Below are 129,554 nucleotides of genomic sequence, written 5' to 3'. Positions count from 1 at the left end.
GCTACTTATTAAATTACTAACAAGATTTGTTAAAAAATTTAATATGCATTATTTTTATGAGTGTTAACTTATTTTTATTATCAAAATCTTACATGTCAAAAGCTTACATGAAGTTATTATTTTACTAAAATTTACTTGTCAAGTTATTAAGAAATTTTTTTAAAACTAATAACATAACTTGTTATTTCACAAATAGTTACTTGATAAATTAATAACGGGGGCTTATTAAAGAAATTTAATATGAAATAATTTTTATAAATATTTATTTTTTTATTACCAAAAGCTTATGTGTTAAGAGATTATATAAACTTGTTATTTTATTAAAATTTATTTTTTAAATTATTAAGAGAAATTTTCAAGGCTAATAATGGGACTTATTATTTTACAAATAGTTACTTGTTAAATTATCAATAGAGACTTGTTAGTCAAATTGTCAAGGTAAATTTTTAAAGTTAGTAATGTAATTTGTCATTTCACAAATGATTACTTCTTAAATTATTAATTGGGACTTGTTAAAAAATTTAATATGGAGTGATTTTTTTAAATGTTTACTTGTCTTTACTACTAAAATTTTGCATGTCAAAAGCTTAAGTGAATATTTTATTTTGCTAAAATTTACGTGTCAACTTATTAAAAGAGATTTTCAAAGTGAGTAACTGTTGGCGTTAGGTAGGAAACCGAGAGCTACTTGAGTCATATCGAAGCACACTGTTCTTAAGAACTACTTCGGCACACTGGTTTGGTGAACCGACAGTTCTCCATGATTAAACAAGCACTTCCTGCAAACACAAGGTAACAAAACAACAAACACTAGCAAACTCAGATGAAGCAGAACACAGTCGAAGGAGAAAAGAAGAGCCTCAAAAACTCAAGAGGCAAGCACATCGTTCTGTCCACACCTATGCCTATTATAAAAGACATGAATGTTGGGCTCATAATCATCGAATTAAACACTATTAAGTCTCAGTTACAAGAACATTATTTACATTAAGCATTGAGCCGATGGGGAGACAAAGTGCTAATGAAAATTAATTAACAAAATCTATTTGAGAAATGGTTTAACACTCAAAAATGACCAAGGTTTGAATTCAAATGTCAAACAGCAAAAATCTAAGGTTTTCTAATAAACTCATAAAAATAAATAACTTGCAAAAATAATTTGGTAAAAGAAACCCAGTGCTTCTTATAACATCTGAAAAATTTTAACCTTGGTTTGTTAACCTAATGAGAGAAATTAGTGAGTTAATGAGGTGTATGGTCAGAGGGGCTTAACTTGGCATAATTGTTGTGATTTCAACTCTAAAAGTGGGTCCGAATTGATGGCAGACTATCTAGGCAAGGAAAGAGGAAAAAAGAGTGAAGAATCGTTCTCTATGCCACACACCGCGATGCGTGGTTGGTCTGCTAAGGCAAGCAGAGACAATTTAAATGTAATACGCTCCTTTGTGTCATGCGTTATGGCGGAGGGCATCGTGCGCCGCAGCGCATAGTAAAAAATCATATATATTTGATTTGTTCTGCGTGTGAAAACAGAAGAGAAGAGGAAGAGGAAAACAAATAGAATGCAAAGGCTCTGCTAGGGCACACATATTGGCTCTTATTGTTGACGTTTTAAAGCTCTCAAACATTCAAGATAGGTAATCTAAGCCTCATTTTTCTTTTCTCTCCCTCTTTTATGATAGTTTACGGTAGGGTTTGAGTTAGGAGATGAATTTTCAATCCATATGAGTATGGGTCCAATCTCATTAGTTAAAATAAGTATAATAGGAGTTGTATAATGTATTGGGACACCATATTGATAATTTTGAAAGTGGTTGGTCCATAGGAGCATTTATTATTTGAAAATTGATATTTATAAGGTGAGAGATGTTAATGTGCATTAATGATGGTTTGAAGTGTTGTTAATGATAATGTGAATTAATAGAACTTAATGAGCCCATTAGGTGTGAATAAGTAGTGATTATGAGTTGATAAAAATAGTGTGTAGAGTTTTATATTGATTAAGCTTCAAGAGTTAGACAATGATGATATTTTTGTTCTATGGATGTAGAGAGGTTTGTTTTTGGCACCATTTGTCACACCCTCAAATTTACAAACCGATTTTTCGCAAATTATTAATTCAACAACTCATTTTTTTTTCATTGAACCCTTATCATAGTAGAAAAATTTCTATTATGATACATCCAAGACAATATACCACAAGTCTTAAACTATCTCAAAAAGCAATTAGAACCATGAGAGACAGACATGATCCTCATAGCATGTTATTCAAATCAAGTCATAAATTAAAAGGGATAGACATAATCCTCTTGAACATATAAATGCATTTAATAAAAAGGATTAGAGTTTACATGCTTCACAAAGAAGATATGTCCTAAGTTGGCACAAGATACATTGTATAATCCAAAATAAGAGGCAACGTAAAAGATGGTGTCTCATACACCATAATTACACCTCTGGTGCTTTCTCAGCCGAACTCGCTCCTGTAAAAATATTAACCATGGGGAATGAGACTTAAAAGTCCCAGTAACCAAAAATTAATATGTAATGATGCATGCGGATGTAACTAATCATGTGATTGCTAAGTGGGCAGACAAAATATTTAACCGAACAATACTTTCAAACAAACCGAACAAGTATTTAATTTGCATGATTGCACCTTATATCCTCCTTTTGCCATGCTCGGACGCCAAATCACCTGGCCAAAGGTGAGTTAGACCAAGCGACACACCACTCATTGGGTCCAATGAGGGCTTACCACGTGGTAATAATTAACCGAACAGAAATTTCCATTAACACCATATATTAAAATACCCTGACAAGTCATGCATCATTCAAATATCCAAACAGGAATATATCCGAACAATAATATCTCATCATGATAAACAAAAATAAATTTTTGACCTACTTGGCAATAATTTCAAACAAGTATATATATACAGTATTTATTTTCATTAATTCATAATTTTTTTCAAACAATAAAATAACATATAACCATTCACAAACACACCCATCACAACACATTAATAATGGTTACCTTGTGTCTTGAATAACAAGTTCCCCTTCACAACTCCTCTTTCACCACTATCTTTATCAACACAATCTACATAGTTATTTCATAATACTATGTATTAATTTTACATTAAAATACATAACTCTAATTTAAAGAGTTAGAAAGTCTTAGATCTATAATCTATATTAACACTAATTTAAGATTTATGCCTCATTTAACTTTTCAAATTCTTTTCTAAAATTCTCGTACCCTAATAAACTATTTTTAAGCCTCAAATTATTTCTAGTATCACAATTTCATCCTTTTATATTCTAAAAATTCACCCAAAAATAAATTAAAAATTTTAGAATTATCCTGAAGCCTCAAATCACCTTTCTATAACCTCAAAAATACCTATTCATACTTAAATAAATATTTAATAATCAGATGTTCATCCCTACATCTCAGATTCCACATAAATTCGATCATATAGATCTAGATTTTAACTCAAAAATTCTTAAACATGAGTTTCAATCTCAAGAAAATATTCTATAATATTTATTATATCTCTAAGAGTTTTAACCTATATTTTTAATACATCATATCATTAGATTAACTATCCTATAGAAAAATTTTAATCAAAATATTTACTTTATCCTACAAAATAATCATATTACTAGAAAGCTAATATTATTTAGAAAATAACTATAAAATTAATTTTATAATTAAATAAATTTTTAAATGCTAATCTAAACAGGAAAGTTAGAACATACCTGAAGAAAAAGAAAATAATCCCCCCTTGCAAGAAAACGCCGAGCAACGTGAGAGAAAGAGAGAAAAATAATATAAAAATAGGATTATGAGTGCCAAAATTATATTAAAAAAAACTATAGGTCTGAATTTAATTATTCAAACCTTTGAGCCATAAGTTGCAATTTTCTCTAAATTGCATCTTAGCCTCTCATGCTTCCTAATGCACACACCTCCTCCTTTTTATACATGAAGGTATCTCTTCTCTTTCCTTATCTAACCAATGTGGGACTTAGAAACAATAACCTTCCTCCCCTCCCTTTTTTTTTTTGTTCCTTCTACCTTCTCTTTTTTTTAACACACACATAAAAAAAATTATTTATGTATTATATCTTAACTAAATATTGCTTATGTGGTTTTAAATGTAAATTTTTAAATTCATAATTAAATACCTAACCATAATATTATTTCTAAATAACCTTAAATAATATAAATTCCTATTATTATTTTTTTTTTCAAAACCTAAATTCCACAATTTCTTTATTATATAAAAATTAGGATGTTACACCATTCGAGCTTGTTGAAACTTTGAAAAGTTGGTATAGTGAGGAATAAACCTTTAACCTCTTAAAAGTTTGAGATAACCGAGAAAAACTTAACTTTTATGGTTGAATATTAATTGTGTTTTGTGAAATATGATGAATGATTTGAATGTATGATGCATATTGGCAATGTTTGACTTGTGAAATGATTTTAGGAAAGAAAATGTTGATTTATGCCACTTACTTGTGATTTAAAAGTTTGCTTATGGCATGTTGTTACAATAGTGGAGATTTATAATATATAATATGTTGAATTGTGGAGCATTTGAATTATGTGAATTCATGTGATAAGAATTGATTGTTAAAAATGCATAATATGTGAAACATGTGCATTACATAATTATTGGTTGGAGTTCGCCTAAGAAGAAGAGTAGATTGGTTGAAATTCATGTGGTATTGACAATAACAGTTAGAATCAAGAACTAGCCTTGGCAATAACCGTTGGAATCGAGAGGTAGCCCTTATCCCATGGTTGTTTCAAGATTGTCCTACTTGTTTTATGAGGGACTTGAACCTAACTAGTCTCCACCGGTTCATGAGGAGGCTAGACTAGGGGTACGACACACCATGGTTGTTAGTATTAGGGAAAACTAAATTACATAAGTGAGTGAGTTAACCTTAGCCTGGTAGCTCCTCACAAGTGAAAGGCAAGGGTTAGTTCGAGAAGGATGTAGCCACATGATAGCCATCGGTTTCGTGTCAGAGGTAACAAGAGGATGTAAGGTTGGTATCTAATCATGCATTCTAAGTCTGGTCACATGATTGTTAGTTTTATGGTCCGACATGTGTTGAAGGCGCATAGTTGTTATTTTTGTGACCATGTGTTATGTTTTTGCTAAATAATATGATAAGTTATTTTATGGCAAGCCCGATCATATGGTTGTTAGTTTTGTAAACTATGGCTGAGTGTTATGTGATATGTATGCTTATTTATCTAATTACATCTATTTACAATTATTATGCAACTGTATAGGTTAAGTGAAATTTGGCTACTGAGTGGTTGTACTCACCCATTAATTCTCAATATTTTTAAGACCTAACTCATCGGATTTGAGTCGAAAAAAACATACAGAGGCTTAAGATTTGTGGAGTAATTCTCTATATGCCTTTCTTTTATTATTTTCATGTGTATTTGTTAATGTAATTTTCAACTAGGATTAATTGACATGATTTATCCACTACTTGCATGATTTTGTGTATAACTAGTGTATTTTATACCCTAGGTTAGTGAGTTTTGGTTGTGAACCTATGGATAGGGCTAAAATACTTGGGCAAATAGAAACATATGTATTTTGAAAAAATTGGAATGAAATAGTTGATTTTATGCAATATTTCCTCCCCCTGTATGTTTTTTTGGAAATCGGGGTTGAGTGGTGATTTTATGATATAAGTGTTTTTGATTGTGTGTAATGCGTTGCACAAGTCTGCAAGAGTCTATTAAGTGTGGTCGGATAGTTGGTGTAAGCTATTGGCACATGTGATTGAGTTGGGACACTCCATTTATGAGATTTTGTAAAAAAAATGGTCAAAATGGGTTTTAGTGCCCAACTTTTTATCGAAAATGAGTTTGAATGTGAAATTGGTGTCATTAGCTAGAGTTAGGAGAAAGCTTTGTGTAGACATCAAAACCACCTCAATTGAACATTAGACGGAGATTTGGGACGCGTCGGAAATTCATGCACTGTGCTATCATATGATAGCACTGATATGTCAAATTTCATGCAATGCGCCGTGGCGCATGATGCCTCATGTCGCGGCGCATGGCACAGAGAAGACACGCTGCTGTGCACAAGCTGTAAGCTACGATGCATGTGTCATTTTCTGTACAAAAATCTATTTTTGAGTTTTAAAACTCATTATTTGGGTCCTAATTGATTTTTAAGCTTCCGCTTTATTTTCCAAAACTTTGATTTGGATTTATTAAATTATATTGAGATTTGAATTGCTGAGATTGGGATTCCATCTAAAGAATTTTGAGAAAATCTCTTTGTAAAACTTTACAATTTGGTAATCCTTTAAGAGTAAAACCCTAGAATACCATGATTTAGAGTAATTTGTGATTTAATCTTAGGGAGGTTACACCTTTTAAACTCACGCGCAGGGGGCGAATTGGCTATTTTTAACCGCGATTGCCCTAAGTTGGCCTGTTTCGTATGCATAAGTTTACTTCTCCTCCAAATCCATTTTACTAACTTCTTTCATTCCTTAGTATTTATACACTATGAGCTCTCTTCATTAAGGCAATGTAGGACTTCTTCTGATACACACACACAATTACTACAACAGTAACAGGACTTATTATCTTACAAATGTTTACTTGTTAAATTATCAATAGAAACTTTTCAGAGAAATTTAATATAAAGTAGTTTTTATAAATGTTTACTTGTTTTTATTATTAAAATTTTATTTGTTAAAAGCTTATATGAACTTATTATTTTGCTAAAATTTACTTGTCAAATTATTAAGAGAAATTTTCAAATATAGTGATGAGAATTGTCATTTCACAAATAATTACATATTAAATTATCAATTGAGACTTGTTTGTCAAATTATCAAGAAAAATTTTCAAAACTAGTAATGGAACTTGTCATTTTATAAATAATTACTTGTTAAATTATCAATGGAGACTTGTCATTTTTGATAATAAAAACAAGTAAACATTTATAAAATCCAATGTATATTAAATTTTTAACAAGTCTTATTATTAATATAAAAAGTAGCTATTTGTGAAATGATAAATAACCATTAAGTTTGTGATAAGTATTGGCATGGGAAGCGAAAATAAAGTGAAAAATACATATAAAGCTTTGTATTATATAATTGAAAGGAATTTTTAGTCTAATAGCTAACTATTTGTCATAAGGCTATTATCATTTCTCCAAAAGGCTAACATATTGGGGTGAGGGTAATGGTCGTACGACAAAGTGATATCAGAGCCAACCTTAAATTTGTCGAGTTGGTGGGTTCCTCTGGTAGGCCACCAATGATAGGACGTCATGGATTTGGGAAACTATTACGTCCCACAATTGGAGGGATTTGGAAAAGTCTTGCTTATATAAGTGGGTGTGCTGCACACCCCACTGAGCTAGCATGTGAGAGAGAAGGTAATGATACTTTGACCACCCGTAGATAAAATGATGTGATTCCACTGGATAGACAGGGAAAAAGGTATGTTGTGCACTTCGACAAGCTAGTTTTTTAAGAAGAGTGTAATAACCCTATCATATATCGCTAACTATCCTTTTGGATTTTGGTGGTTAAAAGGATGTGAGTTTAAATTCTCCCTTAGTCACTTTTTTAAAAAAATTTGTCTCCCTTGCCAAAACAATAAAAAAAAATTGCATCCAATCTAGTAGGGTGGCTTGACCACCAGAGCTACTAGTGGGGTGATTTGTTTTAAGAAAATGAAGAGTAATTTTATTTTTTCACATTAAAATTTAATTACACTTTGATCTTTGGTCTTATCGAGTGAATTTAAAAGAAAAAATTACATCCAACTCTTTTCAAGAGAATTAATCACAAATAAAAATTAATATAAAATAAATTATTATTAAAATAAAAATATGACTTATCTTTTTATTATTAATCTTTATCTGTGATTAATCCTTTGGACTTGGATGTGTTGCCCAATTTAAACTCCTTTGATTTTTTATTTTTTTTATTTTTTTGTAAATGAAATGCTCTGGAGAGGTCTTGAATGCGATTTCCCCTTGGATTAATTTCCCCCAAAAAAAAAAACAAAAAAAAATCACATTAGACTATCCTCATGTTTTCACTGTTTCAAGCTTTCCTCGCAGGCTGGGTCTCCCCTGCCTCGTCGGCGATTCCTCATCTTCTTCCGCTTCCTCGGCGCGATGAGGAGTTCTCTCCGCTTCTATTCCAAGCTTCTCCAATATTCCTCCCAGAATCTTAATCCTCCCTCTTTATGCACTGATGGTGTTCTTCGTCTTTGTATTCTCTCTCACTCTCATCGTCTTCATTCGTCGTCCTCTGTTCCCGATTCCAATTCCTTGAAACTCGGACTTACCAAATCCGATGGCATTCCAGCTGTCTCTGCTTCCTCCTCTTCCACCGGTGCAGTCGATCTCACATCTCTAATCTCAGCGTCGCCTTCTAAAGCCAGGGAAATTGTTGACTTGACTCGCCACTATAGTCGATGCTATTGGGAGCTTTCTAAAGCTCGTCTCAGGTAAGATTTATCAATAATTGATCATTGTGAATGTTTTGACGGCCTTTCGTATTATGCCTGACCATTGGTTTCTGCGGAGTGATTGCAGTTCCATGTGTTCCGTCTAGTTTTACCCTTTTTCCATTGACCTATGTTATAGTAGCACCGCGTTTATGCCTTAGCATTCTCATCTAATGTGATTTGGAGATTGAATGACTTGAATTAACAGTTTTGTGGCAGTTAGTATGCCTGAATTACTCTAACTTCAAATCCGATCAGCAAACACTTGAGGGTGGGACATCGTCAAATTTTCAAGTTGTTTTCTTAGAATGATTCTGCTTTGTTAACAAAGTGTTCTTAGATTAAGGTGCATCGGCAGGAACATCTGTTTGACGCTTGGACTGCTACAGAATTCGGACTTAGCTGTGATCTATTCTTTACGTATACACCCTGCAACCTCTGTTACATGACGTTATATAGCGCACTGTCAATTGTTCTAGGAAATGCAGTTAGTTTTTAGAAATACTGTAATGTGTAGTGCACATGTAGCTTATGCAAGTAGGTCTAGGATTCTTGCTAAACATTTTCCAGCAACGTTATTGATTATCTTTGTTTTATTTTTTGTTTCTAAATTTTTGGTCGATTGCGGTTATGTTGGGTTAGGAAGTTGAAATCTCCCCCCATTTGTCTCTTATTTACAGAAACAGAAACAAAGGGCCTGATTTCCTATTTTTAGAACAGCTTTTTATTTTGAACAAAATAATAAGAAACCTGTTTGAAAACATGTTTTTGAATTAAAAAAAAAACATGTTTTTGGTTGTGTTCTAGAAAATAAAAAGTTAAAATTTGTTTTGAAAATTTTTTTTTTTGGTTATGTTTTGTTACCTTTTGTTCTACAAAATAAGAGAAGAGGCAAAGACCATTATGTCTTTAATAGTAGCGATTATGTTAATAAGGCAAACCATTCCTCCATCTTTCACTTCACCACGTTAGATATGTTTTTCAAAATGATAATTCAAACAGATCTTTAAATTCTTTGTTTCCAAAACTTGTTCTAAAAAATTACTCTACAAAATTGTTTCAAGAATATAAAATAGAAAGAATCAAACAAGCCCAAAAATATGAAAGTGGCCACTGAGAAATATATTAGATGATAATAAGAAGACAACTTTATCATGAAGGGGAAGTCTTTGTTCCCTTCCTCCTTTTGCTAGTTTGCCTGTGGAGGCATTTGGTACACTAATATCTTGATCTTGATAACTTGGATATTAGGCTTTGCCCAAGATGCCTATTTGTAGCATGCTAGTATGTGAGATTCTCTGTGTCTTCCAATATTACCAAGAGGCTTTAGATAACACCATTATGCGTACCACCCTTAAACTTTGGAGATCTCTCATCACACTTTTTTTAGCATTGTAGCTTTTAAAAATAAATACCAACTACATCCTTCTATAATAATTTTTTATATGTCATACCAAACATGAGAATATTAATTACCATGGCACCTTATAAGTTATACCTTGGTATACCATATCATGGTATGCAAGATATCACAAAATGTGTGATAATGTACTAAGTGGATCCTTTGCGTCTATTTCAAAACAATGAACATGTTTATCATGATTGGAGTTCTTTGGGTTCATCGATATTATCTTAATTTTCGGCTTTCTTGTGTTTTTGAAACTTTGATTGTGAATTGATATTAATTTGTTTGTTGATGTTTGGTTTTTGGAGTAAGTTGTAATTTAATTGAGTCATAATTTTTCTGTTTTTTATCTGATTTTCCTTGTATAAGATCAATGTCTCCTGTTTCAGCCCCCTTGGAATTTTCATCAATTTCTGCATCTTTCCATCTCTGTATATGAGACTCTCATTGTTTGGTAGCAGTTATGATGATAAAAATGGGTCAATATTTTTGCAATTCAACTTATCCCCTTTTACATTGGTTCAGCATGCTTGTGGTTGCAACATCTGGGACTGGATTTGTCTTAGGTAGTAGCACTGCTGTTGACTTTCCTGCACTATGTTGGACTTGCATGGGTACCATGATGGTTGCAGCGTCTGCTAACTCATTAAATCAGGTTGGTTTGTAGGGATAATTTTCTTACTCTAGAGTGCATTAAGTATTGTGTCTCGTTTGCTTCCCTTCTTTACCATTTCTTTAGACTCTGTCACATGGTGTACTTTATACCAAGATTTGAGACTCAGAAAGATTAATACCATGAAATTCATAATCAGCATAGGATATGTATACTTAATAGGCACAAGAATGCAGGAAAAGACACACTCAAATTCATCATAATATCATATAAAATGGAAAATGGAAATGATGGGAATCTGCATTATCAATTCTCGATTAACTGTACAAGACATTGGGATTTGAATAAATTGTTTAGGTGAAGAAGGGGTGAGATGGTTAACTAAGTTATTTAATGTGATTTTACGATCTAAGAAAATGCCTGATGAGTGGAGGAGAAGTATATTAATTCCTATTTATAAAAATAAAGGAGATATTCAGAATTGTACTAACTATAGAGGGATTAAACTCATGAGCCACACAATGAAATTGTGGGAGAAAGTAATTGAGCACAGGTTGAGATTGGAGACAAGTATTTCTGAGAATCAATTTGGTTTTATGCCAAGTAGATCAACTACAGAGGTGATTTATCTACTAAGGGGATTAATGAAAAAATATCGTTGTAAAGATAAAGATCTACACATGGTTTTTATTGATTTGGAAAAAGCTTATGACCGTATACCAAGAGAAGTGCTTTGGAAAGCGTTGGAAAAAAAGGGAGTACGGATTGCTTATATTAAAGCCATAGAAGATATGTATGAGGGGGTAAAAACTTGTATAAGAACACCTAGTGGTCAAACAAAGGATTTTCCTATAAAGATTGGACTACATCAGGGATCATCTCTGATTCCTTATTTGTTCAACTTGATTTTAAATGTTTTGACGGAACATATTTAAGAGAAAATCCCGAAATGTATGCTCTTCGCGGATGATATAGTTCTTATAGCAGAGACAAGAGAAGAGGTTAATTGTAAACTTGAGTTATGGAGGAGGACATTGGAGTCGAAAGGTTTTCGTCTGAGTAGAAGTAAGACGGAATATTTATATTGTAAATTTGGTAAAGGAATATTCGACAATAATTTGGAAGTGAAATTGGGAGATCAAATTATACCTTAAGTGGAAAAGTTTAGATATTTGGGAGCCATTATTCAAAATGATGGCGAAATCAGTGGAGATATTTCACATAGAGTTCAAGCTGGGTGGTTTAATTGGAGAAAAGCTAAAGGAGTTATTTGTGACCGTAAGGTACCTAATAAACTTAAAGGAAAGTTTTATCACACTGCTATCAGACCGGCAATGTTATATAGTAGTGAATGCTGGGCTCTAACGGGACAGCAAGAGCATAAAGTTGGAGCAGCAGAGATGAGAATGTTACGATGGATGTGCGGACATACACGTAAAGATAAAATTCGAAATGAGCACGTACGCGAAAAAGTAAGGGTGGCACCTATTGAGGAAAAAATGGTAGAAAATCGGTTGAGATAGTTTGGGCATGTACAAAGAAGACCAAGGGAGGCACCAGTGAGAAGAGTGGAACATATAACTTTGAGTCCGATTAAGAGAGGTAGAGGAAGGCCTAAGAGAACACTCTTGGAAGTTGTTGAACGCGATCTCTTAATTAATAATATTCCTAAAAGCTTGATAAATGATAGAACACAATGGCGTCTTGCAATCCATGTAGCCGACCCCACCTAGTGGGATAAAGGTTTGTTGTTGTTGTTGTTGTTGTTGCTTGCAGTGATATCATGTTACTTTCTTGGCATAGACATGGTAAAGATAGGGATTGGTAGCAGATATATATATATATATGATGGCAGAATATCTATGATAGACTAAACCTTGTTAGACTCTATCTTTCCATCAGTAGCATGTAATATTGCTGTGGTTATTTTACTTGCTTTGGTCTGAACCTGCTTTTTGTTGGACCTTTTGCCTTTTATACTTTGTTGACATTGAATCTATGCAATGATTTTGGCTTATTAGGTGTTTGAGATAAATAATGATGCCAAAATGAAGAGAACAAGTAAAAGGCCACTACCATCAGGGCGCATTTCAATACCACATGCAGTCAACTGGGCTTCATTTGTTGGTTTAGCAGGCACGGCTCTGTTAGCAACAAAGGTAGAAAAACCAAATTATTCAGTCTTTTTTAGTTTTTCATCTTAGGATAACCCTTTTGAATGCTGCTAACTGAGCAACTAATGATGCTGCTTTATGACAAGGTTTTTCCAGGCTAATATGTTGGCTGCCGGGCTTGCAGCTTCCAACCTTGTTTTGTATGCATTTGTATATACTCCACTGAAGCAGATTCATCCCGTGAATACTTGGGTGGGGGCTATTGTTGGTGCTATTCCACCACTTTTAGGGTAAATTCTCTACAAGTTTTCTTTTGTTTCACTGATGCATGGCAATTGTCAATTTTCAGGCGCACGATTGCAGCTCTTCTAAACGTGGTTTGAAAATTGAATTTAAGACAGTTTTGTTCGTGTTTTGGTGATAGAATTCATGACAGATGTTTATTAAAGAAATAAAGTTAAAGTAGGTGTTGAGTTGGCTTTTTGTTGGGAGTTTTCTTACACCTCTATTTAATCAGTAAATGGAGCATGAAAGCTCACCAATTGGTTGTTTTTGCCTTCATCTTGTTCACCCTCTTTCATCCTGTTCTAGTACATGTGTGCATGGTTTCTTCTTCCCCTCACCATTTTTTTTGGTGATCTTGTCTTCAGATGGGCAGCAGCTGCTGGTGATGTTTCACTAAATGCATTAATTCTTCCAGCAGCTTTGTATTTTTGGCAGATACCTCATTTTATGGCCCTTGCATACATGTGCCGCAGTGATTATGCTGCTGGAGGGTATGTTCGAACTTAATTATTTTTTATGATAGGTTATCGTTTATGCAACTTTTCTGATGCCTCCCTCAATCACTTTTTGCTTATGTGGTGATTCCCTTTGTTCAAGACTTGTCTTGATTAAGAAATTTATGTTTTCTACATGGACTACCTGTTCTGTTCCTAATGCTTATTCCAGAGTGGAACTTAGTAATTCATATTTGGTGTTCAGTTGCATGTGTATGGCCATCTAAGCTGATGCCATTTGGTATATTCTTCAATTTTAGAGTAAATTATTCTTCTTCCTCTAATAGAGGCCCATCGTACACAACCCTCCCATTTATTGGAAAAATATGCAAAAACTTCTATTGAAGTCAGAATTTACCCAATTTTCAAACATTTCTTAGGGGAGCGAATTGTATTTTACACTAAATTTTATTCGCTCAAATAGTGGACATTTGTATTGACATTCAAATTTCTTTTAATGCTAGACATAGATGGATTTCATTTTGCTGCTCCCACGTTTTGATGGTGGTCTATACTCTATACAATATCATCTACTTATTAGTTAATGTGTGATAAGCTCAGGTTTAAGATGTACTCACTTGCTGACCCATCTGGTCAGAGAACTGCATCAGTGGCGTTGAGGAACTCTATTTATCTGATCCCTTTGGGATTCTTGGCATATGATTGTGAGTAGCTATTTCCAATTGATTGCATACTTTTGCAACAGACCTTGTTAGTTTCCTTGTGAAATTCTCCCTATTCACCGCAGCGTGTCACTGATGTGTTTGCCAGTTGTCTTGTGGCTTGAATGTTCATGACTATGTTCATCCATATCAGTTCCGTCAACTTTAGATTCTGAATCAATTTGATGGAAAAATCATAATGCTTACTTAACACAAATCCTAGCTTTTTTTTTTTTTTTGGCCATCAAACACAAAACCTTGAATTTATTTGTGAAAAAATTGCTCTTTAGAATTGTCTTAGAAGACATCCAGTGATACTCTTTTTTTTAAAAAAAAAAAACTTGCTCACAAGTGTGCGGCATTGCATTTAATATGAGCTCGGTGATTAGAAGAATCCTAACACTTGGAAATTCTGAACTTGTCTACAGGGGGTGTGACTTCTGGGTGGTTTTGTCTGGAGTCATTAGTACTCACTGCTGCGATAACGGCTTCAGCATTTTCATTCTGTCGAGATCGTACCAAAGAAAAGGCCAGGAGAATGTTTTATGCCAGTCTCCTTTATCTTCCCGTGTTCATGTCAGGGCTTCTAATTCACCGTGTTTCCAATAACCAGCTCACGGCAGACAGTGCTGCAAAGTCTTCATCTTCCATGGAAACTTCAATTCAGAATGACGAAAATTTTGCCAGAAAGACAAAGGAGAGACACATGAAAGGAGCACCAGCGCGCCCACCTGTTGCATATGCCTCTGTCGCACCATTTCCCTTCCTGCCGGCTCCTCTGTATAACAGTTCTTCTTGACATCTATTATTATTGTTGAGTCTTCATGTAACAAAATTAAGCCAACAGTTTTTGGAATTTTGTCACTTATTAAATTGAATTTTTTGGCATGGCTGCTCTATTCATTTCGATTTTACGTTGCATTATGTCCTGCATTGAGAATATGCAGGATTTCTAGAAATAATTAGGAATAGTTGTTTCCTGTATGATTATGCCCTGAGATCAGATGCTTGGTTCATGTCGTCATTGCCATGATGATGTCCCTGATTTGTTAATGAACTGTTAAGCCTGATACTATGATTTAAGTACAAGATTCCAGCTTCGCTTGTGATATTCTGATACAGCTTTATTAGAATGCTTTAGCCGAGAGTGAATGGTGCCGAAATTGACGCCATGATGGACCCCCCGGGCAAATGCTCAGTGTTGATAATTATCATGGCCGACATAACTAATTTGAACCTTAAATATTATTAAGTCCTGAGCTTCATTCAAATTATTAGAACAAAATCAACAAAGAGGTTAGTGGAGGGTCACCTATTTTGGGGGAGGGAACCATTTTACCTTAATGATTGGCAAATGTTGGAACCCTTTATTTAATTGTAGTTTAGTAGTTATGCACTACAAATTGAGGTTGAATCAAATGTGAATCCAAGGGATTTATTTATATGTAGGATATTATCAATATTATCATATTTTAACAATTCAATTAGATGCGTGATCACATCTTCCGTGGTGGTAAATGTTTTTAGGTGGAACCCTTTTTTATTTTCCCTAAAAATTGGTTAATTCTCCAATAAAAAGTAACAAGAATAGCAGTAACAGGTAAATATTTAGTGCAGAAAAATAATAAATAATTCCTTCACACCCTTAGATGAACCATTTAACTTATCAACAGTCTGAATTACATCACATGCCACTAGGCCTCAACTCTGGTTAAGAAAGAGCATTTTGTGGTGTACAGGAACACCTAGTGACATATGATGTTAGATCGTGACTCTTATAATTCAAAAGATCAAAAAAATAAAAAAGCCTCATTCTTAACTCATTTACACTTGAAAGTGCAAAAGTTTGACGAGCTAGGACTTGTTATTGACTAAATCCTTGAATACAAAGATATTGGTCTTAAAAACCAACATATTTATGCCCCAATCTTTATAGTATGTAAATTCATTTAACAAACACCACATAGAATTAAATATTTGGCATAATGTTGTATTAATTGTTCCCAAAGATATTATCCATAGCTAAAGTCTACTTTTGATTTTCTAACTTTATATAATATTTTAATTTGATCTCTTAATTTTGTAAAATATTCTTTCAATTATCAAACATTTAACTTCATTATTATTATTTTTTTCTTTGAATGAAGAAGTGTAACATAATCAACAAAGATTACAAGCTAGTCTAGGCTATTAGCCAACCTCCTTTAATCCTTTGCCAAACATTGTTAGTTTCAAATAATTATTGTTTACATCAATTATTGTTATTTTTAAATCATAAATTTAATATATCAATATTTGAAAATGTATTGTCAATAATTAAAAGTTTGATAAATAAATTTTTTGTAAGGAAACTAATAGTGTTAGAGTTAAAAAATTAAAAAAAATATAAAATTAAGAGATCAAAATGAAATTTTATGTGAAGTTAAAGAATTAAATATTATTGTTTGTCAAAAACAATAAAATTACTAGGCATACTAGAAACACTAAGTCTCAATTGATAACAAAGGGATTTTTGGGCTCTTTTATCACAATTTACTTGAATGTAAAAGATACACAAGAGTTGGAATAACAAATATTTGATCAGTGATAAAGGATTACAAAATGAAAAAGACTACAAAGCTGAAAATGAAAGTAACAACTATAAGAAAAAAGCTATCTGATAAATCTAAAAACTATAAATATGAAAGATTTTATTGTTTGGATATATGTTGTCGTCCCTTTTTAGTTGTGACCTTCTCCTCCTTTTATAGCATTTTGGTTGGGACAATTGTTCCCACAAAATTTGGAACTTATTTGTAAAATATCAAGGATTCAATACACATGGTCCGCAAGATTTATAGCATGATCCTTCTTCTTATCACGTGTTCTATTGTTGACTGCTAGCTTATATCTTTAAGATTCTCATGAGTAATAGTCATGTCTTTGCAAGACTCGAGGCCTATTGAAGTTATGGTTTTATGTATCACAACGATCTAAACAGTGGCTCCGAGACTTAAGGGATTCATGGACTCATGCTTATCTGATCAAGTTATTCTATTATGGCCTAAACTGGCCTTATTGTTTGGATCGCTTATTGGGCTTGAATCTTCAGTTGCTCAGCCCATTTTATGTTATGACTCTTGGCAAGTGACGTTTCAATTTTAGCCCAAATAATACTTTAATTTATTGTTATTCACCACTATCTTTACCCCTCTTTGGTCAGAGGAGAGGAAAAATTTCCCTTATTTTATTTGGATGGGACAAGAGGAGGGGTTTTTTTTTTTCTTGTTTGGCAATATTATAATGCAAGAGAGAAGATTAAAAATTTTTCTCCCTTTCCCTCCAAATTGGAGGAATTTAGAGGGATTCCTCCCTTCCCCCCTCACCTTGTCTCATCTCCATTAAAATTCCTTCCCTCCCCCAAACCAAATGTAATTGTCTAAGTAAATTAAACTACATTAGTAATTGTCAAATCAGTTTTCCTTAGAGATTTGCTAACTTTAATTTTTTTTAATAAAAGTTTAGGTAAATTGGGTTTTAGGGGCTATAATTGATAATTCGAGGCAAGTTCGATGGGTCATCCTAAATTTGTTTGAAAAAATTTAGGGTTGGGCTTAACAAAATAATAATTTTTTGATGTTTCAAATAGGCCTGAAAAAATTTAAGCCAAACCTAATCAAGTTCAGACTTGGCCCAAATACCTAAATAAAAAGATTATAATTTTAAAAAATATATAAAATATAATAAATTTTAATTAATTCTTTAAATTTTAGGTCATTTTATACTAAAATATCATATATTTGAATGCATTACTATATATTTTTTTTAAATAAAAAATATTTATATTGTCATATTTTTATTATTTTCAATCTATAAGATGTTTTAAAATAATATTTAAAATATATTTTAATATTAATTTTTAGATTTTAAGACCAGAAATTTTTTTAGAAAAAAGAGTCTATAAATATTTTAAGTATCCAAAATATATTTTATATTTTTGTAAAAAATAATTAATTTCAACGTCAAATATTTAATTAAAAATAATTTTAAAAATAAAGTTTGGATCGGGTTTGGGCATTTGAATATTTATGAGAGTTAAGCTCATTCGAGCTGAGCCTAAATAAGCTTGATCTGCTTAAATTCTCACTTCTATGAGGAGCTCATTGAAAGAGGCTCAAAAAACATTTACAAAAATATTTATAAATCACTCACTAATAAAATCACCTCATAGATACCGGGCTTTGTTGACAAATGTGGATGTGGTCCTTTATCCTCAACTCACTTTCGTTTAATTTCTTGTGGTTTCTTCTGAGTTAAGACATGAAAGGAACCAAACAACTTTTAAAAAAGATATACCAAACTTGAAACACAATAATCAATTTTTATAATTTCATCAAATTTTATTTTTAGTCTTTATAATTTTTTTATATTTTTAATTTTTATAGTTTTAAAAATTAAGTAATATTTGTTTTTTAAATCCCTATAAAAACTGAAAACACTGAAAAAAAATTTACAAGAATTTAAAAAAATTTAATAAAATTATAAGGATAAAAAATTATGTTTAAAAAAAAAACAATAACAACAACTAACCACTTTCCCAGTCTTGTAATATACATTAACATGAATCTTGTATATTGAACGCACGGAGAGAGAAAAATTAGGAATGTCAAAATGGCAGAAACTGAAGTAATTAAAAGTTTTTCTTTAATCTTCCTCTCCCTTGTTTTACTAAAAAAAAAAATCTTTAACGAAAATATAATGTGCCAATATATATTTTGCATCAGTTAGCATCATCCTTTCAAACAAAAGAAGAGAAATCTTTTTTTTTTTGGTTTAGAAATTTAAGAATAATACGTACTACCTAATAATGGGTAGCAATTCTGGTGCTCACCACCACCAATCTGAACCATCAACTTGAAATTAGATGATCATAATTAACTTTTTTAACAACTTGTATTTTTGTATAGATAGAATATAAAATAAAGATAATTTTTTAACTATGATTTTTTAAGAAAATAAACTTCTAATTTAAAAATTATTAATTATAAGCATGAGTATTTAAGCTAGAGATGATGATAGTTTTACCATGACTGTGTATGGGCATGCAATATGAACAGCTATAAATAATGAACATGAAATCCCATGAAACCCACCCCCCCCCCCCAGCCTGCCTTCCTTCTCATCCATAAATCGCTATTCAGTTAGTTACAATACCAAGCGCTCTCTCTCTCTCTCTCTCTCTCTCTCTCTCTCTCACTGTTACAGCAGCTTTGGTCCCATTTAGCATTTCCCGAGCAAAAGGTATTGTACACCACAAAGCATCTTTTCGTGGGGAGTGTTTCCGAAACGCTGAAATTAGCGTATTATCTTCGTCTTCATTCTCGAAGTTCATGATATGAGGTCCTTCATGTCCCGTCGGGTGGTCCAGGACGGTTCCGTGGAGGTGGTCATCGCCGATGGCCTGAAGCAGAGTTTCTGGGCCAACATGCCGCAGGAGCTTCTCAGAGAGGTGCTGGCCAGAATCGAAGCATCCGAGAGCTCTTGGCCTGCCCGTCGGAGTGTGGTGGCTTGTGCCGGAGTGTGCCGCACTTGGAGGCTCATCACGAAGGCCATCGTCAACTCACCTGACGTTTCCTCTAAGATCACCTTTCCCATCTCTGTTAAGCAGGTTCATGCTCGATGACTATATACTGTCTGGAGAAATTTTTCCCTCTTTAACATCTCTTTCGCAGTACGCCTGATTTCAATTTCAACGCCTTTCTGAGTTTCTCTTGAAAGAATCCCCGTGGGTGAGGGTGAATGATATTTACTGATAAGCAAGATTTTTTACGTTGAATATGATGTTGTTAAGAAAATTAAGATGGTGTTGGTCAAAATATAGAAAATGAAATTAAGACTATTCTGCACTAATTAAAATAATTAATTTAATTATTGAATATATAAAATTATAATTATAGAAAATTTAAATTATAGTGACTCCTTCATTGGGACGCGTCCAATTATTCAGAGCAAGAGAAGAAAAATGATAATTACCTCTAACTAAGGACCCAATTGAGATTTGAGTGGCTACCAGATCGTGACTCCTTTTTATTGAATGCTTTAGTTTAATGTTTGCCTACCCTTCGAGATAGTACTCTAAGATTCCCTTGGTTTTAGGCTATAATGATTGGATGTGATTATAGTGCTTGTCTTTCATGTGATGAGGACATCAATTTAATTTATTATTTTCCTGCCCTCCAAGGTACAATATTCAACATGTTATAATTTCTGATAAATTTTGACAGCATGGCCCGAGGGAAAATCTCCTCCAATGCTTCATAAAGCATAACAGGTCAACCCAAACATATTATTTGTTTCTCAGTTTAACAAATGGTGAGAATTTAGTCCCTTTTTATTTTATGAAGGTTTGAATGGTTAAACTAGGCTTTTGCAGCAGATGTTGTTAGATCACTTATTTCTGTTAAATTTTGGAGGATGCTGTTTTTTCTTCTTCATTCTTTGGTCTTGTTTTCAAGTTCTAGAGCTTCTAATCCTGACCTTGTGTTCTTCAATTGGCTAGCATTATGTGATGAGGGAAAGTTTCTTCTGGCAGCGCGCAAGTGCAGACGTCCTACTTGCACAGATTATATAATCTCTCAAGATGCTGATGATATGTCAAAGGAAAGCAACGCCGCCTATGTTGGGAAACTGAGGTGCACCTTGCACTCTTTACTGAGCAACTTCACTATTACTCTCTCAAGTCTTTAGTATGAGACGCTTTTTTATAGTTTTATTTGATTGTTAATATAAGATACTCCCTCCATTTTTATATATAAGATATTTTTGATCAAATTTTACATATTAATAAAATTTTGTTATTTAGTTAAAAACTCATAAAATTATATTCCCTTTGTTAAAAAATGTAAGACATTTTTAATTAAATCTCACCTTCCAATAAAGTTGTTATCTACTTTTAAACTAACCCTGTATTTTCATATGTTTACTTCTATTAAACACCTTGCAATAAATATAAAGTCATTATTAATAAGAATACCTTTGAAAAAAAAAGCAATTATTATATCTCAAAAGAGTAAAAATGCCTTATATTTTTAAATATCCAACTCCTTAAAAAAATGTCTTACATTTTTGAACGGAAAGAGTAACAATTTTCAAGTTTTGCCCCTAATAAACATATAAATTATTAATATTATTGTGGTGGGTAAAGTATTTAATTAATATCTCTTCCTCTTTTTAGGACAAAGGCAAAATTGTTCAATTACTCAAAAAATTATTATGACACACTTTATATTTAAGAACAAAACAAGCTTATGAAAAACAACTTATATATAGAGATAGATGGAGTACTTTATAAAATTTAGTGAAGCATTTAAGTCATTTTTAAAAATGCACACGTATCTAATTGGTTAATTTGTGTGACATGTTTTACTTTAAAGTTCAAAGATAAAGGTCAATAGTCTTAATTAAGAATAATTTGGGAATGTTATAGTAATTTTTGGAAAAAAAAATTCATACTCTTAACTAATTTTAACCGCCCATCTTGGTATCTGTGATTAAGTTAAAATGTCTTGTAAATAGGATTGGAGGAATTATTATTTTTTATTCATTTCTATGCTAAGACTTACACCTTTGATTACTTTGATAAGATCAAATTTTCTGGGAACAAAGTTCACAATTTATGATGGCCAGCCACCTCACAAAGAGGCAAAGACTACAAAAAGCCGTTCCGTTAGACTGGGGAATCTGTTTGGCAGGGCTTCTACTGGTAACTATCCAGTGGCACACGTCTTATATGAATTAAATGTGCTAGGTTCCAGGTAAACATCAAATGTTACAAGTTGATATTGAGGTTTTCGTGTCCTTGGAAGGAGTTGTCACACTATAGTTGTCCTTGCATGTATTTTTAACCCTATTACTTTTGAGAAGAATAACTACTTGAATTTGTAATTTTTTCCAATTTACAGACGATGCAATACTTACCAGCTTCTTGTAATGCGCCAAACAGGGGTCCAAGGAAAATGAAATGTATCATGGACACCATTCCTGCCCCTGCAATTCAACCCGGAGGGGTGAGACAACCGATGCAGACTGAGTTGTCTCCGAGCTATGTAAAAAAAGTCCCATTATTCCCATTTTTAAGGTCAAAATCAAATCGAATTGAAAACTCTAAATCTGGGCCTCTGGCCAGTGATAGGATGCTCGTGCTAAAAAGTAAGCCTCCAAGATGGCACGAGCAGCTCCAATGTTGGTGCTTGAACTTCAATGGACGAGTGACAGTTGCTTCAGTTAAGAACTTTCAGCTGGTGGCTTCCCCAGAGAATGGACCTATTTCTGAAGCAGAACATGAGAAGATAATCCTGCAATTTGGAAAAGTAGGGAAGGATTTGTTCACAATGGACTATCAATACCCCATCTCTGCATTTCAGGCTTTTGCAATTTGCCTCAGCAGCTTTGAAACCAAAATTGCTCGTGAATGATGCATGTTTCAACAGTTAGTACCATATGCTGTTATAAGCGATGTCTGGGAAGTGTTTTAGGACTGAATTAGATTTATTTATTTATTTATTTTTAGAATTTATAGCAGAGATGATGTGTCTGCGTTAAGAGTCTAATTTTTCTGGTAGTGTTGCTTCCTTGTACAGTTTTGCAGATTGCCAGTTGATTACTGTTTCTTCTTGTTCATGCATCTGTGGCTGCATAGTTTTGGTAGGAAGTAATTTGAAACTTTTCTTAGCTTCCTCATATGTATCCTATTCACTTTAGTACATAGAACAACGAGCTTTTATAGTTACAACATTGCTTTTCTTATGGCCAACGTTTTACAACATTGTTGAGCTTTTGATGTATCCTGTTCCTTAACATAGAGATTTTTAGAACTCTCCGACAATTTCACAATAGAAAAAATTGAGGTTTGATTTTATATACGTTAGTTGTCTGTCATTATAAAAAGCATAGATGTTCACAATTGTGTATTTGACAAGGTTATCTTGCTAGTTTCTTACTCATGAAACATAACTTCCTAGCATACAATTAAAATATTATAATGATTTTTAATTTCTGTCTTTTCACAAATCCCAGAATTACAAATTACAATATTTAATTTTTTTAGGGGCATATCATCAAAAATGACAAAACACTAAAGTCATTAAAATAATTTTCGATCCTCAAACTTCTTTTATATGTTTGATAATACTATTTCTGGTCTATTGTTAACAGAGGTATATATACGCTTATTTCAAGCTAGAGCTCACTTTCGAAATCATTGATTTGACTGTTCAAGTCTGAAAAAAGTATTGTGTGTGTGTGTGTGTGTGTTAATTGATAAGAAGAAAAGGGCAAAAAAGAAACAAAATCTTCAGTCGAAATGGAGCATCCAAACAATTCATTTAACACCTCTGTTAGCTACGATAGACAGTTGCCATGCCATCCTTTGCGATACCTGATAAGTCAACAAGAAGGTTCATGACTCATGAGAAGCTGTTTCTTCCTAGAAGAAACAAATATCATCATTTCGGAGTTAAGACTGTTACATATAATGAGATGAAGAAAAAAGGAAAACACAATCATAAATCCTCATAATTTTAATAAGATTGGATGACATTTTATAATCGAGTTTCCATATTTTCAGTTTTCATATTGGAAAAAAAGAATATAGAAACTAAAAGCAAAACTTCATAAAATTATAGAAATTATTAATTGTATTTTTTTTCTAAAGTAAATACGGTAAATTATGGGCCACGAGCCTATTTTAAGCATTTGAAGCTATTATCATATTGACATGTTTGTGCACACGTGTGAGTGATCATATCTCTCTTTCCTATGGAAAAGAATTAGGTTAAGGGTAAAATTAAAAAAAAATTATATATCATTATTTATTTTTGACTTGGATGGAAAGAAAATTAGAAAATAAAGAATACTAGAAGGAAAAAAAAAACCTTAAAAACAATAAAACTATTTACTATTTTTAACCTTTTTTCATAGTATTCTCTCCTCAATTTTTCTCCTTTTTTTTTTTTTTGGCCCAATCTAAACTAATCCTTAATCATTACTTTGAAGGAAATACCCAAAAAAAAAAATCTCAATTCAAGATTAGGATATTGCTCATTTCTATGTTTCCAGGGAAGCGAATTCATAAGCGAACTTGTTGAACTCATCATGCACATAAAACAAGGATTTCAAGACAATGGACTCTCCCTTGAAATTGTAAAATTCTCTTGCGATTCAATATGTATAACAAGCGGGATACTCCTTTGTTCCTATCTCTTTTTCACTCGATAAGATTTGATACCATAGCCCCTAATTGAGAGAGAGAGAGGTAAAAAGTCTATAGCAGTGGCTATGTAATCGAGGATGTCATTATGCATCCTGTTTGCAATATAAAGAAAACCTGTTCTTAAGCAATGGCGCAACAGATTGTTATATACATGATAATCACAAATACCAATTAATCACTTTTAGGCCGCTTGCAACTGCTTGCTTGATTCTGAGCTGTTCACTAAGGATTCAGCGGCTTCTTCATCTTCAGCAGGTAGATCATCTGTATGCAATTCTAGTTGATTAAGGCTCTGAACAAACTTGGTGAACGAAGGAAAATGTTCGGGCGAAAAGAAGTGAGCCCCCATTCTATTATATGTGAACAAGTCCAACACATTATCTCCGGACAAATTTCTCTTGATCTGTTCAAAATCTTCTGGAGCTCCAGCACCCGCATTTTGCCCCGAAACCTTGACCCCGTGCTTCCTGCAAGCTGCCATAATCTGAGCAAGCAATAACTCAGGACTTGAGAGGGTTTCATGTGGCTGGTTTGCATCTGACAGGTCCATTCCAGGACATATCATCTTACATGAGTTCTTAGCAAACATATTTGCAACTGCTTCGTAACCATCTCTGTTCTGTGTGTTATAGAAGCCTGCAGTTAGCTCAGAAGGATGAGATCGGGTTCTGTACCAAGAGTGCATTAGTGGAATTTTGCCGTATACTGAAACTTGGCAGTCAAAAGTTGTGGCTGCTATAGAAAGGAGGCGATCACCATGAGCTACAAGCATATCAGAATACCAGGAAAGGAAAAAGTTCCCATAAGGAGACTCCCATGAGCCACCATCAGTGAAAAAGCCGCCAGAGTTTGGTGACTGGCGATAGTTAGGGGCATCATGGGGACCACCAAGCCCCCACAGAGGGTTTCCTGATGCTTCAGCATGTTTTTTGAGAAGGCAAAGCATGTTTTTGTCATAACACTGGAATTCTCCAACTCCATGGATATTTGGTAGCTTGTGGTGAGATGGATAGCGTAGCTCCGCTTCTGGTCCTAAACCCATGGAAATTCCCTACAAGAGATGAAAAGACTTCGTCAGTCATATACAACAACAATAAGCTGTATGCTGAGAGCGTACAAATTTGTCGCAGAATTCAAATTTCTTACCGTAATTGTAGAGCCCATAAAATGAGCAAACGAAGATTTAAAGCTCTCACAGAAGCCCTGGTAGACCTGCGCTGCAGTTTTCCCATTGAAAACCGGAAGTTCATCAACTGCGAATGACAAACATCCCTTGTACCGCTGTCCTGATCGATCCGTAAAGAAAATGCCTGGCTCCGAATCACCAATCTGAGACACCCACTTGGGTAGTGGGATGCTTGGTGTTTTAGATCCATTAAAGCAAAGCGTCACATGGAGCTTGAGACCTGCATTCTGAACCATCTCGGCAATAGCAAGATAACCTGACCATTCATATTTTCCCATGCAGTCTTTCTCAACAATACCCCACCAAATTGGAAGTTCAACACCTTCAACTCCTAATAGCTTCAAAGCCTTCAGACCAGCTGCAATTGCCCTAGCATGGTTTACTGAACTACAGTCAGAAGAAACGGCATCGAGGGGCAACCCCACAAATAACCTGACATCATTCAGCTGCACCACCATATTTCAAGCACGTTAGTTTCTTTTTACTGGCATGACACCGGATAGAGTTATTTCATTTAGACAGAACTTGGTTTATTTGGTATAAATCCAGCTAAAGATTTGAAAGAGGCAATATTGAAGTATTAAATATATTTTACTGAGTACGTGATTATAGTCAACAGAGAATCCAATTAATTTTGAGAGGGAAATGCTATGTCCACATATAACCGGGTTAGGAGATTTTTAATGTGTCCTTCTTTAATACCCTAACTTTTTAATTTCATTTTTTATTTTTTTTTAAATTATTGATTTCTACATAAAATAAAAGACATTTGAATATATTAATATTAATGGTAAAAATTTATATTTTTTATGATTTTTTAAAGAAGAATATCATAAATATATCCTTTTATTTTTAAAAAATCATGAGAAAACAATTTTATATTTGTCCTTCAAAGAACCTTCCAGGAATGATAGTAATGCATTATCTAAAGGAACGTCAGTACTCAGAAGAACCGCGCGCAAAACAGGGACAAATGTAAGATGAAATAGATATTTGAGCCTTTGTTTTTTAGAGCTAATTTTGAAAAATTCTAACGCAAATATATATTCCATTCAAAGCTTCAAGCTAAACCACAATCCAGAACAATTAAAATAAAGCAAAGAAAATCTGAATTCCACTAGTTTCCCAATTCTTCCCCCAGCAACCAAACGCAACAAGCAATGATATGAAATTTCCGGAGAAGAAAACTCACCGATTTAGACGTTTTGGCAGAAGGAGAGCGACTCTCCTCGCGAACGGCTTCAAATTGAAAAGCTCTCACAGTCAAGCGCATCCCGGCCTTCTTCCATGCGGGACTCCGATCAAAACAAATCCTAGAATTCGAAAGCCCGAAAGAATCCTTCAGATAACAGAAGCGCACTTCCCTATAAGCAAGTTCAGATTTTCTGAGCTTAGCTTGAGAGCTTCCAATCGCCGAAGCCTCCATAGCCAGAAACGAAATCGAAATTCTCAGCTATCCGGCGGGGCAAAAAGAAAAGAAAGAAAGGGGGGGAGCAACAGAATTTCAAGCCAAGGATAAGTAACGAAAATAGTGCGGGAGAATCAGAGCCAAAAAAGGGATAAAGAATGATAGTAGGTGATGAGAGATTCTGGGTTGAGGCAAATTGAGGCGGGGAAGGCCGGGTATATAAAGGAGGAAAACGAGACACGATTTTTGGCAGGGACCAAGAAAGAAGAAAAGCGCTCAACAAAGGATGCGCCACGTGTCGGTGCGATAGGAGGCCGAAGTTCAGCCGCATATAATTATGCAATACAACGGACCAGGCAAACCTCGGATTCAGCACACAAATCATGCTGTGGGTTACGTGTATTTTACATAGAGTACAGTTTGTAAGACGAAGTTGGGGTTAAAAGCTAACTGTTGTTTTATGGTTTATATTTAAATATTCCTACGTAAAAAGTTAATTTAACAAATTAAAACTTATTTTGAATAATATAATTAAGAAATAAGTTTAAATATATAATAATCAAAAAGCATATGGGCCGGTAAAAAAAAAAACCTAAAAAGGATTTGGGTTGTATGTCTCTCTCTCACACATATATACAAATATGTAATTTGATAAATTGAAAAAAAAATTAAAATTAAATTTTAATTATAAAATAAAAGAGTTAATGTATTGATGCAGTAAATATTTTTAAATACTGAAAAACTTAATTAGATTTATTTAAAGAATATATATTAGAAATAAGAAAAATGTTAAATTTATAAATAATAAAAATATCAAATTTCAAGAGGAAATGTAAAAGGATAAATGGGTTATTCAATGAATTTAAAATGTATTAAGTGCTATTAATGGTTAGATTTCAACGTAATTAATATAAATGTTTCAAAATTTAACTTTTTACCTAACTATAGTTGGAAGATAAAAACTCATTTGCCAACTACTTTTATTCAAACATATATTTTTTTTTTCACCTTTAACTAGCTTTTAAACCTACAAATTACTCCTTCCGAATTACAATATAGGACATCTTTTAAAAATTTAACTTATTTAATTCAAAATATAGGGCATTGGGTAACATTTATAATTATTTTTAATTATACCCTCCATTCATTTATTACTTTTTTTTAAATGATGCATTGAAATTTTACTTATCATTATCAAAGCAATTTTATAAGATATTTAATGAAGGTAAAATTGTAAAGATGTAAATTTTTTTAAGAAATTAAGATTTGAACTAATATATTTTGAGAACTGTGACTTAATCACTAATGTCCTATATTTTGATCCAAAAAAAGTATTAGTTTAAGTCAAATAAATGGAATCCTAAACAAGCGCTCAATTTGATATGTTGTTTATTATTACTACTACTACTATTATTAAATGAGTTGTATTTGTGTATATCCATTTTCCATTATAAAAACTGATATAATTAAAACATGGAATAAATATGAGAAGGCGTTTGAGGAATACAGGTTAATTACACATTCATGAAAAAAGATGGAGTTGCATGCATGGTCATGAGATGAGAAAGTAAGTTGAGATAGGATAAGTGAACTTAATTGAATGGATAAAATCGGTGAAATGAGGGATTTGTTCAATAAGTGGATGGGCATGTGGGATGAGAAGGCTGACGGAGGAAAAAGTGAGGGACGTTTTGGATGGCACATAATGAAAGAAAGAAACATAAAATAAAAATTTTAGATAAGGACCTTTAACCAAACATATTAAAACAGAGGACTGTAAAATTTTTAAAATTTTACTAAAAGATTCATAAGAAATTGAAATTAAATTTATGATAGAAATAAAAAAATTACCCTCATTTTAATGAACAATATATTTTAGGTAAGATGATTTGTTCATTTTCATACTATATATTGTTTATTTACTTACAAAATATTATTAATTATTTAATGTTACTTGTTTATAGCCCTAGTTTTACTTGATTTTATTTTAAATGTTTCATGATAAAATAATTTGTTCATTCTCATATTGTATGTTGTTTATTTATTTATGAAATGTTATCCTTAAACAAATAAAGTAGGAAAACGAATAGTATTTCATAAGTAAATGAATAATATACAGTATGAGAATGAATAAGTCTTATTATCTATGATATGTTATTCATTTAAATGAGAGTAATTTTTTATTTTCTTCACAAATTTAAAAGAAATTTCATATGAAGTCTTGGAGTAAAATTTTAAAAATTTTGAACCCTTCTTTTTTATTATATTAAATTAAGGGTCCCTGCTTGAAATTTTTTTCAAACAAAAATCCCAACATGATGCATCACATCATGATTTTCGATTTCTATCCAACCAAAAAGTGATATAATATATGAATATAAATATAAATTTATTTTATCATTTAAACAAAAATCCCAACATGATGCATCACATCATGATTTTCGATTTCTATCCAACAAAAAAGTATTAATTTAAACAAGAGCAATTTTTTATTTTCCTCACAAATTTAAAAGAAATTTCACACAAAATCTTGTGGTAAAATTTTAAAAATTTTAAAATTTTATTTTTTATTATGTTAAATTAAGGGTTCCTGATTGAAATTTTTCTAAACAAAAATCCCAACATGATGCATCACATCATGATTTTCGATTTCAATCCAACAAAAAAGTGATATAATATATGAATATAAATATAAATTTATTTTATCATTGATAATAATAAAAAATAAAATATTAAAGAGATATTTTATTATAAAAATAAAATTATTAAAAATAATAATATAAAAAATGTTATTTTGATAGAATGGATGTGAAATGGATGACGTATGAGGATGAAAGAAGATAAAATAAAAGGAAAGATAATAATGAGAGGGAAGAAAAAGAAGAGGAGGGAAGAGAAGTGTGGAGAATGGGAACCACGAGAGGAAGGAGAGGGTGAGGATGGAGGGAGACAGAAGACGTGGGTGGGGCGTATTTGGGCAGACGGGCTGAGTCATCTCCACATCACACCCACTCATTGCCTGCGCCGAACTCTCTGGCAGGTCGGTGCTGCTGTTTCATGATCCAATGTTTCTCATTCTCTAATCCCTACAGCCCCCAAGCCACACGCTTTTCCTTGGATAAGCTTCATCCACTCCTTCCATCCTCCTCGCCAGGGCGGTTCATGAATCATGAGATTCCCATCCACCATTTTATCTTCATCCTCATCATGTAACTGAGACCCAGAAAAAATTACGAGAGAACGACATGACACATATTTAATATTGGGACGTAAGCAAGGTCCCGAAACAGGACCGGTCATTGAACCGGCCAAACTCAGGGGTCAAGAGTCATTGATTCAACCGGGGGTCAAACCGGAGTCAGACCGATCATAATAAAATAATATAATTTAAATAAAAAATGTATTAATTCTCAATACGTTCATACATATCCAAGTCTTAATATCTCATATAACATATAACAATAATTCTAACAATAATAAAGTATAACAACATTTCTATATTTTTTTAAAATAAGGTTAACTAAATGATAAAAAAATTTCAATGAGTTAAAATAATAGAAATAAAAATTTATTTTAAAATAAAAGATAATAAATGAAAGTGATATATTTTAAAAATTATTTAATTAAATAATTTAAATTAAAAAATAATATAATATAATATATATTTATACTTTTTGATTTCTTTTTACTTCTTTCATCCCCTTGTCTGACATAAGTATATTTTTTTGACCCTATGACTCATATTAACCTATCATTAATCATTATCATGTTAAAAATAAATATATATCTTAATTAATCATTATTAATTTTTTTTTAATTTCAACCCGCCCAACCCGCCTGAACCGAGGGGTTGGGCGGGTTAATCCGGGTTAATTCCAGATCACCCGGGTTAACTGAAAACAAAATAAAAAGAAAACCGGACCGGACACATGGCCGGGTCACCGGTTCACCGGTCGGACCAGCCGGTCCGGTCCGGTTTTAAAAACAATGAACGTAAGTATTAATTTAGCCTTCAGGTTGATGAAGGGTCAATTTTTTTCCCCAAAAAAATGCATACATATGGATATATTGTTAATTTGATTTTTTATTTTTTTATAATTTATTTTCTAAAATAATTTTCATGGTATAAAAAAAAGGACAGATCTTCAAATTTTATAAAATTATAAACCAATGTACAAACTTTAATATATATATATATATATATATAACAAGTGTTTCTAAATTATTTAAATAAAAAAAGAAATATTTATGATAAAAATAGGGAAGAGTCACTCTCAAATGTCACATAATTAATCTAAATAAATAAAAATTTTATTAAGACAAATAATTACTCTACGTCGAGCTTGCTAAAATTATAAATTTATGTTAGATAGTTGTTAATTATTATTACTTAGTTGTTAACTTAACAATTTTACTATTAATTATTCAATAGTAATTGATAATTTTAATATAACAAAGTGACAACTTCAATAAAGATATAGAAATTCAAAATAATTTTATCATTTTATGGGTTTTTTTGTTTAGATTGCTTTATGAGTTCCGAGAATAATTTTTTCTTATAAATATTTATTACTGTCTTCATTTAAAATTATAAAGTATTTTTTGAGGGTTAAATGTTAAAAAATATAAGATATTTTTAATTTTTTAAAGTGTAATCATTACTTTTTTTTAAAAAAAATGCTCCTATTTTATAAATTACTTTATATTTATTTTAGGGTAAAACACCCTATTAAATAAAAGTAAATATGAAAATATAGGTTAGTTTAAAAATAAATAACTAATTTATTGGGGTAATATTTGATTAAAAATATCTTATATTTTTGAATGAAGGAAATATCATTTATTTTATAGAGTAACAAAATTTTTGTTTTTTTTACATAAATATGTTAATAAGGACACATATACTAATTAATATGTCTTTAATTTTATTTATAAGCCATTTTTAACATGTTTTATTAGAATTAAGAAATATCTTAAAATGTATTAACTTTATCTAAAAATTTAATAAGTTTTTAACTATATCATTATAAGAATATATACTTTGATAATATACTTCTCTTGCTAATATTTACTGAAAGGTCAAAAAAAATTATAATAAAATTTAATGACATGACTTATAAATAAGATAAAAAAATCCTCATACCTTATAAATAGAATAGGAGGAAATATTACATAGATTGTGTGTGTGTGTGTGTGTATAGCATCTAGATATATTAACCTCCTTTTCTTTTCCTGAAGGGAGGGGGCTAAATATTTTGAGATCTGTATAAATACTTGGGAAGAGGAAGGAACTAGGAGACTCAATATATGAATTTGAATTTGGTTGTAGGCATTAAGTACTTATATTATTTAAGTTATTAAAATTTATATTAATGATTTAAATAAATTTACTCATTCATCAATCTTAAGTGAAGTATAAATTTAAAATTATTAATATAAATTTTAATACTTTAAATGATATAGATACTTAATGCATGTATTAAATACATCCACTAAGTTTAAATCCCTCAAGATATAGGTAGTTTCACTCCTAGGTATATATATTCTTTAAAATTCTATTTTGTTTTTTTTATTAAATTGAAGTTATTTGCAAATTTTACATTGAATTTTCCTGAGAAAAGAGTTACCCCATATATGAAAACTTGATTTATTTAATTTTTTTTAGGTTAGTTAGTTATATTGGAAATTTGAAACTTAATTAATTTGAAATGAAAACTTGAAGCATATTATTATTTATTATACTATCTAGAATTACAAGAGCGATGTTTACTGGATTTTCTACCGTTTTTTTTTTTTGGCCAAACTGAATATTCCAAGTTATAACTATATTTCTGGGCTCTTGTGCTGATTAATTGCGTTTAAAAAAATGAGTTGTTTAATTCCTATTTCTATCTCTTTCTTTCATCCTTCGTCTTCTTCACTCCTTACTAGGAATTTTACAGTCTTGTCTTGTCTTGTCTCTTCCCAATCTTAAATAGGAAAGAATAATTTTCAAGACCAGATGAGAGACGTAATTTAGCCTCGTTCCTTTTTCCAGACAAAACATGATATCTCATCACATGAATATCTCATTTATTACCTGACTAATTTAAGTTTATTTTAGTGTTGTGAGGCCATCATCACTTAAATATAAATAATTAAGAGTTAGAATCTTGACCTAACCTGTCAAAAACAAAAAAATTGGGGCAAAATGGTGGGACCACCACTGTTCCCTTGGCATCCCTTCAGCACCATTATTTTTTGTTTTTTTGGCTTCTCAGTTAACGAGGGAAGTTAGGACCATGAGGGGCAATGACTTGGCAGATATGGAATCTCCACTATCCATATCTTGCAATCTTTTTTTTTAAAAAATATATATAAATAATGATAATAAATTTTTTTAAAAATATGTAAATGATAATTTAATTTTTTAAATTATCATAATTTTTTTAAAGTCTTTTGAAACTTTTTATCATTAATAAATTTATATAAATTATTAAATTATTTTTATTAAAAATAAATAATTCACAAATTTTGTTTAAATCTTCGTAACTTTCTTTTTTATATTTATAACAATACAATAGTAAATCATAACTTTACATGTTAAATTTTTTATTTGGTATCGTGTTGTTGTAAATATTTGTAGAAAAGTTGTGAATGTTTAAATAAAATTTGTGATATTTATTTTTAATAAAGGTAATTTGATAATTTATATAAATTCATTAATAAAATAAAAGTTTCTAGGAATTTTAGAAAAATTATGACATTTCAAAAGATTAGATTATCATTTCTATATTTTAGAGGGATTTTATTGTTATTTTTCTAAAAATATATTCATTTATAAAACATTATCCAAAATAAAATAATATGGTGACTTTATCTTTTTAAAAAAATTTATCACATGGTCATTAATTATCAATTATCTTCTAAGATTTAGTATGTGTTTTTTCAACTGCAGACTATCTGTCAACAAAGTTTTTTATTTATTGTTTATAGGTATTTTTTTATTAAAGACAATCATATTTGATAAATGATTGAATATTAAATATAAATACCTCCTATAATGAAAAGTTAAATATTGATTCATTACGTTATAAAAAATGAATCCCATCTATTAGACCCTCGTTAATTTCAATTGAGTTTTTTGACCGGGCATTTTGCGCGTCAAGCTTTTCCACCTTTTGGCAGTTTAAGACCTAAGGTTTTTCGTGACATTCTCCTAATTATTTGTCATTATAAACAATGACATATATATATATATATATATAATGCTCAATATATAACAATATATCGATCAATATCAACATATACAATACAATTCTCGCAGCTTATAATTTATCGCTTTGTTGTCATGATTCTTGCAATTTGTGACATGTAAGAACATATGTATCATTTATTATATTTGTTTTTATAAGGTGTATCATTTATTGTATTATACTATCGCTATTCAACAAAAATGATGCCCAAATCCAATCAGTTCTCTTACCAACGAAGACAACAAATACTTATGTTATAAAAATATTTTTCTTGTCAATAATTTATTTTCTATTAATTTAATTTTTAGCCCAAATCATTTCATGTCTTTATCCCACACAACATATATTATTGCCAACGAACAAGCATAAGTCCGTGCAATGTACCTGATGAGAAGAAAGTTAAAAAATAAATAAAAATAAATAAATAAATAAAGATATTATAAGGATATTATAAATTTAAAAATTGAAGATATTTTGCTCTCATATTAATTATATATTTTTTGTTTAAATTTGAATTATTGTTATCTTTCAACATTTATTATTATCTTTTTATTTAATTTTAAAATTTCTAGGATTTTCATGCATTTATTTCTAGGGTTGAATTGATATTTATAAATAACACCTCAACTCATTTGATTTGTACGCATATTTGATTGAATAAGAATTATTGATATTTTGTCTCTCTTTTGAGTTTTCTCTTCTCTCTATTAATCTCTTTCTATCTTTTCTATATTCTCTCCCCCTTCTCCTTCCCTGTTTTGCATCAATTGGTATTAGAGTCAAGGTTTTCACACCGCTTCTATTACCAAACCTACTCTAAAATACCTTTTTAGTACCAAGAATCATCATACGGAAATGCTTTGGGAGATAAGTTAATTATAACTTAACGCTCCTTAAGTTACTCGATAAAGTTTTTTGATCCTCAACTTTAATCTCTGGGTCTTTTGGATATTATTACGGAGGTATTAACTTTGTTCATTTGCTACTTGTTTCATTTCCTAATTCCTTCTTCGTTATTCTTGACTATTTCAATTTTCCTTCATCTCAAGCCATTTACCATATTTCTTTCTTTTGCTCTAATTTTGTTTTGTTCCCTCCCTTTTCTTATTACATTATTTTTTTTATATTTTCCTTGCCTTCCTTTACTCCTTTAATTCTTCCTTTGATCCACACTAAAAAAAAGGACAAAAAAACAAAAAAAAAGTTAAGACAGAGAGAAGAAGTCATTTTTTATAAAATTTTGAGTTTTAATTCCTTTACTATTGAGCTCTTTTAACTTATATTGATTATTGTCTATTTTAATTTTTTTCTTTATTATTCAGCATTATTCATATTTATAACTCTAGGACACAACTGCCTCACACACGGTCCAGCCCTGTAACTAAGTTTAATTTTTCCTTAGGTTAGGTGAAGTTTCTATCTATTTCCCTGGGAGATTTCTAGGCCCCTAGAAGTCACTATGAAGACTTTACTTGAGTTGTTACTTATTTAGTAAGTGTAATCCCTGAGGAGCTTTTGAATTCCCGGAGGGTTAAATTTGTTAAATAGGATATTCACCTTTTAGTAGAGGCAACTTGGGGACCTTTTATCCAATAGGATATTAGACCCACCCTAAACCCTGCGTAATAGTATAACACCTGTTGACTATGCATGACCATTCGGGACATTCTTGATAAACAAGACTTGTTTGATCAAGAACTTACAACTATAAAATCCACTATGACCAAAAACAATGAAAGTACCCTTATTAACTTTCATAACCTTAAAAGGGATATTAAAGAGTATGTGGACCATTCAATTAGAAGTCAACTCTTAAGAATGATACTAAGATTGATGAATTGAGAGCCCTGGTTGGAGAAACCCTAGATGCAGTTCGCATTTTAGGCCATCACAACACAGGTAAAGATAAAGATGACCTACATCCAAACCTTAGGAAAGGTTTACTACCAAACACTAATAGTAGTAAGATATCAAACCAACCTATCCTTTCACCTAATTAACAAAGAGTACTTTATATTGGTACACATCATTTCTCCATAAATGCTAATAGTAGCTACTATAGAGCATCCTCACGTAGACCTAATACCCACCAATTCGAAGATATGGATGATCTTTGGAATGAACATGAAGTCATGGGATACTTTTTTAGGAATGATTAGTCAATCCTTAAGTATGGTTGAGGTGTCTTTAGACGTGGTCATGTAAAGGACATCACTAAGAAAGTCGAGATAGATGCTCTCAAATTTAATGGTACATTAAATTTGACTACTTTTTTAGATTGGTTAGCCAACATCAAGGATTACTTTAAGTAGTACGATATGAATGACGTCTCATGAATGCATTTCACTAAAATGAAACTCATTGGATCTGCACGAAAATACTGACAGAGTATTTAAAGAAACCTGGATCTTCAAGGTTAATCGTCAATAACTACATGGGCTGAAATGAAGATAAAGTTAAAGGAAAAGTATGTGCCGGCCCACTATAGGAGCCAACTATTAGGTCAATTCCTTAATTTAAGATAAACCTTCACGGTTTTTGACTATATATCTCATTTTGATGACCTTACAATTCGATGTGACCTAAAAGAAGACCTTATGACAATACTCACTAGATTTATCAATGGGCTTAGATTAGACATTCAAAGAGAGCTCAAGATCAACTTTCCTGAAACCCTTGAGGAAGCTTACCATAAAGCTCGTGAGATAGAATATTTATCTAGTTACCGCTCTGTTAGGCAACCTACCATGCAAGGCATAGAGTTTCAACAAACTCGCAACCTTCATCCTACTGACTGAACTATAGGTTTTTCCCTTAAGTCAAGCTCTCAACTTCTTTATGGTCAAACCTCTAGTTTTAAGAGCAACATAAAGAAGCTTAATGAATATGTAGGTTCTAGTTTCCATCCTAATGGCTCAGATATTGAGTGTTTCAAGTGCCATTCTAAGGGTCATATAGCATCAAAATGCCCACAACGTGCATTACTTCTTGAATCATAAGAGGATGATGTGATTACTGAGGATATTCTTGATATAATAGTAGATCCTGCTTAGTGCCTTTCTAATATGGATGAAGAGATTATTGCGAAAGAGTATGAGTTAAGACACCTCGGGGTAATGCGATGTCTCTTATCTATCCCTGCACCTAAGGACTCTTGGAAGAGGAATAATATTTTTCACACCTTTATGAAATGCAGAGATAAATTATGTAAATAAGTCATTGACAGTGGAAGTGATAGGAATGTATTTTTCGGTTAGGGAGTAGCTCGACTTGACCTTAAGACTGTGCCCCACCCAAAACCTTTTTGTGTAGTTTGGGTTGATAATACTTCCTTATCTGTCACTCAACAGTGTCATGTGCCTCTTCACTTAGGAGATTATAAAGTAGAGATCCTTTGCGATGTCATCCTTATAGATGTTTCTCACATCTTATTAGGATGCCTTTGGCTTTATGATCATGATGTTACTAATCATGGTTGAGAAATACTTATGTGTTTAAGTATTAGGGCAAAACTATCCTACTACGTCTTACCAAACCTGAATCAAAGGATAAGAGTTTTAAGAATCTAAAAACCTCCCAATTAAAGCTTCAAGGCTTACACCTCCTGACAAAACAATAATTTGCTCAAAAGTCCAAAGAGGCCAATGTTATTCTTGTTGTAGTCTTTAAGTTTTCTAGTAGGATTGCTATCTTAGAGAATATTGAGCTACCAAAGGAAATAGTTTGTCTCTTAGAAGAATCTAAGGATATCACCCAGATGAGCTTCCTTTTAATTTACTACCTATAAGAGAAATCCAACATGCTATTGACTTAGTTCTAGGGTCACAACTTCCTAACTTGCCACACTATAAGATAAACCCTAAAGATAGAGAAGAATTTAATAGGCAAGTAAACGGTTTGCTGGATAAGGGTTATATCTAACATAGTCTTAGTCCATATGTTGTGCCTGCCTTGCTAACACCTAAGAAAGATGGAACTTGGAGGATGTGTATGGATAGTAGAGCCATTAATGAGATCACTATTGTAACATCCCAATTTAAATTTTAATAGTTAATTTGGGTTAATAGAAAAAAAATAATATTTAGAGGTAAGAAAATTAGTAAGAGATGATTATTAAATCTAACTTAGGATATAATTCTAAAAAAAATTAAAAAAAAATAATTAAAAAAATATTATTAAATTATTATTATAATAAAAAAAGGAAAAGGTTTGCAAAAAAAAAGGAAGAAAACGTGACGCCGCCTCAATAGTAACAATAGTAAAGAAAAATAATAAAAAAAAAGAAGAAGAAAGAAGAGAGAGAAAAGAATAAAAAAAATGTGTGGGACCCACTGAATTTTTATAAAAACTCACCTGTTCCTTCATTTTTTCATTCCTTCTTTCGTGCGTGAGCTGAGGTAGAGAGAGCATCTGTGAGCCAAGTTCACCGGTGCTGGGTTTTAAGGTAAGAATTTTTAATAGGATATTTAGGGTGTGATTTTAAGCTTTTCAAGACTAAGTAAGTGTTCTAAAATTTTTTCTTAGTTATCCTTCTTCTTTGGTTTCTAAGTTTGTAGTGGTAGAAAATTTAAGATCTGGAAGAGGGATGAATTTATGTTAAATAAATATGGTTTTTGAGGTTGTTAGTAGTATAATAAATATTCTAGAGTATAAATTTATTGGTGATCTTTGAATTTGTGGCTTATGGATCAAATTCTAAACTAGATCTGAAAATATATGTTGATTTATTGAGGTTTAGATAATTATTTGGGACGAGAAATGAATTATTATGGTTATAGGATTATGATTCTAAGCTAGAGACTCAATTTTTAATTTTTGGATATTTTAGGTACGAATTTATGAAATAAAAAGAAAATTTTGATAATAGAAATTAGTTTAGAAGTTGATTTTTAGATTATTAATGTTTATTGATAATTAAAAGAGGAGTTAAAAATTTTACTTAATAGTATTAACTATAGATTTGTATTAAGATTGAGATTAGAAATTATGTTATATTTTTAATTCTATTATTAGAATTATTTTATTAGTTTAAAAAATTGAAACTAATATTTATAAATAATATGTTATTTGTAGATTGTATTACTGGTGAAGATTGTGGTGAGAGAGAAATTTTAAGGAATAATTTATTGAAAAAGCCACAAGGTAACCATGCTTTTAATTTGTGATTAGTGTTACTTCATGTTAATTGGGTGATTATTGAGAAAATTATGAATTTTGTAATATTGTATAATTGTGCAATATTATTATGAATTTATTTAATTATTGTGGGAGGTGTTGGGAGACTTGCTATTATTGTTGTATTTATGTGCCACGTGGTACGCCCCTATTGGAGCTCAATAGGTGGCTTGTAAGGGCTCGGGCTAATCTACCTTTGGCCGGGTAATTTAGCACCGAGTGAGGGCTACGGCTCGAGGTTAATGGAGGGATATAAGGATGGTTGTTTGTGTTTATTATAATATTTCTTATATTTGTTGGAATTATATTATTTTTAATTCTCACTTAGTAAGCACACACTTAACTGTTTGTATACACTATCATAAATTGGCTTTGGTTACTGGGACTTTTGAGTCTCATTATGTGGTTAACAATTTTCAGGAGAAGAGCCACGAGTGACACGTGGAGGAGTCCCAGAGGCTTAGTGGTATAGATCTACTGTCTCTTTTGAGTATTTAATTTATGATTTATAATGTGTTATATTGCCAATATTAGGGCTTTTTGTTTATTGTCAATTATATGAATATATAAATGTAATCATGCTTTTCAAACTATTTCTATTTGTGGTACAATTTGGATAACTGTAATTTTAATATTTGGTTTACTTTGGATTGGTTAAAATGGCATGATTATAAGGCCAAATAACTGACTTGTGTTGAAAATTGACTAAATTGCTTATTTTACTTGTTGGGAGTATAAGGATGGACAAATGTGATTTAGTTTACCTGTTGGGAGTATAAGGATGGACAAATGTGATTTAGCCTAATGGCATGTGGGAGGTAAAAATTTATTTGAAATGTTATAGTGTGTGAGTTGAAGCCAATTATAAAATATTTTATATCGAAATTATTGATATAAAAATATGTTGGGTGGCTGTAACCCAACTATGGTTGAGTTAAATTATTTAAAAAAAAAAATTTGGTGTGTTACAACTATTAAGTATATGTTTCTCATTCCTAGACTTGAGGATATGCTTGATCTAATTTCAAGTTCTAGTTAGTTTTTCAAAATTAATCTTTTTAGTGGATACCATCAAGTTATGATTAGGCCAGGCTGAAGATTGCATTTAAGACATAAGATGGGTTGTATGAATGGCTCGTCATGCCTTTTGGTCTAACCAATGCCCCTAGTACATTTGTGAGGGTTATGACCTACATCTTTCAACCTTAGTTGGGCCAATTTTTAGTTGTTTGCTTTGATGATATTTTGATCTTTAGCAAGTCCAAGGATGAGTACTTATCTTATCTCTGTCAAGTATTCCTTACCCTTAGGAAAGAAAAGTTTTATGTCAATTTTTCTAAGTGCTTTTTTCTACATAAGCAAGTTGTTTTCTTAGGGTTCATTATTTCTGAAAAAAGATTAGCTGCCGATCCTGAAAAAGTCAAGGCTATCCATGAGTGGCTTGAACCTAAATCTCTTCAAGAAATGCGTAGTTTTCATGGCTTAGCATATTTTTATGGATGCTTTATTAAGGATTTTAGTACTTTCATGAGCCCTATGACCGATTGCCTTAAGAAGGATAAATTCCATTGGATCCCTATCGCATCACGAGCCTTTATGAACATTAAAGATAAATTATCTAAAGCCCTTATTCTAGCCTTCTCTAATTTCTTCAAGTGCTTTGAAGTGGCTTATGATGCTTCTGGAGAAGGAATTGGAGGTGTCCTTAGTCAAGATGGTTATCCTGTAGCTTTCTTTAGTGAAAAACTTAATGAAGCTAAGTAGAAGTATTCCATGTATGACAAGGAATTTTATGACATAGTTAGATCCTTTGAGTATTGGAAATACTATCTTCTCCCTTAATAATTTGTTGTGTATTCTAACCATCAAACTCTTAAATTCATAAAATCTCAACGCCATTTAAATCCCACACATGCTAAATGGGTTAAATTCCTTCAAGAGTTTACTCTTGTTGTTAAGCACCATGTAGGAATTGAGAATAAAGTTACGGATGCTCTAAGTCATAAGATTAACCTTTTGCACACTATGAGTGTCAGTGTTGTGAGCTTTGAGAGGCTAAAGGATGACTACACCTCATGCCCTGACTTTAAAGTCATTTATCAAGAAATTGGTAATGGAACTTGTCATAAGCACACATTTTTCCTTATTAAGGATGACCTCCTCTTTCGTGATACTAAGTTGTGTATTTCTTAAATATCTATGAGAGACTTCATCATTTGAGAACTCTATGAGGGAGGATTAGCCAGCCACTTTGGCAAAGAAAAAAACTATTGCTTTAGTTGAGGATATATTTTATTGGCCTTCTCTTAGACCTGACATTGTTCAAATTTTGTCACAGTATTGTACTTATCACACTTTCAAGGCTAGGAAACAAAATATTGGTTGGTACACTCCTTTACCTATCCCTGATGCACCCTAGAAGGATCTTAGCATTGACTTTGTCCTAGGATTACCTCGTACTGGTCGACAATATGACTCTGTTCTAGTTGTCATAGATAGGTTTTCAAAGATGGCACACTTCATACCTTACAGTAAAACTACTGATGCTTCCCACTTAGCCAAGCTCTTCTTTAAAAAATTTGTACGCTTGCATGGATCACCTACTTCCATTGTCTCTGATAGAGATGTCAAATTTGTTAGCTAATTTTGGAACACACTTTAAAAACTCTTTGGAACTCAATTAAAATTCTCTTATGCCTTCCATCCCCAAACTGATAACCAAACTGAAGTGATTAATTACAGTTTATATAACTTACTTCAAAGTCTAGTCGGAGATAAGCTAGGGAATTGAGATTTAATCTTACCTATAGCTGAGTTTGCATATAATAGTTAAGTCAATCAATCCACACAAAAAAGGCCCTTTTGAAATAGTCTAAGCCTTAAACAACCTATTGACCTGGTACCCCTTCCTGTGACAGCCCGTACTTTTGAATTTGTAGAATCCCTAACACAATGCCTTCATGAATTACATACTGAAATTAAGCACAAGCTAACACTTAGTAATAATCAATATAAATTATCAGTTGATGCTTATCATTGAGCTCAAAATTTTAATGAATGTGACTATGTTATGGCTCATATCCGCCTTGTGCGTTATCCTAAAAATTCTTTGAAAAAGTTGTGTGCTCAAGCCTCTGGGCCATTTCGCATCCTCAAGAAATTTGGTTATTTACTTGAATTACCTCCTAATATGTTTATTAGTCTAGTTTTTAATGTTGAGAATCTTGTTTCTTATCAAGGTACTTTTGAGCCTCCCTCATTGTTTAATGATTCTATAGGTACATAGCCTCACGATGCTCCAATCCCTTTATTGCCAAATGTTCCACCAGCTAGGGACAAGATTGATGTTATTGTGAATGAACAAATTGTATTAACCACTAATAGTCTTGTTCACTGCTACCTTGTTCCTTGAAAAGACTTCTCAACTCAAGTGTTACTTGGATTGCTGAAGAGGAGTTTCGTTAGATTGATCCCACCTTGCTCGAGTCTTTTCAACTCCATACCTCTCTAGAAGAGAGTTCTTTTGAGCCGGGGGAAAATAATAGAAAGAAAATTAAAAAGAAATAAGTGAAGATATTATAAGGATATTGCAAATTTAAAAATTGAAGATATTTTGCTCTCATATTAATTATGCATATTTTATTTTAATTTAAATTATTGTTATCTTTTTATTTATTGTTATCTTTTTATTTAATTTTAGAATTTTTAGGATTTTCATGCATTTATTTTCAAGGTTGGATTGAGGCTTATAAATACATCTCAACTCATCTAATTTGTATTTACATTTAATTGAATAAGAATTACTGCTTTCTTGCCTTTCCTTTGAGTTTTCTTTTCTCTCTATTTTCTCTATTGATCTTTTTATCTCTTTTCGATATTCTCTCCCCCTTCTCCTTCCCCGTTCTACATCAATGCCATTAACAAAAACATTAATTTAAAAAAAATACACAGTTTATAATTTTAAAAATATTACTTTTCGTGGATTGAAAATATAAATAATATTTTTAATAATTTAAAAAAACTTTTTACTTGTTTATCAAACTTCAACCACACACACAGCCGATATATCTACTTTGATTAATTACTTCAAGAAGTTTATATATTTGAAAGACTACATTCAATATTAATCATTCTTTTCGCATCACCTGACAAAATTTTGTTCAACACGCTTGAAGGAATCTCTATTTTTGAAACATGATGCAGTATGTGGACGACTTCAGATTTTTCTCACAAGTCACTGGACTCAACTATTAACATGTGATTATGCCTGTTCTCGTGAATTCTCTTGGTTTTCATGCGTTGCTACTTTCATCGGGCCCAAAAAAAAAAATAATGAGTAGGATTGAACACCTAACGTAAAGTTTTGATGAACTACGTATTTGACTTTGTTTTAGAGTAAGCTTCAACTTTTAAATTTAAAGCGTGTAAACTCTTGCATATTGTACAAAATTTTAAAAATAAGTCACATTATCCACTGATTCTAAATGTTAATATGTTTTTTTTTTTTCTCTCAATGTAGATTTGACATTAGAGAAAAATCAAGCGAGTTGTATTGGACTGTGTTCTTGCACTTTTTTTGTCATCATCTAGAATTGGGTTTCAATGGGCCCATATACAGATGGAAAGAGCCCAAGAGGCAGCAATAGCATGAAGAGGAATGATAATTTTTCACGAAGAGTGATGTCTTTATCCCCATCTTTGTGTATTACGCAGATTGTGATGGGGAAAAAAAAAACAAATTCACGGAAAAAAAAAATAGAGGACCCACAATTAATAATGCTGACATCGTGAGAACAAATTCTTTTCAGAAATTATAAAAATAATTTATAAATCTCATAAACATGTTTTAAATTCAATATACAACTCATTGATAAAGGTATTTAGCATCAAGAAAATTAAATGTTCTGAATTTTAATGCTTTTTTCTTTTTTGGGCCACAACAAAATACGTTTCCGATGCTAATTAACAGCATATTATTCAAACTAGAGTAGTAATGCAATGTCCCTCACAGTCACATTCACAAAACGCTTTCAACACTTGCTGCCGCTTTGTTGTTAATTAACCACACAGCACCAGTCCCTTCCTCGCTAATCAAATTCGAGACTTAAATTCGTACACAAGTCCTAAATGTGAAGGATATGCAGAACAAATGCAAACCCCTTCACAGGAGCGCGCAAACACACACACCCCTAATTGACCCAAGAAATTCTCAACCAGATGTATTCACCGGTTAATAGGGAGGGGGTCCTCCGGGAGGGCCGGGCGGACCGCCTGGCGGTCCCCCAGGAGGCCCAGGAGGGCCCCACGGACCAGGACCCGGTGGCGGTGGTGGCGGAGCATAGAAAGGCACAGGTGGAGGAGGAGCTGGAACCGGAGCTGGTGGTGCCGGTGCCGGTGCCGGAGGTGGAGCAGGGCCAGGCGCAGGTGGTGGTGGAGGAGGAGGATTGAAACAATCTTGTATCAACCAACAGCAACATACAACATATAAACTGCCAAAACGCATAGTGTAAAAATTAAAGCGAGCAGATAATCATTCGAACGGCATTAAGATTAGAAGTATGAAGAAAACAGAGAATGTGATGGAAGTAGTAATAAAGAAACTCACCAGGAAGAAACAGCAGAGCAGAGTCCGTCGAAGAAGCCGCCAAGCGGTCCGAAGAAGGGGCCAGGAGGGCCGGGCGGTCCAGGCCCAGGACCTCCAGGAGGAGCCGGTGGTCTCATTTAGGATCTAATTCCAATGGAAGATGACAATTGCAAATTAAAATAAAAGGGGCAAGGACGTTGAACAAGAAGAGGAGGAAGACCGGGTTTGATATATATGGAGGTATCCAAAGTTTGGTTTGAGGACACGTGTCGGTTGTTACTTGTTACCAGGTTCGGTAACTAACTGTCAACTGCTGCTCTCCCATCTACCCTTCTCGCTTGTTGGCTTCCCAGTGTGGAACTGCGATAAGTTTAGCTGTGTCAGCAAAGTCAGTCAGAAAGAGAGTGTTATATAGGAAGTGAGAACAAGAATTGTAAACCGTGTTTGAAATTGTTTATTGAAAAATAATAAGAATGAAAATAGATTTTATATATATATATATAAAAATAAACCATACAGTAGAATGGTAGTTTAAGTGTCGGGGGAAACAAGTATTCAGTTTTCACTTTTCAGATGCTGAAGCTCAACGACCAACGAAATGGAGGGATAATCATTTGACCCAACCAACAACCCACGTACGCCTTATGAACGGAAGGTAGAAGAGCGTAACAATAGTGGAAAGAGTAAATCAGTGTTTTAAAATTTATACCGAACATTAAATCAAAAAGAGCAACGGGTTACGATTTTTATGGTCTAATCAGTTAGACCGACAGTTGAATCAGTAACATAAAAATTACATAAAAAATAAAATTTATATGCACAATTATATAAATAAAATATTAATTTGTTAATGGTGTTTGAGATTTCGACACCAAAAACTAAGTGTTTGAATCGTTGGAGCTAGAGACAGAAGCATGTTAGTACAAGCTTGTGATCTCAAAGAAAAATGCTAGAACTAGAGGCATGCCGTCATGTCATGACTCACAAGCTTTCGATCTCAATGCCAAAGGTTAGATCTTTAGAGTTGGAGGCAGATGTTAGAAAAAAAAGTTAGAGATTGAGTTTGGGCCATAAAGGAGAGATTATATATTAGAGAAGAAAAGAGAGAATTAGTGATTAGAGAAGAGAAATTGTGAATTTAAGCAACTCAGCCTAAATTTTTTTTAATTTTTTTTGCTTTGAACTGGGTTGACCCAGGTTCGGTTTTCGGGTCAAAGCCAGTTCTCTTAAAACCGGCCGATTTAATTTGGGTCAACCTGGGTCAAATGTTAGATTGGTTTAATTGGTTGAACCAAATTATTTTATTCAGTGGGTGACGATCAAATTGATTGGACTGTTCGATCCAATTCGATTTTAATAACATTGGAGTAAACAAAGGTCGAACTTAAATTCTATAGCGTGCAGCCATGATGACAACAACAATAATAACCATCATCATTTAAAAAGTGCAAACCTAACTTCTATCGCCAAGTTTAATATTTACTCTCCAAATGCTTTTGCTCTTTATTTAATTGTTTGACTTCATTTTGACCGAGCACATATATACATCCTAAAAAAATTAAAACTCCAAGTGCATGTTCTTCGTAGATATATATATAGTATTGTCTTAATTGCTGACTAAATCATTCGAGATATAGTTTCTGCAAATAAAACTAATAGAAGCTAAGTGTCATTAACACCCAAAAAAAAAAAAAAGAGTGTTGAGTGTATAATCTTTAATTAGCTCTATAAAAAGATACAATGTTGCCAATTAAAAGTGATATTCAAGAAGTAGTTATCGAATAGGGGTTTCAATGAATAATATATCAAAACATTGATGGGATTGGATTAGTAAAAGAAATTAATCCCTCAACGTAAAGAAAAAACATTTGAGTCTTGTGAGGAGATATGTTCATATTTGATCACCAACAATATGTATCAAATAAAATCACTTTCAATAAAAAAATACCTATGAACAAGAAAAAAAATCTAAATATAATTAGTTGTTAATTTAGCATTTGTTCTTTACAAATTGAATGTTGTGTTTGAATAATAAAAACTAAGTGTGCCAAAGGCACAGAATCTTAAAGATGAATATAGAATCTTTGGACTCCATTGCTTAAGTTCACTTGAACGTGAAAATGTAAATAAATTGGTGAAAATGGTGTTTTTTTATTAATGAAGAACAAAGTATAAAGTTATAGCAATTACAATTTATAAATTAAAAATAAATTGAAGTCTAATTGTGGAACACAAGGTAAATGAAAGTAAACTGTTCTAATGCAAATGGTGTGTATTTCACCTATTCTTGTTCCTTTTTATAATCGCACATCTAAGATTGTTGCCCCCAGAAAATCCAAAACTTGTTGGCAAAATATTTGTGATCACTCAACGCAGCCCAGCAAGATTCGTGGCATGTCAAATAATGATATCATACTCACCTAGTGGCCTTCAATATCTAGTCATTAATTCCAAGTCTTAAGAGTAATGTTGAAACTTGTCTTCATTTAAGTATTGAGCCTATTGTTTTATTTTTACTTTCTTTTCTTAATTTTAGACTAACGTTTTATTTTAAGCCCAAACAGTATTATGATGACATTGTGTAATTCATAAAACTAACCTCATTTAATGAAGAAAAGGTATATGCAAACCATTTGTCTTAAAATAATATATGCGCAAATAGCATTATAGAACTACATAGATTATATTTGAGAAAATCATAATCTTTGCATCCAGCTCTAGATAAAAGATAAAATACCCATATTTAGTTAATTATTTTTTTAAGGACGGGAAGCATACAGTCAAAAAGGCTAAATAATAGGAAAAATATTTCAGTTTTGGAAGCTTTATAAATATAAAAATTAAGTTGGACTCATACTATTCTATAGAATATAATGCTTCTTTCCAACTCTACTCAACCAGTAAGATGAAAAATCACTTGAAAAGGTTACCCTGAGACCCTTCTGGCGGACAAGTTCGCTCAGTGACTCAGCAACGGATAAGCACAAGCATCCACTAAAGCTAGGTGCAAATGATATTTACACCTAATTTAAAACAAAAATATAATCTTTAATTTTTTTAATTATCAATCTAATTCTTAAAATTTAATTCAAAATAACTAAATTCTGATAATTTGCAAAGATATAAAATTATAAGGAATAAATTATTTCAAGTCAAAAAAGTGTAAGAATTAACTTTTTCTAAGTCAAAAAATAATTATGAAGATTGAATTGTCTTGGATGTAAAATCATGGACAAAGTTGATAATTAAAATAATGTTCAGGGACATAAAATTATATTTTTTCTCATTAAAAAATTGAAACCATTTGATGAATTTAAATCTTCCATGAAAACTAAATTATTTATTCAAAAATAAAATAATAAAGCCGTTTGGTTTCTATTTTTCCAAAAATGGATTTTTGTTACTAAAAACAAAAAAAAGTTTAAAAACTTGTTTGGATAAGTGTTTTGAATTTAATTATTTTTATAATTATTCTCATTTTCGGTTTTTTTTAAAAAATAGAAATATATTAAATTTTTTATTTTTAAAATACATTATATTTGATTATTGAAAAATATAGTTACCTTAATTGATGATTATCATGAGTCATAACTATGAACTACCAATCACCATCACTATTGGCCAATATTTTAATTTTAAAACTGTTTCCAAATTAATGCAACTTAAAAGATTTATTTTTTTAAAAAAATAATTTTGAAAATAATTTTATAAAAAATAAAAACAGAAACTAAACAGGTCCAAAGGCATTTCTTTTCTTTTCTTTTCTTTTTTTTGTTCCTTCTTCTTCTTTTTTTTTCGTGCCTGTAAAAGTAAAACCCAAGCCTTCGACTCGGATGATTGACTGGGCCAAGAAAAAGCTGAAGAAGCCCAATCTCAAAACGGAAACAAGCCGCGCAAGCTACCTACAGATTATGTGACTGGTGATGCAAACGAATGTGACTAGCAAGTTATCAGATGTGAAAAGTTTGGGTATTTCTGTAACCGTCCAAGAGTGATGAGGAAGTACGACTCTCTCTGTTGGAGCCCAATTAATCCTTTTCATGGCAGCCATTGTCCATTTCACTACCATCCATTTCCCAAAGCTCCTCTTCTTCAATCCTGTTGGATTCTTCAGTTCCAAGTCTCAAAGATTGTTCTCAGTTTCACACCCAAGCACTTCCAATTTGGGAATCAGGCTCAGGTCAACGCCTTCATCTTCTTCATCTTTCATGGCCACTCAATTTCAGGTTTCCGAAGGTGCACCCGGTGAAGAATTGGAGCATTCCACTTCTCGCACAATCGGAGAACATGATCTTCTCATTGTGGGTCCCGGGGTTCTTGGTCGTTTGGTAGCTGAGAAATGGCGGGAGGTACTGTATTCTATTCTTTGTCTCTATTTTTGCCTTGTGCTTCGTGAAGGGATTTCCACGTGACATCGGTAACTTAATGATCAATTTAGTGGTAGAGCTTGGAATCGGAATATTGTAGGAATTTTCCTACCTATATACATGTGCATAGCGCTCTACCCACGTTTTTCGGCATTACTATTATATTTTATTTTGAAGCAGGGACATCCAGGCTGTCAAATTTTTGGACAAACAGTGACCACTAATCATCACGACGAGTTGATTAAATTGGGCATTAATCCGTCTTTGAAGTGGACGGAGGCCACGCACAAATTTCCTTATGTCATTTTCTGTGCTCCACCTTACCAGTCCTCAGACTACCCTGGTGATCTCAAGTGAGCATCAAAGTTGATCCTTTGACTATTTTTTAGAGAAGTTATGTTTGATAACATGTTTATCTTTGTGTCCTTCGTCATTGGTAATCTTGTAATCAGTCATATTCAGCTACTGAGTACTTCTGTATCAGTTTATCATAATGCATGTAAGTATATAACATAAGCGTATTGATTATTGATATGAACCGAGGATATTAATCTTCACATTGTGATGGTGAGACTGTCTTATTGGATAACTGGAATAATATTCTTTTTGGCACAAATATTCCACAAGGAACAACAATATGTGGAAATTGCAGGAAATTCTGTTGAATTCAAATCAATTTTGGCATCTAATTTTTTCTTTTGTGATCCTCAATATTTGTCTAAACCTCTGAGAAATTCGTCATGGGATATTACAGTGCTAATTCTTCTAGGCTTCTTGATTAACACCCCCAAGCTCATATCCAAGAGTTATGCTACAACTAGTGAGCGAGAAATTTCCTTTTTTAAATTGTTCTAGTGTATTATTTTAGGGCTGGTTTGAGTATCAAAAGTATATAGAAAGCTCTTGCATTGATAAAAGATGTATATGTAAATATTGTATCCATGCTGTATGTCAAAAAGTTTTCATAATAAAAATTTCTCATCTGCGCATATGCATGGGATTATTTAAGAGTTTTATATCACTTTTTCTTTTAAAAAAACGCAATATAAAAATTTAGTTTCCATGCATGATAATAATGAATAATAATAGATAAAACGATATTGTAGAAATTCACTCTAGAGAGAAGATTTTTTGGAACGGTATATCCATTTTTATTATGTTTATGATATTATATGGCATGTACCTATTGTGGGGGATAGAGTTGTTTGCTATCCGTTTGTTTACATTTTCATCTTCTTCAGAATTTTGACCTGGGCCGCTGGGCCTCAATTATGATATCTATGATTTGAATGCTCTGCTCTTGATTGATTGTATTGTTTTCTTGTAGTGATATCAGAGTTGTTGACCAAACAAACCTGAGTGGTTTAATGCCACTTCCTTTGATCAGCTTCATTTTTAGCTGCCAGAAAAGAAAAACATTGAGATGTAGTTGGAAAAAAAGGAAAACTCGCTTTGTTGAGTATTGTGCTTATGTGATGTTTTGGATTTGCGACCTATCAGGCAAGCTGCATTAAGCTGGAATGGTGAAGGTTCTTTCCTGTTTACATCAAGTTCTGCTCCATACAATTGTTATGATAATGGAGAATGCAACGAGGTAACTTTCACTGGCAAAATATCTCATTGAGTGCACACTTCTGTTTTCAAACTTGAACTGCAAATTTTTGAATACCTAATTTTTACATTGCAGGATCTTGTTTAGATCTATTATGAAATGGTTAAACTTTTCACGCAAAATATCACATTAAGCATGCATTCCATATTCTTCAAATCTATGAACGTTGTCTAGGTTCTAGTTTCCAAATTTTTTATGGGCATACATAGGCGAGAGTTTATCAACTCATCAGATTTGATATCCTTCTTTCCAGGATACTCCAGTTGTGCCAATTGGTAGAAGCCCTAGGACTGATGTCCTTCTAAAAGCTGAAAACGTGGTATTGGAGTTTGGCGGTTCTGTTCTGAGACTTTCAGCACTTTATATATCCTTTTCATGGTTAATTTTATAAACATCATAAGAGTTCTTTGATTCAGGTGGTTTTTGCAATTATTTTCACATCTCATATCAACCTTGACATTTATAAACAAAGATGACAGAGGTGCACATGCTTATTGGTTAGAGAAGGGGATTGTTGATGCCCGTCCTGATCACATCCTGAATTTTATTCACTATGAGGTCAGAATGTCAACGCATCTCCAGTTATATACTGTAATTATGTAAACTGTGATAGAAATGGTAGTAATTTTATGTATGTGTGTGTGGTGTGTATTTTAAAAATAATAATAGCTATTTTACAATATCGAGATATCGAATTGTATGTTCTGTGGCTTTATCAAAAGAGGATTCAGGTTTCTCGCTTATTTATTTTCACTTTCATGTCACTTGCAAATTGTGTTTCATGCTAATTTCTATACCGTGAGACATTCTTTACTATAGATAGTTTGCCTATCACATTCCATTCTCTGATCTACTTCTAATCATATATTTATGGTCATTGTGATAAGTTAAGCTAATTAGGTGATACTTTTCTAACCAGGATGCAGCTTCCCTCTCAATTGCAATCTTGAAGAAGAAATTCAAAGGAAGAATTTTCTTGGGTTGCGATAATCATCCTTTGTCCAGGTCACATTCTTCTTGAATTAAATTATTATTATACCTTTCAGATTTTTTTTTTTCAAAATTTCTTTTGCTGCTTTTTGGTTTTATTTACTGTTGCCACCAAATCAGATTTTTTTTTTCTTGAGGAGGAAAAACCCTTAAAGATAACAGTCACCCCAACTACACTTGTGCAGGCAAGAAGTGATGGATCTGGTCAATCAAAGTGGAAAATTTGGAAAAAAGTTTGAGAAATTTACTAGTAAGTACAGCTCTGGTCTCTCTCTCTCTCTCTCTCTCTGCGCTTGGTATGCAGTATGGGAAAGGATCCGGATCACTGCTTAATTATGTTAGCATAATTTTCTGAATATCAAAACGTAACTTGTCTGTATCTTGTCTTTATAGGCTCCGATGGCCCCCTTGGTAAGAGATTGAACAACTCCAAAACACGCCAAGAAATAGGCTGGGAGCCAAAGTACTCCAGTTTTGCTTATTTTCTTGAGACCCTATGATCAACTCCTAAGCATATCGTTGATGCTGAAATCAAGACTAATCTCGGCTATGGCTTTCCATGGATGTGGTTTGTATGTATGCACAAATTGCTTGTTCTTTCGACATTTTCTCCATACTTGTACTGTACAGAAAGGATCATCATTCATCATTGGTTGACCTATAAACGGGAAATGACTATCTGTATGTCATTCTTATTATTCCTATACCAGTAATACACGATCAGTTTTGTACCTCTTTGTTTTGCTTGCTATTTGTTAGGAACAAGAGTCCCATATTGGAAGTATGGGATTCTTTTTTTTTTTTTTTGAACGAAATGGAAGTATGGGATTCTGATGTGGGATTTTTCGGGGTAAACTCGGTCCCTCGGTCCCTCCAATCTCAAGTGCTAAGTTTGGGGGGGCATGTCTTTATTCGGCTAACTAGGCCCAAAATTTTAGGGGCAATCGTGGGCAATCTTGAAGGGATTTCAAGGGATTTTATCTGCAAGGATCAAAGTAAGGCTTTTATAACTAGAATTTGGGGGGGAGGGGGGGTGCCAGGCCCATGTAGGAGTGCAAGACATGGGCGACTCGCGTAGGCTCTGGTAGCAAGCTATCAGGGCGGCCTACCCCCTGGAAAAATTAATTTAATATCATGTGAGCCAATGACCCACATATCAGATATTAAACTGATAAGAACAGATACTACACTTGATCTTAGCCAAAAGGCCGAGAAAGGTATGACCATAGAAATTGCGTAGCTTGCATTTTTTTATCCCATCCAATTGTCCTGGTGCGTGGAAGTCTTTCTGATGTGGGACTTGAAAACTTGCCTAACAGATATTGTACTTATTTTTTCATTGGCATAGAACTCATTTGTTCATTGTTATTTGACTTTGTAAGGGCGAACTTACCTTCAAGAATTACTTATAATTAACGTAAACTTGTTTATTAGATGGATGAGCACAAATAGTTTGAAATATCATTTATTGTATTTAAATTGAATTGAATTAATAAGAACAGATTTCGTATCATCTATATATATATTGAGTAGGGACACATCCTAAAAGTCGAACTATTGGTCAATTGGTGTAATGGAAGAAAGAGATTTTATTTGTGTCCATATTTTTTACAATATACATTATATGCTTTTTTATAATATTTTATGTACATGCCATTACTGTATTTTTTAATAAATAAATTTTATTATTTTTTATCTTTAAATATAAAATTAAAATAATTGAACGAAAAGAATGTGTGTGTATATAATTTAATATAGTAATAATAATATAACTTATTCTTATCAAGAATATTGAGATCCGAGAATGAAAGAGAAGTCACACACTAGACAAAGCCTGATTGTTGAGCTTTGACACTTATTCATCTCCCTTATTTCTCTTTTCTTTAAAAGAGATAAAATAGAGAGAACTTCAAATCAGGTATAACATATATATCCCTTCATCTAGATGAGGGGAAAAATAGAAAGAAAGAAAAATTAAGAGAAAAACTTATTAAAAATAATAAAAAATTATTATTTTTATAATTGGGAGATTGTACAAATGTAAGAAAATTTTGATTTTGATTTTGATTTTTTATGCATAAGTTTTTTTTTTTTTTTTGGGACAAGATAAAAGAATAAATATGAACTAAAGAATCAAATATTAAAAAAGCGGGGCTTCCAGATCAAGAAGTCCCATCCAATTGTATTCATGGTCTCATTATCCACCAGTCATATGGATTCTTCTCTCGTCCGCATTACTATGTTAACGACGATGGGAAACCTGTGTTCCTCGTTATCCACCTCTCATTCCCCTGATTTTACCTTCTCATTCTAACAGTGAGGACTCCTCCACTTCCACCAAAATCAACCTCCCTACCTGCTCTTTCTGCATATCGTATTCGACGTAGAAAATGTCCTTGTGCTTTTCTTCCAATCTACTCACACTTCATTCCCCCAAGCATCAGAGGTTCTCGATAAGTTTGTCTTCTGAATCCTCTCAGTTCGTCAAGTTCTTTCGGGTAAGTTCAGTTCCTTATGCTTTACCCTCCTTCCGACGAGAATTATACGAACCGCTTAAAGTTAGCAGAGAAAGACTGAAACTTTTAGCATCTCTAACTCCATCTGAAGCTGTAGAAACCGCCCCATCTGTATTTAGAAACAAAGCCCCAAAAGACATCAAGGTCTTGGTTGTGGGTTCCACTGGGTACATTGGGAAATTCGTGGTTAAAGAGTTGGTAAGCAGAGGCTTTAATGTCATGGCCATTGCTAGAGAGAAAAGTGGAATTAGGGGCAGAAATGACAAAGAAACGACCTTGGCTGAGTTGAAAGGAGCTAATGTGTGCTTCTCAGATGTGGCCAATTTGGATGTTTTGGAGAAATCTTTGGACAATTTAGGGGTTTCAGTTGATGTCGTAGTATCATGCCTTGCTAGTCGAACTGGCGGGGTAAAGGATTCATGGAAGATTGATTATGAGGCAACAAAGAATAGCCTACTCGCTGGTAAGAAATTTGGGGCAAGTCATTTTGTATTGCTTTCAGCAATTTGTGTGCAGAAGCCCCTTCTTGAATTTCAGCGAGCAAAGCTGAAATTTGAGGCCGAGCTGATGAAGGAAGCTGACCAGAATGATGGGTTTACTTATAGTATAGTAAGGCCTACTGCCTTCTTCAAAAGCTTGGGTGGTCAGGTTGAGTTGGTGAAAGATGGGAAGCCTTATGTTATGTTTGGAGATGGAAAGATGTGTGCTTGTAAACCAATAAGTGAACCAGATTTGGCTTCTTTTATTGCGGACTGTGTGCTGAGTGAGGACAAAATCAACAAGATATTACCAATTGGAGGACCAGGTAAGGCATTGACACCATTGGAACAAGGGGAGATTCTGTTTCAACTGTTGGGTAAGGAGCCTAAGTTCTTGAAGGTTCCTATAGGAATAATGGATTTTGCTATTGGGGTTCTTGATTTTCTGGTTAAAATCTTTCCTTCACTGGAAGATGCTGTTGAGTTTGGGAAAATTGGAAGGTATTATGCAGCTGAAAGCATGTTAGTTTTAGATCCTGAGACTGGAGAATATAGTGCTGAGAAGACGCCTAGCTATGGGAATGATACATTGGAAGAATTCTTTGGCAGGGTACTGAGGGAAGGGATGGCTGGCCAGGAATTAGGTGAGCAGACAATATTTTGAGACTATTATGAGCTCTATGGCTCTAATGAAGCAACCAATTTTGTATCTGTTTAAATGTTTGTATTCAACCAAACATTGCCGTAATTTTTGCAAGTTTCAAGCAATGGTTGTTGAGAGGAAGCTCAAGTCTCTGAAAGTAATTTATTGTTTCTTCAATAAAGTAACAATGCCATTGCCCTGTCCATATATAGCTATTATAACCTGTAGTTACATTGAATGTCCTGAGGTCAAGTTCTTGTTCTGGCAATTGGTATGGATCTTCATACAAATATAATGTTCAGATTCCCAAGTATACTGCTTCATGAATTGCCATGTAATCATGTGTTGTTCATATTGTCAGAAGTTAATGTAATCCATGAGAGTCAGCTGCAACAAAATTGAATTTGGTGAACTCACAATTAGTTTTGCTTTATATGCATCCTGTTACTTATAATTTAGAGCATCTTCTTTCATGTCATATTTAAGCTCTATCTTTCAATTTGAGATTGCCAAACTGATTGTCAATTGTACCTATAACTGAACAGTGGGTATTACCTTCTCCAATAAGGACAAAGGTCTGGATTCTGTAGACACATTTACTGCGTTTTCGGTTTTATCTGGAAACTACTAAAATCATGATTTTCATGATTTCTAACGGAAAACCAAACATGTACTTAGTAACATCCTTGCTATAATCATAATGGTTCAGGCAATTGCATGTTCCAGATTAAATGAAATCACAGTTATTTTTGTGGGGAAGAATAGTTACAAATCATTTACGACATAGAATAATGATAAATACAACCAGGTTCCCTTAAAGATACTGTCATATACAGATAACCAGCACATCTGAAACAATACATACAGTAACAGAAGTTCTTGACACATGGAGATGCAACAAGTTTGTGAACGGTGTCACCCTGGAACTGAGAGCATATATAATAAGCTGAATTAATGATTATTTAGATACTACTTGGGGACACGGCTGTGAAGATTGTAAGCTGAAAGCCAAATAAGCAAGACAGTGACGATGCTTCCAAACAAAGCCACTGCAAGAGAACCAGCAATGTGTCTGCAGAACTTGTCGTAGACATTGCAAATCTTAGTCCAACTAACATGACGGTTTCCCTTTAAACCTACGTATGCCACGCCTCCAGCTGTTCCTGTTGCTGATGCTATGATCCCCAGTATCAGCTGCAGAGTGCCAAGGAAAACTGTCATCTTCTAAAACATAGATGCTGATATGGATAGATAGTAGATACAGACATGACATAATTGAACATGACAGACTATGTGTCTGCAATTTGAAGTGTCACTTTGTGTTTTTGATACTATGATGAGTGTGATACTCTGGTATCAAGGCTTCCCTGGTCAGCTTGATTTGTTAAATTGAGCGTCGAAATTAACCGGTAATAAGAAGACAGTTAGGTAGGTGAATATGAAAAGAAAGCCAGTAAAGGGCTAATTACCGCGTCCCAGAATATAAAGTAGAGAAGGAACTTCAATTTGAGATCTGGCTTCTGGAGGACAGAAATTGATGCTAGAAATGTAATGATGCTGTAGAGGCCGGAAACAGAGAATGCAACCAGAAAATATCTGCATACAAAATTATATTGTATGTCAAATTGCAAGTAACTCTAATAGAACTTGAACTGAAAAAATCTTGTGTGTCCCTAGAAGACTTAGGACCATTGTATAAAATAAGTGGAATAGTTATTTAGCTTAAATTTACAAATTACACTTAAGAAGCATAAAAATTTTAAGTTCAAACATGCACATCAAAAGATTATAAAAATTAAGAAAAACTTCTACCAACAGGAGTGGTAAGCTTATTATTTGGATCAGTTCCATCATCATTATTACTGCTTCTTGGTTAATAATGAGATACTTGAAATCATATTGTCATATAGCATATCACTAAAAACATTAGGACAATTTTCTGGCAAGAACAGACAAATATAGCATGGATTGGGGTAATTCTGCAAAGCGACGACTAACTAATCTTACTTACATCAAAGCTGGTGAGTTCTTGAAGTTGGCTTCCCGTTCCATAGGCCCCATCATCTCTGTTTGGTCACCGGTGGCTATGACCACAACTGCCACCACTGATGCCGCAAACAACAGAAATCTCAGGATAACATCGAACGTAAAGTAATCCCCGCTGGCCGGAGCAGAGCTATATGCAGATTCAGGCTTGTCTGTAGAAGCCATGGTGCTCTTCAAGGTAGCGAGTGAGCTAAATTGAAGCAATGATATGTGCTTATATAAAGAGAAGTTTTTTGCAGGTAAGGAAGCCAAATGAAACAAAAAGGGATAAAGATAAATGAGTTGGAGTTTCCAGCACGCTACTCTGAGCTGGTTTGAACAATCCCTGCATGTTGTTGTCAGCTCAAGAAGTAATCATTTGTTTATAGAATATACTTGATATGCAAGGCTCATAAGGTTGGCGCAAAAAGATATTACATGTCAGCTCAAGAACTCGGATATTCAAATCTTTGATTCTGATTTTGGTTTATTATGAAAAGGATTGCAAGTTTTCTTCTGTGATTACAAGTTTTCCTGTGTAATTTTTTATTTGGTACTCGAAAACTTGGCCATTGATTGATGGATGATTCCAAACTGTGTCTATGTCACGGGACAATATAATGAGCCAGCCTCTCAAGTTATTGACATTTGAAACATAGATATGAACCTGGTGGGGAAAAAACATAGATGTGAACGGATTCGAACGATTCAATTTCAGTTCGGGTGGATATTAAAAATAAAATACAAAGTCGCCCGAGTGTTCTCCTGGATATAGTTCTCATATTGATATGTGTGAATGCACTTTTTTTTTTTTAATTAGAGTTAACCAATTCGTGGGTCTTTGGATGGAATTAACTAGCTACCTACTGGATGTTAGATTTCAATGATTTTATCATCAAAACTAAAAGCACGATATTATTTATTAGATGTTTACCTGATTTTGATCCAACTCAATTTTAGAAAAAAAATAAAAAAACCCTGAAATCCATTCATGCTCAACTCAACTTGGCCTAGACTGGCATAATCTTTTGGACGTACACACGAGTCTAGTTTGAACTTGGTCTAATTATAGTATAATTTTTACAAAATATGGGTTTGGAATTCATATCTAAATGGGACGAGTAGTATAATATATACAGTACTATATAAATATGTCGAATACAGCAATTGATATATATCGCTTTATGGTCCTCATATATATATATATATATATATATATATATATATATATATATATATATTATTAAGTTTAACTATATATGGTATTAACTTTTTACATACAATTCCTCTTCAAAGTGACTGCAGACCTCAAGATTCTTATTCAAATTGAGAATCATCAGGGTCTACGACATGAAGATTGTCCTCTTCATCTAAAAGTCGATAGCATTAGACTGGAGACGAACGGATTCATTTTTGCTTGAGTGTGGTGAGTGCGGTGGACTTCTAAGAGTTATTGCTAGTGATTGAGTTTTAGTTTTAGTAAGAAGTTGAATCATGTACTTGCTGACATTATTGAAATTTATGACATTTTTTATGAGTTAAAATCATGCTGAAAAAAAGGGTTTAAAGCTATGGAGATTTTTGTGATAGTCCGTTCACTATTTTGACCATCACACAGGATAACAATAGTTATCATTCCTTTTGTGATGTTATTCAAACTATGAGAAAACTTTTATATAGGAATTGAACTGTTAACTTTCATTTTTTGTATAGAGACAAGAACAGAATTATCAATAATCTAGCTAGTTAGCTCATTGTATTCCTTGAAATTTTAATTTATTTCAGAAACCTCGTCATTAGGTTTGTTTTTGTTTCCTTGAGGGGTCTTTTGTGTTTTCTCTTTGTTTGTTATTACTTTTTAGTTTGTATCTGTTTACATTATTATGAATGAAGTTTCCTAGTTATATTAAAAAAAAAAAAACTTTTTACCCACACTTATCCACTTACATTTGACATTTTAACACAATCTAATTTTTTTAAAAAATTTTTATCCCTATCATGTCCCTTCCCCAAGAGAGAGAGAGACACGTGCATACATGTATATTAATCATGTTAATATTAAATTTAAATTAAGACTTCTTCTAAAAGAAAGAGGCAACATTGTCATTAGAACAATTGACCGTTGGCAACAAAGTTTAACTTTTTCTAAAGTGATATCATGTAGATATTTGACGTTGAATAGGCTTTTTAAATTTTTTACATAAATTATAAAAAATCTCAAATTATTTTCATATAAGTTGTTATAATATTTAATAATCAATAAGGTATATCAATAATATGCGCGCGCGTGCATAGTAAATCTTACTATCTAGGAGTCTAAGGACTTGAAACTTTTTCATATTACTTATCATCTTTTTCTTGGTTGCTAGATCAGATCAATGGTCCAGATCACGTAAGGAAAAATATATGAAACGAAGGTTGTAAGAAAAATATATGTCTACTTTAATCTTAAGAAACTAATATTATATCCCTGTAAAAAAAAATTAATCGATTTTTTTCTTATCAGTAATGAGTTCGGTCAAAAAGCAGATATTGAAGTGTAAGATTTGCATAAATTCAATTTAATCGGGTTATTCATACTTAATCGAACCCAAAACTAAAATAATAACCAGTAAAAATCACAATTAAGTTGAGCAAATGAGATTTAATAAAATTATGTGTGTGTAATTTTTTTTTAATTATTACATTACTGTTTTGATCACCGGTCCAACCAATTAAACTATAAAAATTGAAACTCACTAACCTTTATCATTTAGCATTCAATCGGACTTTTAAAACATTGATACTATGAGAACGTATTTTTATTTCAACTTTTGTAGGCACATACGTGCGTGGATGTGTGTGGATAAGACAAACATATTGCGTGTAGCAGCTATACATTCTAGAAGGTTCAATGTTTTCTTTATTTTGTTGTTAGGGTTAGGGGCTACATATAGAAGGATTTAGCTACCTCATTTGCTGGATCAAATAATTCCGACAGTACTTCTCAATCAATTTTTTTTTAACACCTTTACTTTAATTTTTATTCATTTAAAAAAAATCATGATATGATCCCACTTGTTTGAATCAACAAGGCACCATTAAACAATAGTAACATGTACGCAATATCTGTTTTTTTTTTGCATGAGTTGAAATTAATTAATACAAATGATAATTAATCAACATATACAGGTGTAAAAGAACTTATAATGAAGTTAATCCTGTTTATTCTGCGTTTGACCAATCTACAAACCCAAAAAAAAAAAAAATTGGATATTTCAAATCGCTTGTTCTTTAGGTACTAAAAAAATCATTTGGTGATATTTTATTTTATTTTTCCTTAGCCAATAATTTGATCTTTATTGGGTCAATTCCTCAACCTCTACACACTTCTTTTATTTATTTGCTTGCAAACAATTATTCAATACGTGCTTATCTAAACGCAAACGCTGAACCGTTCACATTAGATATAGTAATGCTAATCGCCGTTTGGTACTGAGGAATTGTTTTTTTGTTCTTAAAAAACTTAAATCTATGAATTTAAAAGTCATACATCATAAGGTTATACTTTACCATGATGCACTCAGTGTTCCGCTGCGTCGGTCGTTGAGTCTATCCAAGAAATCCAATTCAAATCTGATGGAAGTGGACTTTAGCATACCAAATATCGTTTCACTTTCACTTGTTTGATCTCAACTCTCAAGTATCAAACGGGTGTAATATTTAATATAGAATTATCTTTCTAGTTTCTAACCATGTGATTTGATGTTTATTTTTCTTTTTTTTATTTTTTTTAAGTTGTATTAGGTTGAAAATTTGATATATAAGAAGAAAAATTGTCGCTAGGAGAATTTTACATCTAAATGCTTTGGTCCCATTTAGTCTGGTATAATTAGAATTATACTGTAATATAATTTTCAAAAAAACAGTTGATGCTATCAAAAGAAAAGGTTGAGAAGCTTCATGACGAGTTAATTCATTTGTGGATCAATATAGAACAATCTGGTAGATTATTGGCGTATTTACAAACGTCATAGGCGTAGGGATTCACCATCCAACAGTTTTATCTTGACGTGTATCTGATATATATATGTTGAAGCAATTCAAGTTGAATTTTTATTAAAGTGAATTAATGGTTTTTTTTTCATTTTTAATTTCTCTTTATTAAGTGGCTTGTCGAACAATCATTTGTTGGATAAATAGCATATAACATAACCACTTGCGTATTGATGAAGATTGAAGACATGCAAGAAAGTTGACAATGGATCAGTATTTTGTTTTTATATTTTCTTTGGTTTAAAGATTCTCGTTAATTGCATCGCAAGAAAAAATGGGAAAAAACAGTTCTCTTGAAGGAAGATTCACAATATCTTCTGTCAAATTTTCATTATTGATTTTTTTTGGTAAAATTTTGAAAGAATTATATTAAAATCCCATATAAAAAAATTAATCATTACAAGATTCATTAACAATTAAACTAAATTATATTAACAACACAGCTAATTGTTAATATAATTCAGTTTAATCGTTAATGGACTTTACAATAATTAATTTTCTTGTGTGGATCTTAATTGTAATTCTCCCTAAAATTTTTTTATTATTAATTTAGATATACTTTGAGCATGACTTTCTATAAATTAATGTTTATAGTCAAAGCATAATTAACTCATACAATGTGAATTTTGAATTTTTGCTGGATGCCCAAAAAACTCCAGATTATATTTCACTGCAATAAGATTTTGTTTTTGTTTTTGGTGAAACACCATAATATCATTCGCAAGCAATGAATATTAATCTATCTCAGATTACTAATTGTAAATGGGAAAACTCCTAAAAATATTTTATATATATTAAAGTTCGGTGAGTGATTTAAATAAAAGAAAAACTTCCAACACAACAAGAATTTGGATAAGCATCGCAGTAAAATAAGTGTGTTTATGTATTTTATTTTTATTAATATATTGATGGGAAGTTTAAATAGGTTTGCTTTGCACATTTCATCTTTTAATGTTTTATTTTAGTCTCAATATCTTTTCACTTTTTTAACACTAACACTGCTAATCTCATTAATAGAAAATGTCAACCTTGTAATATTAAATACTCACAAATCATTCTCAAATACTAGGATATTAAATTTAATTTTTAAAAATAAAAATTATTATATTAAAATATCATTATTTATATATTCCTTGTCATCATTTAAGATTATGATGTTAACACTTTCTATTAAGGACAATAACAATGTTAAGGTCAGAAAATTAAAAAGATACTTTATATTATGTATTCAAACTCCAAATTGAAACCCTGTGTGTGAAATTAAAATATCAAATGTGCATTTTTTTCAATAACAATGACAATAAAATAATAATAATAAATTTTTTTAGTAAGAATTGATAATTCTGAAAACAAAGGTTACAAGACCTGACATGCAAAAGAATCCCAAATAGCGCGTGCTTGAAACAACTAACAAGCCCATGGGCTTGCTGAATCTTAAGCAGCCCGAAGATGACTAAATCATGACAAAAAACATATGGAGTAAGAGAAAATTTTTAACATTTGAGTTGAAGTAAAAAAAAAAAAATATCCGGTAACTTTTTTGATTTTTCAAAAGGCACCCAATATCTTTAAATAAATGAAAATATGAGAATACTCATGAACTTATTATAATGAATGCAACCGTCTCCATCCGTTAACATTGATTGTTTAAAAAAAAAAAAAGCAAACATAAGGTGCAAAAAATATTGATAAATTTTTTTTGTAAGAGCTTCTGGTGTCCTAAAATAACCATCGGTGCATGAATTTTCATTAATTTTATAAAATAGGTCAACATTCTCCAATTCGTTAAATTCTCATTTTAGAATTTCACGATCATAAGTTATTTTAACAAATTGAGAAAGATTACAGTTAATAATTTGAATCAAACCTGACAAATCATCTCAAATAAGTCTAAAAAATCTTAGGACTAGACTTAAAAGTTAAAAAAAAAATTCTTTACTTTGAGCACATTCAGGCTGTCTAAATAAGTCTAAAGAAATTCAAGCCAAGCCTAAATTTAAATGACTTTACTCAAATACTCGAATTCTTTGTTTTATTATTAATAAAATTCAAAATTAAAATTAAATAAAAATTGAAATTGACTAAAAATAAAAAAAAATAAAATAATATTTAACAATTCAAATATTTGGCCAGCCTGAAATCCCTAGTTGTGAGGGTTGAGTTAGGCTATATAACTTCTTTCATAAAATTAATGAATATCCATACATCATTATTATTTTTAAGGATACATGAGAGACTATAGGAACAGTTTGTGAGTATTTTTACATTTTATGTTTACTTCTTTCTTTTTTAACAGTCAATATTAACAAATGTTAGTTAAATTTAATAGAATAAAGATTGTTATACTCATTATAATAAATTTATGAATATTCTTGTATCTTTGTTTATTTAAGTCATCTTTGATACAAGGAAGTTGGGAGGTGAGGAATGGGAATGAGAATGGAAATGGGTGAGGGATTGGCCAATTTGCATGTTTGGTACTTGTTAGGAGGCATTCCTAGGGAGAGCCTCATTCCCTCATCCGTATCCGTGGGAATAAAGCAGACCACCGCCGACCATGGGAATGATCCCCAACCCCAAGGAATGAAATTTTGTTGACCAAACTATCCTTATTTTAAATATTTTTATGCAAAATCACCTCTTTAAATTTTTGTAGGTCCTCGGTCATCCTCATCACCCTCTCTTTCATGCCGACGCCGTCGACGCATCTTCATCTCCCTCCCTCCTCCCAATGCCGGTGATTTCTTCATTACTCGACCAGAGCTAGTTCCTTCACTGATTTAGTGACCCACTACTACGTTTCGAAGCGTCTCGAATATGGGCATCAATCCCATGAGAGGCAAAATCATTGAAAAAATTTGAAGAATCCACTCGCCCAGAAGAACAGGTGGCCGGAAAATGGAACTAAAAAATTGCAAACTAAAAAAAAATCTGACTAAAAGCCAAAAAGATCTCACCTCCATTTTCACCTTAACATAGAGAAGTGTGGTAGCAATAGCATGTAAAGAAAGCATAGCAGCGAAATGGACCTTAACATGCTGCTCCATTTTTACAGAAAAAGAAAGCATATATAGCAGCAAAAATAAAAAATCGACCATTTTCACCGTTGCTGGTCGAAGTCGCTGCCATGGCTGCCGCCATTGCTTCTTCTTCCTTCTCTCCGTCGCTTCAGATCAGACTTGCAGATCGACTTTTAGGTTGAGATATAGCAGATAAGGCGTTGAGGAGTTATTTCCTGAAGATTTAGCCACATGACCCCAGGGACAAGCACGGCTTCTTCTCTCTTCTCTCTCCCAGGGCTCAATCTCGTCGTGATAACTTCAGCAAATTGGAAGATTTTTTTTCCAAATGAAAATAAGGGGCATTATGGTACATTGATATCATAATTATAAATATTAAATAAAATTTATATCACCGTTTCATATACCAAACATATTTTAAAATTTCATTCTTACTCGTTATCCTATTTTCATTCTCATTTTCGTTCTCATTAAAAATCATTCCATCATTATATCAAACGAATGCCCTAAAATACGAGATGTTTATAGAAAAAAAGTCGTTGGGTATTTTTGTCTTTTAATATTTAACATCTTGATTTGTTTTTTTGGGCCAGCACATTTTGATAGTTTAAAACAATGAGACGCTAATGAATTTTAATGAGATGTTTTAACTAGTAGTGACTTTTTATAAAGGAAACAATTAAGCATTAATTAGGGATAATGTTTTTAACTAGCACTGGCATTTTATAAAGAAAAAATTGAGCATTATTTAGGGATATTTTGCTGAAAAAAATATTTAATGCAGGGAACAAAATGAATAAGCTCTTATATAAATGGTCAAATTCAAAATAAAATGTTCAAAAACATCATATATTTAAGATATACGAGGAAATATTGTGGCAAAAAAAAGGCATGAGGGAGTATTATTTTAGTGCGAGAGAAAAGAAGGGGTGGTTTAATACTAATAGTCTATCATGTTCTTGTTAATTGAAAAATCTGATAAACACCCTAATCTTTTTAATAAAAAAATAGAATTTTCATTTTTTGTTCAACTTTTAAAGAAATTTAACTTATAAAATAATAAAATGTTTAGCCCAAACACAGTATAATCTTCTTTGGCCTCTTCCTCCTACCCCTCCTTTTCCCCGAGCAAAGCAGCTGTAATTGAATCAATCCTTGCTGGCATGGTGTTTGCAGCTGGGAGAGGCATGAGACAGCACACGTGCCATTAAATTGCAATAGTTGACATATTCTGACACTCCTATGCTCTTATTTATGGCAAGGAGGGTATTTAGTTTGGTTTTATTTTGTAAAATAATTGCATGATTTTTGTGTCTATTTTAATTCTTTTACTTTTATTAAATGTTAAAAAAATTATTAAATGTTAGAATATTTTATTTTTAAAATATGTAATATTTAATAAAGGTAAAGTTAAAACTTAAATTTTTAAACAAAATTAATGAAATTTAAGATTTTACTTGAATGCTAGAATGTTCTATTAAAACATGCTAAAAATAATTTATAAATAAAACTAAAAAAAATACTGCTATGTATGTATGTATGATGATTTTAAAATAAGACGGTTGGGAGTATGCTAATATATATGGGAAGGAATTATCTTATCTTTGGAAATAAATGGCCTCTTGAATTCATTCAAGGACTTTTGGTTTGTTAGTTGCACGTCTATTTTTTTTTTCTTAAAAGAAATAAATACTATACTACAATTCAATTTCTTTTTTTTTTTGCCAAAATACTATAATTCAATTTCAAAGAATGAGAAATTGGAAGAATTTCATTAAATGTGACTTTATTTTAAATCAATATCAAGTTACTCTCAAATTATATTGCAAGATCAAAAGATTAAAAAAGTTTATGTATAAAAATAGAACTTAAAAAATTAGAAATTTTACTGCACTTTCATGGTGCATATTTGAAAATAAAATTTTATGAGAAATATTAATTTAATGGATTGTTATTAATTACGTATGATTAGTTATCAAAACTCAAATGGATAATTTTTATACATAACTAATTTACCAACACTTATACATTTAAACATGAGCTATTAGTTATATATAGTTACTCATTAATTTCAAATAAGTTATTGTTAATTATGTAAAATTATTTATTAAAATCTGAATAAATATTTGTTTATGCAAGGCCAACACTTATACAATTAAACATATGTTATCAGTTTTTTCAACTTGTTCATTTTTGATTGAGTTGTTATTAATTATGCACAGTTATTTGTTAAAATTTGAATTGATACTTATTTGTGCATTCATAAAAATATATGAGTAATTAGATCTTTTCTCATGAAATCTCATTTTCAAATAGATACTTAGGAATGTAGTGAAATTTCATATTTTTAATATTTTTATTTGATATAAAAATTCTCGAAGTACTCTTAGGTAATATTTTTCCATTATGTTTTGTAGGAAAATGATAAAAATGCCTTTCAAATGATTTTTTATAACTTGACTTGATATTTTAATAATGATAAATGTTAACTCAATGAAGGAACATGTTAAAATACACATATTGTATATTCAATATTATTTTATAATAACATGAAGCGATTTGATTAAAACTTTAACTTGAATAATTATTTTAGAAAAATTATTCATATATTCAATAAAAGAAACTTGTTAACAATATGCGTTACACATTCAATCATATTGACATGTTACAACATGAAGTAATTTGTTAAAATTAAAACTTAATTTGTTATTTTAATATTATTAACTCAATTAAAAAACTAGTTACAGTACAAGTACATTTTGCTTATTAAATACTTCCTCTATTTAAAAATATAAAGTACTTTTAATCAAATCTCACCCCCAATAAAGTAGTTACCTACTTTTAAATTAATTTTATATTTTTATATTTACTTTTATTAAATACCCTATAATAAATATAAAGTCATTCATCAATAGAGGTATTTTTTTTTTAAAAAAAGCAATGATTACACCTCGAAAGACTAAAAATTTCTTATATTTTGAATAACTAACTCTTCAAAAAAGATCTTATATTTTTAAACAAAGGTAGTATTATTTTGTAACAACATAAAACGGATTTGTTAAAATTGTAAGTTGACTTATTATTTTAATAATATTAATTGTTTAAGTAGACTTTAATTATTTTAGTAATGTAACTTGACTTATTATTTTAATAATTTAACTAGTCAAGTTGCCATCATACTAAATTTAACGGCACAAAATAAATATGATTTTAAAAAAATATGTTATCAAATGATAATAGGCTTTTAGTTAAGTAACGAACGACGTTGTTGTAGTTGTCAAACTGAACGAAACCTAATATGAATTTTTTTTATGTTTAATAATAATAATAATAATAATAATAATAATAATAATAATAATAATAATACTATCCCTTGGTTTACCAATAAAAAGAGAAAATAACAAGTAAACTATTTGAAATAGACAAATGATAAAATAGTATTACGAAATTAGATAATCACTCCAAAATTTCTAGAGACTTATCTATTACTTTTATTTTTACAAAATTACATTTATGACCCTTTATAAATTAATAGAAAGTGTAGTTAAAATTTAAACTAAAGTTATTAATATATGAAACATAATTATTATTGCATAAATTGAAGTTTTGACTAATTGTGTTGTTAATAGTTAAATTAAAATTGTTCATCATTAAGTTAAAGTTGTGAACATGAAACTTACTTGTTATTACATAATTAAAATAACAAAAAACTGCATTTTATATATTAACAACATTACTTTTGTTATTATCAATTTTAGTTTATATATTAATAACAATGGTTTTTATTTTTTACTGAGTGTCAGAACGTAATTTTGCAAAAAAATTATGTCACCTAAATTTCTAAAAACGTTAAAGTAACCACCACGTTTCTCAATACTTATCCATTATTTGACTATTTTGATGAGATTTATGTATTATTTTTTATTAAAAAAAACCTAATTTGTTCTTCAGAGAAAACAAATGACTAAATTAAACTGAATGAATGAATCAATCTGTATTTTTTATTACTCACCTAAGTAGAACCAGTAATTTGGACAAGGTGAATTTATTCAGACTAAGCTCAAAATATCATATCCTATAAAAAAAGTCCATACAGCAAAGCTTAACTCTAACGTTTTTAGACTTCAGGCTTATTTGGGGTGGCCTGAATTTTTCAAACTTTTTAAAACTATTTTTCATTCTTTTTGAATTGATTTTAATTTGTAATTTATATTAAAGAGCTAATTAACATGAATATTATGAATTAGCCCTTTAATTTTTATCTAAATGCATTCAAAACATCCTACATTTTAGATCATCTCTCTGCAATTGGATTTATATCATCACTACGCAAATCTCCATACATTAAACTTGCCACTTGTTTATCGATTCCAACAGAAAGCACAATTCAGTGTTTATATCTCAATCTTGTATATGCATTGTCATGTTTGTCTTTGAAAGCTATCAGAGATAAGAGAGAAATCATATAATATTGGAAAATGCTATGTCTATTACTAATGTGATTAGTACAATATATATAATGAGAAAGAAACAATCTAATAATGACTATGTACAATAGTATCTTATCAGATAATATCTCTTAATAATGACATAATAAATAGTAATATATCTTTTAAATATTCTTGAGAGCATCTTTCCTTAAACTCAAGATGGTTTAATAGAGAACAAATGTTTGTCTACTAGAAACTAAAATTAGCATGGATGAAAAGACTTCATAAACAAGTCTATCCGCTGATACTTGATTTGAATTGGAACAAGTTGGATAGTGGCTTAGGTAATATGCTGCCAAGTAAATTAACAACCAATCTCAATTTGTTTGGTCCGTTTATGAAATACATCATTATGAGCAATTTAGATTGCAACTTGACTATCACAATAAATGTATGTGAGGGAGCTTTGAGATGCTCTTAACTCATCAAGTAACCAACGGAGCCAAAGTACCCTAGTGGTAGTATATTTTAGTACACGATATTCTGATTCTACATTGGAGCAAGAGGCTAATATCAGCTTCTTATTTCTCAAAAAGATAAGAGAATGATTGAGGAAGATACATAAACCAATCATAAACCATTGATCATCACGACTACCACCCTAATCGACACTAGAGTAAGCCCATAGCTTAAGAGAGGAGCTAGCAGAGAAGTGAAGCTCGTGATACAAAATGCCTTTGACATACCAAATGATCTAAAGAACTGCTACATAATGAGTTTGTGAGGCTCCGACATAAACTGGCTAACAATGTGGATTGCATAAGTAATGTTAGGATGGGTAACAGTAAGATAGAGGAGGCCTCCAACTAGTTGGTAGTAATGGGTGAGATTATCCAATAAGGTGTCATCGGTAGAATTATAGTGAACATTTAGTTCAATGAGAGTAGTTTCAACTTCATTGTTAGAGAGGTGAGCTCAGGATATCAAATTAGTGGCATGCTTGACTTGAGAGAGATATATACCATCACTTCTATGGTGGACCTCAAGCTCAAGAAAATAGTTCAATCTATCAAGATCTTTCATTTCAAATTACTAGCTTAAATGTCTTGAGCTCTTGAATTCTCATATCATCACTGCCTGTGATAATCATGTCATCAACATTCAACAGCAACAGAACAATACCATGAGCAGTAGAGCCAACAAAAAGAGTTGAATCATGAGGACTACCAGTAAAATCCAGTTGACTTATAATGTTACTAAACTTAGCAAACCATGCACGAAGAGCCTGCTTGAGCCTATATAGAGTTTGAACTTGTCTTTCAAATGTTGATACCGAGGTAAAGGCTTCATATACACTTCTTTTAAGTCTCTATTTAGAAAGGCATTTTTAGCATTCATTTGATAAAGAAGCCAATACTTAACAGCAACAATGGCTAGAAGGCTACGAATAGAAGTCACACAAGCAACAAGTGCAAAAGTCTCCTCATAATCGACATCATATTCCTGAGTAAATCCTTAGAGTACTAAGCGGGCCTTATGTTGCTTTAAAGAGGCATCTAAATGAATCTTGTTCTTATAAACCCATCGACACCCAACCAGAGTTTTACCAGGAGGAAGATTAACAAGATTCTAAGTATGCATTTTTCTCTAAGGCCTATAATTCCTCATCCATAACTTGCTGTCAAAGGGGATCACGAGAGACTTCCTTAAAGAATTTGGGTTCTTGAAACTAAAAAATGGTGAAAAAATAGATAACTGTGGCATTGCTTATAGTTATATTCCATGCATGCCAAAGTATTCAATCCTATAAAGGCAAAGTAAAAAGTATCTATACAAGGCTTGAGTTTTATCCAAGCTCTCTTAGCCCAAAGGTATTCTATAGTTAATTATATGAAGGGTAGGTTCTTGCTGACTACATCAGCTGTGAACACTGTATTTTGTCTGGGCATTTTTTTAATAATAAAATAAAATAAAATAACCTAGCTAAAAAAACAGAGAAGGTATTCTTGCTTAAATCAAATTTTTCTCTTAATCTGATTTCTAGAATAAAAAGAATAAGGGAGAGCATTAAAAAAGAGAGAGAAAATATATATTATAATAATAATATAAAAATTTATATCTAGGCGAATGAAATACTGAAAGGCCCAGCAATTTCATCCGGCCCACACACATAGCCAAAGGGATGAAAGACCAGAATGTGCGCGTGCGCACGCAGCCACAACGAGACCTGAACCAGATGCGACAGAACAAGAAAGAAAGCAGGAGAAGCAGTCAGTCAAACACACAGAAAGAAAGAAGAAAGGAGCCACAAACGGAAGAAAGAAGATCGGAGAGAGGTGGAGACCAGAGGAAAGAGGATGCAAAATAGAGCATACAATCAGGAAAAGAAGAAGCAAAGCGCAGAAATACATAGATGAGTCACGCACATGACCGAAGAGATCCAGAAGAAAAGTGTGAAGGCAAAAGAAGCAACACACGGCAAAGACACACACACACACACACACGGCGACGCAGCGGAAGAAAAGAAAAGGAAAAAGGTAAAGAAAGAGATACATGCGATCAAAAGGAGCAGAATAGGGATGGCGGTCTGAGATGGAAGCATGTAATGGTAAGTAATCGTTTGCTCTCTATTTAAAGCCTGAAATCTGAAGAAAGACGGGAAAAGAGGAAGAGAAATCAAAATCAGAAAGGTGATTTCTGGAAAGACGAGGAAGAGAAGGGAACTGGATTGAATTTCTAAAAAAAAGAGAGAGACCGTTAAGAGGATTTCTAAAAAGGGGGGACTGGATGAATTTTTAAAAAGAGGAAATTAGGCAAGGAGAGACCGAACCTCTGTCTATTTTTTTTAAGAAAAGAGACCGAGAAGAATTGAGGGAGACCACGGTTGAATCTGGAAATGATTTGAGTCTGTGAAGGCAGGAGGAGTTTGAAAATTCTCATCTGCTATAATAGGTTTGAAATTTATGCATATGAATTACTCTGGTTTTGATCGAGTAGCTTAGGTTTCCTGATGATTATCTGCCTTTTTTTTCTCCTTCTAACTGTGATGTGGTGTTGGGAATCTGGAATTGAAATTAGAAAGATTCTTTTTTTGTGTTCTCCTTATTTAGTTAATTAGCTGGAATATCTAGGTTTAGCACCATATATGTATGTGTTGAACTAAGGAATCTGGGATTAACTCAATGTATATATGTGTCGGATGAATGATCTGGGTTCAGCTCAATATACTAGTGTGTTGAATGAATGATCTTGGTTTAGCTCCATACATGTATTTACTAAATGAATGTTTGAAACTATCTTTGCATTGCACGGTTAGACGAGTACACGACAATGTGGTTATGAGTTTGAATCATATTTTTATTTTTTTTATGCTCCTTAGTGATCAGATCATGTTTACTTATTAATCATGAGAATTTGTTAATTAATTATGAAAATTGTTAATTTCATGGTGACCATTCTGGATGCGGTTGGATCATAATGTTAATTTTTATCTTTTTAATTTATTAGCCATGTGAGATTTTTAAGAAATCCACATAGGCATTTTAAAATGGTAATCTACCATGAAAATTAATAAAGTTTTACAGGTGGATAGATCCAACTTGTATAAATAACGATATAAATTCCAATGATTCTCTATAATCGTTAATTTTATTTATTTATTTATTTATTTTCTAACTTAAATTGATAAAATGTCTAAGTTTATTTTTGTGTGGAGATTTAAGGAATTTTCAAAGAGATTTAAAATAATATTATCGTAATAAATCCTCATAGATAATGTGGTTGTCAATTTATATATAAGTTTTTGTAAATAAAATAGAATAATAAATATTTTTTAAATTAATTAAATTAATATATTTACGAAATGACCTTCAAATCATTTGAATTATTTGAATGTCCATGAGTGACAATAAGTCTCCGTAGACATATTTAATTTTTTTTAAAGAAATATATTTTTTTACGTTGACAAAGTAAATTTAAAAAAAATAAAAAAGGTATAACAGAGAAAATAGTTTCAAACATAAATGGAAATAGAAAATTATCTTTGCAAATTAAAATCATCCAACGCGCAGTTTATAAAAATTGTTTTGTTTATGAGTGATAAGTTTTTTCCTCTTTTATGAGAATTTAAAAATAAGGAAAACCATAGACAATATTTTAAGCTCGAATTACGTGAACTTTAATCCCTATCACAGGTACATAGGCCTCAAAATCAGATTCTGAGTCAATCTTCCCCGTAAATAAATAAATATTTCTCGTTTAATGTTATCATTTTTATGTCAAACACATAAATGTAAAAGAAATAATTAAAAATAATTTTAAAAATTATATTAATATTGCATAAAAACTTTAAGTAACCGTTCTCGCGAATGGTGCTGTGAGGTGTCTAACACATTTTTCACACTCAACCGACTCCCGAACCCATTTTTCGTTTTCGCAGACCACCCTTATCCTCCTTTAAATGATTTTTCGAGATTTCCCTCAAAATTTTAGTGGCGACTCTCATTTCTCTAATATTCTTTTTAAAGCCGGAATCTCCACTCTCACACGTCTGTTGTTACATTTTTGAGTGTGATATCGGCGATGGCAATTGTAGGACAAGAAGAGTCAGAGCTCAAAAGGTGTGTGGGTTGTAACATGAGATATGATGATTGGACAAGAAGGGAAGCTTGAAAGGGTTTTCGCGAGGCGTGCGAGTTGTGAATATGTTTATCTCTCATTTGTGGAAATTTGAATTGTGTTCCTATCAAAAAAAAAAAAACAAGAAATTAGATTCATGTTACTTTATTATTCAATTTGGGCATCCTGTCTGCGTAGTTTAATTATTTTTTTACGCGCACGTGCCCATACACACATACGTGTATGTTTAAGGTATTTGTGTCGGGCTTACTCAGGTGTAACTATTTTTTTTCTAATGTTAAACCCTGCCTTAAAGTTTTTTAGATTTATTTAGACTAATACGCTAGACTTGGCCTGTATTACTCGGTCTACACTTAAGCTAGCTTTAGGTAGTTATAGTCCTAGAGCTATTTCACGCTCACTCCATATAAGCATCAATCATTGTCAACTTCTTGTTCCAAAAAAAAATTGCCTTGAAAAATAATTTCTTTTTAGATAATAAATTTTAATATTCTTTTTGGCTTTTTTCTTTTAGGATGAATTAAAAAATTAATAAAAATTATTAAAAAAATATTTATTTAATAAAAATTTAACTCATGATATATAAGATAGTTGGTTTAAATATTGTTAATAATATAAAAATTTTGTTAATAAATGACTTACAAATATCGTTATAAGTAGTTCTTAAATCTGGAACATACTTTTGGAGCGGCGAGTGACTAGGATGTAAATTCCCTCATCGTTTTTTATTTTATATGTATACATATAATATATATATATATATAAACAGAGAGAGCGCGTGCATGTGAACAGAAGAGGGGGCGTGTACGTGACAGATATGACATGTCGCCAAACGAGTGATTCCACCTTTAATGCTTGCCTTCCGTGCTACAACTGCTCAGATTTCTTTTCACAACAATAAGTAACGCTATTTATAATCTATTAATATTTAATAATTGAAACTAAAGAGTTCAATTATCTTAAGTTAGTGAAAGATGATATTTTTTTATTAAGTCATGTCATGTTCCGTATCCATTTTAAATTTTCTTCCATCCAATTCTAGTTGATGTTGACATTTTAAGATATAAATAAATTGGAAGTCATATTATGTATTAATTACACATGAGATTGAGTATTCTATACATGAGATTCAACATTTTGTAAATCAAATCAACATGATTCGTTCATAAATTATATCTACTATAAATTTTATTGCGAATCATATAATTTATAAATCATGATCAATATGTGTCATTTCTCTAATGTTGATTTCAAATGATCAAATTTGGTTATATATTGAGGTCAAAAAAATATTATATATTTATATAGTTGAATAGATTATTTTCAAATTGATAATTTGTCATGACACCAGGCGTTAACAAATTATCACACTTAATTTATACAAATACAATTAAAGACCTTGCAGATCTCTCATGTTATCAAAATAATAAATATTCAAAATATTGAATATAAATGCTTTAAATTTGAAATCTCAACCTTTCAAAAACCATTAAAAACTAATCCAATGTATATTTTATTGCTTAACGAAAGCCTACAACTTATAGAAGCATTATATGATGGGAAAATCGAAGCAAAATAACGTTTCAAAAAGATGGTCATATGCCACAGCATGTGGTAAAAAACAAGAAATCCACGCTTTGTGACGCGCGTATCAGATTTTATTATCAGTGACAGCTCACTAATTTGATTTGTGATGTGCCCTATTTTTTATATGAAATTCGATTAAAGTGATTCAAGCGTCTATGCAAAACTTATTTAATAAGCTAACCAATTTGAAAATTGAATACCCAAATATAAAATAGCCACTCTTTATCATTTTCACCCAATTTTCAAGTACCCCAAATTTAATCCTTATATTATTAGTCACTTCTAAAGGCTTGACCACATTAATAGAACATATTTCACCTGATTAGCAATAATATCAATGCAATCACACATTCACACAAACTTGTCATCAAACTACCCTTCTACACATAACAGAGCTGATTTTTCATAATTTTCTATATATAAACATTCATTGTCTAATATTTACACATCCACCATACTTTTGCACCCTTATCTTAGCCTTACAAATCACATTTTACTAATATCACACATCAAACTAAGATTTCCATAAAAATAATACACATGTTAATAAGACATGCTCATGCATTCCTATGGCAATTTAAATTATTAAATATTTATACAAAATTCATTACATAAAACTCTTGAAGCACAGCGGTAGCACCACTAATGCTTGTCTTGAATCTTTCCTTTTGCCTTGTTCACTATCAAAATTGTAAAAATATAATTACGAGATGAAATAAACATCTCAATAAGAATAAATTCATGACTATCAATTCATAGGAATAACTATAAACAAGTAAAAGCTTATATAACACACCACACACCATACATTCATTTTTGTAAAACTATTTTCACACACTAGCATGATCTTCCTACCATCCGATCATCCATATCATCTCGACTGAAATCAAAGGCTCCATTGGACCAATCACACACATTGATCTACATACATCTTTTGTGTAGAATCACTTGGTTATAAGTATTCTGTCCTATTTTCAAATTATGATTTTTTCCCTATCACACATGATTGAGGTGCCGTCACTCTAATACTATATCTCACAAATGCTTAGAAGCATAATCTTAACACCGTACCTATATGGGCACTCAAGATAAAATCTCTAACGTCGTACCTTGTCGAGCACTCAAAAGAATATATGATATATGGTCTTTCAATATTCTTCTTATCGGTGAACTCTCACCTTAATATGATCATGCTCAAATTTTCTCAAATACAACCACCCACATGTTTGTAATTCAAGCCTTATATCACACATACTATGTGTTGTGTGTATATATATATATATTACAAATCAATTTCTTTAAATTATTCCACAATAACATACTTATACATAATTCTAATGCACAATATCTCAATATCACAAACATGCAATAATTTCAAAACACATATAAAGTATTACATTATTACTCACAAACATTTAAGCAAATTAATAAAACAAAGTGAATTATTCAATTACCTTAACCCTTCTGTTACTAAAAAGGTTACTTATAATTGTCTTTCTAGTACTTAACATCACAACTCACTTTCACTTTCTCAAATTGCATATGCTCTACACAAATTATCACTAGTGGTCATTTATAAATTGACCACAAGTACTAATTATCACTATTATCCATAATTAATCATTCATGTTCTTTCACTTAGCCACTTTAAGTCTTAATCACCTTCTTTAACCTTCCTATCACTTCTACAAATCTCAACACATCTTACACCAAATTTTCTCCCCTTCCACTATCAAGTTAGGGCTAAAACTCAGCCTAGAGCCTCAAAGCTTAATCATGACTTTTCAAATTAGTCACAAAATCTTAGTTTGATTTCAAGAATATTTTTATTACTATAGGGCAAGAATAAATCCATTAAAACTCTTTGATTTAATTTTTTATAACTTAACCAAGAGAATTATAATAGAATCGAAGTTTTAGGATAGTATAAAACTTATTTAATAAGTGGTTGTTTGAAAATACCTCTCAGGCTCCAAGATTCGATGCCCTAGTAGAGACAAGCCTTCTCCTCCTCTCTCTTGCTGATCCCATGAGTTGACCACACATCAATTTTTTTAAAGTTTTGTGCCACAACGTGTACAGCATATGCTACAACAACATGTGGCACGGTAAAGAACATCTCACAATGCTCACATATTTTGCTCTGAAACATCGTTGTTCCACTCGATTCTATTTATTTAACATCCAACAACCCAAATACCAAAATATAAGTTTACCATTCAAATTCCAACTACCCACTAATTTACAACCTATTAACAATTAGTTTTATAATTAAAAATTTAAGATGTTACAGATAGCACTTGTTAGGAATTATTCAACAAAATCAAAAGAGATAACCTAAAAACAAGGAGGGTACAAATAGGATGGTGGGAGTGGGACAATCAACACCACATTTTAATTCAACTTAAAGCATTTCAAGCTCCAGTTTATATATTATTTCTTCATATATACTTACTCTCTTAAATTATAATATAATAATTGTTAAATAATTTTAAAAAAATTGATTAAAAAAAATGATTTTTTTAAAATTTCATATCTTTTCAATTTTGTTATTGAATGTAATAAATATAATATTTGACTCATTCAAAATACCCTTATTAATATTTAATAATAAGGTAAGGTATAATTAAAAAAAAATATAGCACATATCCAATGCTCTATATTTTGAATCAAATAAAGTTTTTAAAAAATAGTTTATATTGTTGATCCAAAATGAGTACATTATTAAACACTAATCTATTCGATGGGAAACTTTCCACGTTAAGATAAACCTAGTAATGACTAATATCCTAAAAATACAAAGGAGCTCTTTCTTGCTGAATAATTTATTAATAAGCATGCAAAATATATATTAAAAATTAGCTAAAATATATAAAACTTCTTTAAATTTAAACAGATGCACAAAACTCCTTTCACATTTAAAAATTTAAAATTATTTCTCTAAATTTTTTTTTACAATAGGCTCCACTACTATTATTTTTTAAGTTATTTTATTAATAGAAGTTGTCATGTTATATTAAAAAAACGTATATAGTGAATGCCATATATAGTGAAGGACTCAAAAAATTTATTGAAAGGGGGTAATATTTAAACTAAATATAAATATTGATATTTTGGAAAATATGATTCTAAATATTAATTAAAGTAATATATAAATAAAATACTTGAAAAGTTTAAAAATGTATATTAGTTTCATTTGTGTCGTAAATTTACTCTTATAATAAGTATAAGAGTAAATAATATTTTTAAATATGTAGTACTTGATACTTTTAAGAGAGTATGGGATAATTGATTTTTTAAGGAGGAAATTATAATTTAGAGAGAGGCAAGTGCAATTTTAATTAAAAATCAAAAACAATTTTTGTTATTTTAATGGGGGCAATTACTTCCCCAACCTGTGCATCCTACATGTTTTTTTTTTTCCTCAAATGATATGAATGCTTCTATTGATAAAATAATTGAAAAGAAATGTAGGAAAGCTTATAGTAAAAAAAAAAATATTAATTTTAAAAATTTTAAAATAAGAGAGTTCTTGCGCAAATCCCAAATTTTATATATTTTAAACCTTGAAAATTGAGATAATGATTGGGAGGTCCCAAAAAATAATTAATTAAGTTTCAAGTGTTAAATTTTAAGAATTTATAACTCAATTTATAATTTTATAATTTTATTATAATGAATTTATAACATGTATTTAAATTTTAACAGAATATAAGTTGTAAATTTATTAGAACATAATTACAAAATTGATCGATTGTGTAACAAATTTTTAAAATTTAATACTTAAATCTAATTTAAATTAATTAATATTTTTAAAATCTCTTTATCATTCTCTCTTGAAAATTTGATAAGAATGAATAAGATATAAATAAGCAAATGAAGGGCTAAACATGTGAAAGAGCTACATAGGAATGATGGGACTTGGTTTCTGTACTCGTGCTGCCCCTTCTTCCTATCCTCCCCCACCCTCTTATTAATTTTAAACCATCCAAATTTAATATTTTTTATTTCATATATTTTAAAATAAAAAATTATATAAATTTTAACAAATCCATTTATTAGTCTAGATAATCTAAATTTATATGAGTAGTCCATATTTAATTCATAAAAATTATTAAAAAAATTTAATATTGAACCTATATTGTTTAAAATATATCAAAAAAATAATTTATAAAATATTTGATATTAAATATGAAATATTATATGAAATTTGGACTGCACAAATAGGTGAATAAATTTATTAAAAATTTATATATTAAATATATCTAAAAAATTAATTTATAAAATATTTAATATTAAATATGAATAATTTATATTAAATTTAGACTGTACAGACAAATAAAAAAATTTATTATATAATTTTTATTTTAAAACAAAAATATTAAATTTAAACCCTCCAATAATGTGGACGGTCCAACAGTTTCGGAGGAGGGAATCCAATTTCAGGAACGGTGAATGATGAGGGCGTGATGTGACGGGAATCCCGCAGTCATATGCAATCCACGCCACTCACCCAGCTCACCACCTTCTTCTAATTAATTGCTTCCTAATTATTCATCAAATTCATTTTTTCCACTCTTTTTCCCAAACTCATCAACCCAACCAACTCAATTCCGATTCCATATGGACCCATTTCTTCTGATTTTCACACTGACAACGCTAATATATGTAGTAGAAGGTGTTAAGAAAACCTTTAAAATTAACAAGTTTTTACTTATACTCTCTAATAAAGATAAAAAAAAACTATTTTCAATAATTTTTTTTAACATTTAATAAAGATATAAACGAAAAATAAACATAAAAAAATAATAAAGTATTATATAAATAAAATTAAAATTAATTTTCTCTCTATCTGATGAATAAGATTAAAAGAGGGGCGCTATTTTATCTTCATCATGAATTATGATGATGACATGCTTGGATTGGAACTCACATGCTACCCCTTGAATATAGGATGAGCTGCTGGTGATTTAATTTTCAGACTCGCTTGCTGATGCTACAATAATGTAGTGGATAAACATATTTTGTTACGACTTCTTTTTGTCTACTCATTACTAGCTTTTAAATTAGTAGTGTTTTAACTAGTAACTTGTTTATATATATATATATATATATAAAAGGTCAGTCATATGAATTAAATAATGTCATTATATTTTATTAACATTTAAATCTTTTTATATGTTGCTAAATAAAACCTCTTTTAGTTAATAACTTTGTCTAATATTCTCTTTGATAATGATGTATTTACACTAATTAAGATAACAAAAAATTATTACTCCCTCTGTCTTAAATTATAAGATATTATATTTTATTAACATTCAAATCTTTTTATATGTTGCTAAATAAAACCTCTTTTAGTTAATAACTTTGTCTAGTATTCTCTTTGATAATGATGTATTTACACTAATTAAGATAGCAAAAAATTATTACTCCCTTTGTCTTAAATTATAAGACATTTTTGAGAAAATTTAATATTCCAAAATATAAGATGTTTTGAGAAAAAAATGGGTTTCATTAATGATATTTTTTTAACATTATCCTCCCTGTTATATTCTCTCTTTAATATTCTTTCATAAATAGAATATTAAATGAAAGGCATTTTCAAAAATTTATATTTTTATTTTGAAAAAAATTAAGTTATAACATGTAGTTAATGAGCTTTATTGATATGTATGATTTTATTTAAAAGTATTTTATAATTTAAGATAGAGAGAATATATAATGATTTGACTTAAACTTGTTTTTGTGGTAAACGAGTTGAAAACAGGGAAAAGAGACAAAAATATTAAAAAGTCGTCGATCAGAAGCATCTAATAATTTAAAATGAGAAAAAGTGTATGAGTGCTTAAGAAATTATTTTTTCAATGCATCTGTAACTAAACTGTTACTACAATATAATGGTTAACATTTTTGAATTTTAATGGTTTGATTACAGATGCACCAAAAAAGTAACTTCTTGAGCACTCATGCACTTTTCTTCACTTTTGACTATTGAATAGTGGATACTCTTGGCCAACAGTTTATTGGGTATTTTTGCCCTTGAAAATATTACCTTTGTTGTAAATTATAAAATATTTTTAAAAAAATTTGATATCCCAAAATATAAGACACTTTGATTAAAAAATTTAATTAATTATATTTTTTTAATATTACACTTTTTATATATTCTCTCCCTTTAATATTCTTTCACCAAGAAAGTATTAAATGAAAAGTATTTTTAAAAATTTATATTTATATTTTAAAAAAATAAAATTATAAAATATATTTAATAAATTTTATAGCTAAGTATGATTTTACTTAAAAATGTCCTTTTTTTTATGAGGTAAAAAATATTTGTAAGTGATATACGATGCAGTGGTACACCACACGGCTGTTGGTTAAGTGTTACAGTAGCAATTAGTTCGCGACACTTAAATGTGATGAACTGTTGTATCTTGTCGCTTATCGCTTACCTTGCGCCATTAATGCTTCCAGCCTTCCACACAGAAACACAATGGCATGGATTTCCTTCAGCATTCAACACAGTCCCATTTTTTGACCTCGTGACGGATCCATCCTCGCCTATTTAAGACATCACCCATATTCCCTCTTCTGCACAACTTTTAATTGAAGGATCAGAGATGGAGATGAGCAAAGCAGGAGAAGGAGGATCTGGAGCCAACATTGCAAATTATAGTTACGAGAGCAAGAAAGCCAAGGCCTGTGATTTGCTGTTGAGGGTTTTAGGGTTGGTGTTCTCTCTTGTTGCCGCTGTTCTGGTTGGCATAGATAAGCAGACGAAGCTGGTAGATCTCAAGATCTCGGATGCTTTAACTATCAACCTTCCTGTTCCTGCTAAGTACCATTACGTGTCTGCCTTCGTGTAAGTCCTCTCCACTCATGTCCACTATCATTGAAAATCAGGTTAAGCCAGGCTTTTATATTAAGCGTTTCAAAAGATTGTCTGGTTCACTAAAGTAATTTAAGTTACTTGATTAGAAATCTTTTAAACTTTATATATTCTTAATCTACTTTTTAATTACTAGATGTGAGATTTCTTTCTCTAATACTCTCTTAATGTTATACTCTTTTTTTTATTCCATCTTCTTCTTTTTCTTCTTCTCTAGAATTATACTCTTTTTTTTTTAGTCTCATATGCCTTTGAAATAGTTTTTGATACCATGTTGAGTTTTTATATGAAGTACTTTTGAGAATTGCTTACTTCATCTTAATAGCTTAAGCTAAGCGGTTAAACATGTCATGAGTTTTATATATTTCTAATCTATTTTCTAATTACTAAAAATGGAATTTCTTTCTATAATAGTTTAAAACATTAATTTCTCCATTTTTCTGGGAAAAAAGGAGCTGAGTAAAAGATGTGGATGCATGAACCAGGTACTTTGTGGTGGCGAATGCAATAGCATGTGGGTACGCAGGGGTGAGTGCTGTAGTAGGAGGGGTTGCAAGCAGAGGAGGAAGAAGAAGCAGAGGACTTGAAGCAGTGATGAGAGTGATGGACTCAGTGATGGTGGGATTGCTGTTCTCAGCCTGTGGAGGCGCCATAGCTGTGGGAGTGATTGGCTTCCAAGGCAATTCCCATCTTCAATGGCACAAAGTCTGCAATGTCTTCTCCAGATTCTGCCATCAAGTCGCTGCTGCTTCTCTTTTGTCTCTTCTTTCATCCTTAACCTTCCTCCTCCTCCTCCTCCTTCCTGCCCTCAGGGCCATTTATTAGTGCTCATTTCCACTCTGTTTCTGTCTCTCATTTGTTGTTTCAACCCATTAATAAACTTTCATATTCTCTTCTTCTTGCTTCTTTCGTTTAATTTTATATCTTCATCCAACGATAAAAGATTGACTATTGTTCACTTCTTCACCCTTCTCATATATATATATATATATATATCAGATTGAATCCAGATCCGCCGATCTATTTCGGCTGCAACAATATCAACGAAACAAGTCAACAAATGCGGCCGTTATTATAAGATGCAGATTGATGACAGGAAAACTACCCTAAAAAATTTTTGGAATTGTAAAATCAGAACTTCAAACGTGAATACCATCAATGTTTGCCTTGCGGAGCTGAATTCAAATGCAAAGTAACCAGAAACAGAGCATTAATTTGTGGTTCCATGTCAGCCCTTACTGAAGAACATTTTTGCATGCACCTAAGAGATGCAGATGCCCAAAGCATCAGCAATAGTGACATGACAACAATAAAATTTCAAGGGTTAAAAGAACTAAATTGCATCAACATGCTCGCAAAATTACTGTGAAGCACGGTTTGCTTCTTCAACAAAAATAGAAAGGAAATTTCATTGACAGTATGGAGCGGTTTGGTTATGGAAAAGAAGGTAAAGAATGGAAAGAAGTTGATTATGGAATTGTCTTGCAAGATACTTAGGTAGCAAGAATGGGGTAGGTAACATGATTCATCTAATTTTTTAAAGGCAGTTTCTGTAACCCACATTTTTTCGGGAGAGACAATTCTTGTAGAAGTGTTCCCTTGTTATGAAAAGTTGGGTAATAGAGCAAATTAAATTTAAAAGAGTTTAGGATCTTAATTTTTTTTTTCTTGCATTGTTCCCTTCAATTTTTAAAAACAAAGCAATCTAGCTCATATTATTAATATAAAGTTAATTTTAACTATTAGTTAAAAAAATAAAACAAAGAAGCATATAAAAATTGTAGAAAATGATCAATAAATTTTTTTAGTCTTTTTTTTGGGTAATTTTTTGAATTCTCTAATGCAATTTTTGGGTTCTGTACTGTTTTAGTCCTTTTATGTAATTTTGATATCATTTTTTAATTAATTTCAAAATTTGAAGGGGAATAATGTTAGCAAAAATGAATTTAGAACCTAAATGCTCTCAAAGTTATAATTTGAGGGCTAATTTATTTTTTTGTCCTAAAAATTATAGATAATAATTCTAAATATTTGAAAAAATTTCAGTTGCCCCTTCCCAAACAGGGGGAAAAAAAGGTACAGTTTTCCTCTGGAAAGGTCTCACGTAACTCAAGGTCTTATCTATATATGTTGCAATCTTAATAAATGGAAGGTGGGGTAATAATTTAAAAAATAAATTTCTTTAATTTTAAAATAAAACATCATTCTATTTTTATTGAGTAAAAAGTTTGCTCTTATGACGTAATTTTTCTAGGTCGGCCGCCATAAAAGCAACCAAACATAATGTGGTTGGGACCATTCCACGGCTCAAGATGCTGGCAATTGGCAGCTAAGTTGTCATTTTTTAAGCCTCGTTTGATATGGTGGAAGAGTTTTTAATAGAATTGAAATTAGAATTGGAATTGAAATTGGAATCGAAATCGGAATAGAATTGAATTTTAAAAGTGTGTTTGGTATGAAGATGGAATCTGAATATAATATTAATAAATATATGTATTTAAAATAGATAAAGACCAAAATGCCCTTAAAAAAAATAAAAAACTTAGCCATTATGATGGAGTGTGTATGTGGGGCACTTATGACAATTTCATAAAATTGTGGCAATTCTATCATGATGGAGATGGAATTGAATTCTAGGTATTTTGGTAGAATTGAAATCCATAAGGAATTGTATTCATGTATACCAAACAATTGAAAGCATGATTCCAATTCTAATTTCATTTCTCTTAGACCCAATTTTAATGTACCAAACATGACCTTATTCTTCCACAACTCATTGGAATTGGAAATAAATCAAAACCAACGAAAAGAAAATGTTCTGAATTGATTGAAATAATGACTACCTTCGTTATTTGTTGTTCTCAGTAATGAGCATCAACGGCCCCTCATCAATTTCATATCCAACTTGGTCCAACCTTGTTTTTTGTTGTTTTCATAACTGACTTTTAGCTAATTCATATTTTTAATAAGTTCGTTAATCACATTTAAAATTATATATTTTTATATTTATCTTTATTTAATATAATATTTTAATTAAAAAATTATTAATTATATCTTCTAATCAGACCATTTTTTTTTAAAAAAAGTTATTAATTACATTTTAAAAGATTTAAAAGATTTTATATTTTTTAATATGATGTTTTGAAAAAATATTCTATAATATTGAATGAAAGGAGAAGAAATACTTAGGTAGACTAAGTGTATTACGTCATTTGTAATTTGTTTAATAAAAACATGACATTTAGATGATATTAAATATAAATTAATTTTGATATTAATGATAGAAGAGAGAGAAAAGGTAAGAAATTAAATATGTATTTTGTTATAAAAATAAAACCAATTAAAAAATGTCACACAAGATTTATTTAGATTATTTAAAATATTTTAATTGGACAGATTATAAATTATGTGGTGCATCTGATTTATCTAAGTATTTTTTTTAAAAGGAGAATTCTCAAAGAATATTCTGGAAGAGGTGGATAAGTACATAAGAAAATGGAAGAATTATGTTGAAGTTTCACACAAAAAAATTAATTATTACGAGATTTATTAACAATTGGCATAAGATAATTTATAATATAAAACACAAAAAAATTAATTACTGTAAGATCTGTTAATAACTGGCATAAGGTGATTTATAATGCATTTATTATGAATCACTTCATATGTCAGTTGTTAACGAATTTTATAATAATTAACCTTTTTATGTGGGATATTATGTAATTTTTTTTAAGAAAACGCCCTTGTACTCAATCAAAGCAATAAATATAATATTTTCTCCGCACGGAAGAAACTGCACAAACGACAAACAAGAAAGGAGACAGTTTCTTCTTACCGTGTTTCTTTTCATTGTACTTCTCATCCATTCGCCCATCCCTTCATGCGGTTTACATTTTTTTTTTTTAAAAAAAGAAAGATTAAATTCCCTAAAATTGATATCAGCAAAATTTCCATGAAATTTATCTTTTTAAAAAAGAAAAATAAGATTTTATATTTTTTTGAAAGTAATAAAATCAGAAAAATACTTTTTTAAAAAATTAAATTTTATATAAATATTCAGATTTTATTTTATTTTTAGATTCAGGATCATGACTGTTAAACTTTTAAATTGACTCCTTAAATTTAATATTTTTATATTTTTAACTTGCAAAATTATGTTAATTATTTATAAAATCGTGTTAACTAATTTATAAATTTAAACTAGATATAAATTTATTAAGCTTATCAATTTTTTATCAAGCGAGTTAAATATATATCATGTAAACTGAAAATGGCCATCAATCAGCCTTTATCAATTTCTAACAAAAAAAAAATCTGCTTCTGTCCAGTGTTCATGGAAATTAGAAATTGTTTTCCAATTTTATATTTTTAATAATATTTTATTTTAACAGATAACGCAGAATCTAAAATAATTTTAAATTTGGACCAGTCAAACTGAATTTAAATAGTTTAGATTTGATCGCAATGAATTCACATATTAGGTTTTTTAAATCAATGAGAAGCTTACGTGATAGGCCTCTAAAAAGTGAAGCCTATTTTTTTTTGGCCAACAAAAGGTGAAGCCTATTAAAGGGATGGTGATAAGTCTACTTTCTTCCCAATTTTATGATTTTGCAATATTTAATGAATAAAATAAAAGGTTACTTATAAGAAAAAAAATATTTTAAAAGAAGATGCACTCAATAATAATAAATTGAGAGTTTTTTATTGTGGGACAACATTAATAATTTAACGACCTTCGTAGTTAAAAATAACTTATATATATCTATACATACATGTGTGTGTGTGTGTGTGTGTGTGTGTGTGTGTGTGTGGAGTACAATCTATGTGATAGAACGCTAATTCATATGTGTGTGTGATATGTGTGTGTGTGTGTGTGTGTGTGTGTGTGTGTGTGTGTGTGGAGAGTACAATCTATGTGATAGAACGCTAATTGAATTTAATGAGAATTACAAATCAACCCACCATCTCATCATTAAGAGATACAATTACTCGCTGCAGGCTCAGACTTGGGAAACAGTGTTCCGTCTTACATACAATACGAAGATTTTTATAAACCAAGTGACTCAATCACTCCATTCCATGGAGGAAGAATAACACAAGAGTTACGTTTGGGGGTGAATAATTAACCTGAGTAAGAGTTTCTGGAGAACAAAACAAAACTATGAATGTTGCTGTTGTATTTGTTCGATAAGAAAAATCTACAACAGGGGCTAACTTTAATTTCTTGCGTGCCAATATATGCCTTCTGGAAGCATAACACTGTGATCATTGAGGAAGAACAGTTGGAGCAATTTCACGAGTATTGTATGAGCTGCAGTGCCCACATTTTTGCCCAACTATGTGGAAGTTCACTTCGGTTGTATCATTACAGTCATTACACAGTATCCAGACCTGTGATGGAATCAAGAATTATCAACAGGGAAATTTCTGAAAAAAAATAATGATAGATATTTACAAGTGGAATGAATACATGCAACAGGGTTCTCTGTGATCTCAAATAATCTTAATATGGCATATTCAACAATGAGATGCTAAGATTGCTCTTTATTCATATTCTTTCTTCCATACTGACTTCACACCCTGGCGTGTCCTTTGCTTGTCCATGTCAGAGACCCAAAAAACTGCATTCTTATTCAAATGTAAAAGAAATGGACTTGTACAGCACCACATATTGGGATCTTTCAAAAGATTATTTTTCACAGTTCATAGTCAAGTTCTCATTGAAAAACTTGACAGCAAACATCTCAAGAACATCATTTAGTGCCACCCTTTAAAAGCATTACTGGACAAACATCAAATAAATGAAAAATAAACTGACATGTGTTTGAAAGAACTGAGTTTACCTTCCTGTGTCGATAACCTTCAGGCATGGGAGTTTCTTCAATCTGACATAACATGGAAGTACGCAAATCAGGGAGATATTATAGTTTTTGTGTGAGTACTATTCTTGATTCTAGACCAAATCACCGTGTGCTACATACAAAAACCTGCAAGTCAAGTCTAAGCATCTATGATCTTTTAATCTAATGAGCTACCTCTTCATCAATCATCTTCCAGATCATGGACATGTCAATCGCTGACTTGGAGCATATGGGGCAGCAATACCTGGGTCATCATAGTAAATTGGAAATAACCAGTGAGATTTCGACTTAGAAATGTCGAAGTCATGTCTGGGATTAAAGAATTTGAGTCTGAATACAAAGGAAACGGGAAAAATGGAAGATAAATTTCAGATTACTCACTTTTCACGTTTTATCATCTCTTTGAAACATTCACAGTGCATTGTGTGACCACATTTCACAACGCCAGTGTCCTTCACTGAATCAAAAAGGTACTGCACAATGAAGTCCAATCAATATATCATGTGATTGTGGAAAAACATGCTCCCCCAAATAGTTTATCACCAAAAACAAACGTAGTGTTCAAGAAAAAGAAGTGATAAAGCACCAACCTCATAACATATGGGACAGTGATGCCTCATGGAGTCCTCCACACATATATGATTATCAAGTAGACCAAGTGAATAGCAAGACCCTACAGTCAGAAAATGTTTTTCACTACAGATATCCTAGCCAGTGAATTATTCATTTTTTATCACAGATTGTTGTATCTGTAGGCTTCTAAACCATTAAGCTAGCAGAAGAAACAAGTGATTTATCAAAAAGATAAGGAAATTTAAGTTTGTAGCACAAACAAGCAAACTTTCTTGCGAATTACAAAATACCACATACTAAATTTGTATTTAGATTTGGCAATATATTTGATCTTGCGCGTCAGAGTCAGAATTCAGGCTTTTGCTTTCCAAGGGATCCATAATCACTTCTAGATTTGGCCTCACAGAATGGATTCGTAAAAATTGCGAGTTGCTAATACATAGCAAACCACAAGCTGAGTATTATCGCATCAGTAGGATTATTAAAAAATAATAATAAAAAGAACTTTAGCAGAAAGAGATATGAATCTGTAACTATATATGTAGTTCTAAAATAAACTAGAACACATTAACCTGACTTAAAATCACAGAGCTTTCAAATACATGAATTAATCTTGCGAGATATGTGGGTGAGGAAGACAAAGAATGATAAGACAAGGTTTACACACACTACTCAAATGCTACCAGTCTTTTAATTTCAGATCACCAAATCTCTCTTCACGTAAGTTCTATATTGGTTTTCATTCGATTCTATTACGTACCATCACTCAAGCACTTTATATAAGATATGATAGTACCAAACTCTGCAAAAGTAAAAGATACAGAACTGAGTCTTAGCACGTATGTAGTTTAAAAACTTGCAAATTAGCCTAGCCGCAAACAAATAGTACTTATGCAAAAGAAACTGCAAGTCACAAATGGAAGTATGGCGATGGATGCATACCGCACCTATTGCAGTGGAAAAAATTATCACGACCACCAATTCTGTTTCCAATTTCATAGATTACATCATAAATTAGTTGCAGAGAAAGTCATATATTCAGGTGACATAAGTGAGAAAGTAATGGCAGATAGAAATCTAACTCAAACATAGCAAAGTAGACACCTGCAGATTCCACAATCGTCACAATGAAACTACAGTTTCTCCGTCTGCATGCATCAGCATCAGTGTGAAGAAGTTAAGATTAACAGTGTACAATCCAGGTTTAGGTATCATTGTCGACTCTCAGCCTAGTTCATCTCTAAGAAATAAGAACATGTATAAACAAAAAGCATATCTATGGTGTTCAAGAATCGAAGTTCAAGGACGGATTACATCAGCATCAAAGAATTTGCATGTGTTGCAGAAATATTCTCCCATTTTGACGCCACAGTTCGTGCAAACTTGAGCAACCTTGAAAAGACACACAGAAAGAGATAAGCCAAAAGCAGAACTACTAAACCTGAACATAAAGAAGCATCGAAGATTTAAGAAATTTTTTTTTTTAAAGAAAAACATACTGGCTGCTCTGTATCACAAACTGAACAAACAACCTGAAATGGCAACAACAGGTGCAGACAGCATAAGTCTACTTATCATCTACCTGACATATCTTATTCATATCAATTGGAAAAACCGACATGGTAAAATAAAATCAGGGGCTAGCCTACTTGTTTCACATCTTGACGAACTATTTCGTGCCTATCAAAGGGGCTCCTCAACATGCTCTGATAAAATATATAAGGAAAATAACTCAAACCCCATCAGTTCAAGGCACAAACGCATATATTTGGAGCTGTAAGTAAGTAAAACCGAGGGAATACCGTAGCCTCGTTATGACAATGACGGCAGGAGTACAGTTCGTTGCAGCAGGGAGCCCGAATCTTGCATCTTCTCCTGTATTGAACCCTCCAAGGGGGGGGGAGGAAGCGAGTAATATTCAATAATAGCAAAGCAATCGTTATGCGATTAATTCAGTAAAAATAAAAGCCAAAGCATGGAAGAAGAAGAAAAAGAAGTACCCGTATCCCATCTTCCCAAAACCAAGACGTTCATTGTCATAGCCTTCCATGGGTTTTGAAAGAGAGGACGGGGTACAGAGCTCTCTGCTATGGCTTTGCCTGGATCCTCAGTGGTTGTTATGCTCAAAGAAGTATCCACTGCTCTTTAGTTTTATCCCAATATTTTAATCCAAAGGACTCAATGATTCAATGAATGCAATAAAAATTTGAGCGAATCGATTGTGAATGAGTATTTTAATAAACCCACTTGGAGGGAAATAAGGGGTGGTGATGTCGCCGAACGATCAGCCAATGGGATTTCAGAGGAGGGAAAATCGTTACGGGCATTTTACCAAGCAGCTGCAATGCAGAATCATAATACCGAAGCTCCAACCAACCCTTGCGTATGCGTGAATCCATAACTGTAGGAGTTCTCAGTTCTACTATTTTCACAGTGGGATGAATCATGAAGATGATAGAGAAATTGACAATTTTTGAGTGAACCAGCAACACCTGCAGTGGAATTTTATAGCAAGAATTTGTATTGTACAATTACATCAAAATGAATAATAATTACATGAATGATTAACAACAACATTATTATAACCACGAAGTGAAGCGATATTTTCAAAACAAATTATTTCGACAAATTAAGATTTTATATTATTGAATGATTTGCTTTTGTATTTTTTTTTTTATTCCAACATTTGAGAAACCTTGGGATACTATGCGGGATTCAAATTCAATATTTCAAGATCGGCTGATTAAAGTTTCTTAGCCATTAAACACTCCTCAGTATTTGCTTTTGTATTTGACATAAATGATATCAAAAAATAATACTATTGAGATAAATTAGATGAGCATTTAAAATGTACAAAAATAATTATAAATTAGATATATAAATGGTAAATAGGTACTATGAAATCTAATAATCATTTTTTAGTTTTTTTTTCTTACCTCTAACCTAACCTATATTTATGAGGAATGAAATGGAGACTCATGTAATTACCTTCGCATGTAATCTTGTCAGCCTTAAATTTAAACTCATGACCTCTTTTGAAAAAAGAGAAATGGCATAACTACTAAAATAATTAAATGAGAATGATTATTTTCCAATTCAACATTTTTTTCTTGGCAAGCTCAGCATTGCAAGTCCTCCATACTCAATCCCTTTGAAACTCACCCCCTCCCCCCCTTCCAACAAAAAAAAAAAAAACTCCCTATATCCTCACGTAAGGATGTTCACCGGATAAAATAAGATCAGGATACTTTTATTTTGTGTCATGTCCTAAAAAAAATGATCAATATTAAATTTTTATTTCGTGTCTCGTACCATTACGAAAGTCATCCTGTCCTGTTAAAAATCAGAATAGGATCGAGATGTCCACATCTTCACTTTCAACAGAAGAGGACTTTGCTGTTGGGCACAAAATGTACTTCCTTACTTTTTATAAAAGAGAGATCTTCCCTCTAGGATTGATTCTCCCTGTGATAAAGAAGAAGAGTCTGTTCAAGGGCGATACTTATCCCAACAAAACCACTAGCCCCAGGATGTTCTCCCTCTTTCCAATTAGATCTACTTCCTCGCTATCCCTAACGCTGACTTCTTCAGCAAGATCTTCATCAACAGCATTTGCCTCTTTAGCTAGAGCTTATTCGCTCACTCCAGTCCTGATAAATTGAACAACATTGAAAAAAGATTTAAATAATAACATTTATTAAAATTTTAAATCATATAATTTATTAAGTTTAAAATTAAAACAATACAAGTACATAAATCACACAAATTTAAAGTTAATTATTGAATTACATTAATTACAACTACATATCATAATAACAATTACAAGTGATCTATAAGCTATAAGAGCAGCAACAACAAGCCAGTCAAGTACAACATCAAATCATTATTCTTCTAATTTAGTTGAGATGTGCTAAACTAATTACTCTTCTAAAAATAAAATAAGAAATATGATATAAATAAAAGTTATTAAATAGATATATGTAAGAATAAATTATCTTAATATAATTAATATATTATAAAGAAAGATATCACTTTACTTATTTTATATCATTAAAATTATCAATATAAAAAACTTTAATTTTAAATAAGAAGTGCACGTATTGAAATTATAATTGATATAATTAATATAAGTATAAATTATATTAATATAATTAATATATTTAATATATATTTTTAAAATAAAATATATTTGGGATGGGACGAGACGTCCTCGTGATAATCTTGTATCCCGTCTTGTCTCGATTATTTTTAGGCTAGAATGAGACTAGTCTCAATATGATTGAGACATATACAAGCAGAATGCTCTTATTCTCACGCTTCATCTCTCACGGGCAATGCAAGAACCTATCCGCTCGGGCACTCGTGATAGTTGGGACTTTGTACCAAGATTTGGCTCAAGCTAGTAAATTGACTTGAGGTGGTCGGAATCCGAACAAAGGATAATTATGAATAAAACTCATTCACAGTGCCAACATTCAACAAAAATTGTGTATAAATAGATTTCAAACCTCCATTTTATAGCAAGAAATCATGCCGCATGGGTAAGTATTTATGGCATCAACTTAAATGTAGTGAACATGTAAAATCCTATCACAAAAAATTCTGGTTATGCCTTCATAAAAGAACCGATGGCCAAATCCAAAGAAGCATCACAAAGATCGACAATTAGGAACACAGAAGTAGGAACCATGACGATGTGGCCTAAATGATTCCTCACCTGATCCCTTAACCAAGTTGGAGGGCTTTGATTCCTCCCTTTGACATGGAAAAAATCTGTGGCTAGCCACTTTACCCTTAAATTGGAGGACTCGGTGGCTTTCAGATTAGTCTGGAGCCGTTGATATATCTAAAAGATGATTTGCCTTAGGATGCGAAATGCTCTAAAAAAAAAAAAACAACAAAAGTAAGAGTCATTATTTAATTTGGAGCACGGAGAAGACAAAGTAAGGATCCAGACAAAGCGACAGGGAAAAGACGAGTTTGGTGATTTTTTATTTTTTTAGAGATAAAATAGTCTTTTTATATTAAAAATAATCTATAAACAACTCTTTAAAACTTAAAAAATAATTATCACATTTGGCAGTATTTAATTATTATTTAAGTATTTTGAAGTTATTTTTCTATCATTTTTTACCTATTTATTATAATGATGTAAAAGTAAAAATAATTAACAATGTTTTTTTCTCATTTAAAAATCTAATCAAATTAATCCTTTCTCATAACTTTATATAAAAGTAAATTTTAAAATCAAGTTTATTCTTCCTCTTCCTCACGCCCAGACCTCCATCCCCCAAAAAAGAGGGATTTATTATATTGATCATGGGCGAACTATTAAAAACGAAAAAAAAAATAAAATAACAAAATCATGGCAATTAAAAAGAGCACATAGGATTATTAATAATTTCTAGAAATTCCATCAATTAATGAAATTCAATAATAAAGCAATATTTTATATACTACTCTATGAAACTCTATAGAATTACATAAAATCAACGCATATGTACGCAGAACTCGAATCATCATTGTTTACATGCGTCCGCATTATGACGGGCAGTCAGACCAATAGCAATCATGTCCTTCATTTTTTTTTAAATCTCTATTTGTCGTTTAAATTAATTTTTAAATGTTTTTAATATTATATTTATTAACAAAAATATATAAAAAAATTAATATTAAATGTAAATCATTTAGAGCATACTTAAATGATTAAATTGTAAACTTTATAAATTTTTTAATAATAAATTAAATTATTCAAATAATATTTAAATTGTTCAGAGTTTATTTAGATAGTTAAATTATAAAATTATAAAAAAATTTAATATTAAATTGAATTATTTAGATTAAATGTGTACTAAGTAAATTGGTAATGAACAAATTTATTAAAATTTTTTATATTTTTATAAATTTTCTTTTAATAAATATAAAATAAAATAAAAATTTTAAAATTTAAATGATCCAAATCGTGAGATGTAATAAATATCATGATACTTATTCCCTAATGAACAGTAAAGACAACCTAAATTTAATATTAAATTTTTTATATTTTCATATTAATAAATATAATATTAAAAGTATTTAAAAATTAATTTAATAAATATAAAATAAAATAAAAATTTTAAATTTTGAATGGTTTGTATCTCCTCAGAAGGAATAAGTATCACTGACGAACACCAAAAACAACCTAGTTTTAATATTAAACTTTTTTATATTTTTATATTAACAAATACAATATTAAAAGTATTTAAAAATTAATTTAAATGAACAGTAGATATTATTTTAAATTAAAACGGAAAATCAGGGTCGTCCCCGGCCTAACAAGCAATCAGTGCACCGAATGCGAAGGCCTGTTCACACTGGTGGAAAGTATTTATAGCTTATCTTTCTTCCCCTTATTTCTCGCCAAAATTAACAATGTCAAGTGTCATGTCCTTTTCCAACTTTCTAGCAATCATATCTGATTCTTCTCTTGCCTGATACAATTACAAATTATTTAGTTAATAAAAAAATATATACAATTTTAATTAAAGCACAAAAGATAGTATGCATACCTTTCTGAATAATTGTATGACACGTCACATTTTTCTTTTGGGATCATCACATAAACATACACGTGTGCGCGCACAATATTGAAATGACCTTTCCAAAGGAGAAATTTGCAAGCTGATATCATAATATCTTGGATTATAAAATAAAATAAAACTAGTCAAGATTACAAAGTATGAAAACAAGACTTCATATCAAGATTAATAGATTCAACACTTATTTTCAAGGAGAAATTTAATATGATCACTAAAAAAAAAATAGTAAGATGCAAATCTATTTTGCCTCACATTTATTCACACAACTTAATGTCAAAGAATTGAAAGCATATTTTATTGACATCTAAATAGTGCATAGAATTGATCCTATAGTCCTTTGCAACATTAATTCATCTCTAAATGACAACATAAAACCCCATCCATCAACACATAATATACTATTCTTGAAAAGATTGAAAAAATCTAACTCAATATCAAGATTACAGAAAAAATAAGTATTAGTAACTTCAAGAACTCAAAATGTACACCCTTTAGAGTTTCGTTAACTCTTCAATTATTTATATTTCTTATTATTGATTTGAGCACACTCTTTCATATTAAAAAAATTAATTGTTTGATCAAATCACAGTAAAGATTTGAATAGTTAGATTTGTAAGTTTGATTGATATCAATTCATCCAACAAACATGTAATAAAAGCAAGTATAAAAAGGAATTAATAGCAGTTAAGTTTTTTACAAATTTTTTTATAAGATAAATTGTAATTATCAATTTAAAAAAAATTATAAACAGAAATTCAAATTGAAAACTAATTATTATATTTAAAATTTAAATATCGTATTTATAATTAAAAATTTTAAATTTGTAATTTCTAATGGATATTTACAACTGTTTTTTTAATTATTAATAACTTAACCGTCATTAATTTTTCTCTTTTGAAATTTAACTATTATTCTTCCTAAATGCATTACTACAGGGAATTACCAAATCATAGCAACGGACAAGCTCAATGCGTTGCCAAAACAAACACAAAATCAACCATTTATAGAACTTGTACCATGAAATAAACTAATCCTTGAATCTGCATTTTTCAAGTGGAACCATTAATCACAACTATCAAGGTCATGAGTGCGTGAGAGAGAGTAAATGGAATGCCAATTCAAATACCACAAAGCGTGACATACTGCATACTAGAAACAACACTTCTTTCACATTACCTTCCCCGTTTGATGTGACTTCAAAATATTTAAAGGCCAAGCCTTTCTCTTCCCTCCTCCCTCTCTCTTGTAGACATCTAGAAAAGGCATATTGGGATTATTTTCACACTGTTCCCAAATGAAGCATCAATCACAATCTTTTAGGAAATGGAAGAAACAGCAAAAATGTAATCTAAGTTCAAAATTTACAAGTGGAATGAATATATGCAACAGGGTTCTATGTGACCTCAAAATAATCTTAATTTGGTATATTTAACAATGGGATCCTAAGATTGCTCTTTATTCATATTGTGTCTTCCGTACTGACTTCACAGCATGGTGTTCTTATTCAAACATAAAAGAAATGGACTCTTTTTATTTATTTGTAGTTCAGCACCACCCACTGGGATCTTTCAAAAGATTATCTTCCTCGGTTCGTAATTCGAAAACTTGATAGCAAACATCTCAAGAACATCATTCGAATGACAAATGAATGTAGTGAGAGGAAGAAAAATGGACCAGGGATGTTTGACATGTATGGTCCAAAGAAAGTAAAAAAAAAATTGAATGAACTGAGGTTACCTTCCTGTGTCGATAATCTTGAGGCATGAGAGTTGCTTCAATCTGAGATAACATGAAAGGAAGCAAATCAGGGAGATATTATAGTCGCTTCAAACTTTCTCGCGAATTATAAAATGCCACGTACTAAATTTGTTTTTAGATTTGGAAATATATTTGATCTTGTGCATCAGATTCAGGATTCGGATTTGACAATACATGTTAAACTACGAGTGAGTATTATCGCATCAGCGGGGATATTTAAAAAAAATAAAAATAAAAAGAACTTCATCAAACTATAGATATGAATCTGTAACTATATATGCAGTTCTAAAATAAACTAGAACACATTAACCTTACCTAAAATCACAAAGCTTTCAAATATATAAATTAATCTTGGGAGATATGTAGATGAGGTTTACACACACTGTTCAAATGCTACCGGTCTTTTAATTTCATATCACCAAGTCACTCTTCACGTAAGTTCTACAATGGTTTTTGTTTGACTCTATACATACTATCACTCAAGCACTTTATAGAACATATGATAGTAACAAACTCTGCAAAGGTAGAAGATCCAGAACTGAGTCACTGTACATATGTAAAAAATTACATCACAAAAATTAGTTGCTGAGAAAGTCATATATTCAGGTGACAGAAGTGAGAAAGTAATGGAAGATAGGAATCTACTCAAACATATTCCACAATTGTCACCATGAAACTGCTGTTTATGCAGCCATCATCTGCTGAATAGAATAAATGTTTAACCGCACTTCTTTTTTCATTATTCTTCACTCATTGTCATCGAGATGGCCTAAACCAAAATAAGGAGATTTTTTATTTTATCCGACCATCCAAATTCTATCATCATTACACTTGGAATTAACGTAACATGGATTGCAATCAGTATTTCATTGAATTTTGGTCAAAATTTCTCAACGAGTTGATTCATTTTATTACAACCCAAAGTCCCATACTCCCTGAAATTCTAGGGAGATTCATAAAATGAAATTATTACTGGGTCTAAAATTACTACCACTTGTTCTTAACTCTCACGGAATACTCAATCTTGATTAACTACAACCTAAATTTCTGTGTTGTAAGAAACTTCGAAGGTTATTGCAACTCACTTTTGTTGTCATCGTGCTTATCAATTCTCACGGAACACTCATCAATATGACAATATCCAAACATTAAACAGGCTTCTTAGAATGATGTAAAACTGTCCGGATTAGTATTACTCGATCTTGTACACTATCTTTAACATTAACTACAACTTACGACCTCTTAAAGCGGATGGGGGAAAATTAGCATACGATCTGCTATTTCTGAAGTCCAGGTGAACAGAAATTGTAATGCAGAGGAATCACAGCAGCACATAAGAGGGACTAGCAAATTTTGTGGCTAACTATGATATTCTGCTACAATGATACATATTTCATGCTCTTCCATGTAGATATGTCAAAAGATGCTTCCTGCTCCTCTTTCTAGTCTAGAAAGCAACAAAAATAATAATAGAATGAAAGAAGAACAATTAAGAGGAGAAAGAAAATCCCAGGAAGACTTCCATTACGAACCCAAAGGAAAGGTGGTTCTTTCCTTCCTTTCCTCCAAACTTTGTTTCGTTCTTTCATACTATCCTGCCAACTAGTACGTGTTCATAAGCAACACCCCCCCCCCGGGGGAAAAAAACATCAACTACCTCTCCAAAGAACAAAAAGAATTTTGATTAGACTTCAAGATCACCCTTGTCAGAATATAAACACAAGTGTACAGAGATCACTACACACTTCACTTCAGGCATATTCCATATATAATTCGTCAGACTTTCCGTCCAAAATTGTGAAAAGTCTCCGCTGATTCAATTCATATCACGAGGCTGTGGTTTGCTCATATTTGCACCTTCCATCTCTTTCGTCTGCGTGCATGTTGCAAAAGGGCATAAACACAAGAAAGACATCGTCTTCCACTCCTCAGATTGCTTTCACGCTTCGTTTCCCACATGCACAGTAGTGGAGCAAACAACCAGCGACATCATTTTACTCACCCGCAGGTTCTTTCTGCTCTGCTGGCTTCACTTGAACTGCGGCAGGTACAGCATAAGGGAAGCCCCCAACATACTGGTGGGGGTTTCCAGATTGTTGTGCTGCGGTGAAGTGTGCAGGATGCATGAAACCTTGGGTTGATAAACTGCCACCTTTCAAATTGCTTGCCGCAGCTGCAGCGACCTTAGAAGAATCAGTATAGCTGCTGTTAACGATTGTAACTGCAGGACAGGACAGCATGCCATTGGAGGAAGTGCCGGATGAGCTTTGTCGCTGCATATGAGAATCGTGGCCACGCCTTTGAAGGTATTGCCCGCTTGCAGCTGAAGTTGTAGAGGTGGAACTACTTGATTGTGAAGCTTGGGGATTCATATAAGCATTTGAGAAGAATAGCTGTGCCTGCTGTAATGTTTGCTTAGATAGTTGATGCTGCTGCTGCTGTAGCAATTGGGGTTTCGCCCCAGTGCCAGAAGATGGGATCAGCTGAGAGCCACTAAGGATTGATGGAACATTCCTCCCACCAACAGGTGAGGACTTCTGACTTGGCACTGCTTGTGAACTTCTAGGTTGCTGAGTCGATAAAGAAGCCTGGCTAACCTTATTTCCAGTTGATGTTGATGCTGTCCGAGGGCTACCCCCATTTTTGGAAATTGAGGAAGCCGTTGGTGAGCCAGCCACAGTTGGAGAAGGAGAATGTGTAGAGCCTGAAGGTTGCCCTTGGGTTGCCGAGGATTTTAGATTTGTTGCAAAAGAAATTTGCGTGTGAGCCTGCTGAGAACGAGCCTGCTGCTGAGTAACAGTTTTAGCTGTCAAAGGTGTGGGTGACATAGATGGAGGAGACTGAGAAGTAATTGGCCTCATAGAATTCTTCCACTGAGGTGACTGAGCAGCAGTGCTGCTGCTTTGTGCAAGGTTTTGAGGATATCCAGTGGTAAACTTGGTGGCCACTGAAGAGGCAGCAGGCAGGTGATCAGAGTAGACATTTCCGTTACTTGTAGATGGTGTCTTGTTGCGTGGAGCAGTTGTCGTTAATTGTTGCCTTTGAATCTGAATTGTTTGCTGCTGATGCTGGTTTCGCTGCATCTGTTGCTGAGAACTGACAGTACTGCTGTTGAAAGTAGCAGGCATGCCAGAAGCCAAAGTACGGGATGTAGCAGAACTAAGGTTGAGAGTTCGGGCCGAGCTATCAATGACAGTGTTACCTGTAATTGCAGATATTGAGGGATCTGACACCTCCGATCTAGAGAAAACAATGGACTGTCCCACGGTTGCAGTAGCTTTTCTGGACATGGCTTTCCTATTTTCATCCGGATTACAAGAATCACCTCCAGTTTTCCCCTCTTCAGAGACACGATAATTTTTCTTCTGCTGAGCAGCTTGAGCTGCCATCATTTGAAAGTTTGGACTTTGCATATTTGGATGGTTCTGGGCAATAGATGAGAGGTCAAGGCCCGTGGCAGTAGTAGCACCATTAATGGACGCAAATGATATGGCAAATGCCTGAGAAGCTTCCACTCCAGCCTTTGTGCTATTATGCTGCTGTTGCTTCTTTTCACTGTGACTGCCATTAGCACTGGTCGCAGCACCTGCACCCCCAATCGATGCAGGTGTCATCACAGCAAAATTCGGTGGCTGCATTGGCATTGCAAAGTTGTGGCCATATACATTCATAGGAGCACGAGAGAACCTGCTATCTGCAGTAGATGGGCTATCTTCACCACCCATCTCAGACTCAATGTGGCATGAAGGATGAGAAGCATGATGGTTGGGCAGATGCTGCCTCTGCTGCTGCTGCAGTGACCGTGATGGCTGGGTTTTGGATGAGGCATGAAAACCTTGCAAGCTTCCACCACCACCAGTGCCACTAGCATTAGGCTTTTGCTGCTGGCTCTGCAAATGCTTTTGGGAAGATGATGATCCACTAGACATATTTGTGTTTTGAAGACTCTGTTGATTTTGCAGAGATTGAGCTGGAAGTTGCTGCTGCTGAAGCTGTGAAGGGTGGAGCATTTGAGAAGAATAGAAAGAACCATTGAAGAATGGCAGAGCTTGGGCATGGGTTCCTCGGTAAGCAGGTGGACCACCAACATGTGCTGGTACTGGAAATGGGTATGCATTATTCTGCAAAATTGCCAAGTACTGAGTTTCATTGCCAGCCATATTAGGGTAGCTGAAGCTCATTGTTGGTGCAGCAGCAGTCCCCGTAGCAGAAGCACTTGCCGAGACTGCACTAGATGTACCTGATGATGATACCCCAGTGCCAGTAGAAGGCAGAGACCTCACAGATCCAGGTCTAACAGATGCAACAGCCGCTGCCTGCTGCTGGGGCAGCGGGAAGATGAAAGCGCCCTGCTGGAAATACAAAAAAGCAATAATTGGCCCAATTATAATTCATTACCAAAAAATGAGCAGGGAGAGAAATAGTAGCAAATGATCAATTAAAATTAGAAATAACTTGGGCAACTACCACCGTAAAAGCAAACAAATCGTACCAATATATTACTAGGTGCCCCTGGGGGCAGAGCTTGCTGAAGCACTATTTGCTTTCTCTGTGAATTCTCAATGTTGGCGGCGTGAGAGCCTTTTTCCTTCCCAAGATGACCTGGAAGTATGGCAAGACTGTGCCCTTTGTCTTGAGCAGAGCTTGCAGTCCTGCTGACAATATTACCTTGCAATTCGGTAGGAGGTGCCATACTGAGATTGCAGGCCTTGGCACCGTATAATGATGAAGAACCTGCTGCCGCAGGCCAGAATGGACTCATCTTTGCAACCTGTTGGTGGTACCATATAGTGCGAGCAACGTAGCAATGGGTTGCACATCTTTTGGGCCGAGGCTGATTGAAAAGTAGATGGGGCGGCTGAGAATATCAAAAATATTACATATAGAGACTTCAGTGAGCATGTTTTTGACAATTTAAAAAGAAAAAAAACTCTGTTCACTAAATATGAAAGAAAATTCGGTCAAGAATTTGAAAAGAAAGCGCACATACTGGTATGGCTGGAGAAGACACGGCGGTGCCATCCATGGATGCAACTCCTTGTAGAGGCGTCATATATCTGCTAATGAGAAGATAGTCATACCCCAATAGAAAAGAAAGAAAGCAACAGAACACTAAAACCGCCAACAAGCGCTGATAATAGAAACAGATGAGCATTAACCCGGCCGTACCCCATAGGAGGAAACCCGCCCGACCAGCTGGGAACAGAGATTGGCAGAGGCATAGAGTTGGATTGAACTGTAATGAAAGAAAAATCACGCATGAACGACCCAGTTCAGCGCAAATACAGAAGGTGGGGACATAGTGGGAAAAAATTCAAATTGGACATACCAGCTTGCTCTGAGTTCGGTCGCTGCTGATGCCTCTTCACAACCATATTGCCACTGCCACCATCTTTATCAGTCTTCTCTAAATCAATTCGTAGATCGTTACTCCTTTCCTTTTGAATATTAGCTGGTTTTAGTGCATTGGCATCGTCCGCCGCTGCTCCCTTTTTATCAGTTGCAACAGCCACCGCCTCATCCTTGTTCATTTTCTGTGATTTCTCCTCTTCCCTTACCATTGGCTTCACGTCCTGCTTGCACCAACAGCTAATAAATTCATTCCACCTTCGGCAACACTAGACTCTGTAAGAATAAAACATTGTCGGCTCGACCCGCTTACCATTTCAGATTCTGCCGCCAATGGCTGCGGATCCCCTGCCGCTAAATTAACCTCCGCATCTCTTTCTGGAGAAGGTCTCAATGGAGGAGGTGGCGCCTGCACAACCCATGGGAAAAGGAAAGTTAAAAATAAATAAATAAATAAATAATAGAAAACGTAGGAAGTTGGTATTTAGAAACTTCCAGCGAGGAAAATAGAACACACCATCAGGTCTATCTGGATCTTCTCTTCCCCCTGGCTCACATTCTCGGAAATGATTGGGTTCCTGAAAAACCAACAAAAAAAAGAAAAACAAAATTTCACATTTCAGAGCAAACCCACCAGAAGCTCAGCAGAGGAGCGAAAGACGAGTTTATGATGCTCACGCTTTTAACGCTTTCACATCCTCAGAGTCATCATCTAATTTCGGCACAATGGATTCCTTCTTCGGAGACTCAGGTTCCTCCTCGCTCAATCCCACATCTGGCCTTACTGATTCTTCCGTTACCGACTTAGAATCCGACAGCATGTTGCTTTCCAATTTAATTGACTCCGGCAGAGGCTTCAATGGTGGAGGAACGACTTGGGAACTGGGTAAGCTGCTAGACAAACAGCCATTTTCGGATGCAGATCCGGCGGTTTTATCGAAATTTGGCGCACAAGTTTCGACTTTAGAAGCCTGATCGCTTTCAGCCTTCGAGGTCGATGCAATGGGGCCATTCCGAACGGCGATGTTAGTCGGATTTTCGCTCTCATCCTTCGCGGGACGCGGTCTTTTCCTCTTGGGTGCTGCTTCAGAGTAGGATGAAAAGCACGTGTAAGTTTCTTCCGTCAAAAAACAGATAGACAACGATGTTCTTCCTTCCCCTCCATTTTTTGCCGACCGTATGAAAGCAAAAAATGTAGGAAAATATCAGAAACCAATTGAGCTTTGAAGGCTCGAAGAACCCACCAACAGCAGATAAGGGAGTTATGGAAGTACTGGAACCTTGGGGTGGAACTGACGACGACAGAGGCGGTGCGGATTGTGAGTTCGAGATCGGTGAAGATATCCTCGACTTGCCATCACCGGAAGATTTGCTAGTGTCCCTGGAATCGAACTTCAATAAATCATTCGCCAACGGTTCTTGCTTGGGAATCCCTTGAGGCTGTCTCATCATACCGTACAAGACTTCGGCGATCTCTATTTCGATCTCATCCTGAGCTGAAGAAGGTTTGGATGTAGACTTTGGGGGACGAGGCTTGGTTCCACTGGGCTTCTACAGAAGAATAAGAACTCGTTAGTATGGCAATCCCAGGACCAGAAAATCGCAGGACAGCGAGAGAAATCGAAGAACAGCGAGAACTCACTATCCTCCTGCGAACCGAAGCGTTAGACGAAGACGGCGACGCTGGAGATGGAGAAGGTCCCATCCCCGTTGCTGTTGCGCTTGTTCTCACGGGAGAAGTTGACGCTTGCCTGTGAAATTGCTCCCCTGCTATTCCCCCATTGGAAGCCCAACATTCATGCAATCTCTTCGTCGACGCTGAGAAGAGAAACAAACCGAGAAGGAACGTGTTAAAGTCTCAAGTTTTGATTATCAATTTCAATACAGTCTATTCGATTACTCCTCATCCGAAGCACTCTACCTGACCGTGCCTTCCTAGGAACCAACACCCCAATCATCTCATCGGCGGCCTTCCATGTCGACGCTGCTCTAAAATCCTTCGCCAGAGGAAAGCTCTTCCGATGGTTCGATAAGGAGGATGAAGATAGCGATGATGGGTTGAGCGGAAGCATTCTTACTGAACCACCGCCAACATCATCATCCTCGTCTTCTTCTTCATCGTTAACACTCTCATACGAGCTATCTTCTCCACCATCTTCTCTATTGTTGCCGTGCATCAACCCATCCCCTCTCCTCCTCTTGGTGCGACTCAATCGATCCCTCTCGCGCTCTCTATCTCTATCTCTGTCCCTCTCGCGATCTCGATCCTTCTTCCCAGTCCCTCGATCTCTAAGCCTGGTCGTCTCCGGGAGCTCCACCGGTCCATCTTCCTCTGCAAGTCCAAAAATAAAAAAAAAAAATAAGGGAAGCCGTCAGAAATCAAGGAACGAGAAACGGGGTTCCGTTTTAAATTAAGAGGATGAATATAAATTTGAGAGAGTTTAGATCTGATGGAATCACCGGGCGAGTCTCTGAAAGTGTGAGTCCTGTGTCTCCTTCTGGACAAACCATTGGCAGCCATGGGGTTTCTCCTAGCTTCTCTGTTTCTGTCCATTCAACGCTTTGAGTCTGTGACACCACCGAATCATCCACGACCACAAGACTCACCTCATCTTTCATGAGGAACAATAATCAGCGGTTAAGAAGGATGAGGGCCACCAAATTGGAAAGTGAATTGTGTAAGCTGTTGCCGCTTCTTCTTCTTCTTCTTCTTATCTTGAGCGAATGCGTTGTGTGTCGTTGCTGCTCCAGTGCCGGCTCTCTCCCCTTTCCTTTTGCCACTCCTTCTCTTTCCTCTCTTTTGATTATGCTCCAGCCTCATCATCATCTTCTCCTTCTCTCTCCGCCAAAGCCACCTCCCGAGCCTGGTGGGCGGTCACGATTCCCTTATTGTTTACGTGTTCTCATCTCCGCCGTTTGTCTCGCTCCCGAAGCGACCTCTCCAATTAAAAAAATATAGAATATTTCGGGGCCACGTCAGAGTCGGCCCGCCGTGGAAATGGTAGGCCCACCTCAAAGGATCCTTTTTCCCACATTGTGAGCTCTTTTCCTGCCTTGTCGTTTTGGGGTGCTTTCACGAGAAATTCTGGCATAACAAATATAAATATATATTAATTATTAGGATTTGACTTAAACATTTAAAATTATAATATTTTATTTATATATTTTTATATAAAATTATTATATAATAATTTTATAAATTTTAAAATTGAATGGTTGAAAAGTTTTATTTAACAGTGATGAAGAGAAAAATAAAAGGATTTAGGCACTTTCATTCTCTCCCTCTGCCACGTGTCTTCCTGCGATGTCAGCTCCTCTCGCCTACGTGGCTTCCTCCGTGACCGTGCACCCGAAGAAACCCTAGCCGTCACAACAGCGAACTCCACTCTCTTCTCCAACCCTTTCGCTTTTCATCTTTCCGTTTCCACACACATCATTTCGGTAAAAGATCCTAGCTTAGATTTTTCTTTTTTCTTTTTTCTTTTTTGGCCTTTTGGCCAGCGATTTAGATTTACTTCGATTACATTATTTTACAATTTCATCATGAACATTTTAATTTTATATGACTTGAACGAAATTTATGAATAAATTAAAAATATATTATGCTTCGTATAATTTCTTCAATTGACTGTTATAAAAAGCATGTAACCATTTTATTGATCAAAGCAATAGAATACCATAACTTTATGTGCAAATACATCCAAATCAAATTCAAATTGTTAATAATTAACACAGAATAATAGGATTTCTTCCCCAATGCAAAGCAGTAAAATACTTTGACTATTTTTCTATTTTATCTTAATTATATAAATCACTCATTTATTTTAAAAATATATAATTTAGTCCAATTCATTAACTTTGTTAGAAATGATTAAAAAATTCTAAAAACTTGTTAAATTAAAATTTATACTATAATAACATTATTTATTAATTTATCCCTTATTTTAATAAATTTTAAATTATATTATTTTGATAGTTAGATAACTTCATTGTAAAAAACTGTTTATAAATTTTAAATTTAAATTATTTATATAATCTCTCGAACTTATATCATTTTATATTTTGTGTTGAATAAAAATATAGTTTTAGTAATTTTAAAAAATATAAATAATTAAGTTTCAATAAATTTGATAAAAATTAAAATAATAAAATATTATAATGTGGTAAAAATTAATAAATTTTATGACAAAATAAAATATTTATTCATTATATTTTTTAGTTATATAAAAAATATTTTTTTCAAATACAGATTTTTAAAAAATTATAATGTTTAAGACAAGCACAGTTTAATAAATGAAAATGAAATTTCAAATATACAATAAATTTTTATATAACATATATTTTAATTTTACAAAAATTTTTTGTGCATTTTTAAAACAGATGAAAAATTAAGTCATAATAGAAAAGTTATTAGTGTATTTAACTTTGTATCTTTACTATGGTTTGTTCAAGCATTTTTTTTTCTTAAGTCTAGCAAAAAAAATAATAAATTCAATTATTTAGTAGCCTTTTTTGTTTTTGGCATTTCTTATAGTTTAAATAATAAGGCAGATAGGTTACATTTTTATAAGAGACAATTGTAAAATGATCCTATACGAAAAAAATTATTTACAAATAAATTTAGATTGAAAACACGGCTAAATCTATTAAAATCTTAGTATAATTAAATGTCGAGATACAAAAGGTAATATTATTCCTATTAATTTAACTTCATCTAAAACTATAACTTTAAAATTACAAATAAAAAATATGCAATTTGTAAGTCAAACTAAATTTTATATCCATATCATACATGAGGAGATTGAATTAGAACAAAGAAGATGAGAGATTTTAATGGATTTGATTTTACAAAAATTGTAAGTGGGGTCAAAAAAATTTTTATTAATCCTCTCGTTTTATTTCTATTAAAAAAATTTCAGTCCCACTTCTCTATTTTTTTTTTTTTCCTAAATCAAACTTATTAAACTCTCCCTTCCTTCTCACCAAAAAGGGATAAGAATTAATTTAAGTTAAATATGGGGTAAATATTGATTCCATAATTTTCAACAAATAACCTTATTTAGTATAAAAATAAAGTTATATAAATTATTACAAATATATAATTTTAACAATTAAAATATAAATAAATATATTTTTATTTCCTGATCCTAAATAATTATGACATTCAAAACAATGAAACATGAATAACTGTACTTTTAACCCCCACATGATATTAGTTTGAAAAGATAGAAATATTTTTGGGCGACAGACAATAAAGTTCCTAAAATTAGAATTTATGACAATTAGATCCTGACAAAAATTTCTAAACAATAAATTATAAATATTTATTAAAACAGTAGCAAACAGGAATCTCAACTGCAATTAAAAGTTATATTTAAAATTTAAATGTCTTCTTTGTGATTAGAAGTCAAGAATTTATAATCATCTAAATCAATATTTATAATCATCTGAATCAATATTGATAACTAGTTTTTTGAAAAAAAAAATCATCAAGGACCTGACTGTCATAAATTTGTTAGTTTGGGACTTCAATGTTATTTTCCCAATATTTTTTATGAGAAATAATAATTTATTTTATTTTAAAATCTTTCCAAATTAAAATCTGCATGACAAATCTTAAACCCAAATCTATATTATTCTCTGAAACTAAAGGACAAGGCTGGGGAAAAAAAGAAAAAGAGAAAGAAAAAACACCTCATCACCACAATATAAGGATTTATGTTCAAAAAAAAAATATAAGTATTTCATGTGAATCACCCAATACAATCATTGTAAAACAATAGTGAAAACTAATGGTAATTTCAAAGGAAAGAGATTTATTATTTATCACTTGATATAATATAGAATCTCAATAGAATTAATTATACCTTATATTCTAAGGACCTTTGAGCAATTAATTTGATAGTGAGGGATTTTTTAGAAAATTTTCTTTTCATGTCAACATGTAGGTTGTTAGTAAGATGGCCATGCTTTCTCACAACATATAAATGGTTAAGTCATTTTCCTTTGAACTATTCAAATTTATTTTTAATACCTTATAGTTTTCACAAACTCAAGTTGTTTTGTATATCAATGAAAGAAAGTTAAAGGTTCATTTGAACCAAATTCATTGGACAAAAAGTTGGGCTTGTGACATTTGTCTTGCCTCCCAAACAAGTCAATCAACTTACAAACTCTTACAACTCTCAATTTATACTTTATAACAATTAAATCATCAGGAGTTTTTAAACCTATGCTTATGGGTTCTCGAAAACATTAAACATAGTAAGCGTGCTACTCTCAAGTTCCCAGACCATTATAACTACATTCTTAGCTTACTGCACAGAACACACACCTGTCACAAAAGATTGTATTAGTAGTTGAAGTTGTAGATTGTACTATACCAGCATTCCTCTGTGTTGAACCATTCATGTGAAATATAGAAAAACGAACATAAGGGGATGACTCTATTAGATATTTAACATATTTATATTTTCTCAACAAAAACCTAAATCAATAACAGTCAATCAATACAAAAAGAATTTTAAGAGCCAATTCACAAACTATGAGGGTAAAAAAAAAGAAAAATATAGAAGATAGAATTTTATTGGAACCAACTAAATAGAAAATCGATCATTTACCTTACCTTAGTGCCTTCATCAAGAGTAATCTTTCAGCACAACCTAGCAAAAGTCCTTCATCTTCATGACTAGATTCAAAGTCAAATTTAAATGGAAAAATTAAAAATAAAGCAAGAACAACCACACAAAGAACAATAAACATGGGGAATAAATTCAAATCTAAATCGAACAAATTAATCTCAGTGGATTTAAGAGCATAAAAAGGCCTAAGGTTCAAACCTTTTTTACTACTCATCATTCTTCACTCCTTCTTCGATTATTTTCAAAATCAAGACCTCACCTTACTCTGTTTTGTCGTCATTTTCATTAGAATCACAACCACTCATCATTGTTATTGGAATCACAAAGTTGCAGGCCAAAACAAACCAAAAATCACATAGGAGCTCGAGAGGAGACAAAGGGGAGAGATTTGGTTAAGGGTAATTTAATCATGTAACTCCTAAGTATATTGACCTTGTGCTTGTATAAATTGGAGGGACTTTTGGGCAATAAATTTGCTAGTCAAGTGTATATGGGTAATTTTTCCTTTCTTATGAGTTTTGATGGTAAATATCAGCAATCCATTTTTAATCATATTTTTTCTCTTTTTTTTAAAAAAAAAATTAGGTAGGTCGAATGCATCATGTCATTTATCACTTGTCTAATAAAAGCATGACATTTAGATAGTATTAAATATAAATTAATTTTGATATTAATAATAGTAGAAAGATAAAAAATAAGAAATTAAATATATATTCTATTATAAAAATAAAATAAATTTAAAAAATATTACATAAGATTTTATTTAAATTACTTGAAAATAGTCTATCTAAGTATTTTTCAAAGAGAAAGAGAGAGACATATTAATGATAGGGTTGATTCATGTCATACGCGTATTTTCTAGACAGTTATTCTTTATTTTAATTAGTATTTGTTTCTATTTTAAACCGTTTTCTTTTGATTTTACATCTACCTCAATATAAAAACTACAATCGTTTCCTGACAATTTTATGCAACATCCCGTCAATTATTTTCTTATCAATATTAGTTACATCCAAATGTTGATAGTTTTTCCACAAAAAGCTGATTTTTTAAATTAATTTATTGAATTTTGGGGGAAAATAAAAAATAATTAAAAAATAAAACATGTAAATGTCATTAAAAAAAAAAAGTAAATCAACCCTAATTTTGATGCCAGTTATTTGAATGTTAGCCGTTAATGTTACAAATACAGTTCCATGCGATGTAACCAGCTGGGTGATTGCCCAAAATTATTTTTTTCCATCTATAAAAATTAGTCGGTCATCGCCTCATATCCAATCGAAACCCCAAAAAAGAACAGTTAAAAAAAGGTTGGTTCCTCAACTCTTTCGCTAAAACCATAACAACGTAAACAAATCAACAATCTTTCTCCTCTTCACAATCTTCTTATAAAATCTAGACACATTCTGCACCAAACCCTCCTCTTCTTCATTCCTTGTCTCCTTCGCTTTGTGCCTGTGTTTCCTACAATCAATCAATTAAATAAATCAAAAATGGGTTGTGGGAAATCCAAGCACGACGTTGCTTCAGGAAATACTACTGTCCTCAAGCGCAAGAAATCCAGTGTCAAACGTAACAAGGACCAAGAAATTGGGGCACAAACTAAAGACGACAACAGCAGCAATGTTAATGATGTGAATCTGAATTCTAGGGTGGAAGTACAGCAAGATGGTGACAAGATTGTCAACGAGGTTGTCGGAGGAAAAGTTGATGATGTTGACTCTGATGGGGCGATGAAAAGCAAAACTGGAAATGCAAGTGTTGCAGAAGAGACAGTATTGCAGAAAAACAATGATATTGTTGCAGGTGAGAATGTAAATGTGGGAGAAGAAAAGGCATTAGAGAAAAGTGAAGAAATTGTTTCTGGTGAGAATGCAAAGGAGGGAGAAGAAAAGGTGGTAGAGAAGAGCGAGGAAGTTGGTGTTGTTGTTAATGAGGTTGAGAGCAAAACTGAGAGAGCAGATATGGAAGAAGAAGTTAAGGAAGAAGAGAAAAAGAACAATCGAGTTGATAGGGAAGAGGGACTTCTTCCGAAGGAAGTTTCTGATGGGAAGTTTCAAGGTGAGGAAGACGATGCCTTGAAGTTGTATGAGAATGATCAGAAAGTGAATGATGCTGTTGTCGTGGAAGAGAAAAAGACTGATGATGGAAAAGGTATGTCAATTTGGTACTCTGTAAATTGTTGTGATATTCAGACTTGAATCTCTTACATGAGAATATCACGTGTTAGTTATTTTTAATGCATTTCTCTGTCGACATTTAATTAGGGGGAAAAAAGTTAATAATTGAGAGAGAAAATACAAGGATGACAAATTTAGTAGTTTTATGAATGATCACACTTCATGTTCATTGGAATCAATTTCCGAAACTTTCTTAAAGATGTGAACCATAAGTTGCTGGTTATCAATCTTAATTTGCTCTTGCATGGTCAACAGATGACGTCAGTGTAAAGGAAGGGATTATGGCCATGGAAGAAGCCCCCAAAGACATAACGAATGTCCCAGCCTCTGAAGGTGAAGAGAAGGATTTGAAAGCTGAAGAGGTATGTGGGGTTCTCGAAAAAGATTTGCTCTACCATTATAGCTGTCTATAGTCATGTCTGTGAGAAAGAAAATTATATAAAAAAAAATCATTGTATTGCTGCAGGACCAAAAAGAAAATCAGTCGAGCAACGAAGATGTGAAGGCAAACTGAGATCAAGGCTAGCTGGAGTTGACATTCATTGACTTGGTTCTTTCGTTTGCTTTTGTTGACCCTTCATTGTAATATTTCATTTGGTTCACTATAAATTGTAATGCACGACAAAATCTGAAACTTTCAGTTCTTCATTCCTTTCTTCTTCTTTTCTGGGGATTTAAAACGCTGTGATAAATATTAGCAAGCATAACAACATTGTGCAAGCAAATGGCAAGAGGATAACATGCAACTTAAACTTTAAATTATAAATCCAAGTACAATTTGAATCTTAAACTCATTTTTAGTACATTTTGAACCTAAACAATAAAACTTGAGACAATTTTGTCTCTGTCATTAAATCAAAACAAACATCTGTTACTTAAAAAAGAGAAATGAAGCCACACTTACAATTGATCTCAAATTCCAATTTGTCTTTTTCCTACTCTTCTTGGAAAAAAATTGCACATTAAGTAAGGAACATTTGTTTTAATAAAAATTATCCTAAGTTTTATTATTTTAGGGTTCATAATGAATTAAATACAAATTTAAGATTCAAGTCGCCTTCTTTTATTTCAAGGTCTAAATAACATTTTAACCAACGGCAAAATCGTTAGCTTACTACATCACGCCAACAATCCGTAGCCGAGGAATGATAGTGAAGCTACCCACTAAAGATTTGGAAGAATGAGAATAAACCAGCCAAACCCATGCTCATGTCACCAGGATTTTATTTAAATAATATGAACTAAACAAGTCAAACCCATGATCATGCTACCATGATTTTAATTTTATAATATGAACCATGACAGCGTCCAAATGATATGAAGCAACGCTGCCAACTTAACCCCCCTTCCCAGAACAAACAAACAAAATGCCTTTGCTATGCTTTTTTTAATTACATACAAGTATCTTTCTATTTAAAAACAATCATATTCAAAGTATAATTATACACTAAATATACTTTTTCTGCTTTTCAATAATAGGATTTGTTCATTCGACTAAGAAATAAATAAATTTTCCCATATTTAGCCCGTTCATACTTTTGCTTGAATTTGTGTGTGTGTGTGTCTCTCTCTCTGTCTGTGTCTGTGTTTTTATTCAGATTGAGAATTTTATGAATTAAATCATTTAGATCTTTATAGAGGATGAAGATATACAAGATTACATAACTATATACACAAACTCACTCCAGTCCTAGGCCATCTTTATGGCTCATGCCTTTTGGGACCTTGCCGAAAGAATAGATCCCTCCTTTTTTTTTGGGGGGGGGGGGGGAGGGGGGGACGGAGCCGAACGAATAAATCAGAATTACTTCCTCCAACAATTGATTCATTCAACACTAATCCGCTTTCCCTGATTATCAAACTCAAAACTCAATTCTTGAAGGGGAGAAGCAGGATCTCTAGACAAGAAGATGTTTCCATTTGAATCTCTGATGCTATTATCCGAAGCTTGAGGACCCATCACAATCCTGCAGGTCCCTGGCTCTCCAGAACCCATTTGAATACCATAATATTCTAAGTGGTCTAAGATACTATTCCCACTCACTGACCTGCACAAGATAATATCAATTTTGAGCAGATTTTTTAATTGAGAATAACTCTTCCGTGGGACCAAAGCTATAGCTAGCAATTCCTCCCACTCATCGAAAGAAGAGAATGGATTGAGAAGCAGGATTTTATTAGTTTTATATCATCCATCTGATCCTATGCGGCAGCGAAACTTTTCATGAAAAAACAAAACGATTTACCTGCTACAAGATGGATCCTCTCCAGATCCATCGCAAATCTTCTCGATTCTGTAAACAAGACTTCCTAATCCAACGTTATGAAGCCACACCTGCAGTCCAGACTAACTTCTTAATCTGATGACCAACTAGCAAAGAACTTACATTTTGCAGACTCCTACCAAGAGAGATAGAACATAGCCAAGGTAATGTGGCCTTCCAAGTTGCCAAAAGACAAGATTGAGAAGGCACAAGAGAGCTTGGCGTCAAATAAATCACACCAAATAAAAGTACGAACTCAAAAATGTCATTAAAATTTAGTAAACCAACACTGTTTTCAACGTCATATTCACCAATCCTATATTTCTAAAACATCATCCACTTTTTATATTCTAAAGTTCCTCCAGTTTGGTAGTTTTGGATGAGAAACCAATCATTAGTATAATCGATTCATTATTTAAGATTATAATATCAATAAACCAAATTATTACAATTAATCATGTTAATGAAAGATTAATTTCTAAAAGTATATTATTTAAACATCCAAACAAGGGGAAGGAAAAATGATCTCCTTCCCAACAGTTGGAAAGTATCGTTAGGAACAGAGATGTGATAGATCATGTGATTGCCAGGATATAGCAAGAGTAAATCCTTGGACGTATTTACAGCATTAGAGAGAGCTCATATTAACATTAAAAGGTCTGGATTCTGCAGCTATAAGAACGCCCCTTCACAAAAAGGGGATATTATGGCAGGATTAATATACAAATTTTATGAATTCAATTGGCCAAGCTTTACCTCTCTCGGGAAGTGGTGATATGTCTTCCTGGGGAAATAATAATAGTATGGAGGCAAGTGTGGAACCATATCATGGCTATTTGTGACTCGGATTGTATTGGGTACAAGCTTGTTATAGTAAGATGCAAAAGCAGCGTTGCCCACACGGGGCTGTCCAAATGTCATAACCTGTACGTCCTGGGCATTTTGATTGACCTGTAGACACATAAAAGGAAAGCAAGTAACCATTTCTCCCTCACACAGTAGGAAAATCATGAGGTGAGAACTGAGAAGTATGATAATGTTCTTCATGAAAATACAAGAAGTCAGGAAATTAACTTAATTAATTTATAGATAACTTAAATACACGCACACATGCACACAAAATATTTAAAAAAGTACTAATTATTCACTGACTTGCCAGAAACTTTGTTTTTGAAGGGCATATCGTGTTTTGATGAGTCCATAAAAACTGCATTAATCGAGCTTCAAGAATACTAGATTACAATTACCACTAAATCAAGTCCACAAAAAGAAGCCATTGCTCCACCCATAGAGTGCCCCGTAACTATAATTTTAGTATCTCCGTAAACCTTTTTTGCTCTTTCTAGAGCATTTAAAATTGCAGGTCGCAATGTCGTATTGTGGTATGCATAATAGAATCCACGATGTACCTGAAGCAAATGATGATATATCAAAACTGGCATCCTCTACTACAGAGCATAAATTAAGATTGAAAATTTAGCAGTGGGCACCATTGCATCAGACATGCCAGGATAATCTATATCAAGCTGCTTCCAAAATAAATCTTCAATCCAGTTCTGTATGCTGTACACAAAAATAATGTCCCCATCAGCTCAGAATATAAAACTGCCCCAAAAATATCACAAACATTGCAACAGGATTGAACAAACTTGAATGGGCACATGTTCTTTATGACAAAATCTTTGCTTCCAATGAAAAAATGTTTGCTCTATGACTTTCTTAAAGGATGAATAAAGGCGAACATATCAAGCAATCAAAACAATTTCCAACGTTCAAAGTCTTAGACATGAAAAACCATAAAAATAATCATTTGCATTATTTCAAGAACTGTAATCAATCCAGATGACAAGTCAATGACTGTTGCTATCTGAATCACAAATTACAAGCAAAGTTAATCCAATTAAATACATTTTCTAAGCCTCCATGCTCCTGCATGGTAAAAGTTGTTCACAGGCAACTGCATGTCAGCTGATAAATTTTTTCCCCCTAAACATCTGAAAACAAAAAGAAATTCTTTCTCGATCCTAAATTTTCTCCACATCTATGCACAACTGTCATTGCATCATATAAAAGCACTACAACTCAAGTAGGTGAACTTTATAGTTTCTCCAGAAACATGGTAAGCCTATAATGCGACAAAGGAAACAAATTTAGCCAGGAATAAAATCCACCTGCTTTCCTGTGTTCCTCTGAATGCAATGATAATGGCATCGGGATCCTTTGCAATGCCAACGAACCCCTGAATCAGTTAGTGGTACTAGCTTAAGAACAAAGATAGCATGTATCCTTTATAACAAATTTCATGAAAGAAAGAGGACATTGAAGAGAATGAACAAATTCTAGAAGTTAAAGGAGCATGTCAATAGTGATAAGAATCTACCTGTAAGCAATGTTGAACATCAACAACCAACTCTATAATTTCAAATCCCTGTTTCCATCAAAAGTTCTTTAGATCAAAGGATCAAATATAGAATCACTTAAACAATCAAAAATTAAGTTGGATACTAAGTTTAACAAGTAAGGTTATCATTCAGTGATATTTCCAACACCTTGGTCAAACCATCGCACCTAGAGCATGTCCAAGTAAAAAGTTCTGTTAAATCTGTCAAGTAAACCTGCAAAAAGGAACTTCAGGGCTCAAAATCAAGCGTTTTCATACAGAATTCCCGGACAATTTGCCTTAAAATGCAGAAGTTAGGCCAACGCATGTAAAGCAAGTATAGATTGATTACATCAAGTGACAAGTGATGTGACTCAAAATCAAGTTACATGTCAGCTAACCCTAGGTTAACTTATCATGACGCATAGCCTGGCCAAGTTTGGCAATCTCTGAATCAGGAAAAGCATGTGAGATAGTTCCTCCGTTATTAAATCAATTTGGTGTTTGAAAAGGGCAAAAGCATGCTAGAGATATTGACTTCCCATATCAGTGTTCATAACAATCCAAATTGACCTTACATAATAAGATTAGCAGACATAGAACAAGAATGAAACATGTAGACTGCATGATAATCATGGGTAATGATGTGTTTTCTCATATATATTGCTCAAGGTGAATGTACAATATCTACATGGAACTCACCGCAGAAGCATATTGCACTAATATTGTAGCAAGTGTATGGTTGTACAGTGAATACGGATTTACATGCTTCGCCTTGAGTTCTGCAAATTGAAAAAATAAGTATCGTGGGAAGGACAACAGGTGCACAATAAATCAAGTGACTATTAACAATTTCTTGAGAGGGAAAAATTACAGATACTGTCCTCTGTTCCCATCCATGAATCAAATAATCCTTCCAAAATTCATGCGAATGTTAAAAGACCGATGACAAATTTTGAACTGTTTCAAATTTCCCCAATCTGAGGAACATGCACCACTCCTAAAACCTATAACCTTTTAAGATGGACTTTGGACTTTTGATTTAAAATGGATCATTTCGTTGCTACTCATTCAGAATCCTAAAGAAAGGGAGTCACTATACTGGAAAGAAATTTAATATGACGCCAAGTTAGGTTAATCCAACAACACCTACCCAACTAATCTGAATTTCCAACCAACAGTAGAGCTACCTGAAAGTATAAACTCTAAGTAGATTCTCCAAATCACATTACCACTAAGTAAGATTCTCCATCGGAGCCCCCATCCTTGACAGATGGAGAAAGGCTTGTTAATCCAAATAATTGAAAAATAAAAAAGAGAAAGAAGAAAGTTAGAGAGCATATATTGCAAGAGTGTTCGAGTACAAGCGCCACTCTCACCTCTCCCATCCGAAAAGGTTATCAGACATAAACAAGTAGCCAGCATTAACCATCTCCTCTTTCCCATGCTCTGTGTAATACGAGGGACATATTGATCAGCAAGACAACCAAATGAAGACCTCAATCCAAATGTTATGGCCAAATATAGTAATTCAACAACCAAACCGAGCGTTTATCATTCAAAGAAAACACACCCGAATCAAAAGTAAAAACAAGAAAAATTCATGTACATCTCTTTTTCCTTTTTTCTTTTTTGTCTGATATACATTTTTAAAATAAACCAACATTAGGGCAAACTAGCTAGCATAGTTCAACAAAAAAGTACAAGGCAACATGGAAAACTAACTCGCACAGTGTGGCTGTGCTCCGACGATGATTACAGCCTGCCTCCGCCGTCACGAACGGCCGTCTGTGAGAATCCCGACGAAGGTTGTTGGGCGTATGAAATATATAATCTTCTGGACGAAGGAAAATCTGCTCAAGACAATTGGATAGGACTAGTAGGTGAACGGAACCAGACTGGGCAGAGAGAGGAGAGATAGCGGAGAACGTCACGTGACTGTCATTTGATTACCGATTATGCCCTCGGCGCACTGGACGACCGGACGTTCGGTGACGTGAAGAACCGTACAAGCGGAGCAGCGCACCCAAAACTTCTATTCGATGTATCGTGGACAAGGATTAGTGAATTGTCATGGGCCGGTGGGATAAATAATCAATAATATATCAATATTAATTTCAATATATATAATTTTTATCAAATGTATATGATTTGTCAAAATTTTAATATTACTCCTTTCATTTAAAAATATAAAATTTTTTAATTAAATTTTATTTAAAAAAATAGTTACCTCCTTTCAAACTAACATTATTTTTTTATATTTATTCTTGTTAAATACTCTATAATAAATATAAAATTATTTTCTAATAACAGTACTTTTAAAAAAATAATAATTACATATCTAAAAATTAAAAACATCTTACATTTTTTAACATTTAATTTTTTAAAAAATATTTCATAATTTTTAATAAAGGAAATATAATTTATAAATTTATAAATAATACAATTTAAACTCCTTGAAACACATTCATCTAGTCACTGTTTTAACCTCTCATCTATTCGTTGTTTGAGTTTTTTTTTTTTTCAACTTGTATTCACGGCAACACAACGTTAAGTTGATTGTTAAAATTTATGAAAACGTGTATAATCCAAAAAAAAAAAATTATGAACACGTGAACGAATCCATGATTGTATCATATGTATTTACGTGTGTGGGTGTTCATTGTGCATTCTAAACACTAGTAAGAGCACGCATTCATAAATAATATTTTATAAACGAGTGTTGTTATTCTAAACACGAGAAAGATGAATGTGGCATCTTGCTATGAAAAATTATCTGCTTGATGCTAAAATATTAATTGATAGTGGTTTACCAAAAGAAATACTAGTTGATAGCGATAATTCAAGACCCAATAATCAATTTTTCATTTTTAAAATAAAGTGGCGTGGCTCGAAAGATAATTGACGTTGAATACACGTGGGTCTCTAAAATTTAATTTTGACTATTATGAATCTCGTACAATACACTAATTTTTCTTTGGGAAAAGAACACACTGCCAATTTTTAAGCTGATGCATCCATTAAAAAAGGGAGAATTACGTTATAATCCCACACACAAAAAAAATTACCATAAGATCCAATAAAAACAGAATTAATACAATTGACAACACATTTAATAGCCTTAATTCAATTATTAATAGATCTTATGATGATTAATTTTCTTATGTAGAACTTGTATGTAATTTTCCATAAAAAAGGACTTAGGTGCATGGGATCTCAAAGCTCTTGAAGTTGATAGCATTATTAAAAAAAAATTAAATTAGTAAGAAAATTTAACAAAAAATTGCTTATTCCTTTCTAAAATGCCAAATTAATGAGAAATATTGATTTTGTAGCTTAAGTAAAAATTAGTGACGGATTTTTAATTCCTCTTTAAAAAAAATAATTAGTTAAGGACAAATATTTATACCTATGTGAAAATATATAATTGGAAAGAAAATTAGTGAGAGATATTTATGCCTCTCTAAAAATGTATAATTACTAAGGCATTTTTTATGTCTCTATAAAATAATATAATTATATTACCAAGAAAATTAGCAAGGTGATTTTATCTCTATCTAAATTGAGATAATTAGTAAGATATTTTTATGATATTTTCTTTATAAAAAATTTATATTTTATTAATATTTTCAAAAATTTCCAAACATAAAATTTTTCATTTTCTCTTAATTTATTTTTGCCCTAAAATATGAGGCAGTTGCCAAAAGTTATACTTTCCCTCCTCTTTTTTTTCCACTTAAATATTCATTCTCTTTAAAAAAAATCCCTCTCCTGACATTGTCAAACTTTCACTGGTCATGCTGAATCTTTGAAATTTTCTTCACTTACTCTTTACTCTTTACTCTCATATAGTCTCTTTGGTCAAGCCGCTACTCAACACAATTCCTCATTCGATTACACTTTTCTCCTCAGTGTGCTTTCTTGTAATCTCTTTCACTCTTTTCCTTCTCCATTTTCACCTCACTCATCAAACCCTAGTCACAAGTTCCTCCAATTCTCTCTTTCTCATCCTTCATTCTTCTTTTTTAATTTTTTTTACTGTGCATTACTTTTGTGTTTTAGGATTCACTTTCTTTATTTTCTAACTTCAATTCATGTTCCTTCCCCTCTTTTCTATAAGTAAGTATGCCTAATTGTGTATGTGTATTGGAGTAACTTGACTTTGTTTTTACTATCTTTCTAGGATTCTGGATCCTCTAATGATATCTTCTTAGGCAAATCATAAGCATTGTAGGTACTATTCCTTCCTCGTTTTTCATCTTTTTCCTTGTCATCTACCCATTCTAAATTCAGCCATTTTCCTTTGGCTTTTATTTAGTTCTTATCTCATGTAGTTTTGCAAGTTTATTGATATTTTCTCTTCCTTTTCATTTTCTTCTTATTGTCTACATAATTTAGGCTAATAGAGTTTCTTGATATTTTACTTGTTTATTTATATAAGTTTAAAATTCTGTAATAATATTTTACTTTGATTTGATGTGTATTAATTGATGTTTAAAAAATTTTGAATTATGAAAATTTGGAATCCCATTTTTATATAATTACAAACTTGGTAATAATTTGAATTAGTCCAATGATTGTCTTGGGTTTTAATTAATCATAAACTAGTAAGGTTGACTTTACAATTTGACATGTAAGTTTTACACCTCTTCCAGATGTAGAAAGAAGGTGGCAAGTTCTTAAATCCCTCGCATCTAAGGGTATGATTTTTTCTTCTGGTGAAGCATTTTTTTGGCTTGGATTAGATGGCTTATCGTCACACGTTATGGCAGTGCAAACCTCTAGAATGCCTTTTTTTTTTAAGTTATGATGATTGAGTGTATCCCTTTGATATTTGTGTGTATGAGGTTGCACTCAAAAAAATTGGCACCAACTTTCTGATAAGTTTAAACTTGTTACATTAATTGCAATCGCATGTGGGGCTAAGTAAGAGTTGTTGGTAAAGCTTTCTCCTTTTATTTTCTTCACTTTTATATCTTATGAGCTGACATGTTTTAATATAAAATTTACCTATTTGCAATTGCAATGCCTTGTAACAGGCTCTAAAGGCTGATGATGTTGATATAATGACCATTGCAAGGGGGATACCTTGGTTTTCTGGTGCAGAGCTTGCTAACTTGGTGAATGTTGATGTTGTCAAGACTGCAATGGATGGTGTTAAAGTTGTGAGCATGACTAATTTTGAGTATGCGAAAGAAAATTTTTTGATAGAAAGTGAGTACAAGTCAACCATCATAATTGAGAAATCAAGAAAGTTGACTAATTTTCGTGAGAGTGCTCATACTCTTATGACTATTCATATTGATGAAATAGTTTATATTTTGAACTTTCTATATACTCCTTTATATTTTATTCAACTTTCTATGAGAACTAGTTTGAACTTTGTAATTATGATTAATGTAATATTAAATTTTTTTAATATTGTTGTGATTAAAAATTTGAATGACAATTAGTTGTGTGGCTATACAGGAACCAAAATGTCCAAAAAAAAAAGGGTATATGGGAACTAAAATGTCAACAAATTATAATTTGGCAAGGGATTGATTGCATTTTAGTGAGCGATTATGTTTCTCACTAAATTCACTATTAAAAAATGGCTTGATAAATTTAGCGAGGTAACTGTTTTTAATAACCTCTCGCTAAAATGCATTTAGTGAGGGATAAAAAGTATTTAGTCCCTATGTGCATTAAAAATTATAAATGTCTCTTAGAAAGTTGAATAAAAGGAATAACAATCAATATCCATTTTCAAGCCCCAACCCCTCAATATAAAAAACAACGGGGGAAGTCAATCATTTGCATTAAATCAATATTCTTATAGACAAACAATATATATATATATATATATATGTCATCCCTATATTTGCACGAGTGCAAGTACATGCAAAATGCCATAGTCAATTATAACTATCATTTAGTGCAAGTAGATGCAAAACATTCTCTAGTTGGAAATATTATCTAATTAGACAAGAGACAAGTCTATGAGGTTTTACAACAGGAATAATGAAATTTCTAAACCTCCAAAGCTTTTCCCTTACCCGCATGCAAACTAAAGTTAGTAAAATATAAAGAGAATGATGAGTATAATTACTTAATAATTAAGGTACGGCGATCCTATGTAATTGCATATTAACTAACAACAAACAAATATGAGAGACAAATACTCATATACATTCAATTATACCTAACACATTTTATAGTTACAAACTTTATCTTATTTTTATTTTCCACAGACCATATCACAAGACACACTGTTACAATACTATTAACCATATAACAACAACCCAATCAAACACAACAATGTACATTGCCAAAAATATAACAACTATATAATAATGGCAAAATCAATTATCACGACTTGCCATAAACTTAACAATCATATGACATGTCGGATAATAATGCATGATCACTTCCTCCTTATTTCATTCAACTGAAACTATGGGCTATAAATCAATTAAGATTCCATTCATGAAAATGAACTATTCAAGTTCACTAATTGTGAAAAGTGACCAGGCCAAATATTAATACACTCACTTTCGAACTATGATTTTCCCCATTTTCAAATCACTGGGGTGTCATAAATTCTAGGCTATTCTCCTCAGCCAATTGGTGGAGATAATTAGGTTGAAATTCCTTGACAGATAATGGGACAATCTCTCGACAAATAATGTGATAAGGCTAGCCTTCGATTATCAAAAGGAGCTCATAAAATACCGCTTAGATTTATCTACTTTTCTCCCCAAGCAAACTCCCACCAAACGACCATGCAATTAATTCATGCTCATATTTCAATACATACACGTTTACAATAATAAGCACACTATTTTTTAACATAACAATAAGTTACTGTATACGAGCATCACATATTACTTCTTATCACATAGAATTCTTATCTTCATTTTCATGTACTCATAACACATTCCCATATTCTCTGCTTATATATATATAAATATATATATATATATATAAATATATATATATATATATAATATATATATATATATATATTTATACATAACCTAGTTCAACAAATCAAACGTCACATCAAATTATAAACTTCTTTTATAACATAGTTGCAACATTTCAAATTCAAACATTACAAGCTTTTGTACATATTTACAATTATGCCAAGCATTCATTCATATCAAGTAATTTAATCAATTAACAAATAATTATATCGAATAGATTTTTCCAGTTATCTCAAATTTTTTAGAGGTTAAAAGTTTACCCCCTCAAATAAATACTTTTAGGCTTACTCTCAAGCTTAAACTGGTGTATAGATGATTAATTTACAATCAATCATGTCTAAACTCATCATTATCATCATTTACACACTTCAAGTTTCAAATTTTAATCTATTAAATACCCTAAAATTTTAATTTTTAACATCTAAACTTATTCATTAGGTTTATTAGCTTTTATCAACCCTCAATTAGCCTCATTAAACTCCTAACTCATCATTAATGATGTAACACACCAAATTTTTTTTTAAATAATTTAACTCAACCATAGTTGGGTTACAGCCACCCAACACATTTTTATATCAATAATTTCGATATAAAATATTTTATAATTGGCTTCAACTCACACACTATAACATTTCAGATAAATTTTTACTTCCCACATGCCATTAGGCTAAATCACATTTGTCCATCTTTATACTCCCAACAAGTAAACTAAATCACATTTGTCCATCCTTATACTCCCAACAAGTAAAATAAGTAATTTAGTCAATTTTTCAACACAAGCCAGTTATTTGGCCTTATAATCATGCCATTTTAACCAATCCAAAGTAAACCAAATATTAAAATTACAGTCATCCAAATTGTACTAAAAATAGAAATAGTTTGAAAGGCATGACTACATTTATATATTCATATAATTGACAATAAACATAAAAAAGTCCTAATATTGGCAATATAACACATTATAAATCATAAATTAAATACCCAAAAGAGACAGTGGATCTATACCACTAAGCCTCTGGGACTCCTCCACGTGTCACTCTTGGCTCTTCTCCTGAAAATTGTTAACCACATAATGAGACTCAAAAGTCCCAGTAACCAAAGCCAATTTATGATAGTGTATACAAACAGTTAAGTGTGTGCTTACTAAGTGAGAATTAAAAATAATATAATTCCAACAAATATAAGAAATATTATAATAAACACAAACAACCATCCTTATATCCCTCCATTAACCTCGAGCCGTAGCCCTCACTCGGTACTAAATTACCCGGCCAAAGGTAAATCAGCCCGAGCCCTTACAAACCACCTATTGAGCTCCAATAGGGGCGTACCACGTGGCACATAAATACAACAACAATAGCAAGTCTCCCAACACCTCCCACAATAATTAAACAAATTCATAATAATATTGCACAATTATACAATATTACAAAATTCATAATTTTCTCAATAATCACCCAATTAACAAGAAGTAACACTAATCACAAATTAAAAGCATGGTTACCTTGTGGCTTTTTCAATAAATTATTCCTTAAAATTTCTCTCTCACCACAATCTTCACCAGTAATACAATCTACAAATAACATATTATTTATAAATATTAGTTTCAATTTTTGAAACTAATAAAATAATTCTAATAATAGAATTAAAAATATAACATAATTCTTAATCTCAATCTTAATACAAATCTATAGTTAATACTATTAAGTATAATTTTTAACTCCTCTTTTAATTATCAATAAACATTGATAATCTAAAAATCAAATTTTAAACTAATTTCTATTATCAAAATTTTCTTTTTATTTTATAAATTCGTACCTAAAATACCCAAAAATTAAAAATTAAGTCTCTAACTTAGAATCATAATCCTATAACCATAATAATTCATTTCTCATCCCAAATAATCATCTAAACCTCAATAAATCAACATATATTTTCAGATCTAGTTTAGAATTTGATCCATAAGCCATAAATTCAAAGATCATTAACAAATTTATACTCTATAACATTTATTATACTACTGACAACCTCAAAAACCATATTTATTCAACATAAATTCATCCCTCTTTCAGATCTTAAATTTTCTACCACTACAAACTCAGAAACTAAAGAAGAAGGATGACTAAGAAAAATTTTTAGAACACTTACTTAGTCTTGAAAAGCTTAAAATCACACCCTAAATATCCTATTAAAAACTCTTACCTTAAAACCCAGCACCAGTGAATTTGGCTCACAGATGCTCTCTCTGCCGAAGCTCACGCACGAAAGAAGGAATGAAGAAATGAAGGAACAGGTGAGTTTTTATAAAAATTCAGTGGGTCCCACATTTTTTTTTAATTATTTACTCTCTTCTTCTTCTTTTCTTTTTATTATTATTTTATTATTGTTACTGTTGAGGCGGCGGACGAAGCAAATTCGTTTTCTCCTTCTTCTTCCTTTCTTTTCCTTTCTTTCTTTTTATTATTATAATAATAATAATTTAATAATATTTTATTTTTTTATTTATTATTATTATTATTTTTTATTTTTTATTTTTTTTATTTTTATTTATTTTTTTTTCATACTTTTTTTTATAATAATAATTTAATAATACTTTTCAAAATTTTTATTAACCCAAATTAACTATTAAAATTTAAATTGGGATGTTACAAATGACATTCAAATCTCTTTAACCACTTTGGCCATTAATGCCTCTCCAACAATCAAAATGTACAAAATCCATAAATCTTAAGTTTAAATACCTCAAACAACTCTTGTTAACTTTATTTAAATTAATGGATTCATATCCATAACATCTATGAACCCAAAATTGCATCTAATAATAAAAATTAACCTCAAACCTGTCAAAAGAGGAGGGATGAAGATTAAAGCTTGAAAAACTTATCTCTTGTATTTACTAGCTTCAAAATTCTCCAGTTTTGCTTAGGAAGCAAACCTTAATAGAACTCCACTCTCCCTTTTGTCCTTCTTGTTCAAATTTTGTGTTTTCTCCCTCTTTTTCATGTTTGAAACTCAACTTAATGCTATCAAAATTGGCTCGTACATGGTTCACATGCCATGAATGTGGTATAGAGAGCATTCTTTCATGTTTCTCCCCTTTTTAAGGCCCAAGTGACCCAATTTCATTGCGAAATCAAACCTAAGGCTAAAACCACAACAACAAAAAATACTTGTTAGACCTTTTTAATCAACAAACCACTTTAATTTACTTAACAAATCCTCATTTAACTTAGTTAACAAGGATTTGATTTCTCTACACATGTAGAAGTATTATGGAATACTCTAGAATTGGTTTTGTTATTAGTAGAGAAGATTGATAATAAAAAAAGTTTATTAATATAATTAATTATATTGTATGATATAATTTATTAATAAAATTTATTTTAAATATATTTTAAAAGTATAATTTAAAAGCATAATTGAAATTGGTTAAAATATATTTTGTGAAAATATATCCTGTGTCATTTATCAAAAACAATTATAAATCCAAGATTATGATTTTCTTTAAAATATTCCAACACTGTTATTACAACTTAAAATTAATCTTGAACAAAAATTATGATTTTTTTAAAAATATTCAAACACTCATATGCATGAAAAAATTAATTATAAACTCAAAATTAGTGGGTTTTAATTTTCATGACCTAATAAATTACCTTTTTATGGTCATACATACTTCTTTGATTCTATTTATATGACAGAAAGAGAAAATTAATTTTGGTCTTATTTGTAATGTATTTTACTATTTTTTATATCATTTTTTTACTATTTACCTTTATTAAATATTAGAAAAAATTATAAAAAATAGTTTTTTATCTTTATTAGAAGTAGAAGGTAAATGTGAAAACTTATTAAATTTCAATACAATACTAATGAGATTTAAGATTTTTTTTAGTTATGACAAAACCTGCTAAGAATGACTTATAAATAACACCAAAAAGAGTATAATAAAAGTAAAATCGTGTATAATTATGGCATGAACCAGGGTTAATTTTGTTCATATTGAGCTGTATTAACAATAAATGAATAAACTTTATTCAGGTCATGAACTTCTTTTTCCTGTCGAAAAATACTAAAGCTCATACATAAAACAATTTCACATAAAAAAAGAAAGAAAGAGAGAAGGAAGAGATACTAAAACAAACACGGTTGGTCAGAGCTCGAAAAGCACACCACTCAGCTAGGTCTAAAGAAGCAGGAAGAGCTTCCTTGATATATATATATATATATATTATTTTCATGATGAGTCATACAAAATTACACCAAAATAGTAACTTGGAACTTTTAAAAATTAATGTCAAAATTTAAAAACTATTTGCATATCATTTAAAATTTTAAATACAACATACAATTTAATATTTTTAAAAAAATTAATTATTTAATCCTTATAGTTGTAACTCAATCATTGAATTTTGATTCGTTATAACTCAATTTTTATAGTTTTAATTTAGTTGTAACTCAGTACTTAAACTTTATATCTTGCAAGATTCAACCATTCAAATATTATTCTCTATATTTTAAAAAATAAAATTATAAAAATTAAAAATATTTTAAACTTTTAATATTTATAAAGATTAAAATGGTTCAATAATTTAAAATATTAATAATAAATTTTAACATAATTCTAACCTTTATAATTTTATTACTAGTTTTATAAATATTAAAAGTTAAAGATATTATAAATATTATAATTTCAAAATATTATAATTTTAAATTTAACAATTTAAAATATTAGCAATAAATTTTAACATAATTCTAATCTTTATAATTTTAACACTAATAAAGGTGATTGAATGAATGAATTCGCGTCAAGATATAGTTTTATACAAAGATAAAGATGAGTGTCGGAGAGAGAGAGAGAGACTTCGGCATCCATCGAAAGAGAGAGATGTGCTTGCTTGTAGTAGGAAGAAAGTCCGATCAGGGGAAAGTGAATTCTCTAACAATCAGGTGTTGTTTCCTCTCAAGGAATCATAGATGCTTGAGGATGAACTCTTGGTGGAGAATGAGGCGATAGAGAAGGGACGCACGATAATGGGTTTGGGCAGGGATACTGATAAACTAAGGAAGTCATATAAACAAGCATGCACGAATGGAAAGGACGAGGTGGAAGAAGAGGACGATTGGTTAAGCAATGATAGGTGGAAAACAAGAATATCAGTGCAAATGACATTGTGTGGTCTTAATGTGATCATCTCGAAAGAAGAGAAGAAGAAACTGGCTACAAAGTGGAATAATGCTCTCATTGTCAAACTACTCAGGCATATGGCTCGATCAAAATATATAGAGAGCAAGTTACCCCAGATGTAGGGAAGAATAGGGGGAGTGGAGGTGATCGATGTGGGTGATGGGTTTTACGTGGTGCAATTTAAAAATAAAGATGACTATGAGTTGGCACTGAAAAGAGGCCTTTAGTTGCTGTTCGACCATTAACTAGTTATCCAATTATGGAAGGAAGACTTTGAACTAAATGAAGAAAAGATTATTAAGAACGCTGCTTGGGTATGCATTGCTAAACTCCTTCTGGATTATTATGATAAGGGTATTTTATATGTGTTAGGCTCCCAGATAGGGCAAGTCCTTAAAGTTGATATGATGACGATGAAGAGAAAGAAGGGTCAGTTTGCTCGTCTTTACGTGTGAGCTTGACTTGAACTCGACTCTATGTCCAGTGATTTTCACAAACGAAAAGGAGAAGAAGATTCAATATGAGGGAATTCATCTCATTTGCTTCTCGTGCAGCAAATATAGACATGACGCTGAACACTGCCTGAAGAAGAAGTAAAGTTAGGATGAAGGGCATAACATGTTAAAGAATAGGGGCTCTCGAATAAAGGACCTGGTTCACTACTGGTAGAAGAAGATAATCATATGATAGGTAATGAACAGTTTTTTAATGATGTGATAAAGGAGAATATGAATTATACAGTCCGGTATGATTCATGCCAACGGGATGGCAATTCTAATGCGGTGTTTGGTTGAAAAATCAGGTGCATGAAGCTCGACATGATTTCAAGGAACGATCGCATCTTGAGGGCAAAAATCTCACTTTTCAGTTCTAAAGAATGAGGTGGCTAATTTAGAGGATCAAATCTTAACTAAAGTAGCAAAGAGAGTGCCATTAAGAGAGGTTACTAACTCTGATACGCGTAGATTGAGTCAAAACAGAGTGCAAGATTTTAGTGCAAAAGGGAAACAACTTTATAGGCTAAAACAAAGGAATAATAGGGACCAATAAAAGAGGTATAGTGTAGACCAATATCAAAAGAAGGAGTATTAACGAGCATAGATATTCTAAGCAAGGCTAAGGACAGATTGGACCTTTTAGAGAAGGACATTATATGCTCATAGTCCATTTTGCCATATACAGATTTAGACCAAGCAAGGGAGATAAAGGTGTACATGGACCATAAATATGAGAAGTCGAAGGAGGAAGGTAGTATGGAAGTCAACAGAAATGATATGATAGAGGATGATAACCCTATGGATCTGGGTGCATGCTAATCTATGGAATTCCACGTGCATTTGAACTTACTATCCTCAAAGTATGGAGATGAGGTAATGGGTGATCAAGAAAAATGTGACCACCACGAGCTATGTGTCTAAGCTCTCTTTCTTCTACAATAAAGTTTCTTATGAATAGTGACATAGAAGAAAATTAATATTCTTATTTGGAATGTGCAGGGTATTGGAGGAAAGGAAGTCTCGAGACTATTGTCAGAGTTACATCAGCATTTTAAGTTGATTTCTTGGCTCTTTTGGAACTAAGGCATGAAAGTGGAAGAGCACAAACTTTATCATGAAGGGTGGGATTGACTCGTTTTA

At 32.0% G+C, this 129,554-nt stretch overlaps 13 protein-coding genes and 1 non-coding gene across 21 annotated transcripts; 6 read left to right on the top strand and 8 right to left on the bottom strand.

The window, feature by feature from the left end:
* Positions 1-8,111: 8,111 nt before the first annotated feature.
* On the top strand, positions 8,112-15,215 carry LOC129310153 (protoheme IX farnesyltransferase, mitochondrial). The gene is made up of 7 exons (XM_054952020.1): positions 8,112-8,533; positions 10,464-10,593; positions 12,573-12,710; positions 12,822-12,955; positions 13,316-13,441; positions 14,006-14,109; positions 14,535-15,215. The coding sequence occupies exons 1-7, from the start codon at positions 8,199-8,201 to the stop codon at positions 14,903-14,905; spliced, it is 1,338 nt and encodes a 445-aa protein (XP_054807995.1). The 5' UTR covers positions 8,112-8,198; the 3' UTR covers positions 14,906-15,215.
* Positions 15,216-19,275: 4,060 nt separating this feature from the next.
* LOC129308738 (tubby-like F-box protein 3) lies at positions 19,276-22,890 on the top strand. The gene is made up of 5 exons (XM_054950073.1): positions 19,276-19,753; positions 20,370-20,457; positions 20,645-20,777; positions 21,729-21,899; positions 22,088-22,890. Exons 1-5 carry the CDS (start codon positions 19,481-19,483, stop codon positions 22,557-22,559), a joined length of 1,137 nt encoding a protein of 378 aa, XP_054806048.1. The 5' UTR covers positions 19,276-19,480; the 3' UTR covers positions 22,560-22,890.
* A 1,365-nt stretch (positions 22,891-24,255) lies between these two features.
* LOC129308737 (inactive beta-amylase 9) lies at positions 24,256-27,141 on the bottom strand. Its single transcript, XM_054950072.1, has 3 exons — positions 26,734-27,141; positions 25,502-25,987; positions 24,256-25,406 (listed from the first exon to the last, which is right to left on the bottom strand). The coding sequence occupies exons 1-3, from the start codon at positions 26,965-26,967 to the stop codon at positions 24,537-24,539; spliced, it is 1,590 nt and encodes a 529-aa protein (XP_054806047.1). The 5' UTR covers positions 26,968-27,141; the 3' UTR covers positions 24,256-24,536.
* A 17,167-nt stretch (positions 27,142-44,308) lies between these two features.
* Positions 44,309-45,157, bottom strand: LOC129310032 (uncharacterized). The gene is made up of 2 exons (XM_054951851.1): positions 44,965-45,157; positions 44,309-44,848 (listed from the first exon to the last, which is right to left on the bottom strand). The coding sequence occupies exons 1-2, from the start codon at positions 45,078-45,080 to the stop codon at positions 44,590-44,592; spliced, it is 375 nt and encodes a 124-aa protein (XP_054807826.1). The 5' UTR covers positions 45,081-45,157; the 3' UTR covers positions 44,309-44,589.
* Positions 45,158-48,887: 3,730 nt separating this feature from the next.
* LOC129308171 (uncharacterized) lies at positions 48,888-52,645 on the top strand. The gene is made up of 8 exons (XM_054949213.1): positions 48,888-49,292; positions 49,491-49,663; positions 50,811-50,904; positions 51,176-51,287; positions 51,392-51,480; positions 51,842-51,927; positions 52,098-52,162; positions 52,306-52,645. The coding sequence occupies exons 1-8, from the start codon at positions 48,984-48,986 to the stop codon at positions 52,410-52,412; spliced, it is 1,035 nt and encodes a 344-aa protein (XP_054805188.1). The 5' UTR covers positions 48,888-48,983; the 3' UTR covers positions 52,413-52,645.
* Positions 52,646-52,938: 293 nt separating this feature from the next.
* On the bottom strand, positions 52,939-53,133 carry LOC129310232 (U2 spliceosomal RNA). Its single transcript, XR_008593069.1, has one exon. It is a non-coding gene; the product is annotated as a U2 spliceosomal RNA (small nuclear RNA).
* An 807-nt stretch (positions 53,134-53,940) lies between these two features.
* Positions 53,941-55,983, top strand: LOC129309206 (divinyl chlorophyllide a 8-vinyl-reductase, chloroplastic). Its single transcript, XM_054950640.1, has one exon. It carries the CDS (start codon positions 54,303-54,305, stop codon positions 55,569-55,571), a length of 1,269 nt encoding a protein of 422 aa, XP_054806615.1. The 5' UTR covers positions 53,941-54,302; the 3' UTR covers positions 55,572-55,983.
* Positions 55,984-56,270: 287 nt separating this feature from the next.
* LOC129309207 (CASP-like protein 1D2) lies at positions 56,271-57,804 on the bottom strand. The gene is made up of 3 exons (XM_054950641.1): positions 57,562-57,804; positions 57,020-57,146; positions 56,271-56,744 (listed from the first exon to the last, which is right to left on the bottom strand). Exons 1-3 carry the CDS (start codon positions 57,759-57,761, stop codon positions 56,520-56,522), a joined length of 552 nt encoding a protein of 183 aa, XP_054806616.1. The 5' UTR covers positions 57,762-57,804; the 3' UTR covers positions 56,271-56,519.
* A 23,972-nt stretch (positions 57,805-81,776) lies between these two features.
* On the top strand, positions 81,777-83,071 carry LOC129308519 (CASP-like protein 1E1). Its single transcript, XM_054949663.1, has 2 exons — positions 81,777-82,147; positions 82,660-83,071. The coding sequence occupies exons 1-2, from the start codon at positions 81,906-81,908 to the stop codon at positions 82,997-82,999; spliced, it is 582 nt and encodes a 193-aa protein (XP_054805638.1). The 5' UTR covers positions 81,777-81,905; the 3' UTR covers positions 83,000-83,071.
* Positions 83,072-87,093: 4,022 nt separating this feature from the next.
* Positions 87,094-91,002, bottom strand: LOC129308518 (E3 ubiquitin-protein ligase MIEL1-like). 4 transcript variants are annotated; one of them, XM_054949662.1, is made up of 12 exons: positions 90,414-90,986; positions 90,261-90,317; positions 90,111-90,143; positions 89,926-90,003; positions 89,716-89,759; positions 89,559-89,594; positions 89,372-89,413; positions 88,629-88,711; positions 88,420-88,511; positions 88,213-88,282; positions 88,021-88,062; positions 87,094-87,568 (listed from the first exon to the last, which is right to left on the bottom strand). In XM_054949662.1, exons 4-12 carry the CDS (start codon positions 89,931-89,933, stop codon positions 87,443-87,445), a joined length of 543 nt encoding a protein of 180 aa, XP_054805637.1. In that variant the 5' UTR covers positions 89,934-90,003; positions 90,111-90,143; positions 90,261-90,317; positions 90,414-90,986; the 3' UTR covers positions 87,094-87,442. The 4 variants fall into 4 exon arrangements, with proteins under 4 accessions (XP_054805637.1, XP_054805633.1, XP_054805635.1 ...); XM_054949658.1 differs by lacking the exons at positions 90,111-90,143; positions 90,261-90,317 and having other exon boundaries at positions 90,414-90,486; positions 90,612-91,002; XM_054949660.1 differs by lacking the exons at positions 89,372-89,413; positions 90,111-90,143; positions 90,261-90,317 and having other exon boundaries at positions 90,414-90,486; positions 90,612-90,996.
* A 3,762-nt stretch (positions 91,003-94,764) lies between these two features.
* LOC129308822 (uncharacterized) lies at positions 94,765-98,906 on the bottom strand. The gene is made up of 6 exons (XM_054950212.1): positions 98,805-98,906; positions 97,263-97,276; positions 96,927-96,968; positions 96,366-96,442; positions 95,160-95,271; positions 94,765-95,081 (listed from the first exon to the last, which is right to left on the bottom strand). Exons 1-6 carry the CDS (start codon positions 98,904-98,906, stop codon positions 95,060-95,062), a joined length of 369 nt encoding a protein of 122 aa, XP_054806187.1. The 3' UTR covers positions 94,765-95,059.
* Positions 98,282-105,084, bottom strand: LOC129308426 (protein TIME FOR COFFEE-like). 4 transcript variants are annotated; one of them, XM_054949533.1, is made up of 12 exons: positions 104,757-105,084; positions 104,218-104,628; positions 103,939-104,114; positions 103,541-103,847; positions 102,975-103,377; positions 102,814-102,874; positions 102,610-102,705; positions 102,277-102,520; positions 102,117-102,183; positions 101,938-102,004; positions 101,440-101,805; positions 98,282-101,299 (listed from the first exon to the last, which is right to left on the bottom strand). In XM_054949533.1, exons 1-12 carry the CDS (start codon positions 104,848-104,850, stop codon positions 98,942-98,944), a joined length of 4,650 nt encoding a protein of 1,549 aa, XP_054805508.1. In that variant the 5' UTR covers positions 104,851-105,084; the 3' UTR covers positions 98,282-98,941. The 4 variants fall into 4 exon arrangements, with proteins under 4 accessions (XP_054805508.1, XP_054805509.1, XP_054805511.1 ...); XM_054949534.1 differs by having other exon boundaries at positions 98,282-101,296; XM_054949536.1 differs by having other exon boundaries at positions 103,577-103,847.
* Positions 105,085-110,312: 5,228 nt separating this feature from the next.
* LOC129309184 (uncharacterized) lies at positions 110,313-111,765 on the top strand. The gene is made up of 3 exons (XM_054950593.1): positions 110,313-111,091; positions 111,373-111,479; positions 111,584-111,765. Exons 1-3 carry the CDS (start codon positions 110,431-110,433, stop codon positions 111,629-111,631), a joined length of 816 nt encoding a protein of 271 aa, XP_054806568.1. The 5' UTR covers positions 110,313-110,430; the 3' UTR covers positions 111,632-111,765.
* Positions 111,766-112,879: 1,114 nt separating this feature from the next.
* LOC129309183 (lipase-like) lies at positions 112,880-117,803 on the bottom strand. 2 transcript variants are annotated; one of them, XM_054950592.1, is made up of 11 exons: positions 117,493-117,803; positions 117,141-117,210; positions 116,464-116,543; positions 115,931-115,996; positions 115,762-115,809; positions 115,553-115,620; positions 114,872-114,944; positions 114,629-114,790; positions 114,138-114,332; positions 113,364-113,452; positions 112,880-113,165 (listed from the first exon to the last, which is right to left on the bottom strand). In XM_054950592.1, exons 2-11 carry the CDS (start codon positions 117,205-117,207, stop codon positions 112,943-112,945), a joined length of 1,071 nt encoding a protein of 356 aa, XP_054806567.1. In that variant the 5' UTR covers positions 117,208-117,210; positions 117,493-117,803; the 3' UTR covers positions 112,880-112,942. The 2 variants fall into 2 exon arrangements, with proteins under 2 accessions (XP_054806567.1, XP_054806566.1); XM_054950591.1 differs by having other exon boundaries at positions 117,487-117,802.
* Between the last annotated feature and the right edge of the window lie 11,751 nt (positions 117,804-129,554).

This window comes from Prosopis cineraria, unplaced genomic scaffold (assembly GCF_029017545.1).
Source record: "Prosopis cineraria cultivar Desert tree isolate PC_DT_omini unplaced genomic scaffold, ASM2901754v1 PC4, whole genome shotgun sequence".
In the NCBI taxonomy this organism is placed as follows: Eukaryota; Viridiplantae; Streptophyta; class Magnoliopsida; order Fabales; family Fabaceae; genus Prosopis; species Prosopis cineraria.
The sequence above is the reverse complement of the archived record's forward strand: the minus strand, read 5'-3'. Positions and strand labels throughout refer to the sequence as shown.

What these genes read in the sequence shown, in the direction of transcription:
- LOC129310153 (XM_054952020.1), top strand. Translation starts at nt 8,199, where the DNA reads ATGAGGAGTTCTCTCCGCTTCTATTCCAAGCTTCTCCAATATTCCTCC. An exon ending in CTTTCTAAAGCTCGTCTCAG is followed by an intron (nt 8,534 to 10,463) that starts GTAAGATTTATC and finishes ACATTGGTTCAG; the next exon opens with CATGCTTGTGGTTGCAACAT. An exon ending in CTGCTAACTCATTAAATCAG is followed by an intron (nt 10,594 to 12,572) that starts GTTGGTTTGTAG and finishes TTGGCTTATTAG; the next exon opens with GTGTTTGAGATAAATAATGA.
- LOC129308738 (XM_054950073.1), top strand. Translation starts at nt 19,481, where the DNA reads ATGAGGTCCTTCATGTCCCGTCGGGTGGTCCAGGACGGTTCCGTGGAG. An exon ending in GCCTATGTTGGGAAACTGAG is followed by an intron (nt 20,778 to 21,728) that starts GTGCACCTTGCA and finishes TACTTTGATAAG; the next exon opens with ATCAAATTTTCTGGGAACAA. An exon ending in TTAAATGTGCTAGGTTCCAG is followed by an intron (nt 21,900 to 22,087) that starts GTAAACATCAAA and finishes TGCGCCAAACAG; the next exon opens with GGGTCCAAGGAAAATGAAAT.
- LOC129308737 (XM_054950072.1), bottom strand. Translation starts at nt 26,967, where the DNA reads ATGGAGGCTTCGGCGATTGGAAGCTCTCAAGCTAAGCTCAGAAAATCT. An exon ending in CTGCCAAAACGTCTAAATCG is followed by an intron (nt 25,988 to 26,733) that starts GTGAGTTTTCTT and finishes ATGGTGGTGCAG; the next exon opens with CTGAATGATGTCAGGTTATT. An exon ending in TTATGGGCTCTACAATTACG is followed by an intron (nt 25,407 to 25,501) that starts GTAAGAAATTTG and finishes CATCTCTTGTAG; the next exon opens with GGAATTTCCATGGGTTTAGG.
- LOC129310032 (XM_054951851.1), bottom strand. Translation starts at nt 45,080, where the DNA reads ATGAGACCACCGGCTCCTCCTGGAGGTCCTGGGCCTGGACCGCCCGGC. An exon ending in TGCTCTGCTGTTTCTTCCTG is followed by an intron (nt 44,849 to 44,964) that starts GTGAGTTTCTTT and finishes GCGTTTTGGCAG; the next exon opens with TTTATATGTTGTATGTTGCT.
- LOC129308171 (XM_054949213.1), top strand. Translation starts at nt 48,984, where the DNA reads ATGGCAGCCATTGTCCATTTCACTACCATCCATTTCCCAAAGCTCCTC. An exon ending in ATAATGGAGAATGCAACGAG is followed by an intron (nt 50,905 to 51,175) that starts GTAACTTTCACT and finishes CCTTCTTTCCAG; the next exon opens with GATACTCCAGTTGTGCCAAT. An exon ending in GAGACTTTCAGCACTTTATA is followed by an intron (nt 51,288 to 51,391) that starts TATCCTTTTCAT and finishes CATTTATAAACA; the next exon opens with AAGATGACAGAGGTGCACAT.
- LOC129309206 (XM_054950640.1), top strand. Translation starts at nt 54,303, where the DNA reads ATGTCCTTGTGCTTTTCTTCCAATCTACTCACACTTCATTCCCCCAAG.
- LOC129309207 (XM_054950641.1), bottom strand. Translation starts at nt 57,761, where the DNA reads ATGGCTTCTACAGACAAGCCTGAATCTGCATATAGCTCTGCTCCGGCC. An exon ending in AAGAACTCACCAGCTTTGAT is followed by an intron (nt 57,147 to 57,561) that starts GTAAGTAAGATT and finishes TTTTGTATGCAG; the next exon opens with ATATTTTCTGGTTGCATTCT. An exon ending in ACTTTATATTCTGGGACGCG is followed by an intron (nt 56,745 to 57,019) that starts GTAATTAGCCCT and finishes GGCACTCTGCAG; the next exon opens with CTGATACTGGGGATCATAGC.
- LOC129308519 (XM_054949663.1), top strand. Translation starts at nt 81,906, where the DNA reads ATGGAGATGAGCAAAGCAGGAGAAGGAGGATCTGGAGCCAACATTGCA. An exon ending in CATTACGTGTCTGCCTTCGT is followed by an intron (nt 82,148 to 82,659) that starts GTAAGTCCTCTC and finishes TGCATGAACCAG; the next exon opens with GTACTTTGTGGTGGCGAATG.
- LOC129308518 (XM_054949658.1), bottom strand. Translation starts at nt 90,651, where the DNA reads ATGACAATGAACGTCTTGGTTTTGGGAAGATGGGATACGG. An exon ending in ATTGTCATAACGAGGCTACG is followed by an intron (nt 90,004 to 90,413) that starts GTATTCCCTCGG and finishes TGTCTTTTCAAG; the next exon opens with GTTGCTCAAGTTTGCACGAA. An exon ending in GGAAGATGATTGATGAAGAG is followed by an intron (nt 88,063 to 88,212) that starts GTAGCTCATTAG and finishes ATGTTATGTCAG; the next exon opens with ATTGAAGAAACTCCCATGCC.
- LOC129308822 (XM_054950212.1), bottom strand. Translation starts at nt 98,906, where the DNA reads ATGTGGGAAACGAAGCGTGAAAGCAATCTGAGGAGTGGAAGACGATGT. An exon ending in AGTCACATCAAACGGGGAAG is followed by an intron (nt 95,272 to 96,365) that starts GTAATGTGAAAG and finishes TTATGATATCAG; the next exon opens with CTTGCAAATTTCTCCTTTGG. An exon ending in TCATACAATTATTCAGAAAG is followed by an intron (nt 95,082 to 95,159) that starts GTATGCATACTA and finishes TAATTGTATCAG; the next exon opens with GCAAGAGAAGAATCAGATAT.
- LOC129308426 (XM_054949533.1), bottom strand. Translation starts at nt 104,850, where the DNA reads ATGGACAGAAACAGAGAAGCTAGGAGAAACCCCATGGCTGCCAATGGT. An exon ending in CTTCGGTTCGCAGGAGGATA is followed by an intron (nt 103,848 to 103,938) that starts GTGAGTTCTCGC and finishes ATTCTTCTGTAG; the next exon opens with AAGCCCAGTGGAACCAAGCC. An exon ending in GGGCACCTAGTAATATATTG is followed by an intron (nt 101,300 to 101,439) that starts GTACGATTTGTT and finishes TTGTATTTCCAG; the next exon opens with CAGGGCGCTTTCATCTTCCC.
- LOC129309184 (XM_054950593.1), top strand. Translation starts at nt 110,431, where the DNA reads ATGGGTTGTGGGAAATCCAAGCACGACGTTGCTTCAGGAAATACTACT. An exon ending in AAAGACTGATGATGGAAAAG is followed by an intron (nt 111,092 to 111,372) that starts GTATGTCAATTT and finishes CATGGTCAACAG; the next exon opens with ATGACGTCAGTGTAAAGGAA. An exon ending in AGGATTTGAAAGCTGAAGAG is followed by an intron (nt 111,480 to 111,583) that starts GTATGTGGGGTT and finishes GTATTGCTGCAG; the next exon opens with GACCAAAAAGAAAATCAGTC.
- LOC129309183 (XM_054950592.1), bottom strand. Translation starts at nt 117,207, where the DNA reads ATGGGAAAGAGGAGATGGTTAATGCTGGCTACTTGTTTATGTCTGATA. An exon ending in ATGTTCAACATTGCTTACAG is followed by an intron (nt 115,621 to 115,761) that starts GTAGATTCTTAT and finishes TAACTGATTCAG; the next exon opens with GGGTTCGTTGGCATTGCAAA. An exon ending in TTTGTGGACTTGATTTAGTG is followed by an intron (nt 114,333 to 114,628) that starts GTAATTGTAATC and finishes ATGTGTCTACAG; the next exon opens with GTCAATCAAAATGCCCAGGA.